The 144,179-nt window shown below is 39.6% G+C and overlaps 3 protein-coding genes across 5 annotated transcripts in view; 2 read left to right on the top strand and 1 right to left on the bottom strand.

Moving 5' to 3' along the window:
* Positions 1 to 8,204, bottom strand: part of SMPX (small muscle protein X-linked) — a 9,436-nt gene extending 1,232 nt beyond the window's left edge. The window contains exons 1-2 of the mRNA XM_009980700.2: positions 8,166 to 8,204; positions 3,068 to 3,157 (exon numbers count right to left, since the gene is read on the bottom strand). Coding sequence (XP_009979002.1) covers positions 3,068 to 3,157; positions 8,166 to 8,204 — 129 coding nt within the window. The remainder of the gene's footprint in view (positions 1 to 3,067; positions 3,158 to 8,165) is intronic.
* A 15,201-nt stretch (positions 8,205 to 23,405) lies between these two features.
* MBTPS2 (membrane bound transcription factor peptidase, site 2) lies at positions 23,406 to 54,069 on the top strand. Of its 3 annotated transcripts, none has more exons than XM_009980703.2 (11): positions 23,406 to 23,554; positions 28,943 to 29,091; positions 30,802 to 30,940; positions 32,854 to 32,957; positions 35,794 to 35,921; positions 39,047 to 39,165; positions 40,198 to 40,378; positions 42,836 to 42,930; positions 44,850 to 45,045; positions 50,883 to 50,958; positions 52,291 to 54,069. In XM_009980703.2, the coding sequence occupies exons 1-11, from the start codon at positions 23,480 to 23,482 to the stop codon at positions 52,511 to 52,513; spliced, it is 1,485 nt and encodes a 494-aa protein (XP_009979005.1). In that variant the 5' UTR covers positions 23,406 to 23,479; the 3' UTR covers positions 52,514 to 54,069. The 3 variants fall into 3 exon arrangements, with proteins under 3 accessions (XP_009979005.1, XP_086474974.1, XP_086474982.1); XM_086618848.1 differs by lacking the exon at positions 52,291 to 54,069 and adding an exon at positions 45,178 to 45,242 and having other exon boundaries at positions 50,883 to 50,921; XM_086618856.1 differs by lacking the exons at positions 50,883 to 50,958; positions 52,291 to 54,069 and adding exons at positions 45,178 to 45,242; positions 50,423 to 50,443.
* A 24,657-nt stretch (positions 54,070 to 78,726) lies between these two features.
* On the top strand, positions 78,727 to 133,376 carry SMS (spermine synthase). Its single transcript, XM_086608941.1, has 11 exons — positions 78,727 to 78,819; positions 98,747 to 98,867; positions 108,827 to 108,920; positions 109,649 to 109,713; positions 111,410 to 111,585; positions 113,979 to 114,133; positions 115,054 to 115,143; positions 116,191 to 116,305; positions 116,861 to 116,940; positions 128,753 to 128,868; positions 132,010 to 133,376. Exons 1-11 carry the CDS (start codon positions 78,771 to 78,773, stop codon positions 132,050 to 132,052), a joined length of 1,104 nt encoding a protein of 367 aa, XP_086465067.1. The 5' UTR covers positions 78,727 to 78,770; the 3' UTR covers positions 132,053 to 133,376.
* The last annotated feature ends 10,803 nt before the right edge of the window (positions 133,377 to 144,179 follow it).

Raw genomic sequence — 144,179 nt, 5'->3', positions numbered from 1 at the left:
AATGGACTACATGCTAATCTGGAAGCAGACTTTTTGCAATGTCAAGTAGCAAAAAAAAGGAGGAATTTTAGAAAACTGACATTTTCTTCTTATCTGATCTTTACAAACTTTCTAGAGATGACCGTATATAAGAAAACTGAAGCAACAATTATATTGCTTGGCTTAGTAAAGTTGTATTATCTTTTATTACTTTTTAGCTAATATGCTATTAGTTAATATAAGACAATACTAATAACATCATACTATTGTTTCTGCTTTGGTCGTTTAACACCCAATTCAATAGTCCAGCCCCAGCTACTATGTATACTGTCCAATATCTAGCTTACCAATCTAACAACCTGGAACAGTAGCAAAGCACAGCAGAAGAGTAAGTAAAATGATACAGAAGGTGTTTGAAGGGATGCACAAAATTGTGTCGGTAATCAAAGATGCCATGAGCTTGTATTGTTTCCTTTGACAGTTTTCTTGCACAGCTACCTAATCTAAATAATTAGGAAAAACTACAAACCCTCAAACCCCCATAGCAGATACCATGTTAAAATTACTGTTTCAAGTCATCTACAATACCATTCCTCCTTGTAGTAAAAAGGGTACAAACTTTGACCATGTTTTGGAGACTTTGTGCTCCATAAAATGATGTTAGCTTTCCTTTTAATCTCAGGTGTGTGTTATTTATGACTGCATCCCTCCCTATATCACCCACTCTGTGTGCAATGCACAGCTGAGATCAGACCTTGGCCTTCAGTTTTATTGAAGGAAGCCTGAAGAGTGACTTAGATATATGACAAGAGTTAACAAATACACGCATGGAAATGCTCTGACTGAAGAAGAGTTATTTTCTGAAATTCCCACCACCCATCTCTTTTGCATGTTAACATGTCCGCTCCATCAACCTTCAAAAATACGCGTTCCCTTCTAACTCCACCATCCCTTTGAGTAAGACCCATATTTCCCTTATCTCCTTTGCCAAGGTTTTAAAATACAGTGAAAAACGCTAAGCACTGTTAGCAAATGTTGTATTTGTCTAAAGCTGATGGCAAGCTGTTTTGCAAAACTTAACAAGATGAGAAAGCGGAAAAGATAAGTCCACTGGTAATGTTTTTATTCTATTCCTATTACAAGATCTGTTTCTGTAGTCTTTAATTCTATTGCTTTGATTGCATATTGGCTATAAAAACAGGGCCAAGAACTTCCATTCCATAATGTCTGTCTCATATATAGTATTCACATAACTGAGAAGCAAAGCAATATTCAATTACCCAACCAAACCTAATTATCAGCACTAGTCATTTATTTTATTTCTCAGATACAACCAGAATTCACACATGCTATATTAGTTTCTGCTTAATAGCATGCACTCCTTCACCAGTTTAATTACTGCAGAGAGAATATGCTTTGATTTCTTTCCAGGGGAGAAAGCCACAATATGCATTCAAGGTCACTTTGTATGTTTGGTTTTGTTTTTTTAAAATCTTTTTAAGAAGAGTGAAGTCAGCCTGCGTTTGATTTCTTCAGGAAAGTTCTCTGTAAACAGCCCACTGTTTCTATGAAATATGTAGAAATTCAGAAAAAAATCTGTCTGATTTGGACAGAAAAAAAGAGAATTAGATGTTGTGTAACTAAACTCGACCATTTTAAGTGTCTGTACCAGGTCAGAAGGAGCTGATGATCCGTCCAGAACTAATCTGACTGCTTCTTGTTTGGGGCTGAATCGCCATTAATGCCACTACATGCATGGAGAGAAGTGGTTATCCACTTCCCTCCTGGTCCTCAGGGCTCTGCTCTGCATGAGGGCAAGACTCCCTCCAACCACAACGGCTTTGCTTCACCCTGCATGGCAGCAAGTCCACCTGGCTGACTCCTGCTGGAGGCAGCCTGGCTGTATGGGGTCGATTTGAGCCTTTCCTGCCTTTGGCTCTCGGGAACATCTGCAGCTCTGGCCCAGCAGGACCAGTTCTCAGCTGGGGATTATAAATCCAGACTGGCCAGGAAGCCATAAGCATTCACCTTTACTTGTGCTTTTTTCTTGTTTGGAGTCTCCCACTACCTTGTTCTCCACTGTTAGTTTTAGTTATAGACTCACAGAATCATAGAATGGTTTGGGTTAGAAAGGACCTCAAAGATCATTTAGTTCCAGCCCCCCTGCCATGAGCAGGGACAGCTTCCACTACATCAGGTTGGTCAAAGCCCCATCCAACCTGGCCTTGAACACCTCCAGAGATGGGGCATCCACAACTTCTCTGGGCAACCTGTTCCAGTGCTTCACTGCCTTCATTGTAAAAAATTTCTTCCTGTATCTAATTGAACCCTCTTTCAGTTTAAAGCCATTGCCCCTTGTCCTATAAGTTCATGGTAAATAAGAGGTTTTAATATCTTCCAGAAATATGAAACCTATATGTTTAATCACAAACTTTGTGATCAGTGCTAGTTAAGGTGTAAACTAGACTTCATATTCAAAACTCAGTGTTAAATACTCCCTGTAACAGACAAGCATGAAAACACAGAATTCAATCTAAAATGGAGTATTTTCATCCCTATGCAGGGAAATGAGTTCACAATTTCTGGTTTTAATTTGCAAATGTATAGTCTTCACATTCAATTTCTCCTTGTTGGTAAATATTCAAAAAAATGCCAGGTTTGAATACCTGTTTCAGTATTCTTATGCTATAACAATGAATCACGTCACGGGCAGCAGGTGGTAGTACATTCTTCCAAAGTCTTGCTATAACTTTTCCTGCTGTATTCCATTAACTCCCATGTAGATAAATACTGCTGGTGAAATCCTGGCTGTCTTTCCTGACAGCAGATATCATCCTGCTGTTGAAGCAGACCTATACACCCTTGAAACAGTTTAAATTCCTATAGGTGCACCTTGTCATCCAAAACAGAGCAATATATATATGAAGTGTTTAGTAGGTGGTCAGTTATTTCCATGAATGATCAGTGTATGTTCAACTGATACCTAAGATTGGTATATGGTGCTATAAGATTCATTAAAAGGCTTTCTTCCACCAATGGCAGAGATTCTTCTGGAAAAAAAAAAAAAGAAGCCTCTTTTTTTCCTTACCTCCTCCACTTCTTCAGGTGTAAGTTCTTTTCTTTTGTGAGGGTGGCCTGCACCAGGTCGAAATGCTCCCATTGGGATGTTAATATTAGCCTGTGAGAAGGAAATTATGATGCATATGATAGTGACTGATAAATAGACATGCAGTTGGCACATGGCAAAATTCAGAAGGGATGGGAAAAGAATATAGACATTACTGAGGTTTCCGAGCACTTATGCCTTCAATGTATGCACCATCACACGACTCCCATGGGAAAGAGAAGTGCTTTCATCTCCATTTTAAAGATGGAAAGTGAAAAACCAAAGCTACCTGGAAAGCTTTTGAAGTTCTGCATTTTGGTCTAATGCTCCCTGATTTCATTGGACTTTAAACAAATGAGTAGTAAACACCAAAGTGTCTTTAGGCATCTGGGTCTGTTTCGATTTGGTCAAGGTCAAACAAAAAGTGAGAGCCAGAATCAGGATTTAAGTGGAAATCACCCAAACCACTGGACCACTCTCCCTCCCCAAGTGACACCACCTCATTCAGCCACAGGTAGTTAAGAAGGAAATCCCACCCTGAGCCAACTTAAGCCACGAGTGTCTAAAATGTGATTTTACCAACAAAATTTACCCATGGGTGCTACAAACTGTGGATGTAATTCCTTAGTCCTAGAAATAGGCCTCTTGCTTGCAAAGAAGATCTATGAGAAAAGGCTTTTTGATCCTCCAGCCCTGGCTGGGTTTTGCCCAGCCACCTCAGCCCTGGCTGCAGCCGGGGCTCATGGGTCGAAGCAGGCTGAGCCGGCTCCAACGCCAGACAGAACACTAGCCCCTGGCTTTAGCAAACTCCCTCCAGAATGAACACACAGAACTGCATCAGTCTGGCTTTTTATCTGTGGCAGAAAGTCAGTAGCCATAGCATAAATGGAGGTTATAACAGATACCTTAGAAGCGAAGGTTTTTGAGAAAAGAATGGCAGAAAATATTGTTTAGGAAACAGAAGCTAAAAAGTATCTATTTCTCAATGTGATCCAGTCTGGATTATGTTAAAAGTCAAATGGCATGATCAACTAAATGATTGCTATTCTTAATCTCGTGATCTCAGAAGAGAAGCTGCTCCTAGGAAATATCGTCAAAACATCATGACTCCCACTGGTAAAATCAGGGGATGAATGGGTAATGTTATGGAGTAGAAATGGAGGACCTTCCAATAGCAAGCTGTGATACTATAGTTTACCATCTGACTGATTTGCATTAAATGAAGATGAATAATCTCATTCTTCCACTCAAATTGTGGTCTTGCATATCGTGCCCCAGGTTGGGCAACCACAGGAAAACAGCCCACTGTTTTCAGTAATAACAACTGTTCTGACAGCTGCAATCAAACGTCGAGCAAATTAAGAAACCATTTGCCAAGAAATAAGCACCTTTGCCTGTATTATATGTATCTGTTTCCCTTTATTTCATTTATGCAAGGTGATGCTGCCGTTTCAGTGGGGCTGGCAAATGTCTTTATAGACAACTGGGTATTCATTTCATAGTGCTTTTTCACTAAGCATCAGTTTAGATATTGTGAAACCTTTCGTCTGCACTTCCTAAGTTCCCAGAAGACAGGACATTTTCAGCCTCACACTACTTAACCCATTATTTCATTTGGGAGTGGAAAAAAACAGCTTTGCTGTTTTTAATTTTAAGCATCTCCCTCACCAGTCTCCAGTACCTCCAGGCAGCTTCTTTTTTTGGAATGTGAAACTTCTTCGCACTCTACAGCTAGCGCGGTCATACAAGTTTGTAGAGTTGAAAAATAAGTTATCTCTTCTTTTGGTGCTCATTTTGAACTTGGGCATTCCTCCCCCTCAGAGTCAGTAAGAGCAGAAGCCAGCCTTCCACGGCCACCTAGGCCATACTACAGCACGGGAATTCTGATAGCCAGTCCTTGCACTTCCTGCTGTGATTGACAGGCCAACTGTAACTGAAAATGGTTCAGGAAACAAAAATTAACTACTAAGTGCTAGACTGCTAATTGAATTAAATAAACCTGTCTTTGGTCTGCTTCAGCATTTTCACGGTAATCTGTGTCACACGGAAGCGGTTTGAACCATTTCATCTGCAATAAGTGCATTTACCTCGGAGTTTGGACAAGATGTACACAGACATGAAATATTAGCTTGGTGAAATGAGCAGCCTTTAAGACATAGTTTAACACTGCCTGGATCTGATAACACATACTATAAATTAAAATATTTCTAGTATGAAATGAAAGCATGACTGATTTCCAAACAGCTCCTGACCAGAGGTACCAAGACCCCCAAGCTGTAAATCTCCCTCTTAACCCAATGCTGGTCCCTTCCCATGAATGAGCAGCCATGTAATGAGTGGACCCAATTCTGCACGTCAGGGTAGCTCTGCAAGGACTGTGCTGTGCTGCGATCAGCACAAGTTTGTAATTTTGTTTTTAGAACACATTTCAGGGCTCTTGTCACCTGTCGCTGGGACTCACATATGAGCCTCAGTGATCTCATCCTCGCCTGCTCCCCATCAAGTGAAATGCTAAACAGGATGTTTTTTGTTCCAAACTCCTGAAATCCTAAATTAAAATTGCTTCAGATGATAGACTTTCTAGTTGTGATTATTATTTTTAAGCATACTAATTATTAGTACTATTGGGTATGCACCTTACTTTGTTTTTGGAAAGTGCCTATCATATTTTGGATGTCATCGCAGTTTTCACAAGTAGGTACGTGTACTGATGTACTGGACTAAGGTTTCCTAAATAGACAGAAGGAGAAATATCTGTAAGCATGACATACAACATATGTTGCTGGTTCAACTCAGTCAAACTGGTGTTTAGAGATGTGTTTGCGTTCTTTTTTCTGTTTGCTAGAGACAGGGCATCCAGATCAGGAACTATTGGGTCTTGAATTATCAGCAGCCCTGCATGAGTCAAGGACTGTTAAAGGTAAGATCTCCACAGCATCACAGCCATTCCTAGCTGTCCAGAAGGATGACTGAATAAGCTGGAAAGCCACTTCTGTATAAACACATACATGTTAAAAAAAAAAAAAAAAAGAGGGACTACAGATAAAACTGAATGTAATTCAGAAAATAAATAGGAAACCCCTCAACCATACCTCTGGGGAAAGCCAAGAGTGGTGTTTGTAGGTAGAATAGGTGGTCAGACAGAGCTGTACACAACCTTTTACACACTGAAAGGGGGAGGTCAGCATCAAATGTTACCAGGAATTAACACTACTTTGGTCCTCTATCACCCCGAACTACCCTTGGGAACCACTTTGGTCCTCTATTGCTCCAAACTACTCTTGAGAACTAATTTCTACCTTTAACCGCCCCACATTTGTATTTAGTGGCTGTTGGCAAGTGAAGATTTTAGTGTACATCTCATATGGTCAGAAAGAAGCCACTTCTGACATGGAGTACCATGAAATACTTCAGTCAGTAAAGTGTCATTGTTTCCATTGCTGCAGCATGATGTATATTCTCCAAGCAATGTTAGTCCTACTATAATAGCACAGAATAGCAAAGAATCATAATATATGAATCACAACGTATAAAAGTAATGTGACATTTTAAGTCACGGGTCTTAGAGTGCTCAAAATGTAATAGGCATCAATTCAAGTGCAAGTGTCCCTGCTGGAGCACCATTTGACACAATGTTTAATAGATTTATTTAAAGTTTGTACGTAATTTTTCTCATGATCCAAATTGCCTTTGCAAAACTAAAGTTTTTTTAAATACTGAACGTAGTGCTTAAACTTAATGCACTTTTTAAATAGACAAACTAGAAGCATTTTTTTACATTTAGAAGTTGGAAAGTCATCATAAAAATAAAAAGTCTATAACTACTTCTTTACTTTAAGGAAAAAAGTAAACCAAATTAATTCCTTAAAAATGCTCATATGTGCCTACAGAGTTTAAATGTAAAATGTAAATACTTTTGAGCTATAAATTACCTATATTTTTTCATTAATCATACAAACGCATCCGTAGTCACTGTAAAAGAAAGACGAAAATTTGAACTGAGGGAAATCAATGGCAAACTTCTGCTAATATCAACCGAATTAGAGTATAGTACTTTACATGCCTGTTCCAGTAGAGTTGATGCTGATAAAAAGAGTTAACATTTTTACAATACCTTGCAACTTCAGTACGCTGTCTAGCCACCGGGTAATTAATTTTCTTGATACTCCAATCCATTGAGTTAGTATTATCTTGGGAATTCAGAGGACAGATCAGGCTTTAGAAATTCCATCTTGTGTTTCTTATGTAATTTCAAGAGAACCTGAACTCATGGTAAAATTTCATTGCAAGTGCATTTTACAAAATACATGAAAATTCTGTATGAAAAATCCATAAAAAACTTCTGCAGTTCGGGCAGTTTGGGAGGTATTTTGGCCTTTTGACAAGAATCAATGAGGGCATGAGCTAAACAGATTCTTTATGATGCTCTTTCATGATGATGTTGGGATAATTCTCCAGCTGTTTCTGTTACAAGGATGTAACAATCAACTTCATCTTTATGAGCATATGTCATTTGAGGAGGTATGTAACATACAAGAATTTTTTAAATGAAAACATCAATATTTTTCTCATTCTATTTTAGCTTTTATGTTTGTCTTCTTTAATACATATTGGAAGTTGTGAGGTTTTTTCCTAAAGGAATGCAGACAAGAAAAACTTTACAATACCTATGCCACCTTTTTAGTCTATAATTCTTCCAGCATTATATTAACTCTGTAGAAAATCTAATAGTTGCAAGAATTAGTTTCACTCATAGTGCTGATCAGTTATGCAGATATATCACTGTGTTTTGCCTAGCTGATCCACCAACAGGCATAACCTAACACTGAAAAGACCACGCAAGCGAGTGATTAACCAACCTATCTTATCTAGTTTTTTATCAGCTTAGATCATAAGATGCTCTTCAGGTCAAACTTTTTCAGGGCTTTCATATTTACCAAGCTTTTCGCCTTAAAAGAGTAATCCCCAGTTAGCACTCCTGTGGTGTTTTGTCTGAGGAAAAATGCAGTTTGCCAAGCAACAGAGGTTGAGATTTATTATTATATTATATTATATTAGAAATATAAATACTGTCTCTTACCTGAATGGCTTTGACATGTGACGCTGGCTGTTTTGACATTTTTAAGACAGAGGCTTATCCCTGCAAGCAAAATGGGAAAGTGTTACAGGCTCTAACATTCTGATAGCTAAGGGAGATAAGCTAGAACTTAACCCATGCTGCCTCTTGACAGGCATCTATTTCATCTGCCCAGCTCCTGTTTCCGTCTCAGTTTCAGAGTTGCTTAGTTATTCCTTCTGAGTATCAGAAGGAGACAGAACACCTGAGCTTCTCCAATTAATCTTTCATAGCCACAAATAGAGCTATCTCTTTCACATTAAAAACAATAATGAGTAGAGATAAGGAATCTCTCAAACCTTAACAGCATTGCAAAATGAGCAAGAATTAAGGGAAGCGTTTGAGGATAAACAATGTATGATTATCTCTGTCAAAGTATGTACATGGGAATTATTAGAACTCTCAGTTTAAACCTTCTTTCAAATAAAGCATAACTTGCTACAAAACATTGATAAATGCAGACATAACCATTTTCTGACTTACAAATCCTTGCAAATCTTTAATGCCTATAGACTGAAAATTATCAAGATGGTCAAACTGTAAAGTTCTCTTTGACAATTGCTAGGGCACAAAGTAACCTCTCTTCAAAGTTTTAGATCATAAATATTCATCAATTTTCTTTAACAATAAGACAAAAAAGAACAGAGTTTTCCATATAATTTAGGCAGGCAGAGAAATATGGACGGATATAGTATGAATATGCAATAATAAAGGGAAATTCACCGAAGTCAAAAGATAAAAACAAAAAACAAACAAACAAACAAAAACCCCACCCAAGCAAGAAGTTTTGTTATCAGATGAATTGAAATATCGTCTCAGCCTCTTATTCTTCCACTGAGAATTAAGATTTTTAACTGGGCTAGTCCTTCATCGAAGTCTGGTTATTTAATCATTACAATGCAAAATGAGATAATAATACTAAAAGGTGAAAAATGAGTTTACCAGAGAACTCATTGATTACATCCAAACTACAGCATATTTTGGCTACTATATTTAACCTGAGATGAGAAGAAAAGTGTTGAGAAAAGTAATAAATAACATAGGAGAGAATAGTAGAAATATACTGAGAAATCAAGAGTCAAAGGCATTGGTACTCCAAAGAGTACAACTGTCACGTGGAGACAGTACCAAAGAAAAGTATAGATCAGTTGTAGGTTGGCTTCAGCCTGGAATATCAGCCTGAAATAGTATCACTGGAGCTGCATGGAAGACTTGCTTTTGCATATTCTCACATTAGTTTTAAATCTGTGTATAATGCTGAGCAGAACTTAAAGGAAAAATGACCTGCCATTAGAGATCTCTCTCTGATCGCACTCTCAGCTGTAGAGTGCTGTCCAAACCAACACATAGCCTTAAGTCAGAGGACGTCATCTTCCCACATTGCTTCCGGTTTGAATTGTTTCCGCTAAATTAGTAAATCAGCAAAAAATTCCCACCACAAAAAATAAAACCAGCATGCTTCCAGTGAGTTTTATATTGTGGTTTCACATTTACATTTACAATCTTAAAACCAGAAATAGCTTAAAAATCTTTAGAGTTTACTTTGGGGGATGAAATCTCAGCCCCTGAAGTTCATGACAAAATTTGCACAGATTTTGAAAAGCCAAAAGGATTTACTGCACTGGCTCTCTTTCCTTTTTGAAAATCTTTACTATGCATAGAAATGACTGTGCTGTTAACCAGTGGTTGTATTCCAAAGATAAACAAATCAATCTCTCAGTTTATTGGAAAGATAGGACTCATAATACGGAAAAATTTAATTACTGTTTCTTATCATATCCTCTTTATGATCAGAATGAAAAATGGAAACAAAAGCACAGGAAATTAACATAAACCATTTTAAAACACCATGGATCTACTTTTTAAACACTGTCACAAAGAAATTCAAGCTAAGATGTACTTCGTTTTGTGTGCCTGTGCATTGCAAAAACATGGATACACACTTCTTGGGCCACCTTGAGCTAAAGGGGCAAGGAGTTACACTGAATCTGGACTTTAAAACAAGCACAGCAACAGTGCTCCTCAGTGAGGAGCTCTGGGTTCACAACAAGTCTGCATTTGAAATGACTGCAATCAGACACCGGTTCCTAAAGACGGGTGCATGATACAATTGTGTAGGACTGCTTTTGGAGGAGGTGATTTTCCTACCAGTTCATGCTGTCCTCATTACCGCCAGAGAAATCAGGACAACAGCATGCTACTGAGTAAAAATAGGCAATCTTCTCTGGCTCTCTCCCCTTCCCTCCCTTCCCTGAGCTTCCCTCCAGAGCAATACTGACCATCAACCACAGGAAAATAAACCTTAGATTACAGACACATCGATTACTGAAGTGGTTAGTTCATTTTTATGAATTCCTTTGTTCTTTTGCCATGCATCTCAGAGAGTCAAGAGTGCTGCACTGATTGTGTTAAGTTATTTCTGGCACTCCAATTGGCTCTGCGATCTTGAAAAAAATCACTCTTCACCCTCATTTCCATGGCAGGATTTCACATTTACGCAGCCAGAGAAAAACAGATGCAAGCAGCCTGTATTCCCTGGTGCCTTTTTGGCCTCCCCACCTCTTACCTTTTACCTTTTATGGGCTGCATGCTGAGCCAAACTTAAAAAGCAACGGCAATGTTAGTTCAGTCTGGAGCTGTTTCATGCCAGACTTCCCCTGCAAACTCCCTTGCTTCGCAGTGAAAGCACCCGTGAACAGGACTACTTGTGAAACACAGGGCTACCACAGTGAAATAATTCAGTGTTCTGAAAAGAAGCTTTGAAAAACAAAGGACTTATCTTCTGCCCCTCTGCTAAAAATAACTTCTGACAGTGCTGTGGCAAGATAATGAGCTGACTGATTCAATTTGCTTTAAATGCGATGAGATATCATAATACCATCTTTTGTGATCGGCACAAGAGATGTACAGTAGCACACGGACAAGAGAAAGAGCCCTTTCCTCGCCCCAGCTGGAAGCCGTCCTTTCCCCCCGCCACGCGCGCGGCATCAAGCACAACAGGCATTTTGGACCCAGAACTGCAGTGTATTATCTTATTAAAAGGTTTTGACAGGAACTACGCTACTGTGAGACCCAGCTAGTACAAAGAAAGAGGAGGAATCCTCCCCACGCTTTGCAGCTTCCAGTCTGTTACACAAAAACTTACTACGTGCTCTAGGCAAACGTTTTCTGTAAGGCAGTTGTCTCCGCTGCAGTTACCTGTTAAGCTCACAGTGAAAGAACACCTCTCTTACCACCAAAACCCCCATGTAATAATTCACCAGCTATAACAAACATACAGAAAACAATAAGCCTGTACCTATGTACTACAGTATTTGAGCTAATACACAGTTAGGCTTCGCTAGGTATTTAAGTGACTTTCTGTTCTAAATCTTTAAAGATCCCCACAGACTATGAAGCAATAACTATAACGATCTGCTCCGAATACGCTGATATGCTGCACGAGACATTAAAATAAGCAGAAACCCACAACTACCGTAGTCACCTCACAGCAGTTATTAAAGAGTTTTCATAAGCGTCTGTCAAGTTTTTAATTGACCCCTCCAAAATTAGCTTACTTATTTACTTATATAAGAGAAGCTCCAAACCGTCAGGTGAGTATGTGCACCTCCTTTCGATGCTGAAAGAGGTACCGTCTTCTACCAGCTGAGGTATTGACTGTGGTCCTTTTAATGTGTCTGAAATAGCTCTGATGCTTTCAGCCCGGACGGCACTGAGAGCTGCTGCAGGCTGGAGTGGGACTCGGCTGAGAAGCGAAGTGTAAAAGGGAATTCCTGTCATAGCTTCCAGTTGTTCTTCCTAAATATAGAGTTTGATTCACCCTGTAACTCGGTCTCCTGTGACACTTGACCATCGTAAAACCAGGGCTCAAGTGTCAAGCAGGAGGTGTTGAAGGAACACACCTTTGGGTCCTTTTCCTGCCCTCCCTCTCCCTGTCATTCTGGGCTTTTCACATGGACCAGGCATACGGTGGCAGAATGTAACGCACGACTCCTTCCGCGCTGTTTGGGGCAATGTGTGCCTCCCTACTGCCGCACCGGAGAAGGAAATAATCGTGGAGACGTAATTATGAAGAACTCACCTCGGGGGGACTACCTAGGGGAGGTGAATGCCACACCGATGTGACTGTATCACTGCCGGGTTGGGAGCAAACTCACAGAGCAGCTGCCTCGGGACCTCAACGTAGCGCTCCTGCGTGCAGGACAGCCGCGCTCATGAGGAGGAGGACTTCCAACAGCGCCAGGCCATAGCCTCCAGCTGCTGAACTTTAGGGCATGTGGATGAAGAGAAGCTAAAGGAAGAGCGTGGGGAGGAGTTGCAGTAGCTAGTGAGGAAAGTGAAACGTTATCATACAGCTGTGCTCACACTACCTGTGAATGCTTTCTTCGGTGAAGGCTACCGAAGAAGATCTGTCACAGCACACACTCATGTTTCCACTCCCAGAAGCACAGCCCCCTGGCCACTGCATCTTCACAAGAGTGAACTTTCCTCTTCATCGCTCCTCTGCCATACCTGTTTCCACCTGACCCACAACACTGACAACAGCAGTGTCATTATGGGCAATACTGTACTGGCCGCTTGCAGTTGCTACTTGCAACTTTTAGGAGAAGATCAACAATTATCAAAATTAGTGCCAAAGCTCTTTATAACAACTCGTGGTTGGGATAGTGATTTCAGAGATTTCCCTTGACTTTGACTTACTTGACCAATTGCTCTTTTCATTTCAAGTGTCTCAAAGAGGAAGATGACCTCCCAGACCACTTCATTAAGCCTATGACTCACTCTGCTGCTCTCTTTCCTGAAAGTGCTGTCATCTGGAAGCAGCTAATAAAGTTGATGACTTGCTCTAGCAGCTTGCAGATTACTCATAGCTACTGCCTTCCCATGGATCCATGACAAGATGGATACATGACTAGGCATGCAACAGGCACATGCATTTGTGTTAGGTCAAGACTAATGGAGGTACGTATAGCAATTGGCTCCTTCTAAGGAGAACTCTTGGCCTGTTTCCTCAGAAAGGCTGAGAGTGGCCGTTGTCAAATATTTTGAGGGAAGAGAAAACTATTGCACTTGAAACATGGCAGAGTTCACAACAGGGCTCAGAGACCTGTCTTTTGCCTAGAACTGAGGAGTTTCTTGTTGCAGTCTAAGGTCCTGCCTTCCAGGTGGTTGAGACCACATTAAAGCAAAGCTGGAGTCACATGAGTGACTCTATATTCCCCCTTGTGAAGGTTCATGTTTACAACATGAACATGTTCTTCTAATACAAAAGTATTAGAAGGCAACAAAAGAGGCAATACATTTTTGTAACATGGTCTTGTACATTAATTTATTTCAATTTATATTACAGTAGTTACATTACAAACTAGCTCTGGGGCACACAGTTCTTTTGGAACTGTGCTAAATTAATGTGTCATTAATTTAGTGAAGGTAGGCCATTGCTTAGATTTTATAATACCATCATCTTGCAAATATGCCTAAGTAATACCAGCTCAACACTGTTTCCTTCAACAATTTTTCATAGCAGTGACAAGCGATTTAACAGATAGTGATGTGTAAATAGGAAGAGAATCTGCCTCTGTCACATACCTAACACCCATAAACTATCACACCTAAACTGTATTAAATTGTTGGGATAAAAGGAGTAAACCCAAATTTTATCAATAATATCCAAAAATGTAGATTTGAGTAGACTTTGAAGGGAAAAAGAGACACTTTTACCATTATTTTGCAGAATACCATTGCCTGTTAGTAACCACTGGGACGCGCAGCCCCATGACTTGCAGATTCCTCTGTTAAATACGTGGAGCAGATGATTTAGTAAGTAAATAATGAGGCACGTGCATTTCAGATGATGGATTCAATGTCTGGTAAGTCAGGGCCAGGTACATTGACACACACTGCATAAAATTACTATGTCTCACGTAAGAGATCGAAAAGACATAGTAACAATGTATTTATTTGAAGTATGAAAATCCCAATATAGTTCAAAATATACTTGTTTCATTCCTAGAAGCTTGTCTCATTAACATGCTTCCTGAAACAGCGTATGAGTTTTGAAAGTGAAGTTGATGGTTAACAGAAACGTGTATGTATCTTACTTCTTGACAGAGATATTTCACTGTATAATGTCAGAATTGTTTCTTTAAACTGTCGCTACTTAATATGCTTACTTAAATGTTTTTCTTTTTGAGAAACCTCATGAGCACATATATAACTTCCCTGAGGCTCCCAAAAGAAAAATATTTTTTCTATCATGGTCCAGAATGTTTTAGTGTAATGCAAACAATGTAATAGAACTGAAAGTGCAAGTCAACAAAGGAGCAGTCACAACTTCAGCTCACTTGAAATAAGACTTCTTTAAAGTAAAAAGTTAAAAAATACATTCCTGGAGTTTTGCTTCAAATTACCAAGTAGCAACAACAATCTTTGGCAATGCAAAACTTTGCTTCCTATCTTAACTTTAGCTCTATAAATCACAGTTTATTGCAGGTAAGAATAGTGTGCCCAGGATATTAAGTATTTGGTTAATTAATTCCTATCACTACCTTCATTTGAATTGTTTGGTGAAGAATATGAAAGCTAACGTTGCAGTGCAAGATAAACTGCTCTCTTCATTCAACACACTGAAGTTATTGACTAAGATTTAGAAATGAGAAACCTGCTGTCAGGCAGATTTATCAGAGAACACAGAGGATCCTTGAAAAAAAACCACCACCATGCATTTTCTAACTCACACAGATTTTATTGGTACTTTTGGGCTCTTTTCCTTAGTAAAGATGTATCTACTCCATGTAACAATGATTTGTCACATACGCTTGATGAAAGATAGAGACTTAGCAATGGTATCCAGTCATATGAGCTTAGACAGAACTACAAAAATTTAAAATACAGTGGAGCTAGCAATTACCAGGCATCAGAGCCCATTCTTACTCTTGCTTTAAACTGAAAATAATTTTGAATCCTGCATTGCAGAGAAAATCAGACCTCAGCTGCTTTGTCAAAGGAAACATCATTTGAGGAAGTATCATCTACTGTTCAATTGTTTCTCCCAGTTCCCCCCAAACTATACGTTTCTTAATATCAAGCAAAAAACCAAGCACTTTCTCCTGAGTTTCTATTTGTACAGCTATGCCAACAACAGTAACATCAGGCTATTTAAATAATGAATGACATAAAATAGCATGCAAAAATGTTTGCTATTATCTAGTGGATAGGAAATAAACAAACTTATCTAAATTAGCTGATTTTCTTTCTGTGACATTTCTGAGCTGTTAAATATTAATTGAACTCCTGCATGCTCTCTTTCTTTTCCATATAAAAGCATGGTGATTATTATCACAGACTGTTCCATCAAGAAATAATTAGCCTTGTATTAAGAAGATGATCTCATTAGAGGCTGCCAGTGACCTTGTTCTAAATTTCAGAGTTCCAGCATCTTTTAATAGCATTGTTAGCATAATCTAAGAATTTGTATTAAGTTCCAAAAACTGCATTATGAATATAACCCACAGAAATGCTAGAACATCATAGCTTTGACCATCGAATTACCCAAAAGCTATATTCTCTGTTGCTTTATATTCTGTAAAATTCTTACCAAAATATTTTGAGTAACCAAAATGTGATAATAATGTATGAACAACAAATTTGTTTCCATTTCTCTCCTGGGAAATTTTAGCCACTATACCTGGCAAAGCTGATACCATAAGAAAGAGACAGAGTACTGGCAGATTTTGAAGGCAATAGGAATCTTAAATGACATGCCGACTTTGTAAACATCCTGTTTGCCATAATGATTCAGCATCATTTGGAAAAGAAACAAAAAACCTGACATTGCACCATCAGATATTGTTCTGGACAAACAAGTTTGACAAATAGGAACTGACTGAATCATTGATGAAATTTTGAACAGAAAGACTACTCATCATTTTCACAAATCAGGATAATTTGAATAGGCATCTATTATCATTTCCAATTCCATAGTAGACTTCTTTTGATGAAGGCCATCCCCGTCAGCTGGTTACATCTGCTGAACACGATTAGCTCTTGTCTTCAGCGATCAAATTAAGACCTCACCTGATGAAGAGTAAGGAATTTTACCATCATACCCATCTGACCCAAAGATGCACAAGAACTAGGTAGAGATATACCAGAGGGCATGGGGAATCAGCATCACACAAAGCTATGTGCTTATCTCTTGTAATAAAGCATGAAACAAAATCACAGTTGTGCAGGTAATCAGTTCGCACACAGCTATGGCCCTGCTGTGATAGCAAATGTAGCAGACTTGGGTAGAGCAATCATCTGAAGTCTGACAAAGAGAACAATGACTAATTTCTGATGATTCCTCATCTAAATGGCGTATTAACAGGAATAAAGACACTGTTGAGACATGAAAAATCTGCCTGGTAGAAAGAGGGACCCAGACAAGGGAGATCAGGCAATGGGCTGGAGGAAGAGGAATATCAAAGATATCGTAAAGAAATGAATGCCCTTAGATAAAAAATGACCAAATTCAAGGACAACTGCACCAACTTGCTGAATCATACATGATTGATCAGTTGCTATCTTTGGTTTGTATCTGCTGAACAGAAAGTAAAAGACGAAGATTTATAAACTGTGGGAGTGAAGATTTTTAAAGTTTGAATCAATATCAGAACACTTATCTTAGTTCCCACAAGTCATAAGGAAAAAAAACCCTAGCCTCTTCTACCTCCAACGTTCCGAAAAATCAGACAATTAAGAATGAATGCTTTCCACTGCGAAGATATGCATAAATCTACTAGTCATATCTATCTATCAAGTAGACAAACATGATCTATAGCAAATCTTACTTTTATTGAATCAGATCTGCCACAGGAACATTTTCAATCATCTGTGATCTCCCACCATACGAATATTGCACCTGTTCAGAGAGAAATTGCCAAAAGAAATCAGTATTAGCACAGGAGGATCAGTAAAGTCCTCCAGCCATTAACATGTAAATGATGTTTCCCAATATAATATCAAATCTCAAGTGTTAAAAATTGTATAAACAATTTCTCTTATGAAATCATACAAACTATATATATTTTTTTGAAATCTTCACATCTTGCTTTACACTCATATGAAGTAGGGTTGTGGACTGGCAATATCTTCTATCCAAGGATAACAACTAACAAGAAAAAAGAAACTATAAATATTAAGCTGCTTCATTCAGCCACATCAGGCTGTGCAGCACAAGGGGTAGCCCTTTGAAGTACAGTTCAGTTCTCAAGATCTGGAGCTAAAAGTGGTGCTTGAAAATCATCTGTCCTGGAAATTACTTTTGAGAACTGCAGGCTGCTCTGTGTCTCCTGTGCCCACCAACTATTGGTGAGGTGTTAGGTCATAGTCTTTATACTCTGACTAGAGTATCCATGAAGATGTTCACAGCTTTATTGCGGCCAACTCTCAAACTGATTATTTTTATTAGAAAAAAAAAAAAAAGGACATGTTCTTAGCTCAGGTTCCTAACATGAACTGACCTATGTAAGGCAAACCTGCTGTTTTGACACGGATACTTCACAGGTGCTCTGGCTGACGAGGGGCAGATAGGGTTTGTAATACTGGGACACTGGTCAAGATTTACAGTTTATCCACTGTGTGGAAGGCTGTGTGGTCATGAAGAGGATGCTTACAGCCTGCTCCTTGAGGCAGAACAAAATCAGTGCTGGTTTAACAGAGTGCTATGCTGTATGAGGAAGCAATTCAGGAGCTACTTCAACCATCTGTACAGTTCAGGTGGACCATTACAGTGACATCCTCATCAGTTCATCCTGTGAAAGATATCCCTATTATCCAGAACAGCTAAATGTTGTGTACACATAGGTGAATGGAAGTGCTACAGGCTTTAACAGTCTGCTAAACGATGAACTATGAACTACTTCATTTTCTTCGAAGTGTTACCTCACTTTGACTTACTTAAGCTAAGTGCACTTCTTTCTCTAGGGTTCGAGGCTGCCCCGCAGGTTTTAGGGTGGAAATTTGATAGGTCTAATGCTATCATGTGCATTTACTTCAGATTACAGTGAGTATGAAACAATACCTGTTAGACTGAAACTATTCTACATTAATTTTCCATTCTGCAGTAGGATAGGGGTTTGTGCACTTAGGGATTTCAGCGGTAATTTAAAGAAAAAGCAAAACAAAACAAAACAAAACAAAACAAAACAAAACACAACACAACAGCTGTTTGGCATTAGCTTCCCTTGTGTGCTCTTCTCCTTCACTGACTGAGCCCCTTTTTCTTGCAGTTCAGGCAAATCCATTTTCAAAGACAGACTTTTAAAGCTGTAAAAGGATCCCAACACAGGAGCTAATACTGAAGAGCTACTCTGCAGTAGATATTCCATGCTTTTTCTCATATACAACTTAACGATTGCAGAGGATGCAAAGCCCAACAGCTGAGCAAGCAAGATTATCAGCTAAAATGAGTACCTGAAGCCTCAAACTAATATTCTCACAGAACTGGATTCTAGAACAACATTTGAGCCACATCTCTCAAATTCCCCCTTTTCCTTTGTTTTTCTGTAGGATCTGACACCCATTTCTCCTTGGAGCACAACAGCTTTGGAGGACCTTCTTTTAGACGTAATTTCAGTCATGATGTGCCTAACAGAATTAGGGCAGACGGGTAAATGCTGAAAATCGATAGCAAATAAGAAAGATCTGTAATTTGCTTTGTTATAGACACTGGTAATTAACAACTGGTGAAAAAGCATGTGCAACTACTCTTTGTAGCACATCAATCTAATAAAGGCATGTTTCTATGAATGCTTGTACTTTTCCTTTACTTACAGTTTTCATATGAACAGTGACTTAAAAATTTCATTTGTTTTAAGAGTCAAAATCCCACCTTTCTGGCATGTATTTTTGGTAACCAGGTTAAATACTGCAAACAAATCCTGAACTTTAACAGAATACTTTGACCTCCTTTCTATTTGAACAAAGCAAGACTGTTTTGTAATGTAATTGGAACATAAAAAACTATCAAGAAGAATGTGTAACATGCCGCTCTTCTCTTTAGAGAGATCCGAGGCACAGCAAGGATCAAAGGTGTTGGTTTTTTTCTTGTTTGAGTTTCAGTTTCAAAGACCTCATATACTACATGTCTCTATTGCCCAGAGAGGTTGTGGATGCTCCCTCCCTGGAGGTGTTCAAGGCCAGGTTGGACGGAGCCTTGAGTAGCCTGATCTAGTTGAGAGGCGTCCCTGTCCATGACAGGGAGGTTGGATTAGATGATCTCTAAGGTCCCTTCCAGCCTATGCCATTCTATGACCTGAATTTCTGCCATACACTGAGATTTTCACATAAAAATATTAGTAAGGTAAATGAAAACATATTTGTCCTTCAGACGTGTGCAACCAATGCTATATACATCTCTGTAGTGTGCCAGTCTCCATATCTCTCTACTTGTGTCTCAGATTTCTTCTTTAATCTGATCTTTTTATTCTCTCCAGAAGCAATCTCCTAACCCGATGAGTGCTTAATGGAGCATCTATTTCATCTTTACCCATCTATTTCTTCTTTCACGCATCCTTGCCTGTACTTTAAATTCTCAGCTAGACTCGGACACTCATTCTGCAAACATTCATGGACTCCGTGAAAGCACCCCTTTCAAGTGCTTTCCCCCTTCAACGATTTCAAGTTACGCTGGCGCGTAAACATTTGCTGAATCATGCCACGTTTTGCTCCAGCCTTCTTTTCCCCTGTTTAGCTCATTTCAGCGCCCAGCAATCTACTAAAGAATACCACTCAGAACATACCTAAAAACCCATTTGCTCTCCTCAAGGCTCAAACACTTATCCTACCAAGTTATGTTCTGATTGTATCGTCTTCAAACTGGCAAAATTTACAACCTCTCTATGCCAAAACCCACATCTTAGCTAGTTTTAGGTGTGAACCTTCAATGAACTGCGAGCAGGTTCAACTCCCCTAAAGCTCTGCAAACCCTTCTAACATCAGAGCTTTTGAAAGCGTGGTTGAGACTGGTTTTACTCTTATTTCACAACGTGTCACGTATGGTAATATCTGAATAATCACTTATCTACTTCGGTAATAGATCAAAGTTGAAGAGATTAATTATTAGACATGTTGATAATTAATTTTAAGATAAATATATTTACTAGGTCTAGAAAAAGATGCCTACGATATTAAGCCGCTAACCAAATTTGATATTATCTTAATTAATGTATTATTAACACATTCTGTTTGGTATTTACTTGCCAAATTACATTTCATTGGCATTACTATGCTTATGAGATTATTCTTTCTTCTGTCTAAAGTTTTTGCATGACTTAGATACTCTTGCATGATGACTGACACATACACTTTTCTAACATTATTTGATACTTGTCCTTTTGAGGTCCACCCACACCTTCCCGTTAAGGCACACCTCAAACGTGACTACTCAAACTCTGATAGCAGTTACACTGCCTTGTAACAACGTATGGATACTGTGCACTAACCTGGTTACTGTATGGTATTTTGCTTTAGTCACTACTTTAGCTTAATGTGCTGCTGTAAGATAAAACGAGCAGTGGTAAAAAGTATATTGATATCTGCACTACCTCCTGGACCATTTTAAGTGGAAATCTTTAATTCTGAATACCTTCATTTTCAAAATGCAAAATGCAATATCTCCTCGTAACACTTCACTGTCTGCAATAGTTTCATTCCATGGGGGCAAAATACCTGCTCAAGTTAAGCGGGACTGGCAGTTCACTCAGAACATCTGTCTTCTGTGTTGTAGAAAATTCTCATTTTTGTTTCTTTTCTTGTGATAAACTTTCTAGCGATAAAACACAGACGGTGTATTTTAGTTGCATTCCTTTTTGTTTGCACTGCTAATTTCTATGCCAACTCAATAAAATTCAAGTCTGTGTTTTACACAGTATACCCAGCGAACATAGAAGAAAAACACAATAATGTTACAAAAGCTATTTATTGACTGGATCATTTCAAAACTTTCATTTTACTATGCTTGATTTCAGTGAGACTGTGCCACTAGTAAAACTGCTCATGTGCTTAACTATTTTAAAACGATTCCCCTCCATCACTTCCAAATACCACCACTAGAATAAACTTTGTATATTTATATTAAATGCATATTGGTCTATGGAACAACTTGAGTTTTCAACCAATAAGGTGTAGAATTAACCATATTTGCATAATTTCTCAATGAGTTGGAATTGAACTTGCTAGATTGGGAACTACTGCAGAAAAGCCATGATCAGATCTGATTATTCTGGGAGTCTGTTTATGATTTCTTTTAAACGCTGGAGACATCTCAAAGTTGTCTATGTCAGTGCAGAAACTCCAATTTGATTGCATGCAGGGCCGAATAAATTTCCTGCAATTATTCAGCTTTCATGTTGGAGTGAAATTCTTTCCAAAGCTCTTATAAGGCTTTGGTTAACATGAACAGCTCTCACCAAAGGGTAGGAGTTTAAGGACGATGGAAAATCTAAACCTCCTTCTAAAATCATCACTGACCTGAGATGAAGACAAAGAAATTCACCAGAGAACTAGTGAAAGCAAGCATGCATTACCTGTTCTCACTTTCCCCTCTGCCCTCACAATGGCCAAAGATCAGAGACTGGCCAGGGCTGTCTCCCTTTACTTGCTTGCTGATCTAACCATCTCCTGAGGTACAGCCCCTTATTCCTGCTTCCCCTCAGCAACGCCATGTTATCAGTGAAAAGAAAGGGAGCTGGAAAGAGCCAAGGAGTTCAGAGCTGAGATGTTCTTCCTTCTGGTGGGATGGACAGGATGAAGAAGCATATATGGAACAAAGAAAGAGCTGACAAATCTAAAAATGTGACTGAAAAACAGCATTAAAAACACTTAAATTCTAGCAAAGAGAGGGTTTGATGCATTCAAAGGACAGACACTAGTATATAAAACCACAACTTCTACAAAGCTTTCCACGTGGAAAAGGCAGACTGTGGTTGGTTTTATGAACTCTTCTCCTAACGGCAGTCTCAGCTCTTCTGCAGAATGGTCTGTGAACACACCAGACTACCACACCAGAGCTGAAGGAGGAGCATTTGCAGGAGAGAGGGCATTTGCAGTCCTTCTGAGTAATTTCTCACAAACCAAGGCCAAGGAAAGTTTATCTGGAGCACACAAGAAAAGGTGGACTGGAAGCCACAAACTGCAGAGGTCTGTCCCACTGCTGCTGTGTTGATTCCTGAAAAACCTTTAGAAATAATGAGAAAACTGAGGACATGATAGTGCATCTTTTTCACAGGGGCAGGGGGGGAGGCAGGAGAGCACAAGGCCGGGCAGTTCAATTTGCATAGTTTGTGTAGGCAAATAAATACTTTTCCTTAACTCGTGCCAAATCTGCACACTTACTTGCTTTCCGTGTTCAACCTCTGAGTGGAAGTTTCTAAAGTAGGAAAGGCCCAAAGAAATCAGTTCTTAAGATTAGTGACCTCATGGCACATTCCACTTCTACTAACAGCAAAAGAAATGACGAAGAGGAGTGAGAGAGATCGAGAGAAGCATAAAATCAGAGAACTGGTATGACGGCGGACTAGGAAGGAAACATAGTGGCCTGGAGAGCACTTGCGTGAAAGTCACTCTTACAACGAGCCTCATGAAATGACTTTGTCGTCGTGAAATCAAAGTTAAATTTCTGGAGGAATGTTAGTGGTTAAAGGGAATCCTATGACTCCCTCGTCACTGAAGTGCTTCCGCAATCCGCTTTAATCCCACCACCGCAAATGAGTTTTATTCTGCAGCACACTTTCCTGACCATCTGCAGCACAGCCTCTCCAGAGGCCTCCACAGCTCTTCCACCCGCTCCTGACATGGAGTGGCCTGTGAGCTCCTCTGAGGGGGGCTTCACCTGCGGCTGCCTGTCATTCAACAAGTAACATGAAAAGGCCGCGCGTGGACATCGCTACACCTCTGCACGACGCACGGACACACAAGCAGCTGAAGTAAATTTAGCGAAAGGAGCAGGAGGAGGAGGAGGAGCAGGAACGGCTCCGCGCAGGCGCAGCCAGCCCCGCGTTCCGCGGCGGCAGGAGACGCGGCTGCCTCATTGCGCACGCGCACCGCGGCCACGCCCTCCCCGTCGCCGTGCGCCCTGGGCCGTGACGTCACTCCGGCGCCTGCCCTCGCGCGGCGCCGTGCCCGGAAGGGTCCGGCCGGGCAGTACAGCTGATGGAGACAGGTTCCGGCGCAGGTTTAGTTCCGGGGGCTCCTCCGCATGAACCGCGGCCGCCGCCACCGCCTCGGCTGCAGCGATGATCCCGATCCCGGTGGTGGTGTGCGTGCTGGGGGGCTGGTGCGCCATCTACCTGGCGGATACGCTGCTCAAGGTGAGGGCTGCGGGCGCAGAGCCGAACGGGGAGCCCTGGGCCCCGCGCAGGCCGGGGCGGGAGTGCTGCTTCACCCCTCGCACCCCGCCGGGGCCGGGAGGAGGGCACCGGCAGCCCCGTCCCCTCCGGGCGGGGTTTGGAGTCGCCACCGGGGAGAGGCCACCCCGCCTCGCCCACCCTCCGAAGCACCGGGTCTGGCCACGACCCTTCTTCTTCCTCCTCACACGCAGGTGGAGGTGCCGCTCCCCTGCCCGAGCCCGCAGGCCTGAGCTGGCGGCATCCGGCCTCTCCGCAATTCAAATTTAACGGCCGGCGCGAGACTTGGGCCATCTCCTCCCGCAGCCGCTCTCCTCCTCCTCCCCCCTCCCCGTTACGGGGCCGCCGCGGCCAGTCAGGCTCGGAGCGGCGGAGGCGGCCGCGGGCCTCCCCGGCCCGCCCCGCTGAGCTCGGGGCTGCCGCCAGGCTGTTTCCCGCTCCGCAGCTCCGGGTTCGGTGCGGGTGACGGGTCGTGCCTTCCCCCCACGCCTTCCTGTCCTCCCTCAGGCTGCTGGGGCGATCCTTTCCTTTGCCTATTCGTCCTAACACCGCGGTGCCCGGGGAGGTGGTGTTTTGCTTCCGCTCATACACTGGCGTTGAAAACGCCTCCCAGCCGGCGGCAGAGACTTCGGGGCTGTGTTAAAAGACTAAAGCTGTGAAAGGTTAGGGAAGCCAGGTTTTAGTCTGCTGTTGAAATGGTTCTGGGGCACTTTAATGTACTTTCTGGAGTTTAAAGTGTTATCATCTCTTAAACCCTTAATTTATAAGTTTTCTGTGTAGAATGTGTTTTGGAATGCTGATTTTCCTAAAATCACTCTTTGTAAAAACATAACATGGACTTTTTGGGTTTTTTTTTTGAATGTCCTTAGTTTTAATGAAAAAAAAAATAAGTTGAGACAAAGCTCTGTACAACTGCTTTTTAAAGAAATAAACTTCAGAGAGTATTGTAAGACTCATCTTTTCCTCCTGATGTAGAGAGGAAGGTTTGAAAGGAAAATACGCCACCAAGGCATCATTCGTTATATCTAGGGACGCATTTGTCCATTGCACGAGTTTCATTGTTTTTTTTAAAGCTTGAGAGGTATGATTTGTAAGATAATTGAAATTGCAAAGTATGTATACAAAATAGGATGTATGCTGGTTAAATACGAGGAAAACGAGAGGTTTGACATGTAATTCTCTTGCTTTTTGACGTTAATGTTACAGTCCAGGAGTTGCATCTGTTTCTGCCAAGTGCAGACAGGGGCTGGCAATTTCGAAGTAAAAAACGTTCATTTTGTCACTCGTGTAAAATATAGGAAGAAATGTAAGATATTTTAGGTGATGAGAAAACTTGGAAAAATAAGTGGCTCCCCCTGCTGCTAATCATTGGAGAGCAAATGTAGCTCAATAGATGATGAGAGCTATTAATCGCCAAATATTAGTCTGTACATAATAACAATTAAAAATACAGTAATTTATCTGAAGGTTTTTCAAATTTTCTTACATCAAGTCTATATTAGGTATTTGGAAACAAATGTGATATTGTTTTGAAACAGAAGGTTGGCCGAATACCAGAAAAACGTGCTCCTAACTGTAGTGAGACACACCAAAAACCACCAGAAGGGTCAGCCAAAAGGCTGGTTTTCTTTTGGCAGTAACTTTGTGTCAGAGTCTGAAGCAAGAGCTGAATTCAGGTAGCGGACCTGTTGTGCTACGATGCTGAGACCCGTTTGCATCTCTCAGGTTCTGAAGATCTCTTTCAGCGTTAAACCTTAAAATCATTCACTTTTGTAAGTAAGAACAGCCACTACGTGTTACAACCTCTGGTAGAGCTTAGCAGCAGCAAAGGAATAAAAAAAAAAAGAAACCCCCACAGTGTTTGGAGCCAACTTAGTGCCTGATTTATGTTGAAAAAGAAGGGGGAATGCCTGGAATGCTGTAGCAAGCAAGAGAGTCCAGGAGTTAAATTTGAACTTTGATCTTTTAACTAAAAGTTGACAAAGGTTATTAATTGTTAGGAAATATGTTGGGTTCTAGTGAACTTACTGGTACATCTCATGTGTGTACATCTCAATAAGTTTCACTGTGAGCACCACAGCCGAAATAGAATTTGGATTAAATAACCAGATTTATATAATTAGGAAACTCCATGTTGCTTGTTTTATTGCTGGTACTGTAAATCTCCCACCATGTTCATAACCCAAGACTGCTAGCAACCATAGCAAAAGGCAGGCCCTGCTCAAATCACTTACAATTTAATTACACTGAAAGGAAATACGGAGTGTGAGTGAAAAATAATACAGGAATACTTTTCCATGAATGATCCCGTTGGTATTTTTGGTAAGAGAAGGATGCGTGCTCTAACTTGCAGTTGATATTTATTCTGTAAACTGGTTTGATGCGCAATGTCTCTTGCTCAGTTTGTTCCCTTAGTGGTTTTGTTCAGATGTCAAACATTTTGTTAAGCAGTCTGACTCTTAGAAAGTCTACAATGTAAAAGGTATAACTGTGTGTACAAATGCGTTTTTGCACAAATAAATTCACATATTTTAATATCGCTAGGCTCACCTTACAAGGTACATTTGTGCTAGCAAGCTAAAAATATGCAGAATCAAGGTGGGACTTGGAATTTTAGATCCCTCTTTTTGCTCTTCATTGAACCACTGGCACGGAAGTTTCCATTGAAGCTTGCATCCTACAAAAGAGAATCACTCAGGCAGACCCCTAAATTGCAGCTCCCCAGCATCCTAAATCATCCCATTTCATTCTGCCTGAGGGATTAGGAATGAGCAAAGGGTGGAAGGTTGTCCCTCCTTCTCCTGTCAGAAATAAAGGATGCATTAGACGTGTTCAGTCAAGGTTAGCCATCAGCTTTTAAGGTCAGGAAGCTGAAATGGTTCAGAGCTCTTGGACAGATTTTGTCAGCAAGGAAGAATGTTAAGGACTCCTGCTTGCTGGCAGATACTTAATGGCACTCTTGGAGTTTTTAGCAGACGTTTAGTATTTTGAAGGCTTGCATAAACAAAAACATGATAATACCTAGTCACAAAACATGATAATACCTTGTTAATTCACTGTCTTGTTGGATAAATGCAATCATGATATTGCTATTATAGTAAAATTAATATAACAAAGATTACTTAGAACTCAACTTAAAGAAGCAGAGCCAAGGCCTGTGTGAAGGAAGCTTAAAATGAAACGTGGGATACCAACATATCTCATACCAGGGCATGAGGGTACACGTGGTAATGTGGTGATCCTACTGGGCTCAAGACAGAAGAAGCAACGTTTGCATAGAGCTTTTTAATATATTTTGCAAAGGGATGGAGTCATTTAGTGATCATGAATAATTTGCACAACTTGTGAGAAAAATGCAGCAGGAAAATTATTTTTGGTACCTTTTTTTTCACCCCATTTGACAAATGTATGGTCAGTAAACCATGTTTCTCATGGAAAAGTTCATATTTATTTATGCCTAATACAGTGGGGCTGTGATGTGGTTGGAATGAATTTGAAGGGATGAATTTGTGACAGTTTTAGGGGGAAAGTGTTTTTTGCATGTGATAAAAATAAAACATTTTTAAAGTGTCAAGTCAGTATATCCCATTAGTTATATTATAATATGTGGTTGGTTGGTTGTTTTTCTTTTGTCTCTGCGTGAATGAATAGGATGCGTTTACTTAATTCCCAAAAGACAGTTTCTTATGTTAAATGTACTTAATGTAATATGTATTTTTGTTCTTAATTATCTGGTAGATTATGTGAGGAGGTATTTTTCTTTGTTTCTTTGGCTTATGTACTATTACTTGTAAAAGTTTAATCATCTTTGTGATCTCTTCTGTTAAAGTTAGCAAATGCTGGGTTAGCAAATGCTGATCTGGTTGTGGACACTAAATTTAGTGGTGTCATAGGGAGTGACTACTGCTGATTAGGGGATTCATTACGATGAAAATTTCTGTCGGTGCCCTCAGCTGACTGAACAAAATGTGACTAAAATCAGTAGGGTGAAGGAGGAGGAAATGAGACAGGAATATATAGGCAGAAAGGATAAATGGTGTAATAGGTGAAAAATGAATGATGACCTGAGTAAATGGGTCTCACATCTTTGGAAAATTGTTACTTGAAATAAATGTTTAGTGTTCAAATTTTAATTAATTCAGCAAAGTGAGAAAAGCGATGAATACAGTTGTACAAGATGAGATCCTTGCTCCTCACCACCACTGCGGCAGGACAGGAAGAATGCAAGGAACTTGGCAAGTTCTACGTTTGTTTAAAGAACCAGGGACAACAGCCAGAAACTTGTGAGTGGAGCCTGTAGTGAAATATGCATTCCCTCTGTCTTCAGTAGGTGCTGCTGCTCATAGGGAAACTTGGGAGCAAAGCTCTAGGTCAGACCGATCCGGAGTCTTTGTCTGGATTGTGTCAGAAACACTCCTGCCTCGGGAACTGCTTGAAGTCAGAAGGCCTAAAGCTCTGTTGTGCTTTTCCGGAGCTATAAGTCCTCTTTCACCTCCAGGGAAAATATTCCTTCAGTTGGGTTTCTGATACTCACTGCCATGAAGCAGGCCAAGTAAAGCCTACTGAGAAGACAAGCGCCATATAATGTAAAGTAGCTATTGCACAACTATGTCTATTGGTCTATAATAGCAGATAATACTGCAGTTAAGTATGAATTGTATAGTTTCTCATAAAGTGAAATCTTTGGAAATACAAGGAAGACATTCTAGCAGTATCTTGAAATGCTGGGAAATTATCCTAGTGAAATCGCTGTTGCAATACAGGTTGATAATCTTAAATTCCTTCTCAAATTTTCTTAATATGATCAAGTATTTCAGAGTCTCTGTAGACATAGTCTCTGTGTTTGAAAAGTAGAACTCATTTTTACCCTTACTAAAGAGTATCCACAGTATGGATCTATATTTCACCAATATTAGAAAGTTTTTTCAGCTGAAGCCAAAAGAAGCATTTTTTTCTTTATTGTAGTTTTAAAAATGTTTACTGGAATATAATTGCACATTGAAAAAATACCATAAACAGTTCAGTTTTTAACCTTCTAACCACACAGTTAAAAACTACTGAAAGTGATTTAACACAAGGAAAGATGACGTAAGATCTTGTTTGTCAAGTAACGCTGGATACCTGATCTTTCTCACAATCCTAGAACTGTTGCAATTTACATCAAAATAGTGGCATGACTTTTCCATGTTACATGTCACATCTACCTATATGTCAAAATATAAACAATGTGCGGGACATTTACCTGAAGTTATACATCTGGTTTTATATAAACAGACCACATTACTGCTTGGTCACATAATGCAAAATCTTCCTAGAAGTTTTTGGTCAAACTAGTTTTCCATTGTTTTGCAGTCATCCAACTCTCTGAAGGCATCTTATGAAGACTGGCTGCTGACATACGGCTTGAGCGTCTCTCCTTTTCACATGCGATGGCAAACAGCTCTCTTCAACCGCCAGTTCTACAATTGGGGGAGATGGAAACCCAGATTTCTGTATTTATGGTATAAATTAAGGATTTTTTTTCTTCTGTCAAATACAGTCAACATCTTAACTATATCAGTGCCTTTCAACCTTAAAAGTGTAATGGGTAGACATGGTTATTTCACAAGGCTAATGATAAAGCCAAACTAGTGTGGTTGCCATAATTGTACTGTGCCAGTATAAGCCTTTCTCCTCTGCTAGAAAATACATAGTTGTAATATAGGTTGCATACTGAGATGCTATAAAACTGTAAACTATTTATCCCTATAGTTTGAACTGTACATAGTTCTTAGGAGTACAGCTATTGCATGTAATACTGCGTACAGAAGCAGGTCTGAAAGCAGCTTCTCATGTCCTAGACCTGCCCATCACTGTACTGTGAGCTCTCCCCTGATCGACAGAGTTAACAAAGTATTCAAACAATTTTGTCCCTGCTGTTACTCATTGCCCAGACTTTCAGCAACTATACCTGCTCAGAAGCACATTGCTTAGCTTCTGTCTTTTCTGCCTGCACCTTTCCCTGCTAAGATTGCATAGGCTGCTGGGAATGGGTAAATAAGCAGGGTGGTTAGTATGAGTGCTCCTGGACTGGTTTGGAAAATTATTACTCATTTGCCTTCCGAGCATTACTTTATATCTGCTCCGAAAATATAAAATGAGTAAGGTTTGAATTTCTTTTCATTTCCTGTATTGCTGCTCTCAGTGAATTAGTAATAAAAGAGAGGTCTGCTTCATATTGGTTTCTTTCATACGTAATGGTTTTACTATTTCAGCCTGAAATAGTTCTATATCAATCACAATTTTTTAATGCATGTGATTTATAACAGTATAATGTTTCTACCAGTCTCTTTAACAAGTACATGCTCCTTAAAATAAATCCACTAATTCCCAGTGAGCTTCATTAAGGATGGTCAGACAACAATTATGCTATTGTGAGAGGAAGAAGGACTGGTAGTGAATTGAAGTGTTTTAGCTAGAAAATAAACTTTATCACATCTTTCAACTATTGGACAGCGTAAAATAATAATAATAATGCTGAATAAAAATTCACCACTAGGTGGACTGATGTAATTTGAAATTATTTTCAACACTGATTTTAATGCAGAATAAATTGGTGAGAAGAACAATGTGTTTTAAATAATGTATTGTAATCTGATCTTGCAGTTGTACCTTTTAGTTGTCCTTCTTTTAGAAAGGTTAAGACTCATTTATTTTTCTTTAGCACTTTTTATTGTTTGTGAGGAAGATGCAAAATTAATTGAAAAAGCTTATATAAACACATATGTATGCTACACCATCATTTGATTCAGGTCTCTAAATATGTGATGGTGTGGTGCAAAAATGGCAAGTTATACATCGTTAGTTATGTTTTTATATTCATAGCTAATGACAAGTTACATGTATTGGGTAACTGAATAAAATTTAGAATGTGTAAGAATAACATAAAAATATTTGAAAATTAGTCAAGATATGGTTCAGATGTAAAACATTTATTAAACAAGGAAAATATATGTTACTAGTCAATGTTACTAGTCAATGTTGTTATTGTTGTTACTTTCCTTTAGTTAATATTTTTGTACTGGATTGTCGATATGTGAAAGGTAGTAGCATCAGATAAGTTTTGCCTTTTGAGTTTGATATGTTAAGTTGTATTAAAGTAGTTACATGTCCATAGAATATACCCTGTCTTCTTGTGGCTGTGCATTATTCAACTGTGATTCTCTTTGTAGGTTCAGCATAGGAATGGTGTTTGGTATAGTTGCCATGTTTGGCTCTGTTATTCTTCTCGGAAAGACGCTGATGCAAACACTGACACAGATGCTCACTGAGGCACCAAAAGCCCAGAATGATCGTATGCTGCAAGTTGTAGTAAGTGTTCTCTTCTCAGGTCTTTATTTGAGAGTTGTGAACTGGTCTTCACCAGCTTCTTAATTGGGTATGTGATGGCTAAATCCTCCCCTGCAAGAATAACCCAACTCCTGATATTTGTCTACAGAAAAGTTTGCTGATTTGTTATCAGTCTTAAAAATGGGAAGTGGAGATAGTAAAGAGAGGAAGACAAACGCAGGCAAACATGTGGATGAGTTTATATTAAAAATTCCAAGGAGTGAAAATTGGCTAGTGATTTTGAAAAGCCCTAAATTATCAACTGCTATTGATTTCAGAACCTGTCATGAGAGTTAGCTTCTCTTTTAGGTGAATCTTAAACTACCTTCTTTGACGTGAAGTCTGAAAGCATCTGGTGCTGTGTTCTAACACGCTATAGTCATGATGGTATTAAGTTGGCAACTCTTGCTATCTGTCCTCCCATGTGCTTGGAGCAGAGGGCCAGTGGCAGCGCGTTATCTGATGCATTAGTGCCACCAGCTGATGCTGTAATACAAGCAATGGGTACTTAACAAATGGGGAGCAGCTGTCCTCATACAGTGAGGTACGATAGTCGTGCCTGTTCAGATAAATATCTTGGTCATGATCACGTTCTGGACAGAATTTGTGAAATTATTTGGTTTAACATGAATGAAAACAGTCTTTTGAAGAATTTCTTTTAGCTAGATTGTTTCACCAACCTGTTGTAGAGTTCTGCTGCATGGGTAGGTGAATGCATATAATTGAGGAATGTGCAGGGCAGAGTGAAGGTGGAATCAAATGAGATCTGTTCAGTTGGATCTGCAGCCTTTCGTGTCCCACAAGGGTAGTTTTTAGAGGGTTCTATAGACAGGCCAGGAATCACTGTCCGTAGCATCTCTTTTCTGCCACTGGATCACAATTCAAGTTGTGATCACATCAGCTGTTAATGACTGCACTGGAGTGCACCCTGCTTCGAGCAGGGAGAGCTGTGGAACAGACAGGAGAACTGTCCCAGAGCAAGCAGCAGAAGTGGCCTTGTCCCACTGCAGCATGGCCACTGAGCGAGGATGGGAACTGAGAGGGAGGAAAGTCCATCAGGGAGGAAAGTCCATCAGGGAGAAAGGGGATGGTTCCTCATGCTCTGACTTGTGACTCCTTTGAAGCTCGTTTGGAAGGAGTTGGTGTCTCCTGACTAGTGCAATGAAGGACTTCAGAGTGGTGGGAATCCACAGCAACAGGAGGAATGTGAGGGGCCTGCATATTATGTCTTACATAAATTAAAATAGTATACTCATTTCATGTGCTTTTTTTTTAAGGTTAATCACCGTATGTAGACTGCCAAACTTGAACAACAGACAAAAGCTACCCTTTTTTGACCTTGTAAATTTGGGATAGTCTCGTGTTTTGGATGGGGAGAGAGAAGAGAGACTGACAGTTCCAGTTGAAGGCTCATTTTTTCAACTTTTAGGGCTCATAGAGTTTTAAGTGCCATACAATTTTTTTTTTTTTGAAGGGTGGATCTTCTCTATAGGTACATGACTGGCTGCAGGAAATTGTAAACTAGTGCTCACAGTTGCCAAGCCTGTCTCATTTGAGTGGAAGTCTGTACATTTCTATAAACTTCTCGAGCTTAATATAGAGTAGGACACATTTGGTCAGAGCTGTGAGGAGTAAGTAGGGCAGGGAGAACAGTTTTGCACCTGGAGAGCTTTTCAGCCTTCAACAAAAGAATATATATTTAATGTATTTTAAAATACATTGACTAAATTGGGAGAAGAGGTACAAACTGATAGTGCTGCATGAGAACAGCCCCTGTTCTGTTGCAGGTCTGAAGAAGCTGAGTGAGAGCAGCAAGTTTAGGGGCAGAATGATTTATCTTTGTACCTCTTGGTTTTCTTGTGTGTTTTGTTTTGTTGTCATGCCCACTTCAACAGGTGCCTGGTGTAAATTTGCCTGTCAGCCAGCTGACCTATTTCTTCTCTGCAATCCTCATCAGTGGTGTGATACATGAAGTCGGCCATGGGGTGGCAGCTATTCGGTAATACAAATTACTTTTCTCTTACTATGTGCCAACAAAACCTAATATTCCAGAGCATTTACCTACAGGTGAATGTTGTTAGCACTTCTTTGATTTATCTAGAGAGTCTGTTTATTCTGTATTTCATAGCTTTCTTAGATTTTAAGTTTGGAAGGGTGTACAGTTAAGGATACAGTTTTAATACAGTGTCTTGTTCTGCAGATCATGAGAAAGAAGTTCTGCTTTGCAAATATACTACACTGCATCAGGTTTAAAATAACACTTCTTTTAAGTGCTCCTGTTTTTCACACAGCAGTTGCATTTCTGCAGCTGTGACACTTGAAGAGGACCCATGTGCTCTTGCACAATAGTACTTTAAAATAGATTTTAAATTGATTTGTTTAAACATTGCTTGTGAAGTAGCATATGAACAGGCTGAATTGTAGAGCCATAGAATGGTTTGGGTTGGAAAGGACCTTAAAGATCATGTAGTTCCAACCTCCCTGCCACAGGAAGGGACGCATCTTCCCCCAGATCAGGTGGCTCAAAGCCTCATCCAGCCTGACCTTGAACACCTCCAGGGATGGGGCATCCACAACTTCTCTGGGCAACCTGTTCCAGTGTTTCACCACCCTCACTGTAAATAATTTCTTCCTTTGATCTAGTCAAAATCTATCCTCTTTCAGTTTAAAGCCATTGCCCCTTTTCCTATCACTACAAACGCTTGTAGAAAGTCCCTCTCCAGCTTTCTTGTAGGCCCCCTTTAGATACTGGAAGACTGCTATAAGATCACCCCAGAGTCTTCTCTTCTCCAGGCTGAACAACCCCAACTCTTTCAGCCTGTCTTCATAGGAAAGCAGTAACTCAGGCAAATGCGATTTGCCCTTATCAACCTCAGTGATGTGTTAATTTTGATCAAAGATGATATTTTTAATGTCACTTAACTATGATAATTACTTCACAAAAAGTTATTTGGCATGTTTAGTCATTACTGTTAAATGACGCTCTAGCATAAGAGGGTTAAGTGGTGGTTACTGGGACTGATATTCAAGTGTCCTCTGCATTTCTCTTGGACATCATCAGTATCTGTCCCATGAGCATGAAGATTGAAATTTTTTCTCTGGTTTTCTTGAGTGTAGAAAGTCCTGACTGCATCTTAACTAATTTCTACCTTTTTTATAACCCCAAAAGTTTTCAGTTAAAGGGGAGGTTTGGGACCCTCTGTGTTTCATATACTCTGTTTATCTTTCAACTTTTTTCCCCTAATATTCACAGGCATTTTTCTGTGAAGGATGAAGCTCTTGCCCTTGCTCATCCCACCACAGGAAGAAGCAACAAAATTTCTTTTCTCTCAGTGCCTTCACATGGTGCTGGCTAACTGCAGAGAAGCCAGGAGTAACTATAGAGTTCTTTTTAAGCAGAACGAATAATTCTTATACCTTAGTGGTGCGATATCTTCATTCAAGATCTAGAGCAAAGGCCCTGAATATTCAAGCTTGGGTTATGTTTTTGTCAAAAAATTGATTCCCAGCTATTTCCAGGGGGAAAAGTAGTTTGTCCAATGTACATGGCTGTTGCTGCTGCTGTTTTCTACTTGATTTTTTTTTTTCCTCTTGCTAGCACAGGTTGGATCTGTAACCAACTCTCATGATTTAGGCTTTACTAAATAGCTGTGCTGTGAGCAAATTTTTTTATTTTGTAAAGTCGCTTAGACTCACTGAAATCTAATACACTTTTGCCAACTTCAGTTCAAGATAGTATTGGCTGTGAACTGCAAAAGCTTAAAATATTTGAGCCTTAGCTTAGTTAAAGCTTGTGTCAAAAAAGCCTTTTTCTTCTTCTTTCTGTACCTCCTACCCAAGTCATGAAATCATGTAGAGGCATTGGACTGCCTAATACTAGTTGGTAGCGTGGGTAGGTCTGATGAGTTAACTCCAGGGAAATAATGTATTACTTCATTCTGATTAATTTTGTATAATTGTGTCTTCTGTTGTTGTATATGTGCAATAAATAAATATGAATAACTAAAGTACTATGCCCAGTGTACTGTCTCAGTAAAGATATGGGATTAGCTGATAGTGCCTGGTTTCTCTGGGAACATGATTGTCTTGGAATAATAATTGAAATGTAATTGTCTTGGAAAATCATTGTCATGCCTCTGTAAGTCTCTTACGAAATTTCTAGCTTCATAAAACCTTTACATAGTTATTCCAAAAAGTGCCATTTAAAAGCAGTTGCAAAACATCTGGAACAAAAATATATATATGATCTGTATGATAGTGTCAGCTACTAATATATTTAAATAGCATTTGTCCTTTTAATCTCTTGACGTGTTTTCATTTTTTCAGATGACGTTTACCTCATTTTTGTTAGCTTACAATTCCCTTTAAATTTCATTTAGAAGAAACAGTCTGTAAGTCTTTCTTTAAAAGAAAAGCGATTTGGTCTTCCAGATAATTCTTCATAGATTAGTTTGAAACTGCATCCTACAGGCTGCCATTTTTTTTACTTAAAAGAAAAAATCCCCCACATGTTAAAATATACGTTAACTTGAAAGTAAGTTTTTTTAAAAAAAAGTGTTTTATGTGTTACTATTACCAGGAGACAGAAAAGAAGTTGAACGTATCCTTTATTTTTTAGCGACTCACAAATGCATGCTACTTAAAAGTGGCAACTACTGCAGAAAATATCCTTTAATTATCTTTCAATTATTCATATTATGAAAAATAATTTAGTTTTAGAATTATAATTTTAGTTATTCTCATAGTCAAAAATATGTGTGCTATGTAGAATCTCTCACTTTTTCATTTGTTTGTTTGCAGTAACACCACTTCATTTTTCTTTTCTTCTCTTTAAGAGAACAAGTACGATTTAACGGATTTGGGATTTTTATCTTCATTGTCTATCCTGGAGCATTTGTTGACCTCTTCACAACCCACTTGCAACTGATATCTCCAGTCCAGCAATTAAGGATATTTTGTGCAGGTGATAGTTTGTGCTTTTTTGTTAAATCTTTGTTTAGCACAGTTATTTATTCTACGGGCATCATTTGTGAATCCTTGATGGGGGATTGAAGGTTTAAAATGGAGAAGTACAAAAGCTTCTCTTTACCTAAAAGTGATCCTGTTCTGAACCTAAATTGTCATTTCAGGAAATCATGTCGTTACTGCCCATATTATGCTGTTTTCTGGAGGAGAGACATCAGTTCCTGGGAGCTTAAATGAGTACCAATTTCATGTCACAAAAAATGTTACTCTATCCTAGATTTGATTTAGAATAGTTGTGTATAAGAAAAATGGGGAAAAAAATGTGAAAAAAATGTGATTTCTGACCTTCTTCTCTCATTAGAAAAAGCTCTTACAGCAGCTCAGGAGCAGAAGTTCCTTTGTCCTTTTTTTTTTGTCTTTTTTTTTTTTTTTTTGCATATTGTATGGCCTAAGTAGCAAAGCCTTGGAGCACACAAGCTGTAAAATACTCAGCCAGAAGACAGGTGGCATGATAACATGAACGCCCTTGAGCAATTCACTGCCATTTTCTGCAACAGGAACGATCTATTATGTGATTTTCAATAGTATTGTGAGTGAGTTTCAGTGACGTGTGAGTTATATTATTATACAGGTCACTGTGATTTGATATTGCCATCAGGAGGAAATAAAGGCTAAACCACAAACATCCAAAGAGAATCACAGTTTATGGCTCCAAATAACCTCCAAATGTTTTTCATTTGATGTTTTTTGAAGTCTCTGGCTACAGGGATGTAGAGCCCTGTTGCTGGGGAAAGTTACACTGAGACTGTGTTATGCTACCTGAACTGCTTCTATTATTGATTTCTAGAGACAAAGGTGGTTCCCAAACTACTGAAATAAAGATAGAAAAGTTAGCATCTTGATTTAGTTCTTGATACTGATGATTTTCTGTTGCAGGGGACAGTAGGACAGCAGCCAAACTGTTGTACTGTTTAAACGCTAACATTGTTTCTCAAATATTGTAAACAAAACATTGTAAAGAGGGTATTAAGCTGGGCATACAGAAGCCTTTAGCAAAGCGTATTTTCAAGCTTTCATAGATCAGGTAAATGATAATAAACGACGCTAGGTAAGTAAATATATCTATATTCCAAATACGCTAATGAACCAAAATCATTCACTGCAATAGGCTAACTTTTATGAAGCCCCGTTTCTCAAATTAATCAATTTCCATTTCCAGCTGCTGTGAACAGAAGAGAAGACAATTTTCAAAATGCGTTACTTCCATATATTCCTGAGAAATCATCTAGAAAAATAAGATGATAAGGTGTAATAGAAAATAGTTGCTTGCATGTTTTTGATGACAAGCAAACACCTATAATAACTTTTCATGTTTCTTGGGAAACATGAAATAGGGGAATGCAAGGTAGGAACAAGGATATTGCAAGACTGGTTAGCAGCAATGGCTTGTTATCAGTTAGGTATAACAAATATATGCTTTTTTCTTTTTTTACAGCTAACGATTGGTATGTTTCAGAACTAAGATGTTGATAATGATAAAATGTGATATTCAGTAAATTTGACTCCCGTTTTTCTTAATTTTCAGAGCAGTTGAATGAACCTGTTCTCAGTGTTTTCAAGATCTGAGTTTTCAGACATGCTTTCATGTTTTGTACGGCAGCTAAGAGCCAGAGTAGAGACTGACACTGAATATGCCTTACGTAGTCTACCTATACTCTGGAGATTAAAGAGTATATTTGTTGCACAGCAGATGGCATCGTGAGTTCAAGAATAGCGAATGAGTGTTCTTGGAAGACTTGTGATATTTTTAGCATTAATTCCATGCCTAGTAGATGAAAAGTGCATTTGTGCAGCACTTTCTTGTAATGCTTTTCCATGAGATATGAGTAAAAAATATAGAAAGAGAAATCACCTTAAGAAGCATCTACTAGTGGAAATGGCAACAAACCCTTAGTTAAAGTACTCCAAAAATGTCTCTCATTTCTGCAGCATTAGAAATGTAAAAGAAGACCAGGTGACATTTAGAGATAGCCAGGGGAAATAAGAGTCTGCCATATGTTATGATTCCTGTGTTATATACATTGCGAGAAAGATAATTTTAAAATGTTTTTAAATGTATTTACTTCAGTTCCCGTTCTGTAACTGCACTGTAAATATAGCATTGAATCAAACCCTTCATAACAAGATGAAGCGCTGTAAGAAGGAAATAAGGAGTCTTCAACATTGAAAAGTTTTCCTGCGTTGGTCATACAAACTGTTTGTCCAAGAACACAAATTAAATGAGAAAATTTGTATAGTACTGGATGTTAAAGGAAGCCAAGTGTGTCTTATGATAGTGGTTCATTTATTCCCGTGGAGAGCAGCATACTATAAAGATTGCGGTTGCAAATACGTTGCCCAGAATAATGTGTCAGGAAATGCTGATTGCCCAACTTAGTTTCTTGATGTGGTTTTAGGTCCAGATTTTCTCATAAAAGAAGCCGTTTTTCAAATAATTTTCTAAACTTGTTTGGCACATAGGCGTGTAATTATTTTCATTGATACGATGGAGATAACTATGAAAAATACTGAATTGCAACTAAGTTTCAGACATCTTGCTGACTAGGATAAACAGTATTTATTCACATATAAGCCCATCTGTTAAGATTCTTAAATTCAACAGTTTATTGTGGTAGAAGGTGACAAGCAATACATTTCATTCCACTAGTTTTTTAATATTTATGATTGATGACAACTTTGTAGATAGAAACTGTAGTTTAATAATTTATTCAGAAGCCCAGTTTTTCTTCTACATACTTAGAAAAGTAGTGTTATGTGATGAAATACCAATATGGTAGAATGACACCTTAAAAATAGATTTATCACTTCCCTGTCTTTTCTGATAGTATTCTCAGAGGCCTCTCTAAAACTCTTCTACAAAGTGACATCACAGAAACTTAAGCTTGTGACGTAATATACGTATTCTTCTTCCATGCCTGTTTTCACAAATCAAGTTTTCATCCATTCTTACAGTAATTATTTCAGGAAAGTTAATTAGAAGGTAACTGTAGAATCTCATATTTCAAAACCACCTTTTTGTTATTAGTGGTTATTTAGAAACATGATGTTTTTTCTTCTTTTTAGGAGTGTGGCATAATTTTGTTCTTGGTGCTGCAAGTTTCATTGTTTTGTTTCTGCTGCCAGCCATTCTTTTCCCTTTCTATTACACGGGTGTTGGAGCACTCGTCACTGAGGTCGCAGAGGTAAGAAAAGACCTTTACTGTTTTCATATTACATACTTTGTAACCTGAAATATACTCGTGTCTCTTATTATCACAATCAAATTTGGTCAGTGCAGCACTCTGCAGAATCTAATCTCTTGCACTTTTTGTCTACTTAAAGTTTCCGTCTCAGTCTCATGTTTTTTTAGTATTAGTAAATGGCATGACTGTTTGCAGGCTTATTTCTGTTGTGTTTTTTTAACTTCTTTTCAATATTGGCACCAAGTAAATCTACTGGAACTGCATTATCATGCTAGTTATTGCTATCTGGTTTTAATGTTAAAGATTATTTTGAGCTGATTTCCTTGCTTGTTTGGTCAGCTGGAAGCAAATTACAGATAGACTGCTGAGTTTCTGGAAAGGACTGATTTTTTTCTGACTTAATCAAATACAGCACAGTTGTAGAGCTGAAAGGAGCTGAAAGGATTCAGTCTTTCTTGGATCTAAAAGTGCACTGATATAACTCCGGAGGAGAGTGACATTTATTATGCTTTATATCTTTGAAAGTATAGATACACTCTGCTTTGTTGAAAGATTCAAGGTATTAATTTAAACTTCTTGGTCTTAAAATGGTAGGAAAAACCACAACATTAACTTGTATGAAAATAATTACTTAAATTTGAAGAGGTCTCCCAATACACTTGGACATTTGCTCTTTTCTTTTCTTTTCTTTTCTTTTCTTTTCTTTTCTTTTCTTTTCTTTTCTTTTCTTTTCTTTTCTTTTCTTTTCTTTTCTTTTCTTTTCTTTTCTTTTCTTTTCTTTTCTTTTCTTTTCTTTTCTTTTCTTTTCTTTTCTTTTTCTTTGCTCTAAATAAGTTTTTATTTGTAGAGGATGTTTGTTTTGTAATGCTCTATCATAAGTTGAAATAATCAGTTCTAGTGGAGCTGGAGATTTTCTCTTTCTCTGGAAATAGTGTCTTAACCTAAAGATTTCATGGCTATTTGGCAGAACTATAAACAAATCCTTGAAGTTTTAACCGTAACAATATGACTGACTTCACTGTTTCTTCTCAGGATTCTCCTGCCAATGGACCAAGAGGTCTTTTTGTGGGAGACCTTGTCACTAACCTACAAGACTGCCCAGTCTATAGTGTGGAAGACTGGAATTCCTGTCTGGGAGACATTTCAGAGAAGTCACAGGTCGGCTACTGTATAAGTGCAGCCACCCTACAGCAATTAAGCTTTCCAGCTAGAGGTATGACTTTAGGTGCTCTCTCCATTATTTTATATTGTAATTCTATCATATCTTAAAGACTCTTTTGGATTTAGGATTTGTTGGTGAGAATGGGTTTCTCATAAGTCAAGTCTGCTATCCTGTCTTAAGCTGTGACCAATATGCCATTCATTTTTTTGAAATCTGAAAGTAAGGAAGAGGTAGATAGAAGAATTTCTCTGGTCTTCCAGTCATCCTATACAAATATCCTGTATGATCTGTATAATGACATTTGCCTCTTCAGGATATCGCATAGCTTGGTTATTAGCAGTAATACATTTATCTCCTCTATTTTTAGTTCAGTTATATGGATCAGCTCAGTGATCTTTTGCAGATGTAAATTCCACACATTACCTTACTGCTTTGATCAGCATGACATTACAAATTGTATGGCTTAACCCAATGACGTGCTTTATTATGGCTACTTCTTCTGATGTGTCTCACTATATGGGTTTTATATTGCAATTGCGTCTTCAACCTCACAGCACCATTGCTCATAAACTTAGTTTTGTGTGAGTCGCACATAGTGCTTCTAGAAGTCAGTATGTTTCTTTCTGTTTTCATTTGTACATAGACTGCTTGTTGCTGTAACAGCTTACCCTTGAAAAACAAAAAAAAATGTGAACTGAACTAAACTAGAAGAATAAACAAAAGTTAAGTAGAATAAAAAAGAACAGTCAAGTTAAATTGGCTTAATGTCTTGTGACATGCCCTAAAGCTCTCTAGAGTTTGTTTCATGCAGGCGCCCATGGAGACTGAATTCCAAAGGTAAGGGGCTGCTGCTGAGCAAAACCCATATGATGGTATTCAGAGCTTTAAAATTGTCACTGCATTTTTTCATCATAATGGAAGTAAACAGGAGATCAGACAGCTCGACTACCCATGTTTTTTGATGCATTATAGTGCTCTTGTGAGATTGTAATAATTTTTTTTTAGTATGTAAGGAATGTAATCTTACATCTGGAATTAAGAAAATTATTTAAACTCGAAATTAGCAGAGTATGGGTAAGATCCTACTTTTAGAGACCTAACAGTTTGGATTATCCCTCTGAAGAGGGGGGCAATTTTGGCACATGCTTTCAGCTGGGCAGAGATGGCAAGTAAGAACCAATTCTTAGATGCTGGTAGATACACATGCTTACATTCTGCTGTTCCGTGTTCTGCAGTTTCAGGACTCATGGATAATAAAAGTGCATATTCTGCAACTGAACCAGTCCTATTTAGATGGAAATACTAGAGACTTAGTACTAGAGACTCAATATTGCTTCCAAGTTTGGTTGCTGCATTGTGTTAACAGCCCATTGTCCCACTGCTGCATTCTAATCAGACCAGTCTGTCTGCGTTTTCAGAGCCATAAGCCTCCAGCAGTGAGAAATATTCCTCTGAAATTAAATGAACTCTGTTCAGTCTCTCGCAGCTGTCATTTGTCAAAATCTTGACAGTTCACAACTTGACATATATACAGAATATCAATAAAAATGTATCTAGCAAATGGACCCTATCTACTTGACCATAAAACAAATGGAGAGTAAACTATTTCAGTATGAGGCTAGACAGAAAACAATGCCCCCAAGGACCTCCCTGAAATTAAAAAAAAAAAAAGTGGTTTCAATGTAGTTTATAAGGAAACTAATTTCATGGTCATTCTCTATTCAAAATTATATGTGGTTGTTTAGCCTCAAGGTACTTGAAAAAAGGATCATACGGTACAGTGCTTGCACCTGTAAGCCCCAGGCATAAAGCTGCATGTTAGTGGACTGCAGATTAGGCAATGATAAATCACTAACCAATATCACAGGCTTGATCTGCCTAAGGAAGATACTGCAGTGTTGCTGTGACGTGGATTCTTGGAGTGACTCTTCTTCTGTGGGTTTTTTTAAAGCTGTTGTTGTAGAGTAAGTTAGGTTTAATTCATTTAAAAACATCTGTACAAAGATTCTGTACCAGACTAGTTCATCACAGTTTAAAACATCATGTATTCACTGCTGCAGCCTTCATGGCTTGGAAAGCTTTCGAAACCTAAATACTTGCAAAGGCTTTCACGTTTTAAAGAGGAAATTTTGAGTCTTGGTCGTTTCCATAGCCAGCCAGTGAAATCAGTACAGTAGCAGATAACAAATTTCTATGCAAGTTGGGGGCAATGGATAAAAGTATTTTGTAACTCAAAATGCTCTGAACACCGCAGTGGTACATCCCCAGTATCTCAGAAAGATTTATTAAGATGAAAAAATCAGTATGTGACGTGACTGATACCAGGTGACATTCGCACGCATAAGCGGCGAAGCTTATTTTCAGTTGTGACTGAACCACAGCTAGGCTCTGCAAATTACTATAATTCTTGAAGGCTACAGAATGATTGTTTTACTTTATTCAGAGAGTAAGGTATTTTCAAGAACTTACTGTAACATTGATCATTTGCTCTATGCCTATGTTCTTTAGTCTATAGAAGACTCGATGGCACAGTTGAATGTTGTAGTAACAACAGCCTCACAGACATTTGCTTTTCATATAGCAATAACTTGGACAGCCACCTGGTAAGTTACTTAAATTGCTAACTCTATTTGGTAAATCTGAAATTATTTAAATTAAATTAGTAATATTTACCAACATTTATGCAGCATACTCAATTGCTTAAGAATACACACAGTCTGTAATAAATGTGTATGTGTACGTTATTCTTCCCATTTACAGCTTAAAAACCCCAAAATACTAGTTATGATTTTCCCATGATCAGCTGGTCTCTGGAAAAAACAGAAAAGATCTTATACCTTTAATTCCTTTAGGCAGAAAGACACCTCTCCCATTTTCACCACAGGATGCAGAATATTGGCAAGAAGAAACAGCTTTTGAGAACAAGGTGAAATTGGTTATTTTGGTGCTTCAGTCTCTAAAGGTACTGAGCACTACAGACAAAGCAAAGCACTGAACTATCTGTTCAGTTATTTTGTCTGAAGCCAGCAGTGCTGCTCACTAGGTTAATCTAAAAACATGCAAGAGAAAGTCATAGCGATTGCCCAGTTTCTCAAAATCAGGGCCTCTATTTGATTCCTTTTTCACCATGTTGATTTTCTCGTAACATGTGGAAACATAAAGTTTCTCAGTAGGATTTTGACTTACTTTCTTCAAAATACAGAAATCTTTGTTAGAATACGTGATCCATATTGACAGTGATGGAATATTTCTAACATCTCTCTTTACAAGAAAGAGAGCACAAGTAACAACTGTGTAAACTTTTCTACACATACCAGTTTATTATTTTCTGACCTCTAGTGATAAATACCTAAAGAACTGGAAATAAGTCTGTTCCTACATCTGCTATGTTTACAGTTTCTGCAGCGGTAGACTTGCCACTCCAGGGTGTTTTTGTGGTATTTAACCACTAAGAATTGAGCACAGACCAGCAGCTTGTTTGAAGTATGACCAGCTGGTAACATCCTGGAGATCTGCAAGATTTGATAAATCACTGCCCCACTGAGCTTTGACATTCTTAAGCTCATAGCTGCGTCTTAGGAACGGAGAAGAAATAAAAGCATTCAGAAGCCTGTGACCTTCAAGTGTCCTTAGATTGGCTGTGAGTTTTGAACAATTATTTTCAGTTGTCTTTGCAGTGCTATGCAGCAGTATTTGAAAGCATGCCCTCTCCCCCTCATTAGAATAGAAAGAGATTGTATTGAGTTTAATGGAGAGCGTCTGACACACTTGCGTCTGTGGGAAATGTAACTATCAGGCTGAGAAACAAGAAAATCTTTTTATTTTTTCCCCCTGAGGCGAACAGTAGATGAAGAACTTTCCTTGCTTGTGTTTAAGAACAAAAGGAAAATTATCACTGAGCTTTTACGAGAGACATGAGTGGGAAAAACAATTTCCTGTTCCTTTCCGCTGTATTCTCTTTGGCCTGTGGAGTGCATGAAGATCTGGTCTTTCAGACTGGTGAGTGAAAGAGTGTTATAGGTAGGATTTGGGACATAGCACTGTGTTAAGTCCTGTGTTCATCTTAGTTGAGAATGGTTTCTTAGCTATCACACAGCTGGTAGGTTTTCTGGTCTGTTTGCTGAACATAAGATTTTGTTCAGCCAACAGGTTTTAGAGCAATGAAGACTAAAACTTCTTAAACAGGTAAGCCACTAGTATGTTGACGCAGGCTCTGTTCATTAGAAATCACTGACTTATGTTTAGATGCCTTGATTTTTGTTGTGCACGTGTGTACCTTTTTAAAATAGCTTTTATTTTGGTACATGTGCACACCCTCTCGTCCACATTCCACCAAAAATGGAATGGTGGGTTGAATATGTATCAGGCAGAGGTTCTGCAGGATTTGACAAAAACCCTCAGAAATTGGATTTCGACTCTTCATGGACTGTTAGTATATCAGTGAGGCACTTCCTTAGTACCTTTTTCCTGGCCTGTTGGAAATACCTTTGAGTTTGATAATCATTTTGAATGCCCTTTGCAGTATGCCTGTCTGCCAGCGCGAAAAGTTATTGAGGCCAGCAAAGTTTGTCGAACCAACACAGACTGCCAGAAGGACTTTGTTCCAAGCTTGTGTGTGACTCCTTCTTTAGAGAACCAAACAAGGCTAATCAGGGTAAAACATCCACCTCATATTGACATGCTGTATGTAGGACACCCCATGCATCTTCAGTACACAGGTTGGTATTACTTTTTAAAACAGCTTAACAAAAAAGATTTCTAATATGGTTTACTTTGCCTGGCTGCTTGAACAAGGTCTTGGAGCACTTGTCGGTTAACTTGTTTAATGCAGAATCCATTTCTTGTTACAGCCAGTGGAGAGACATGGACTACTCAGGCCTAAAATGAAATGTGCACAGTGCAATGAGTTACGAAGGTAATAGAAACCATATGTGATATGAGATAGTTGTTTTTTTCAGAAAAGTATGGAAGGGCTATTTCTATAACAGATCTCACTCGGGTTAGTCATGGGAACCAGGCACCTGGATTTTCCTAACACATAAACTTCTCGAAATGCTATTGTAAAATCTCTAGGGCATCTTGCTCTAACACCTTGCCTGGAATATTAGCATGACTGCTTAAATCACACCTAATATCCAAGTGTCTGTGACAGATTCCCATGACTACTGAGCCACAAGTACATTCACAGCATAGTTTTTCCTGATTATTTTTTTTATTTATTTGAGTGCTCTAAATTAAATAGCATATAACAGTTTAGTTCCTTACTTAGAAATAGACCATGGCTCTCCTTTAGTCAAGCTTATATCCTTGAGCCAGGTATGCAAGTAAAAAGTACTTCTGCTCTTGGAACAAGTATGGAAAGAATGAACAAACTCATCTACATTCCTACTCGGTAGCTTGAGTGGCATGGTGAAAATTAGCTTCAGATGGGCTTAAACAAGTATAAAGTGTTGAACCACTGTCCCTTCCTGTGAGGAATTTGTCTGTTCCTCACAGATAGCTATACCTTGCAGGAGGAGATTCTGCTTCTGACATCTTGAAGTACCTCCTAGCAAAGCATTGTATTTCTCTGAATAAGCACTGGAATTAGATACAAAAGAGCTATAGAAACAGTGGTGAAATCTGGTAGAGTAAATCCATTAGCGTTCTCACATAAACATATTTTTAGTTAATCTGTCAGTCTTTATCTTTCTGTGCTGGTCATATTTTGATACTCTGTGACAAATTATCTATTTCTACTTGTTTACTCCATACCCTCATTTAAGCCAAAAATATGATCTCTTCACTTGTTACTTCTGCCCTCTTGCCATTTGGGAGGAAAAACATCGTTCACCTGTATATCAATACACAGTTCTATATTTGATGACATCTATTCCAAATGCAGCAACAAATTTTAAGAATACAGTTTGATAATTATTTTAAGTTCTCTCTCTTAGTCTCTAACAATACAAACTGTAGGTACTCTAGAACAATTGATACTGTTCTCTTGTCCAATATGTTGAAGCAATGGAGTTTTAGTCAGTATTTCCTACTGAACAGTAATTCTGCAAAACAATCGAACCTGTCAGTCTTTCAGAAGTCAGAAAAGAATGTTACTGCATCTAAAGAGGTAGTTCTGCTTTAAGAAGTTACTGTGTGAAAATACATTTTACAATGTATTTACAGGTATATAATTCTAAAGTGATTTACTGTACCCTAGGCATTGAATATTGAACGTGCTAATTTGAAAGCTAAAAGCTTGACTTTATTACAAACTTTGCTGCAAATGCAACCTATGATCCCTTTGGAAAAACACCAGAGCTAAAATTGTAGGATCCTGGCTTGGGCAGCAGGTAGTCTACTGTACCATCATACAATTCCATGCATTCCAGTGAAACAACTTCTAAATATTTCAGACTTAACTTTGCGTTGTACAATACTGGAGCCAACAGGTTTGATTTTTTTTTCCAAATGTGACTGATCATAATGTGGTAACCATTTTTTCAGTTAAGAAAGGAAAAGAATTTCTTCCTCTACGGTGTGACTTTTGAAATAGGAATAAGTTTTAGTGAAATGCATTATTCTTTACTTTGATCTTTCTGCTTGCAGGAAACATTACTTTTTAGAGTAGTGCCACATTTAACACACAACCTAAAATGGAAGTTTTACTACTGCGTACTATGACTTTACTTTCTCTAGTAACGTCACTAAAGTAATGTTTGAAAAAAATTCTGGGATTATGCATGTATTATTTTCTACATAGGCCTGTATTGTTGTCATGATAGTCCTGATTTATGAAAAAGCAGTAATTATTTCATATTTTCATTTGAAGATAGCTTCCAGATATAATATTTTTAAAAATTCATATCCATATTAGCTATTTACAAGAAAAAGGCTATACAGCTTACTTCTGTGTTTGTTTCCTCAAAGTAAAATATCCTAGCAAAAATATTTTTTGTTGATATTGATACTATATATCACTCTTGTTTCCAGTATAAAAAAAAACTATAAAGAATCACACTCCTAAATGAACTTACAGTGCTGGAGGTTTTGCCAAAACTAAACCAGAAGAAATTATTAGGAATGTATGTTGTTTAGGATGGACACATTGAGTAACTTTTTGAATTAGCATTCTCTCTGTAAAAAGTATCTACTGTAATCCAATATAAATTCATACTGTGGGTTTAATTCGTGTGTTACTACTCAAGACTTTTAGCCTTTTCTTATTGCAGGGCAGTTATGCTCTAGAGTCTCTCCCTATGTGAATGATATGCTATGTGAAGTTGAAACAGAGGGCTCTGTCATTATTGCCATGCAACTTTGCAGTGTTTCTTCTTCATTTTGTATGGGTTCTTTTATTCCTTCATGTCAGTTCTACTGCAAAATCTTGGCTTCCTTCTCTGGCCCTGTTGGTTGGGAAGAATCTAATGAGTAACATTCATATTTGGAATTCACACTGCTTGAGGGAAGATCGTATCCCTGAATGTTACTGTATCTGCATCACCCATCCAGGATCAAAACCTGCGAGATTTCTTTCATGAGAAGAAGATGGAACTTACCTAAAAGACAATTTCCTCAAACGGGACCAGTCTCCTACTTCTGTTTTATCCAAGTCTTCTGAAAAAAAAAACACTTCCTAGCTTTGGGGAGATATTTGGGCAGCAACCCCCATAATCCCTGATGAAGATCTGTTAGAGTCTGGTTTCTCAGTATTTCCGTGCTTGTTTCCCCTTATTGCTGAGGATGATCCTTCTTTGCTTTCGACCCATATCTAAAGGGTTACATGTATAGTTATTCTGGAGACCACACAAATATCTCATGCTGTACTCTTTCCTTCATAGCATATATGCTGTTTCCCCTGTGAAGAGGTTTTGAAAAGCTCTTTGGTCAACCTAGTCTCCAAATCACTTCTAATTAAAGTTGTGTCCATTGTGCATTCTTCTCAATATTTGCCAACACCATCTAGCATTAGCCAACAAAAGAAATGTTAATTCCAGGTCAAAGAATTGTTTAGAGTGGGAAAACAATGACTGTTTTCTCTTATCCAGTCTCATTGCTGTTCACCTCTTCCCAGCAGTATCTTTTGAAGACAAGCGTGGAGAACATAATTTCTGTAGTTCTTTTCTTATTCCTCGAAGGAGGGATTTGCCTGCTGCCATTAGGTTTATCCATTACAGCCACTAAATTCATTGCCTTGTACTACAGTGTCTAGAGCTCAGTCCAGCAACTTCTTGAAGAGTTTTTTTTTGTGTTTTGGTGATTGCTTCACCTTCAGGAGCAAGGTTTGGGGTTTAGATCCGTGTCTAGTGGCTGTCAGGAGCAGCAGACAGTTCATTGTAACAAAGAGAGGAGGACATGAGTGATCCATTCTGAATGTAGGCACGATTTCAGGTTCAGGATGGTGACTGTTAGCGGCCATTAGGTGTTTGTCAAGAGGCAGTCAAGCTTTGAAATTACACTATATTGAAATGTGTGTCTTTTGAAACCTTTGAATACACTGGCTGCCTCAGCCATTTTGCTATTTTGGCTCGTGAACAAGAGACCTGATCAGATGTTCGGATGCCAGCCTTCAGCTTGATGAGTTGTTTACTTTGGATATCACTTGACTTGGATGCCTCTGACTTTCAGCTGAGTGACGTCCAGGATTTCTGTCTGTTATGTTCTTCACGCAGTAGTCCAACAGACTTATTTATTTTCTCTCAGTTCCCCTAAATAAAATGTCTTTCTTAAGCTGAGGTAAGAGAGAACATGATTTTCAAGCTGTCTTGGCACAGCTGCAGCAGTTTTGGTATTGGAAAGTTCCCTGCTTGTTGCCACACCAAAACCATTCTTTCTTTGGGCCTCCTTGCTCTCCAAATCTCTCCATCTCATGGTATGCTTGCTAGTTGTACTAATTATCCCTTCTGACTCATTCATTAATAGAGGGCCTCTATTAACAGAAGAAAATGTTTCTCTGTAACTGCGTGGACCAGTTCTCTGCCTCATATGCCTTTGGAACTACTTTCCCCTTTTTTTTGGTTCCAGTGTCCTTGAATTGTTTATTGAACCTGAAGAAATCTGATTTCACTCTTAACTAAGACATACTTAGTATTTTTGGTCTGTTATGTACTAGTGCTGAGGTTTCCAGTGTTCTTTTAACCTATGGTTTTAAAATTTGTCAGAGAGTGGGTTAAATTGTTCTTCTCCCAAGGGATGTTTGTATTAAGTGAGATTTGAGCTCTTGCTTTTACATATCTCTGTGGAGACAGTGTTTCTTCTGGCTATAACTTTTTCCCAGATTGGTAGGGAAAATTTAGGCTGTTGTGGCTGGCTTCAACTCATGTTCAGAGTTGTTCCTTAGGGGCAGAGTAACTATTGTTGATACTGTGCAAGCTAATTCTTAAGGTGATTTTCTAATTCTGCCTTAATTTACCTAAACCTCTTCCTTCTGGGGTTAAGACTCCACTGTGCTATGAGCAGAGCCTTCTAGTAGGAAAGGTGTCTCTCTTCCAGCTGTTGCAGAACTAAGGCTTTCAAACAGTCCCTGGGCTGGCAGACTGAGACTGCAGTTTACTTTGACAGACTACGTCAAGACTTTTTATGAGACAACGTGGATGGAGAATCCCAGAGTGCACTCTGAAAGGTCTCAAGCTACCTCAGTTTTCATTGAGGAGTCTCTCATAAACATTTGACATGCAGTCAGCTGAAGCTTCGTGTACACCTTCAAAGAAGTTACAGTACTAAAGAAATGTTTCAAGGTCATATGGTGCTTGACACTGCAATTTTTCAGTCACTATTTATATCATAGAATCATAGAATGGTTAGGGCTGGAAGGGACCTTCAAAGGTCATCTAGTCCAACCCCCCTGCAAGGAACAGGGATATATGAAGGATGCTGAGTCCTACCTCCCAGGTTTATAAGTTGCAGTAAGTTACATCTTGAGGCCACTTACAGTATCATCTGAAGACAGAAAAAGAAGCTACTTATGTGCTGGCTAACTCGTGTTAAGACGTGGAATGCACCTGTGCATCATCCCTTAGCCTTTGCTTTCTCAGAGTGACTCTAGAACTCTGCTCCCTATCTGCCCAGCTCCTATACACTATGAGCTCAGCCTCAGGATGGGGGGATCTTCTGCAGATACTGCAAGAGAAGAATTTTCTGGCCTTCAGAGAAAGTACACGTGTGCACCCACAGTATGAATGTATTCATGTGGACTGCATATGTTGAAAAAGTCTGGTAACTATAATCTCTTTTTATGTTTTTCTTTGAAAAGGACTTAAATTACACAATGTGGTCTTTATGACTACAGATATCCAGTTGCCTCTGAAAAAAATATATCTTAGATCTACTTTTACTGAAATAATGCTAATTGTATTTTGTGGAGTGACTTTACTGTGATAGGGGCCATGTTTAAGAAAGATTTAATGGCTACACTCTTAAAAACAAAGACGAAGCAAAACCATATTCAGATTGGCTATTCGTCCTTGAAGAAATGTCATTTCAGATCTGATTTTTCTGCAAAATTATAACCTAAAATTCATAATGTTATAATCCTGGAATGACTGTTTGTTTTGTGTATCTTATATTTTCATTTCAGTAAGTCTCAGCAGTTTTGTACCACGACAAAACTTTCTAAGCATCGATCTGCCTGTGGTGATAGAGACATTTTGCAAGTATCCTTTGAAGTATGTTTGTTTTTTTAAGGTAAGAAAAGAACTGTTTAGAATTTGGTGACCCAGCAAAATTTCAGTTGGATATCATTTTAGACAGGATGCTTTGAAACATTTCTGTAGCATTTTGACATCTTTATCCCATCTCTGCATTGATTGTTGTCCATGTGCCAAGCTCAAAATGAAATCTCTCACTTTCTTGTGCTTAGCAGGATATTTTTGGTCAGTGCTTTTTTTAACTCTCTTGAGGGTGAATCTTAACAGCTCTGATGAGTAAGTCAAAGTAATCTTGAATTTACAGCAGGACAAATGAGATATTGTTGCTAGCATTGGTATATCAGAGTTTTATCATTTTTAAGTCATTATACTGAACTAAACAACAGGTTATAGTTGTGGGGTTTTTTTTCTTCAACAGAAAAGACAGCCTATTCAAAGGCAGGATGATAATTCAGTTAAAACATACTTATTAATGAACTAGATGATATACATACGCATACATAAAGGTTAATAGGCTTAAATATGGCTAATCTGAGAACTTTTAGCCTAAGAAACTGAAACGCTTATGCGTGGCTATAGAACAGTTAAACAATGTAGTTCAGTGTAGTCCATAAAACTAGAGTAAAGATGCTACATAAGCTCCCCTTTTATGGGAACACACCAAGGTTCATGCTGACCCAGCTGCTTTCTGAGTCATATGTCTTCTTGTCCAGCCATTATAGGATGGAGGTAGGTATTAACGTTAGCAAGCCTTTACAAACAATAAAAATTATCTACCCTTGCCTCGCTCTCACATGCACATGCACGTACAGAAATCCACTCAGCTTTTCTGGCTAACAGGTAAGTAGGAGAGAGAGGCCAGATTTCCAATCATATTGTAGCCATTTACTTTTTCCAGCAAGGGAGTGTTTTGGAAAATATTCCTAATCATTATTTCATACTTAGGTCATAGGTCTAGAATACCTTCTTACTTCAGGCATGGTGTCAGAGCTATAACCTGGCTCCAAAACCACACAAAGCAAGGGAGGAAGATGGGCAGTATTAAGTGTGGTTTTGCTGTCTCCTGCTTTCATCTGAGTTGTGGAGAGTGCAAGTTGTTTTAAGTATCCAAACCTAGTGCTTGAAAACAAATGAATCTATAAAGGCAGTTCTCTGAACTGGTATGTTATGTTGTAAAATTCATTGTACTCATACAATTTCTGCGAAACAAAATGGCAGCTAAAAAAACCCCACCCCACTCATGTGTTTCTCTCTGCATACTAGAAATAAAAAATGTTTTATATTTTTTTTTTACGTTTTCTTGGATGTTATTCATGAACCTTAACTAATATTAACCAGGTACCTAATTTCACTGTCAGGAGCACTGGCAGTTATCAATGCTGTACCCTGCTTTGCTTTGGATGGTCAGTGGATATTAAATTCATTCCTGGAAGCCACTCTGAGCTCCCTGATTGTAGAAAAACAAAACAGAGAGCTTGTTGGCTTTTTAATTTTGCTTGCTGGTAGTGCACTTTTGGCTGCCAATGTTGCACTGGGACTTTGGATGGTGACAGCACGGTAGAACATTGGGTACGTTTCCATCACTTCTCAAAGTACACAGAAATAATTAACTCCATTGCCTTTTAAAACTTGTTCAGTACTGAGATTGAAATAATTCCCTTAGAATGACACTGAAAGAACAATCACTGGTGGCTGCTGTTTTAATTTAAATCTGTACAACATTGTGCCTGTGGTCATGGGAAATCTAATAGAAAGGAGTAGGAACCTTTTTATATACTTTTTAAGCATGTACTAATTTTGGAGAAATTGCATTGTAAAGTTTCACAGGAAAAAGCCTAAGACTTCATTAATTTAGATCTCAAAATAAGGGAATTATTTGGCCTCAAAAAACATTTGTGAAGTGGGAGAAAAACCCACAACTTTTATTTTATAATTTGAATAATTGTCAGAAAATCTGTGTGGACTCTGACCAATTCTCAGTCAGCATAGTCTTGAGTGTCTTGTTTTGTTTTTTTAATCTGGTGTTCTACTAAACTGGACTCTAACAGGCCCTAAAGTCTGATCTGAAGATGATGAAAAGCTAAGTAACTGATTACCATGTGTTAATGAGGAGAGAGAGGCCATATGAGTTAGTATCTTTCCTTTTCAGCTGGCCAAAATGACTGGAAGCATGTTGCCCTCGGGATGTAGATGAGAAGTGCCAATGTCTGTTAAGAATGAGACATGTGGGAGAATAACAAAGCCCACGTGTTTGTGTTTCTTACGCATTCATTTCTATATTATTATACGCAGCTGAAAATTTTTTGAAGGCAATATTTGTCAGCAATAGCTACAAGATAACTGAAATTTAGTTTCTGAGTGACGTATGCTGTGCACAATTATTCCTAAGTGATAAGTAAAGTTTGTGTTATTTTACTCAGAAAATAATACTGTGTTATACCTGTTCACAGTTAAAAGTGAAACCGGTTGTTTTAATGGTGTCTGTCTTCTGATGCAATGCATGTAATATGTACAGTAACTCACTGGAGGTTTTCTGTCTTTCAAAGGATTGTTTTCCTTTGCTAGGATTCATTCTTTTCAAAGATAGCCAACAAAGATGTTGAGCTGAAGCTGGTCTTGGATCAGAATTGTTTAGAGGGAGAGTATGATTGTGAATTGAACTATTTAAATATTTGGCTTTGCTTTCTGAAATGAATATGGACCATATCCTTGTTCTTCAATGAACAGTGGAAGAACAGTCAGTGTTGTGCTGACTGAAGTACATCTGACATACTTGGAAGTATTTTAAGTCTGTAATATTTTGTACCCAATAGAATTATGTATTGACTGTCACATCCTCCTGTGGTATGTTGCCTAATTTATATAAATTGGGTTCAGTCAGAGCCTTGCCTCGATATAGGCTGATACTTTAAAAAAAATGCTCTACTTTGGGAGCCTAAATATTTGAAATAGGAAAATATTATTTAAAATACCGAGTACTGAAGCATTCATTACCAGCTCACATACATTCTCTTGGCACTAGAGGTAAAAGCCTGGGTAATTTTAAAAGCAGGGTTGAGCACAATTCCTGGTGCTACTGCATAGGTTCGTAACTATGATGTTTGCATTTGCCCACTGATGTGTTACTGTATTTTTGCACAGTAGCCTTCACACTTACTTAAGATGTATTCTTTTCTTAAGATGATGCGAACAGTAATGAGAGAGCATGTTTGTTTATTTGTTGTTGTGTTAGTTTACTTACCTCTGCAGTGCTGTCACAGGCTGGGTGGGCCTCTTGAAGTTCACCTCTGTGGGGTGGCAGGCTCATGCATCTGATTTTCAAACCATTTCAACCCAAGCATGTTGGCAAAGATCCAGGTAAGAGAGAGTAAACCCTCCAGTCAATCCAGCATGAGTCGGTCCCTTTGGGGACTATAAAAAGTCACACAAAGTGCAAGAAAGGAAAAACAATCAGAAACTGCCAGTGGGCTTCTTTTTCTTCCGGAGACATTCTGAAAGTCTAACCCATCATCACTCCTGGAAACGTATAGAGGTTTCAGGGTAGCAGTTCTGATGGGCCACTCTACCATCTCTCCATGGACAGGAGGGATAGGAGCAGCCTGGTTCTTGCACAAAGCCTGGCTCTGAAGCTATGTTCCAGAAGTCTGCTTGTTCACCAAAGTGGCTGCTTACTAATCTGAGCTCTTCCTTCCAGTGGCTCTGTGCCAATTTCCTCTATCTCTGTGTCTTGTCCAATCTACGGTGCACAAAATTAACTTGCACTTAGTAGTTTTAATGCAGTTTAGTAAGACAGGATATTTACTTCTCAAAACTGCTACTACTTACATATCAGAGTTGCAGTGCTGTCTTAATATCTGAAGCAACAACAAATGCATCTATGATGATTTCAAAAATATTCTGTGAAAAACATTTCAAGTTTGATAGCTTATATATACATGTTGACTACAACTGCTTGGGACAATCTTATAGCATAGTATCCCTCCTGGAGATGTAGGCAAGAGATTTAAAAAAACAAAGGTTATGAATTAACATTCACCAGTTACAACTGCTATAATGAGGCTGGCAGGTTTTTCTTGGTTATTTAATGTGGTACCAAAACATGATATTTTATCAAAGGAAACTAAATCCAGTTTATTTTACTTTACACAATTACGGAAAGCCACAGTTACACTAAGTAGAACTTCAGTCTATGTTTGACCTCATAATCTAAAAGAGGGTGGAGAATACTTCGGTCATGGTTTTAGCAAAACAGGCACACTAGTACGCTGTAAAGACGCTGATTATCTTTTATGGGAGAGAGAGTACTAGAAGTGTTTAAAAATAATTAATGAGTCCATTTCTCCATATGCTGGAATTCTAATGAATAAGGGTCAGTTTAGGTATGTAGGGTGCTTTGATTCAAGACTTTAAGCAAACTGGGTATGAATGGTGACCCAGCCCATCTTAGATTACCTGTGGACAAAGGTAATAGTTAAGTTGGACCACTATCTGAAGAAAAAGTTGTTCAGTGAATCCATTTCTTTGTCCTGTAATCCTAACATAGATTGCATTCTGATAAGCAAGTGCCCTATATACAGTTATTGGGAGGGGTTTTGCTGAGAAAAACAAGACAGAACACAGAAGGACACCATGTTTTTTGTGTGTTGGATTTTTACTCTGGAGTATTTGCAATGTTTCTTCTATTTCTGTTTTTCATAAAATTTGAAAGGAAGCCTTTCCTTAAAATGAAATCTCTCCACTTCTAATTAGCTCCTCAGAGTGTAAAGTATTCTTTAATATAGAATCCATCAATATAATTATAGGGCGTGTTGACTGGAGTATAAAACAGAACATTGAATGGATACTACAATTTATGTGTATCCTATGCATTTTAAATCTATATCAGATGGAAAAAGTAAAGTCTAACATTGGGAAGTGTTATACGTAGCTTTTACTTGAAAATTGCCAGAAGAATTCCAAAATTATAATCAGTCATTGTTCTGATTTGTTTTTGTGAGTATTCTTTTTATATTGACAAAGACTTCCCATATCATGTTCTGATAATGCTTGATATGACATGAAAATGGGTAACTTCTTAGCCTGTGGGAAGGTACATGCTTTTTACTAATTAAGAAAGTTAAAACCAGCTTGCTTCCATACAAGTTAAATGAATGAGACTTCACTAGAAAAAGTACAAACCTGCAGATTAGTCAGCCAAAATTTATGAGCCACAGTGGAAAATCTGTTAACTCATCTCTTTTATTTAGAATGAAACAAGCAACTGTATTGACAGTTATATTTTCCAGTGATGATGATTCTGCATTTGTGTATATATGTGTGTATAAATGTATACATACATATAACAGATACATACATAGCCACAGTCTGTATTGCTGCTTTTTTAGGGATAACTTGCAGCAGTCCTCCATACTCTGCAACGTAGGTCGTTTTTTTTTCTTTTTCTCTCTTTTTTAATTCCATGGCTTTCTCTGGGTTTTAAAATTGCAGCTATGTTTTTCTCCTATAACTGATTTAACTTCTTTATTAACAGAAGATTTGTGATGGACATAATGTAACCACAGCTGCATGAGTTTTGTTCAACTAATGTTTAAAGTAAGTTTCTTGCTTTTGCTGTGAGGCCTCAGCTTACAAGCATGGTAAACACAGATTTTCAGGGAAACTGAAAGAGGTCAGCCTTAGAATCCATCACTCTCTAAATGCTGCTATTTGTGCTCTTCAGAATTATAACTGGCACAAGTGAGACTGTGTAGAGTATACTGAAGAAATAACATTATCAGGACAGACCTTCCCGTGGTAGTCACGATGTTTCAGCTTTCTTGAAATAAGGGTATATTTTTGTCCAGTTTAGAACTATTAGTTTTCTAATAGTTTCCTATACATTTTACCCAATAGCAAAGGATGACCTGTAGCAAGTTAAGTTTTTAAATAAATTCCGTATGTCTTCTATCTGAAAGACCTGAATTTATATCTGGATATCGTTTATGACAGATGAAGAAGGTTATGCAGATTTATGTAGTCTAGTCTGTATTTAATTATTTTAAAAAGAAAGCAGTTAAACTCTAGAAATACATAGTTATTTGTAAAATATGCATTCTGTACACTTGTATTGAGACCGATTCCCACAACCAGTCTTGCCTCAGCTTTGTTCTTGTGACCTTGTGAGTAAGGAAGCTGAATCTAACTCAGGTAAGATCCAATATTAGCAGTTATTTTTAAACTCTTTTTATCCTGAACTTCATGTAACACTATATATAGATTAGTTATTTAATGTGGTTGAGTTATGTGGGGTACATATCCTGTATTAATGCAGCATTTGGGAAGCACTGTACTAGGGATGGCCAGAAAATGGCAGCTCTGTGACTTCCTCTTGTTCCTTGGACTCATCCACTACAATCACGTGAAGAGCAGATGGCAGCGACTAAGGGCAGTGAAGAACCTCAGTTTATGGCAGCTTTATGAAATCTTCACACTGCTGACCCAGTGTGAAAGGACAGGAACAAAGAGCAGGATATGACACTGCAATTCCATTCATTCCATTTCCATTGGCATGAAACGTGAAAAGAACTTGTAATTAACATTTCAGAGCACACAGATATGTTTTCCAGCCCTTCGCTAAATCATTCAGTGACTGGTGGTCAAACTTTTTTTTTTCTCCCCACTTTGTCATTCCATGTGCTGAGTAAGTGGTATGGGTAGTTGTAGCTTATTTAGTAAAATGGACTTGGATATTTCTCACCTCTAGATGTTCATCTTGGGGGTTGGTTTTTGCAGCATCATACTGTAATTGACCTTCGCTTGATAACTACTTTGAAAGTTTAGAGGCTATTTCCAAGCCATTACTAGAGAAATCTAGTTTCTTCCTTCCCAAGTTGTTTGTTAATATTTTAAATTCCTCTTTTCCTTACATAACTTTGCTTTTAGACTTCATATGCTCAGATGATCTTATCTGAAGCCTGTCAATGGAATATGTATTGTTTTGAAATTCACTGTGCATTTTTTTTTCCTCTACATAGCCTTATTTTTCACACTGACTCACAGCTGTGGAATGTTAGATTTCTAGACCCTTTGTTCCCACTATGCATTGTTCATGATCATGTTTTTTTTTTTAAAAAAAGAAAAAAAAAAAAGAAAGCTTCATTTTGAAAATGTCAGCTAACAAATATATGGAACACTTTGAATAATGTATTGTGTTTTTGTTTTGCTTTTTTTCTCTATTTAATCAACCAAACAATAAGTATTGTTTTCTATGTATAATAAATGTATCCTGCAAATAAATTCATTGTTTGATTGTTAATGTGCTTAAATCTGTTTTTAAAAACAAGGTAAGAGTGACATAATTCCTTATTTGTGGCAATTACCATATTCTCTCATATATTCTCATGCTCTTCATATGTAATTTATATTCTTTCTCTGGGCACTGACAAGGTACCACAAGGTACTGCTATCCTTTGCAGTACCTCCTAAAATTAATAACTATCACTTTACTTTGCCTTATTTACCAGCTTATCACAGTAGGAGTTTGAGTTATAATAGCAGTACATCCGGATGGACGCCTACATGTTGCTCTGGAGCAAAGCTAGCTTCATGTAATGTGACTAAGGTACATAGTGACTGCCTTATAGGGGCAAATCCCTTTCTCTTGGCTTAGCTCCTGTGTAATTCTTCTCTTCTGGAGCTGTGGACTTGTTTTGTATTGAAATATTTGACACGGGATGCTATAGTCAAGGTAAGTGAAACCACCTCTCTGCGTGTTAAGGCCGGTCTTATGTGAAGAACTTAAAAGTCAGATCTTGAAATGACATTAAGGTGATGTTATGTATTGCAACCTTTGATTTGTATGTACAGGCCAGGCCAGAGCTGGGCACGTATCCTGCCTAGTCCTGAGCAAGTTTACTTAGGTATCCAGATGCTGTCTGGGGCTGCGTTAGCGTGGCGTAATCAGGTTATTCAGCCTTATTTGAGAATGAAGCGTTATTGCTCCATTTCTTAAGCAAGCTCATCTCGAGATAGCCAGGTTATTTGTACTGAGAACTAAATTGTCCTTTGTTTCTTACTGGACAAGCTGTTACTTTATACAAGCAGAGCTGTTTCAGCAAGCATGGCTTTGTTCCCAGATAAAAGATTACCATGAGAAATAGGCACAAAGCACAGATTGGATACACTGGTAGGATTTCCCAAATAGGTTGCTGTGCAGTTTTCTGAATACTTGCATGAGGAGATAGCTTTCCGCCCCCCCCTTTTTGTTACCCATGTTAAAGGTAGAGACAATAGTTTATTTTTTCTGAAGCATTTCAGCTTCTAGGAGGGTCCTGAGGTTTTTCATTGGTTTAAAAAATGTTATCCCTTATTCTGGTTATGTGTGTTCTGTAGTCTAGAATAAAATCAGTGATGTCTTACTGTCATCTTGAGGAATGTTGCCTTAATCATTAATATAATTTCAGGGTAAGATTTTAAAAGAAATACTGTATCTACAAGTCTTACTGCTGGTAACTTTAAAGAGAAGGCTTAATGCAATTCTTCCTCGCATCACACCAGTTTGAATCACAAAGCAGAAGCATTCCTAAACATCTTTGGTAGATTTGTATGTATTGAACTCACTAATTTAAATCTTTAAGGTTTTTATGAGCTTTTGATGTGAACTACCCAATGAAATACAATTTAAGGCTTGGTTCTAATCTTATGGTGGTAAAACAGGAGAATGCACAGCATTCATGTGGGCTAAGCAGCAGTTACCCAGACTTCTACTGACTTTTTTCCCCTTTTTTCACTTCAGACAGATTTGAGTCTGGTGTTTATTTCGATGCTTTTAAGGCTGCAGTGTTGCTGAAATAGAATTGTATGTTCTTACCAATTATATATCTTATTCTCTAAGTTTCTGATTAATTCTACCTCTTTTTAGTTCTTTGCAAATACAGTAGTGGCTGAATACTATGTAACCGCCACTTCTTGAAACCGACAGTCTTGAAAATACATGGTTGCACATCCTTTTTCATTTCCCCTGAAAGGAATCTTTCAAACCAAAAACAAATACTTTTTTTTTTTTTGTTAAGTGTCATTCTTTCTACTTGCTGTTGTATTATAAAAGCCTCTGTATCTTTTTCCCTTTCACAGCTCTGTGAGGATCTCTCTTAAAATATTACCAGATATTTTTTAAAGTGTAAATTCCTCTAAGCCTACTGAATTTGATTGTTGCCTACTGAATTTGATTGTTACCTATATAGGCATCCAGTGTGGTGTGAGATATCTTAAGGTGTTCGTAGGTTAATAACTTGACTTGGGACAACGTTTTGAAACTCATCCCCCACTTGTCTCCGTTTGTCTTCTGTTGGTTTAGGTCTTAGGGTTTCTAAGACCTGCGCATGGGGCTGGCAAGTGTGGGTGAGGCCCTATAGGAGATCAAAGACATTCTGGACCAGCAGCTGGATACCAGGAGGGGTACCTGAGGGCATTTTGTATCATGCCAGATGCTTATACGCAGGCCACAAATCAAGCCTGACTGACTCCTTTTCTTTCCTTGCATTTCTTTTCTTTTTGACTCATAAATTAAAGTGGAATATGAGGCTTTTTGAGTGAGTTTATTTCACATGAAAACACATCTAACCTTTTCATTTTGTGCATAATAGTGCTATACAGGGTGATTTATAAAAGTTAGGCTAGCAGAATACATGCATTTTCCTCCTGCTCTGGACCTTAGGTCTGGAAGCAGCAGAAATGTGTATTGCTGCCTTATCTACAGCAAGAAAAAGGCAGGCTTATTTTATAAATACCATCTGTCTCCAGATGCAGAGTGGTGGTAGCAGCAGTGTACAGACTGACAGGAAGCGATGAAGAGGCACCAGGTGGAGACAAGGCTGCATGAGGGGACTGTGATCATCTTGGCCAACTGCCACAATTGTGTACTTGACTCTTTTTTTCCTTGCAGGAGAAAAGAAGTTGTGAGACGTACAGTTAGGAATGGGATAAAATCAAGGAAGCGATGTGATAGAGGTGGTCTGTTCATTTACAGAATCTTTAAATCAGAAAGAGAGCATGTATACTTTAGGAGGGGAGATGCAAGTGCTGCTTAGTAACTTCATGATAAGCATTTTTACTACATTTTTTTTCCTTGAAGCATTTATAGAGCTGACCTGCAAATAAAACTAACAAACTTGGTAGAAACACCCCATATAGTAAGATCAGGAGACTGTAATAAAAGCCTGTCCTAGATAGCAGTTAAGGGCATTTAGACCTTGGGGTCTGTAGCCCTCTCCCTGGTGAAGGATTGGGCCCAATCTTACTTTCAGTTAGTCAGGATGCAACGTTTCTGCTGTTTCCATATTCCCTCTTCAGCACTAGTTGACCTCATAGATGCAATTATTAAGAAAAATTAATCAATCCATTTCGGTAATGTTTTGCCCCTTGGCTTTGTTTTCATTCCTGCAGCTATTTGAATACCTAGCAGAAACTAGGCCAAGCCACCTGTATCTCTATCATCGCTGCAAAATCAACAAAGCCAGATTATGAACGTGCATTATAAACCACAAATTCCTAGGTACTTACCACTGATTATACCAACAATTTTTTTTCACTGCGACTGTTTACTGCTCTTAATTGGATGACTGAATTTATTCCCTGGAAATGTTCTGCGAGGCTCTTGCAACGCTCAACATGCTGCAGTGCTGAAGGAAAAATTGGGCAAAGCAGAACTTGTGTGCTTTTTACAACTAGATAAAATTCACTGTTTCATTTGTTGGACAGGTGCCGATGAGTTATTAGTCACATACGAAGACCCTGGTTATTTTTCCATCATTTACCTTCAAAGTTACTCCTAGGGAGAGAGAGCCCTTCAGTAGTTAACCTAACTGGCCTCTGCCCTACCACTTTAACTGCAATTAAACAGAACTGAACCAGAAGTGAAAATGTTACTGAAATAGTTATGAAAACTTTAGTATATTATCAACCAGTGTTTTTCCATAAATATGCAGAAAACTACTGTTCACTTGAGACTTTACCTAACTGGAAACTGCAAAACGTTTTTAACCTTTATTTTTTATCTTGACATGAAAATACCAAAAGCAATTCTGAAGAAAACCTCTCAGCTTTCACTTACAGATTAACTGAGAGGAGCTCATGTTTAGCATGTGCAAATGATGGTATAAAGACAGAACTGTATCATTTCACAATGTGATATTAAATGTGATACTGAATGTGATAAATCACTCTGTTCTCCATATGCAATTATCCAGTTCATTTCCCATGCACTAAACTAAGTCAAATTCAAGTGCAATAGAGATTATTTGCATGAGCTTTTATAGCTGTACAATGTTCTTGAAGACATTAAGGTTGCAGCCAAACCAAGAGTCCAGGTTTGGTGAACTTAGTAACAAAAAAAGAATTTAGATGGTGAATGTAGCTGATTAAGGAGGCATGAAACCAAATTTCTCGTAATCTGATGTGAAATAGCAAAAAGAATCCATAAAATGAATGGTCATGTGGCTTTAAAAAACAATAATGTTTAATTAAAAATAAATAACTTAAAAAATGCCCCTTAAATGAAGGCCCTCTTCTAGACCAAAAGGGTGCTTTGAAATGCAAAATAAACCTCTTTTCTTCTGCCATGGGTTTGTATATACACACAGATGCTAATTTGATAAGCACTTGGCTAACTTCTGCTGACCTGAGCTATCATCAGTTTAAATAAAAATAACGATTGTGAGTGGCCTTAGAAAGCTGTGAAACATAGAGGCTGTAGCTGCAGTGAAGAAAACAAAAATGGCATTGTCAGATCCGTAAGTAAGAGCTGGCGGTGGAGGAAAATGGTTTGGCAGCTCCATATGGGCCTAGGAGGTGAGACCATGCTGCGGGACAGATGGGCGGCTCTGCTGCACCCTCCCTGCATGACCTGCAGCAGCCTCTTAGGGGAGGCTCAGAAGGGGACCCGCAGTCCAAAGGAGAGACTCAGGCCAGCGAAGCTCACGAAGCCCTATCATTAGGACCTTCTCGCCCTAAGGTCAACAGGGCTGCAAAACCAGCTTGGATTTTAACTTGAAATAGCCCTGAAGTCGTCTTCTGCATGTGCCCAGCCCTGCCACGGCAGAAGAGCTTGGGGATGACGTTTGAGCTGGGGTCTGGCAATGACATGTGCCGTTCCTCTCGCCCAAGAGGTTCAGTTGAATGTGTGGTCTTAGCGTGGAAGTTTTAAATCGAACATCCCACAGAATGCAGCAGGGCTTGCTTCTGTCTTTGAAAATGCTGCGTGCATGGATGTTTCCCATCCTGGATGCAAGCCAATGTCTGTTTGGTGAACCACTGTCCAGACTGTTTATATATTACTATAGGTGAATTCGAGGTCTTGGCCAAGACCTACGTACAATCTCCAGGACAGAGTCATGATGTTTCCAGGAATGTTTTAAATTGTGTCTTTTGGTTGTTGGGTTTGTTTAATCTTTGCTGTGTTTGTTTTGGAGAATAAGGATTTTGGTATCCAGGATCATTAATTCTAATATCATGCAGCAGTCTGTGTGAGAATGCTTCCTCTACAGATACATACAAATGATGTAAGAATGAGATGTTTTCCCACTGGAGAGGAATGTTAAAGAGATACTGTCAATTTTAAGCTTTGGGGAAAAAAATAGTATTATTTTAAACATATAAAAGTACTTGAATATTTGGATAGCTTTTCTACAGTATTTGCTGAGATACCTTTCATATGTTTAAAAAAACATAAATCTAACTTTCTTCACAGCCTAGGAAGCATACAGCTTTGGCATGGAAGCTTATGAACAAAGGAGCCTTGAAATGGGCTGTCTCCTCTTCAACCGCTCCAAATGTTTAACCTTGATGTATCATTGAGAATAAACCGTGGCAAGCTTGTTGCTGATAAAAGCTTGCTGTTCTCCAGCCATAAGGAAAGTCATCCGTCTTAAGAACATCTTAAATTATTAACCAGTCGGACATCTGAAATGAGAAATTCCTGGTGGTGCAGCCCTGGCTTTGGAATGCTGTCCTATGAAATCTAACACTGCGGCAAGACAGGCCTGATACCAGAAAATCGTAGGTCCAAATTAAACTGAGACCATAAAGTAATCCTTGAGTATGATGTTCGCATGAAAACAGAGCCAAATTATGCACGAGTAATAAGACTTATCAATATGAAAATATAAAGGACTCCTTTCCTCCATCCTTATTAACCACAGGCATGATCTGGCTACACTGACAGCAGTGGGAAAAGTCCCGTCCCTGTATGGAGTGAAATATCAAGTATTAAAGTAATAGTTGAATAAGATGACATAGCCTAAAGAACAGTGACTACCTGCTGAGGTAGGAAAAAAGCTTCCTTGCCCCAGTTTCTTCAATCTACGGAATGAAGCAAGGCGTTTCCCTGGTTATAGTTAACATGTTTTGCAAAGCCCCTTACTTGCACAGTGTAAGACATATGCCTGTTCTTCTAAGGAGATCTTGTAAAAGTTACATGTAGCAAAAGTTATTGTAAAAGGATGTGGCAATCAAATGGAATCCAAGTGTTATCTGCTTTGGACGGTAACAAGCTTTCAAGGCTGCTGGTCGTTTGAACAGGGTGCTGCTATGAGGGGAGGAATTCAGGGATTCATCCCCACCTAGCTTGAGTCACTTGCTTTAGGCATTTGGATAGTCATCTTTTCCTCTCTCTACAGACAATAAAGAAGGAGATACCACCACAGATAGCCATCTGAGGAGCAATCACGCTGTGGGGCTGCTTCTCACCCAACATACTATAGACTCAGCCTAGGTACACATCCTAGGTACAGCCTGCTCCACAGCCATGTTGAAGAAGGAATACATTAATAAATAGGATTGCTCAGCGCACCTAAGCAGGCAGTATATCGCGTATGGCGATAAAACGGTACCCCACAAAAACCAATTCAGTAACTTGAAACCGAAGAGTATTATACACTGCCTTATTTTTTCTTTCTTTCTTTGGTCCATAGCACCTTAATGAATAAAAAGGTTTGCATGAATAAACACTGGTTTGTGGCTGATTACCTTACTCAAAAGATCTTTATTCATGCACACCACATTCCTCCAAAGAATGTTTTAGAACAGGTTCTAAAAAATCTAAGTATTGGTCTGAATCATTCCTGATTTTAAAATATTTCAGTCTAGTAACAGAGTATCTCTTTTTATACATGTGTCATTAAGATCACTGAAATATGATGATGAACAACTTGTAATTGCTAGGTATCTGGCATTATCAATCTCTTCTTATTTTTAAAGGAAAAATTACAATAAAATGAGTCAGCAAAGTAGACAATAATGCTTAAAAATATTGCTGATTAAGATAGTGTTTTAGAAATCAATTTTGCTAGGATAGGCTTAGAAATAACCCTAATGTATGCCTAAAGGCAAGGATACCCAGCACCTCCCTCATCTCCCCATCTTGATTTCACTTTCTCACTAACAAATCCGGAGCCACTTTGCAGAGTTATTAGTATCTGCCTCCTGTGTTTTGTCAGTAAAAACATCTTTTTAAAATGAAAAAGTGAGAATTTCTCTGCAAGCCATTCCTATGCAGACAGGAGGAAGGAAAGGAGGGGGAAGGCATCTGTGTGTTTTACTCTTGATTTGACTGAAGACTTAATTAGCAAATATATTTGTCAGCCTTTCTGTTCTTTACATCTCTTTAAAAGAAATGACTGTTGTGATATGATTGAGAAGGACCATTTATAGAATTATGACTCCCTACCTAATTATGTTCAGTTTGCCAGCTGTGACATGTATTTGAAAGGCTGCACTTCTGGCTGGGGATTATTAGCAGCTTATATGTACCAGGTTATATACTTTCATACAATCCATTGCTTAATGCTTTATCTCCCTTGAAGGCATTAGAGATGTTAGGGTAAAACCCGGATTCATGTTGAAGGGTAATTTGCTTTAGGAGGAAAGAGGTTTTTACAGTGAATAAGCATTGCATGCATCATATAAAGATGTGGCCAAGATTCTTCTTTACTTGGAAAGTGATTATGGAATCTTGGTACATTTATAAGATTTCCATTCTAAAGGATTTACTTTCCCAATGCAACACGGCAGAAAATCAAGTCCTTTAAAAAGAGTCAGCTTGCACACCAGAAACTTTTCTTACTACTCATTAACATTTGTGTTTATATCTGTCAATGTTTGTGATTTACTTCTCACTGAAAGAAAAAAGAAAAAGGTTGGAAAAACTGAAAATGGTTGCCAAGAAGGGCACTGACCATATTGTTACATGCAATCACACTAGCTTCCTGGACAGCTGAAATAACAGCAGCCTGTTTTAGGGCCCTTGAGCCAGTTTCTACTGGTTGATTGCACTTCACAGTAAAGTCCGCAATACAACTGTCATCAAAATCAGCTGCACCTTAATTGTGACACCAAGTAACTATGGCAGATGTTGAGCAAATCCCCACATCTGCTCAGGCTTGGTTTGCCTTCTAGGAGAGCCAGGGAGATGACAATCCAAGTCGCAGAATATTTGCACCGTTAACAAATCAGAATAAGTTTTACAAGGTCTGAATTAAGCTCTCAGCTCAGCCATTGTAAAACAGGAGCAATGATGTTTTGCTGTTCGCTTTTATTGTCAGCATTTGGATTGTAAACTCTGTGTAGAAACCCCCTCTGCTGAGTGCAGCGATGGGAGGTTGTAAGTCAGCATGGAGGAAGCGGGGCCTCCAGGTATTGATGAAAGGATGGTTTGAGAGTAGTGTGCACTGGAAAGACTGGCTTCCAGAAAAGAGATACCAGCTCTGAAATACGATCTCTGTCACACAGTCCGAACCAAACAGCAGTATGCATTTTGAAAACAAATTCAGTCAAGAAGTCATCAACAGTGCAGGCAGAGCAAGAAAAAGAGATTGTAAACAGCAGAGAAGTCAGAAACTGACAGAATGAACATCATATGAAGGACTCGCAGCAGGAGAGGATGCAAATGACTAATATCAAACACAAAGAAGTATGGCTTAGGAAAAGAAGAAGAAAGGAAGAAAGATCTGGGAACAAACAGTGCTTCGTTCAGAACAGGTTGGGCAAGTGACCGTGCAGTTGAATGGGAAGTCAGAGAAAGATCCACTGATTTCTAAATAATAGATAAAGATGCCAAGGTGAGAGAAAGATAATAAGGTGAATTAGGTATCAAAGAACTATAGACAGAAGCAGGGCTGGAGTAGCACGTGGCAAATGAAAAACCAAGCTGATGGAGGGGAAGTAATTGGAAGAGCATTAAAGAAGGCCTCCAGTTAAGTGATGATCACAAAAAAGAAAGAAGAGAGAATGGAACTGAGAAGACAGGGTGTTCGGAGGGGAATGGGAGAGATGACTGAGTCTTGAAACTGCAGGAGGGATGTGAGGATTAAGGAGAGGTCATATAGATAGCCATTGCTTCTCCTTCATTCAGAGGTACCTTACCTTTTTTGTCTTTTTATCTCCCTGTCTTGTTAGTTAGCACTTTCATATTTACACCCCAGTTGAATTACTTGTTTTTAACATTTGCTATTTCAAGCAGCTTGCAACATGACCTTAGGGGAGGTTTAAGGTTTTATAGCAACCTTTTACCTACCCACCACCTCTTCTCAAGCAACTTCCAGTTCATTCCTGCCATGACTGACATGATAGCATCTTTGCAAAGCCTACAGAAGCAGCATAGGGCCAAAAGCATCTTATTGCTTCTCAGCTTGCATTTTCCTAAAGTCAGTTTAATCCCACATATGTAGTGCTGTAAGCAAGTAATTTCAGAAAATTAAAAAGGAATTTCCCTATGTGTTTATGACATAGCAGTGATGATAGATTTTTGTTTGTAGTTAAATATTTCCCTACAGTGTTTATTGATTAAATATTCAAGGCACACAGGAAAGGGATTGTGGGCATGACTGAAAGCCAGCTGAAGAGAGAAAATGTCATTGATTCATCTGGGTTTTCGAATTGATAAAACCAGACCAGAGACTGATTTGCAAATAAACATGTGCATTTCACTAATACATTGGAAGTGGGAACTCTTGCTTTTACGGACAGGAACGTTTACAGGACATTTAACTCCTAAACATAAATAGAGCTCTCAACTGTGGTTCTCTACAGAAGGATATACTGTAAATGTGTTACTTGGGGTTACCATTCAGACAGACTGCATATCATCTAGGCAATGAAATATGTCATGCATGATGTATATCATATGAATAGGACGAGTCTGCCAGTAACACATGCACTATCCCTTAAGGTTAGGCTCCATAAGTTATTATATAGGTAGAAGTGAGGCTCACTAACGGAAGTATGCCTAAAGCTAATGCTACCAACAACATGTAATTTGACTAGAAATATTACCTAGAAGCAGAAAACTATAGTCTCTTTCCCATCAAAAAGTACCATTTTTGTTTTGAGCAAAACATATGCAAAATTTTTTAAATGTACATTTAGCTTGACATTATCTATGAATGAGAAAGAAAACAATAGGAAAATAAAACTCATTGAAAATAAATCCAATTTGTTGCCAAGTGGTCAGTAGTCTAAACAGTCCCATATGCTTAGTAATAATAGACGTGCTCTCTCGTCAAGAAATTCAAGAAACTAAAAAAGTCCCTTAGGTTTACTCTGCAAAATCATAATCATTTGGTCTCATAACTGGAAGGAGGGATCAAACAGCAGGAATGCTGACAAGGACATATTTTCAGGGAAGCTGAATACTTAAAGAGTAAGGTGTTTACTAGTATTTCCTCCAACCATCTTGGCTTCCTCCTGCAACTCTATTGCAGCTCCTCCCAGCGTGATCCTACAGAGCTGGTGACAATACCATTAGAAAGTGCTGCAACAAATAACGTTTCTGCAGATCAGATAGGCGTGAGGCTCTCCAACATCGTTACTCATGTCTGGTTTATGACAGGATAAGCTTTTATCTCTTAGGGCCAGGTCTTTTAATCCAGCTGAATAGTTTCAAAGCAGGACAGTGTGTGGGAAAGCAGAGCTGTGCACTGCTTCTACACTCTTACAGTGCTGGAGCCAGTGAAGGCTCCACAGTAAGTCTGGCTGCACGTAACTGCCCATAACACAAAGGACAATTGGCCTCATCTTCCAGGAAAGCCCTGGGCTCCTTGTGTCAGCAGCTCTCGGTCGCATAGTGTAACTATGTCAGAGTGTAATAAAATCTGTGGAAAAGATTTCTGAAAGAATGGAGTCAGGCAACTGAATAATTTTGTTCCAAAAAGTCTGCATGACATATTGGCTAAAGTTAAGTTTTATGGCTTTGTTTGACATAGTCAAAAGCGGCTGCCATGCAGAAAATGTATCTTGTCTTTTCCCAAACCATTTTTATAGCAAAATCTGTTATTCATCATATGTTGGTCAAAAAAAGAATTCATAATCTTTCACGTTAGCTCTCACATGCTTCCTAAGCAAACAGTAAAAGTTAAAGGCTGGCAGTGCAGTATTGTTTATTGTTACATGGGGCTGTGTTAGTTTGAGTATGTGATGAAGGGAAATACAATGGTGTATACTTTAAAACAGGAATCAAGAAGAAAATGTAACTCAGAAGTTTCATTTCAGCATTCTCAAATGTCTTTTTGAGTCAACGTCTTTTGGCATTGGCAAAACATCAACATGAACTCTTTTGGCACCACGAGACACAGCATTGTAGACTATGATAGATGTAGCCCCTGAAAACAGGACAAAACAGAAAAAGAAGTAAGCACTCAGAACAGAGCGGCTTGTTGCTTGAATTCATCAGAGTACAAACTCAATGCCACATATCACTGCCTAGATCTGAAGAGAAACCTAACCGTGATTTCCGATACCCTGCAGGTATGACAATACATTCTTTTCTTCTTCCAACTGAACCCCTGCGTTGTAACAATTCCAACAAACCACTGAAAGCCTAGGAGCCACACCAAACTAAACTACCCACTGTTTGCTTTAGGTCATAAAAGCAAGCTTTCTATCAAGATTTAATTGAAAAATTAAAATGTTTCCACACCAGAAATTCTAAGGAGACAACCTATGCATGGACATTTGTAATTTTGCATGTCATGTTAGTAAAGTTGAGATTGGGGATTTACAGGAAATAAAATAGTTACTTGCTCTTTTCAGGATTCATAAACTTACAAAAGTAAGATTCTGAATTAATAAACTTTAGAGAAGAAAATATAATTGCATGTTATTGCATTAGATATTTGAAGTCCTTAAATTACTGTAAGAATAGCTTTCCTTATGTAGCCGAGCAATCTTACACCTTTGTTTATTGAAGCAACTGTCATCTTCATTGCCTACGCTTTGACATTACTCTCATCAACAGATCTTTTCTTCTAATTTTTTCCAGAAAAAGGAAATGAATGGTTTTGATTTTTATATAAGAAATTCTTTTGCTCTGTCTCTTTTGGAAGTCTGCGTTTCTCTCACCGTTTTCAGCCTAAAAGTTAAAATCAAAATGGTACTTAGAAGCCTTTGAAAATTATACTCAGGTGGTACCAGTATAATGTAGCTGCAGTTTCTATCGGAAATCCTTTTAAGTATTTAAAAATGTTGCCTCTCAAGATTTCACCTCTCACCTCTTTGAAGAAAACCTTCCAGAATTCGGATGCTGGGAAGAAAAAAAGTTGCATTTGAAACTCTGCATATGGTAAGTATTCCCATCTGATTAGTCTTCTGATTTTCTTGTCTTCTAGGTTAATGTCACTGGCAATAGTAGTCGTTCTGTAAGTGTTGCAGCCACTAACCTCTAAGCAAACTACTTGTTATCTTTTGAAAAACTGCTCGATCATTAACAATAGCTACACATATTGTGTTCATGAGAAATTCTTTCAGTTCAAAATTAACTATCAGAGTAATGAAGAAAAACTAAAAAAAAAAAAATAAAAATTCTTAACCTAATAGTTAAATAATTGGAGAATATAATAAGACCGTCTAAGGAATTATTCAGATAATGTAAGGCAAGTAATAAAGAAGCATTATAGAAAATTTATGTAGAATATAAAATACCTTGTTCACAAGAGAAATTTACAGTTAGCTGTTGAATTGTATTTTTAAAAATGTCACAGTTGAAAGAGCTTCTGTCCTCATGGGCTCGCAAACTAACAGAGAAAGCAAGTACTGTTACGACTGCTTTTCAGATATGTTCTAACTTATCCAAGGTGTAATAATCAGCACCGGTTTAAGAATTAAAACACTCATCTCCTGACTCTCGACCTACTGCTCTAATTAGGAGACATTTCTTTCTCTCGAAGTACCAACTGAGATATTTTACTAAAGACTGAGCTAGCACCAGTGAGTACCAAACTCCACAATCAAGTATATGTTATTTGAGAAACTTTTGCAAAGACACATAAGTTTTCTGATGCTTAAGACAACAGGCTGGTTTAGGCTCAAAATTTTTATGTCAATTCCAAAAGTCACTTTGCTGTAATTAGTGCAGACTATTATGTTATTGTGTTCTGGTGAAGTTTTGGTATGAGACTACAGAAGACATTTTACATTCACCTTTTACATTATCTATAGGTTTAGTATTTTTTATGTAAGTTTGGAGGATTAACTAAATTTTTGTTTGTTTCTCCAAATTTGGTCTATTCATTCTAGCTTTAATTTTGAAAGTATTTAGGTGGGCTACAGATCAATCACTTTGAGTTATATTGTTGACTCTATCTTCGATTTAATTACTTTGCATTTAAAAATACAGATTTATTATTAGATGTGACCTGACAACATGTTAGAGTACTGCTTGTGAATAATCACAGTCCTTCACAAAGATCTTCCAACTTTTGTCTGTGATGCCTTTAATAAACTCGAAAATGGTCTGGCGGCCAATAAAATGAGATCCCGGTCTCCTGAGTTAGAATCATAGAATCATAGAATGGTTAGGGCTGGAAGGGACCTTCAAAGGTCATCTAGTCCAACCCCCCTGCAAGGAACAGGGATATCTCCAACTAGATCAGGTTGCTCAGGGCCTCATCCAACCTGGCCTTGAACGTCTCCAGGGATGGAGCATCCACCACCTCTCTGGGCAACCTGTTCCAGTGTTCTACAACTCTCATGGTAAAAAATTTTTTCCTAATATCCAATCTGAATCTACCTCCCTCTATTTTAAAACCATTACCCCTTGTCCTATCACAACAGGCCCTCCTGAACAGCCTCTCCCCATCTTTCCTGTAGGCCCCCTTGAGGTACTGGAAGACCGCTATAAGGTCACCCCGGAGCCTCCTCTTCTCCAGGCTGAACAGCCCCAACTCTTTCAGCCTGTCCTCATAGGAAAGGTGCTCCAGCCCTCTTATCATCTTCGTGGCCCTCCTCTGGACCCTCTCCAACTGGTCCATGTCCTTCTTATGTTGGGGGCTCCAGAACTGGACGCAGTACTCCAGGTGAGGTCTCACGAGGGCAGAGTAGAGGGGGAGAATCTCCTCCCTCGACCTGCTGGCCACGCTCCTCTTGATGCAGCCCAGGATGCGGTTGGCCTTCTGGGCCGCAAGAGCACATTGCTGGCTCAGTTGATCGGTATTATCTTACTGTATTGTTTTTTCCCTTGGAAAACTCATGTCTCTTTCCTAAGCATGTTATTTCTTATTTACAACAGCAAATGAATGGACAAGTTTGTGCAGAAGTTTCTGTTAAGGAGCAAACTTTTAAAGAGTAATCATTGCTCCACCTCCCCACATGGCAACTCTTACTCCATGTCGAGAGTATCTCTGAATAGAAGGAAATTAATTTAATCTGTGCGAAGCACTCCAATGATGCGGAATGCCAGAGTGGAATTCACCTGAACTGTTCATAGTCAACAGAGAGAAGCAGAGCACAATTTCTCTGATCTACTGCAGGGTGAGATGAATTACATCTTAAAAATGGCTCTCTGCTGGTTGTGAAGGCAGCCAAGACAACCAGATCAAATACAGATTTCTGGATTGTAGACATCTGAAGTTAGATGAGATGAGCTTCATGCCCAGGGCTCATGGGAGAGCCTGATGTGGAACAGCTGTTCTGCACTGACACTTTGGCCCTTTAGACAGGCACTTTTATTTAATCTGGAAATCTCTTTGAGGAAGAGACCATCTTTTTACCTGGAATTTGTACTGTCACTCATGACAGGCAAGATGTTAATACCTCTGCTTATAATAAAGAAGCTGACGTAATGAACATAAACTAATATCCCTTACAGAGTTATGACAGTATGTGTGTGACTAAATTGTAGTTAGTATGATTTATCGGCAGGTATTTAAGCATTTTGTTCATTCTCCTTGGTTTTATATTTTGAATGCAGTTATGTACAATTCTACCTGGAAAGTCAAATGAGCATGTAACAAACAGAGTATTAATCTAATCTTGTCTGCAGTGCATCAAAGACTTAGGTCATAAAGGAAGACTAGTACTAACAAGCCCTATCAATGTCTGAAGAGGTATATCCAGGCTATGTGACAGGCACGATAAAGAAGGTGGACAAGCCAGGCAGGCCCTTTGGTTGCAATCCAAGATAATGGCCATGTGATGTGAGATTGGGATCACCTGATGAGCTGGCCATGGGATCAGATGATGACCGGGTACGAAGAGGAAGTAGGGGAGATCTTCTGATAAAAGTTATAAAAAAGGTTTCTCAGGGGCTTTTTTCAAACACCAAAAGGGACTGCTTAGAGGATGTTGCTGTTCTGAGAGATGACATAGATGTTAATGAAAAGCTTGATGCTGTTTTGCTGCATCATATCATGGGTTCATGGGCAAGACTGTGGTTGGGGTGGAAAAGCAGTGTTCATCTAGCCCTTTCTTGTATTTGGTTTGGAGGTGAGGAAATACTAGTTGGGATTCTGGGGAATTCTGTTGTATGGTCAAACATCTATAGAGAAACATAAAAAGAAAATCTGTCAGTATCTGTGGTATTTTGGCAGTTGGGAAAAAAAAAAAAAGAACCGCCCAAACCCCCACTATGTGCAGGTTAGAGGTACGACCCTGGGCTAAGCTTAGAGGATGCTGGTGGGAAAGCAAAGGTAGGGAATGGTCTCTCAGTGGTTTCCATGGCTACTTCTGAATGTTATCAAAATAATTTGTTAAGTTTCTGTCAAGCTTGAAACCTGATTAGGGAGTGTGCTAACACAAGTAGAGTGTCACTGAAGGCGGTGCGCAGGGTGACCAGGATCCTGGGGCTGCAGGGCCTGAGGTCTCACCTCTGTGGTGAATAACCTCTGCCCAAAAGAGACAGACTGGAGTCTATTTGGACCAAAGAAAATCCCATCGTAAGAGTTTAAAATGCAGCACTCTGGCCGAAATCCAGCAGAGGGCCCTGAAAAGGCAGAGAGTATAACAGCTGCTATAATTTATGATATCTCTTATTTAAGCAATTAACTCTTATCTGAGCTTGCTAAAACTTCCTGAAATTGTTCTCTTGTTCTGTGAGAAGCCTTACATCTTATGATGATAATTTGACTCTCCAGGGTCCTTGTTTGCAGAACTTAAAAAAAACCCCAAAACCCCACCTTACTTATCTTGTAATCTACTTGAATGTGTTTCCTTGTTCAACTCAATGCACTTGTTTTTAAAGTTTGAGATTTTTTTCATGGTTTCCAGAAAGATGTAGGCTCCACACAGCCTAAATTTAACTTGAAAGAGACAGTTTGCTATCTTTTTTTTTTTTTAAGTCTCCAGAGCAATGCCTCAGCAAGTCTACATATTTGATTGTGAACATCCAAGAAGGGGGAGATAAATTGTATTTGTTTTAGTAAACAGTAACATGCTCAGACAAAAAAGCAGAAATAAGAACGAAAGAAGTAAATTCATTACAATACTGAGTTCTAGTCTTCTTAGCTCTATCAAACAGATGTTCACCTCTAGAAAACATTTATTTGTCTTATATTGTAAGATACACTGTTTTGCAAAGAGGTGAACTTCATCTTTGGTTATAATTGTGGTACCACGTTCTTAGCTTGAACCATTTTGTGATAACAACCACTAACTTACAATACCCATTTTTCCCCCATAATACTTTTCTAACATGAAGTATTGTCTTCCCTCTCCTCCTCCTCCAAATTTACCATGACCTCTACCAATGATAAGCAAACACTAAACAACTAGACCTGTGTTTAAAAAAAATAAAATGCCTGGGAAAAAAAACTGACACAATATGATGCATAAACAGGGAAGGTGATGAAACTACTTCCAAGTGTCTGCATCAAACTCTAACCCTCTTTTGTTTGCAGCCCCTGCTTTTCCAATTTTGGTACTATCTTCTAGCAGTCGCTTCAGCATAGGGCTACATGCTTGCACATGTTATGCTGCTTGTTTAATTGTACTGTATAAATGCCTCTGCCTAGCATAAATTGATTATGTTTAACAATACTTTGAAGATTAACTACATTAACAATACTTTGCATATACAGAATCAGGTATGGGGAGAGAACCTGTGTGTGTGCGTCCATTTTATATAGGGTACGTTTGATTTTAAGGTTTTAATTAGCATTGCGAGATGACCACATTATTCACAAGTGACAAAGCCATGAGATATCCAGGTATTCCTAAACAAGTGCTAACACAACCTTTGTGAACTCCTGTCTCAAATGTGTCATCACTTCCGAAACATGTTTAGCCATTCAGGAAAAAAAGGGTTACTAAGATCAAGCGATCCTAGCACACCCTACGTAGGCCTCAGAAAGAAGAGGAGTTTGCTGAAAGGGTCATAGACTAGAGAAAAAAAAACCTTCTTGTTAAAGGATACTTCTTAGCTGTCTATGAGAAAAAGTTGGGTTTAATTCCTGAGGCGAACTTTGGATTGTGGCACTTGTAGCTGAAATATTTTCAGACGAAGGCACACAGGTGGATGTAGCCAGAGAAGATGAACTGGGAGCCTGTGGTTAAAAACGCTCTTACACTCTGCTTGAAACACCTGAAGACTTAAAACGCTTGGTATTTCGGCCCACCATGGACCTGTACAGAGAACAGAGGTGATGCAGGCTAAAAATGTACCTCTAGTGCAGGTTACTGCATACCATGCAAGGCCTTTGTCCCAACTTTTTTCCAGTACAAGATTGTTCCCATCACCCTGTGTCTTTTATCTAATCTGTCCAATCTACTAGTAGAGGGTAGGGCCTCTGCCCTTGCTTTTCAGCACAAAGCTTTCCATAGCTCGGCAAACACTGGTGTCTCAATCTTTATTTCACTGTTGCACCCACTTTTGCAGTCTCTCCTAGATTCAAAATATGCACGTAATCTTACACTGAATAAACTCTTTCCATCTAGCCTGTGCTAATCTTAACAATATGATGTCATTCAAACTCCACAGGATTGTGAAACATGTTTTAATATTCTAGCTCTTTTGATCTTGTCTCATAATCAATCCCTCCATCTCTTTAATTATTTTAATTGCTCTTCTTTAAATTCCCTTCAATGTAATTTTCTAACAGTAAGATTCCCAAAAATATCCCAGGCATGACCTAGTTAAGTAGTATGCACAGGGTAGTCATGCCAAAGCAGCGGAAGAGAAAGTCAATCAGCTCCTTCCTCAGCGATGGGATCCTTCACACGGAGGCTTAAATTCTGTGGGCTTTGTTATAGGCTGTTCTGTAAGACGGTATGTCTTACAGGAAATGTCTTACAGAACATTTTCTGTCCGCTTTCACTCCTACATGTTGATATTGCACATTTCTTCCTCTTGTTGAATGTCTTCCTACAGCTCTAGCAACATTTCCAAGACGAACCTCTTCTTTTCCACCCATACTCCTTTTTTGAATTTGTCCATGCAGTTTTGCCAGCTTTCCCAGCTCCACCTAACCAACCCAATGAACAGCTGTGAAAGCCATTTATGGCTAATAACTGCCTTTAAATCAAAGTTTAAGAAAGAAAGACTTCACACTGTTCTCTCAAATAACTCATTAGCCTTTTCAGTTCTTCAGTTGAAGTCCACTATTAACCCATAAAATTCCCATCCATATATAGAAGGACATGGTAAGATGACAAGTTTGTTCTGTTTCTTATTTCTTATTAAAAAGATGATGCTCCACCTCGATCTTCAAGTGCCAGTCTGGAACGGTCGGCCTTAAACAGCAAAATTAATGCCAGGAAAAGGTTTGCATGACAAACCAGTGTTCTTTTTTTTTAACGTGCAAACCCAGCGAAGCTGCTCATGTGTATATAAGGGCATAACTCAGCTAGGCACCTGGCACACACCAACAAATACAATCGAAGGTACTTAGGTGACAACATCACTATTACCTTCTTCTGACTATTCCACAATGGAAAGATACTGTAATAGGCTGAACTGAACAAAAGGCATTGGTTAGCTCCTTGCTGCCATTGACGCTTAGGACAGAAAAAAAAAAAATCCAGTAAGCTCCTTTATGTAATGAGGTAACTGAAACAACTGCAGCCGCCATAAGCAAAGGTGAGAGACGTAAGAGATCATAAAGCACAGGGATTTTCCTGGCTGTCTTCTGGCAGCTGCATGTCTGAAAAAAACAGCAGAGATCAGAGATGGCTGGAAGGAAGCAGTGATTTTTGTTTAAAAAAAAAAAAAAAGGCAAGGCGCTAAGAAAAAGCAGAATTCCGGGTGAAATGGCAACAAGGATACTCAGTCTACCCGAACAGGACTATGTAATCCCCAACAGCCAGGATGGGATCAAGGATGTTTAATAGGAACCTGCAAAGCCCTACGCTTTGTCTAATTAATCATTAAAAAAAAAGTCAAATGAACACCAGCTGACAAAACTGTAGTTATTACAGACCTGCAGACGCCTATGCCTGTTTTGATGCCTATCTCCAACGAATGTTTCTGCTTTGGTCAGGTTGCGCGTGTGGAACTGTACTGTTCAAAACAAGGACTCTGTAAGCTTACACTGAAAAAACAGTATTGCAACTTACAGAAATAATCACGGTGGCACCGTAGATTACACAATAACGATTACGTCTTTCAATTGTGGAATCACATGAAATCATTGATGCCATAGTATTGTGCAAGTTCGATCTCAATCCTGCAAAGAAATTAAGAGGAACCGAGAGCTGGCAAGACTTGTAGTTAACTGGCAAAGTTAAACATCAGTCCTATCATTAACTACTTCTAGATGGTATTTTTCTGGGTTTGTAACTAGACGTGGTTTATGCCATTTGTGACTTCGGCATGCTCTTTTACAGTTATCCTTTATGTAAGGAAAAATGACTTTAAAGGAAAGGCTTTAAAGGAAAGGCTTTAAAGATTCTCTGGTGACGGCCTCGCTGAAGCCGCGGGAAAGGAGAGCGCCCTCCCCGCCCGGCACGGGCAGCGGCTGACAAACAGCTCCGCGGCACCTCGGCGGCCCCAACGCCGAGGCCACCATTGCTGCTGGAATTGATCCGTGCCCTCAGCGCTGGACACCATCCCGGGATTTCACAGAGGGGTGGGGGTGCGAATTACATCTTAAAAGAAAATTTGACTTCAGCAGCGTATTTTGTATCGGACGAACACACCAGCCCCAGCCCCGGGGCCCTGAGGCGGGAGCTGGCGGCTCGGGCGCCGCAGCCATCGGGGAGGGGCGGCTGCGCCGCAGCGGCCGCCATTCCCCCCCCCCCCCCGCCGAGGTCCCGCCGAGCCGGGCCGACCCCAGCCCCCGCACCGCAACGCCCCACGCGTGGCGCCCGCTTTTCTAGCGACTGCCGGCTCCGCTCCCGCGCGGCCCGCCGCCGCCGCCGCCGCCAGCCCTCCCTCTTCCCTCCCGCGGCCCGCCAGGCCGCCAACGGCCGCTGCCCTCCCGCCCCGCCGCCATTGCCCCGCCCCGCCGGCCGGGCCCCGCCCCGCGCGGCGCGCGCCCACCCCCGCGGCGCCGCTGCAGCCCCCGCGCGCATATAGGCTCCTCCGCCGCACTCCCCGCGCCGCCGCCGCCTCCTCCAGGCATGGCACAGGGCTCAACCTCACTATGGCAGCAGCGCGGCACAGCACCCTGGACTTCCTGCTCGGCGCCACAGGTAACGGCCGCGGCCGGAGAAGCGAGCGGGAGGGGGACGCGTTCCTTCTCCCCGTGGCGGTGTGTCGCGCCCCGCCTCCCCTCGCCGCTGCCGCCGCCGAGGAAGCGGCGCGGTCGCTCGCCCGCCAGGCCTCGCGCAGGCGCCCCGTCCCCCGGGGCTCCCTCTGGCGCGCCCTGCCCGCCCGTTTTCCCGCCCCCGGCATCCGCCTCTGCCGGCGGGCAGGTGTTCCCGCGCTCCCTGGGGCCGCCGTGCCGCCACCTCCGCCCCGGGCAGGCGGGCGGCCCGCTGCGGCCTCCTGCCCTGAGCCCGCAGTGACACGCTGGGGGCAGCCCGGCTCGGGGAGAGGCGGCGCTGCCGGGTGGTGGGGACATGGAGGGGAGGGGGGCCGTGCAGGTGACCCTGCCGCGGCCGGTCACCGCAGCGGGCTCCAGCCGGCCGCCAGGGCGGGCTTTGCCTGCGGGCAGCAGGGGGAAGCGGGCGGGCGGGAGGTTCCGCGCCGCGGGCCCGGGGGAAGGGAGGGAGGCAGGGAGGGAGGACCTGGCTGCTTCCGAGCGGCTGGGCCGGCGCTCCCCCCCGAAGCCCGCTTCGGCTCGGCGCCACGGTTAGCGCAGCCCTTACACGGCGCTTCAGGCGGGGGCGATGAAGCGGGCGCGGAGCGAGGTGCGGGTACAATGTGTGAGCGGCTTGTCACTCCGCTGTTTCCCCAACCTCGTCGCAAAAGCGCGAAGGAAGCGATCAGCGATCGAACTCGGCTGTGGGTGAGCCGCCGGCCGTCTCAGCCTTACTCCGCGCTTATCTGTAGGGGGCACGTGCGAGCCAGAAACCGGGGAAACCACCACGTTTCTCAACGGCCACGATGGGTGAAAAGGTTTAGTCGGGGGTGAGGGGGAGCTGCGGTGGGCGCCAAAGCCGGGTGGCGCAGTCGGTGAACGCCGACTGCTCGGGCTGGCCCTCCCGCCCCGCCGCACCCCCCCTCCCCCCGGGGCCGGCCCTTCCCGGGGCGGCGTGCCTCCGGGCGTCTGGCCTCCTTCGTCCTCCCTCTTTCACTTCCCTGTTTTGGAGGGAGGGAGCTGTGAAGGCAGTTCCCCGCAGCTGCAAATAAAATCTATCGATAGTTTGATTTGAGAGAGAGGTTCCTGACCCCAGGGGCTTTGCAGGGTGCTGTGCCCTTCGTAGCATTGCTGCGTTTGCACTTTGGAGAGCCAGGAGCAGAGGGAGGGGGGGGAAGGTATCAATGGAGTTTTTTCCCCAGACAGTGTGCTTTAGGATATTCTGCTGTGAAAGTCTTCCAGCTTCCATTTTGAAGTTAGATTCTTATAATGTAGCTTAGCTATTCTGGTGGTGACCTAATGGTGAATGAGATAGTCCTGCCATTTTCCTTGCAGCTTGTGCTTGACCAATCTAGTGTGAGCAGAATCGGGAAGATAAACTAGTCTAAAAGTAATTTTCATGGATACTGTCAGCTCCTGCAGTGACCTCTTGCCTGTTTAGTTCCTTGAACTATCATGGGTTCAAGGGTTACATCACTGACTGATTTCTGCAGAAGAGTCAATTGCCAGGGAAAAGACTAGAACTAGGTGTAGTGAAAATAAGCCAATATTGGCAGCTCTGTGATATAAAAACTATACTATTAATTAAATAGAGTGTGATAACCATCTTAAGTATTGTATTGCTTTCAGGTAGATTTTTCTATTTCGTTTACCTTTCCTTTTGAAGATAACGTTTAGATCTTTCTTCAGTCAAGATGGATGTGCCTAAATGAGGATGAGGGAAAGGACCAGCTGTAGAAGTGTTGCTGTGTAGATCAAAGGAGGGGAGAAGCCTTTTTATTTTCTTATGTTCATATCTCACTAAAGATGTCTACCACACTGAAATGAAGAACTCTATTCCACCCATGACAGCTCTGAAGTTGACTTCTACCTTTCATGTGGAGTTTTTTGTCTCATCTAGTGCTTATGGCCCAAAGCATAAAGAGTTGTCTGTAGAGGAAAAATTGGTGACTATATGTTTGTAGTTTGTGTTAAAGGAGTTAAAAGTTTAATGCTGAATCATGGATCATCAACTAGTTGAGGTTTTTAATGTAAGTTACATGGACAATAAAACTTCTGAATGGTCTGGAATGCCATGAAATAGCGCTTAGTAAAGTGAAACTTGTGTTTTTGGACCTTCTGATCTGATCTTGTGAGAGTAACGTGTTATCTCTACATTTCAGCTGAAGCATCTTTGTTCGTGTTCTGGAGAGTGCAGAATCTGTTAGCTTCTTAGTAAATGCACACTCCATATTCCTCAAAACACTAGCTGTGTCCTCAGATTTTTGAGTAATATGTGTTTTTGGTAGGTACTAATATAGCTGTTAAATTTGCCAGCTTGTAGGAAGGCAAGACTTTGAGAGCAAGTTTGTTCAATAGTATGTGTTTCATTGCAATGTGTCTTGCAATGACTTTACATGGTTATGATGTCTAAGTCTTTAAGAATCTGCTTATATATGAGAGTTGTTACGTATGGTTGATGAAATCATTTGAATATGGTTCTCAGTGTTGACGTTTAACACATTGGCTATCCAGTGTTCTCCTATTCCTGAAGAGAAGGGCTTCACTGTTGTTTTCCAGTGTTCAGATTGAACATGACTGTAAAGGATGGGATAGTGTTTCTGAGATGTTAATGGTTTTTTCCCGTGATCTGTTTGTTTCTTTATGTGCTCTGTTGTGTGTGGCTTGTTTTCATCCTCAGTCCTTTGAGGCGTTCTCAGAGGGTAAAGGAGGGAGACTGTCTTTGGATGTCAGTGAAAGGATCTGGAGGACACAGCTCTGCATTACAAAGGTGGAATTTTGTCACATGTTAAGCTTGTGCAGCAATCAGCTAACAACTGGTTGTGCTGCAGAATGGCGTAGATTCTGGTGGGTCGTTCCCACTGGCTGGTTGACTTGGTGTGTGCCAAACCCCTTCAATAGGAGCCCTGTTTTCTTCAGGATTCAAACATGTACTCAGCAGGGATGTTGAGAATGATAACTGGAATAGTAGGCATTTCTTAGTGTCTACCATCATTGCTTTGCTAAGGTTGATGGTTGTTGGAGGTATTGAGAAATGCCAACAATGTCAGTGAAAACATGGGTGCAGGGAGTTAAAGAGGAGAAAACAAATCCTGTTGTGTTGATTTGAGATGGAGGGGGAAACACAACACTATCTTGAGGATGGGGCTGCGTTAGGTGAATGAAGCCATGTACCTCTACTAAATGCTGTCAGTTTGAAGAAAACTTTTCGATATGCTTTTTAAATGTACTACAAAAATCCATAAATTAGTCAAAAGACGAAAGGCCCTTTAGTCTGTCTTCATAACTATACCTCCTGTAATTATGCATCTTCCATCAGTTTTTAAAAATAACAATAGACAGATATAAGCAGGTCTGAATCTTTGGTATCTGGATAACACAGCCTAACTTTCTGTGATGATCTCTTCAAGAGCTGATTAAAGTAGCAACTGTAGAGCTCAGTCCTTTGAGCAGAAGTATCCGTGGCCCCCAAGATGAGCAGACTTCAGCAGGCAGACAGTATAGTGTTCCCTCTGCTAAAATACAAGAAAAGTGCTTTAACAAAACCCTTATTAGGAAAATGGACAGAGATTGCTCACCTTCTTTAATTGGGGTGTACAAGGCTTTAGTCATGCCTTTCATTTCTGGGCTAATGACATTTTTGTTAGTCAGTCGGAAATGAGTTTGAGACTCCTCAAGTAATTTAGTGTAAGGACTTTGTTATGAAAGTATGTAGATGCTTGAGGCCTTATACCTTTACAGAATTGAGTTTAGATTATTGTGTTGTAAATCTGCTCATGGGAGTGTTTTCATCCATGTTTGAATGTGTCATGTAAGCTTAGTTTTCTTGGTTGTTGAGTATTGAAATGGTTAACGTTCCTCAAGTTTCTTTAATGAGAGGAGGAAGATAATATGGAGACTCTTGAGACTTGTTTTTCTGTTTGCTTCAAAAAGTTGCTTTGAAAAAATAAGAACTTGTTGGAAAACTAGTTTTAACTAATTCTTAGTTTACTGTTCCATATTATTGCTGAGGGGATTATACAGTTCATAGTGCAGCTGTGCTGACAACATTTAGGGTCAGGGCATAGATGAGTGAGCTGGTGGAGGAAAGCAGCAATTACCTGAGCTGACACACTTACTGAAATAAGTTTTCAGGAAACTAATGTGTGAATTCACACACAATGGGAATGTCAGAGCTGTAGGTAAGGCAACGCTTGAGTTTTTCTTAAGAAAAAGTATAAGTGTACACGTGTGTGCACACGGTCTGTTTTTCTTCAAATGAGTGTTTTCATGGAGATGGAAAGAAGAGGGAATGACCTTGTGTGGGCTGAGCCCTCTCTTTAAGCTGTCAGTGGCTTTGTCCTTGTCTGCAGGGTCCACTGCTCACTTCTGACACTGTGTATGTGGGAAAAACTTGGTGAGAAAATCGAGCCTGTCATCAGTAGGAATACATGTAAATAAAAAATGGCTAATGGTGTCAGTACTTATGTCTAAATACTGCTGGATGTAGACAATACATTAAGAGATATTCTTTACTAATAAGTTGTGTGAAATAAAAATCTAACTGGAGTCATGTATATTGGACTTGACTTGCAAAAACTATATTCTATTTTGGTTAGTGTTTTGGTGCTTAACTGCACTTGTTGAAGATAAACTTGTGTTAAAAAACTTTTTGAGTTTTTTTCAAGAGGAGGCACTAACTGCTGTATAAGTTGATGAAAAATACATGAAATGCCTCAGCTGAAGCATCCATTATGGTGTAAGAAAATGTCATTAACTCTACTGGCAATCCTACATCTTAAACTTTTGGCACACTTTTAAGCAGACAGGGATGCTGTTGGGTGAAGCTTCAGTATACAGTCAGTGGTGTAAAGATTTAAATAACCCTCACATCCGTTTTTTGTTACTTACAGCTGTTGAAGTGTATACTGCATGATACACTCCAGTGTTTTTGACATCCTTAGGTGCAATAACTAGCTGATGATACATGTTGTGTTCTGAAAGAGTCTGGATTAGAAAGATGTTCTAAGTTACTCTACTAAATGTTCTTTCAGTATTGAAGTTTTTACTTAGGCTGTTAAATATTTGAATTGCATGCAGTTAAGCTAATATTTTCATTCTTGTTCTTGTTTTGATTGGAAGTCTTAATGCTCTTTACAGAGCAGGACTACAGTTTCATGCGCTTGTTCTTGGCTGTGCTGATCTAAACTTTCAGAGGGAAGAAGGAGTTGCCAACGTTTTGTGCAGTTCCGTGTCCCTTTGAAGTCTTGTAGTTGAGTTTTCTTACTTTAATGAGTAAACAAAACCAAGAAAACAGTCTTTCTGAGGTGATGATTGCCCAGAAACAGGAGTGTTTAAGAGAACTAAATTATGAGGAGGGATGCTGTATTGGCTCTTCCTCTCTACCATCTCTGAAACCTCTGCTTGAATTTCTGTGTGTGAAAACTCTGCAATTCAGCTCGTGTTGTATGTTGATTCATAGATTCCTAGATTTCTAGGTTGGAAAAGACCTTAGAGATCATCGAGTCCAACCGTCCCTGATCCCCATTAAACCATATCGCTAAGTAGATCATCCACCCTATTCTCAAACACATCCAGGGATGGGGACTCAACCACCTCCCTGGGCAGCCTATTCCAGTGGCTGACAACCCTTTCAGAGAAGAAATGCTTCCTAACATCCAACCTGAATCTCCCCTGACTAAGCTTATACCCATTTCCTCTTGTTCTATCCCCCAACACTAATGTAAAGAGCCCTTCCCCTACCTCCCCACCATCTTTTCTCAAGTATTTGTAGGCTGTAATCAGGTCTCCCCTCAGCCTCCTCTTCTCCAGGCTAAACAGCCCCAACTCCCTCAGCTTCTCCTCATAAGTTTTATTTTCCAGCTCCTTGACCAGTTTAGTCGCCCTTCTTTGGACCCGCTCCAGGAGCTCAATATCTCTCTTAAAGCCAGGGGCCCAAAACTGGACACAATATTCCAGGTGCGGCCTCACCAGTGCCGAGTACAGGGGCAGGATCACTTCCCTGTTCCTGCTGGTCACACTATTCTTGATACACGCCAGTATCCCATTGGCCTTTTTGGCCACCTGGGCACACTGCTGGCTCATATCAAGCCGGTAGTCAACCAAGACCCCCAGGTCCTTCTCCGCCAGGCAGCTCTCCAGCCTCTCTTCCCCGAGCCTATAGCAATGCTTGGGGTTTTTATACCAAGCCTGCATCCTGCAGATTGAGCCTACATCCTGCTGTAGTAGAGGCAATTCGAAATTGGTGCTGGTTTGTTTTAATCATAGAATGGTTAGGGCTGGAAGGGACCTCAAAGATCACCTAGTTCCAACCCTCCTGCCATGGGCACGGACACCCTCCACTACACGATGTTGCTCAAAGCCTCATCCAACCTGGCCTTGAACACTTCCAGAGATGGCACAGCCACAACATCTCTGGGCAACCTGGTCCATTGTCTCACCACCCTCAATGTAAAAAATTCTTCCTTATTTCTAATCTAAATCTACCCTCTTTCAGTTTAAAGCCATTGCCCCTTGTCGTATCACTATATACCCTTGTAAAAAGTCCCTCTCCAGCTTTCCTGTAGGCCCCTTTAAGTACTGGAAGGCTGCTGTAAGATCACCCCAGAGCCTTTTCTTCTCCAGACTGAACAACCCCAACTCTCTCAGCCTGTCTTCATAGGAGAGGTGCTCCTGTCCTCGGATCATCTTTGTGGCCCTCCTCTGGACTCACTCCAGCAGCTCCATGTTCTTCTTGTGTTGCGGACTCCAGAGCTGAATGCAGTATTCCAGATGGGGTCTCATGAGAGCAGAGTGGAGGGGCAGAATCGCCTTCATTGACCTGCTGGCCACACTTCTTTTGATGCAGCCCAGGATACGGTTGGCTTTCTGGGCTGCAAGTGCATGTTGCTGGCTTATGTTGAGCTTCTCATCAACCAGCATCCCCGAGTCATTTTCCTCAGGGCTGCTCTCAATCCATTCTCTGCCCAGCCTGTACTTGTGCTTGTGCTTGCCCCTACCCATGTGCAGGACCTTGCACTCGGCCTTGTTGAACTTCATTAGGTTCTCACAGGCCCACCTCTGAAGCCTGTCAAGGTCCCTCTGGATGGCATCCCTTCCTTCCAGCATGTCCGCAACACCACCCAGCTTGGTGTTGTCAGCAGACTTGCTGAGGGTGCACTCGATCCTACTGTCCATGTCACCAACAAAAGATGTTAAATAGCACTGGCCCCAGTACTGACCCCTGAGGAACACCACTCGTCACTGGCCTCCATGTGGACGTTGAACTGTTGACCACAACTCTGAGTGCAACCTTCCAGCCAATTCTTTATCTATCAAGTGGTCGATCTGTCAAATCCTTGTGTCTCCAGTTTAGAGACAAGGATGTTGTGTGGGACAGTATCAAATGCTTTGGACAAGTCCAGGTAGACGATGTCAGTTGCTCTTCCCCTATCCATCAATGCTGTAACCTCTTCATAGAAGGCCACCAAATTAGGCAGGATTTGCCCTTAGTGAAGCCATGTTGACTGTCACCAGTCACTCCCTTATTTTCCATGTGCGTTAGCATAGTTGCCAGGAGGATCTGCTCCATGATCTTGCTGGGCACAGAGGTGAGACTGACTGGCCTATAGTTCCCTGGGTGGTCTTGTTTTTCCCTTTTTAAAGACGTGGGCTATGTTTCCTCTTTTCCAGTCAGTGGGAACTTCAGAATAAGCAGATAATCAGCAGTTCTAGCTGTTTATTGATAGTTCATCTTGCAAGAAGTGTGGAAATACCAGAGAAAGCAGGAAGAGGTGACTGGCATTGAAAATTTGATATCTCTTGCTGTGTTTTTCCACAAGTAAGTCAGAATTTGGTGCGTGAAGGAGAAAGAAACTGTCAAACGTTTAGTATTAGTTTAAGCTGAAGACTTACAAATGAAAAACTCATCAATAAAACTTTTGAGTGCTTGGCTGTATATAGACTAATTTTAAAATTAGTATTCCCTGTAATAGGTATTTTTGCTGCCTAATGTACTAGAGATGCTGGGGCTTTGCTTTTCTTATGAGGCAGATTCTACTATGACTGGAACTGGCTACAGTTAGCAGTAAAAACACATTAAGTATATTTGAACATATTGTGGGGGGAAAGACATCTCTGAGCCTTGTAACTCACTTTGACTGGTTCTGTCAAGTATTGGGTTGTCTGAAGTGCTGAAACATCTGATTACAGTGATAACATGTGGATGATATGCTTATCTCTGTTCTTTACCATATTGATTTATGGTATGTTATCAAAATTTGCTGACTCCTTGACTATTATCTGTATGTGAAGACCATGTAAATAAAGATTAAACAAGACTCTGGTAAATGCCTCTAGAGCTTGCAACTCTGTTATCTGCCTTGGCTAAAGGTGTATTTACAGCTATCCTGCAGCTCCAGTTCGGGAATAGGTCTGTATTAGTTGTGCTCCCTTAGCAGCCTTTGAGCGGTGTGGGCTCAGCCTGTGCTCTTGGCTGGGCTGTTTTGAGCTGAGCCCTGCAGGTCTCTGTCTAGTTCTGACAGGCCTGGACCAAGAACTGACCTGCTGCGTGTCAGAGCACAAATGGGGCTTGTCAGCAGGCGTTAATACCTTTCTATTTTTAGCAGTAAGGACTGCTATGAACTCATTCCCTGCTTTTGTTGGTTTCCAGTTCTGAAGATTAAAATGCTTTATGAATGGAACTTTGCAAATATAATTACCTGATTCTCCAGCATGGTGTCAAGTACTCGATGGTTGCTTGCTCAAACATGAAGGAACTGTTGCCTGCAAAGCTGAAGGTTAACAGCATGGGGGATGCTTTCTGTGAGGGTTTGGTTTGAGGCTGTGGAGCAAATTCTTGCACAAAATAAAGACTGCTTTTATCACATCAGTGTTTTCCATTTTGGGTACACTTCTCTGACCATGCCTTTTCAATAGCAAAATCCTTGAAAGGAGAGCAAAGTACACATGACAAGTACTAATCACTTTGCTTAATATGTTTCTAGAAGATGAGCAGGTACCAGGTGATGAAAGTGTCTTGAGAGCTGTAAGTGGACAGGAGAGGGTATTGTTTGGGCATGCTGAAGTTCTGTTACCAAGCATGTTTTCTTTTACTGCTTTTACTGAGAGTGCGCTTGATCCCACTGTCCATGTCAGCAACAGGGATGTTAAACGGCATGGGCTCCAATACTGATCCCTGAGGCACACCACTTGTCACACTGGTCTCCACTTGCACATCGAGCTGTTGAGTGTGACTATCCAGCCAATTCCTTATTCACCAAGTGGTCCATCTGTCAAATCCATGTTTCTCCAATTTAGAGGCAAGGATGTCGTGCAGGACCATGTCAAATGCTTTGCACAAGTCCGGATAGATGACGTCAGTTTCTCTTCCCTTATCCACCGATGCTGTAACCCTGTCATAAACAGCCACCAAATGCATCAGGCACAATTTGCCCTTAGTGAAGCCATGTTGGCTTCACCAATCATCTCCCTTTTTTTTTTCTGTAGTTTCCAGGAGGATCTGCTCCATGATCTTGATATTTCAACAGGTGATAATGCTTAAAATGTGAACAGTCTTTATATGCCAGTTGAGGAACTTCAGTTTGTGTTACTAGGAGAAACAAATGAGGTTAGCGGAGCTGAGGCATTGAAACTGCATTTGTTGATATTAAGGCTCAAGCTATGCATTGTATGACGTGTGTTTTCTGAGCACGTAAATACTCTGTGTGAAGGTGGTATGCCAAGCTCGTGTATGCCCAAATTAAGTATGAGAATGTTGGTTTGCAAATGCCTTTGGTTTACCTCTTTGCCTACTGCTCAGCTCTGATAATTTGTTGGGATGAAGTGTTGCAAGAAATTCAACAAAACGCTGTCTTTCCATAGCAGAATTTAACTTGACTAAGCAGCAAGTGTAGAAGAGTCTGTAGTGAGACTTAAATGTTTAAAAGGTAAAAGATACTGTTTGTGAAAGATATCGTTTGTGGGTTGTCCAGAGCAGTGTGACAAATATTTCACGTCTGTCTCTAGATAAGCAGAGGTTGCTTCTGTATTAAAGAACAGTGAATTTGTATGAAGTGGAAAAACTAATAATAATCTTACAGGGTAAAGTAGCAATTAGGGAAAGGAAAAAAGTTAAAAGCTTTTTTCTTCACTAAATCCTTGTGTCATTGTTAAACAGCAAAGTGACTTACAGAATGCAGCCACTGTTACTTGTGGAAGCCTGTAAATTATTTTTCTTCCAGTTACCAGAGAGTGGCAGGACTTCTGTTGAGTTGTTGTGCACCATTTCAGAAGATACACATTTATGAAGTTGCTAACCATATTAAGATGTTACATCATAACTAGCTGTAATGAGATACTAGATACAGGAAAACCAGTTTTAAAGCATATATTTTATAAAACATACAGAAAGAAATAACTTATAAATGTCAAAGTGAATGAGAGAGACTTGTAAAAAATTCTTTAACTCTGTGTGTGATTACTGTGAAAGGTATAGTAATCTGGCAGTTTTTTGCTGCTTTTATCCTCTTTCTGCCTTTGTTTTTGACGGGACAGTGCTTAAATAGCTTCTCCTTTAGAGTTGTCCTGACTGTCAGAATTTGACATGTTTAGTGTCTTAATTTTTTTTTGTCCTGTGGAATATTCTTGTAGGACTTGCCCCACATAACTGAAAAACATTCCTCTAATCGCCAGCTGAAAATGGTCCCGCAAGTGCTTCCAGCAGCAATAAGGGACTTCTAAAAGTTTTGCCAAAAGCTTACAAGGAAAAAACTCTCTATAGATCCCTGTGGCGGGCTCTTGCAGGAGTCACTAGGAGCAGGCCTTTGGATGTTGATGAAACCACAGGCAGGAACACTGTGTTTGTGCAGTAAATAAGCCAGGAAAAGTTTGTTTGCAGTGCTTGATTTTTTTTTTTTTTTTTTCCCCCCAAGTAACTCCTCAGTCATATCAGAGATGATAATCAAATACGCAAATAAAATCAAGGTAGATTCTGGAAGGTGATCCTTTGTCTTCATTCTTTAATGCTTTCAAGTAGTTTCAGATTCAGATGTACTGCAAGTTTTTTTAACCTTGACTTTTGCTTTACTACTCTGCTGTAGTCAGCCACTGTTACAGCGAAAGGTTTGTTTTCCTGTCTCTGGGTATTTTATTAATGATGCTCCTAATAATTGAGCTCTCCTGTAGGCCAGTGTTTGTCTATGATGATTTACCTCTTTGTACTGGTACAGATTTTCAGGGACACTTCTGTGGACGGTGCATCCTGGCTCCTACAAATACCTCTGCAAGGCCATGGCATAATGCAGAGACCATGTATACCTGTTGTCCTCCTGAACTGGCTGGTGTTCCTTGTCTAACAAGTGGATAGAGATTCTGGGTGGTGGAGTTTTAGAGACTAGTAAATACGTTTACTATTACATGTAGTAAAAGTTTAATAGTGAAGTTGAATTGCTTCACTTAAGTAAAGCCTTCTTTGAGTCAGTCTGCATGACTTGATAAAACAATCTGTACACAAGTCTGTGGCTGTATGTGTAGCAGTCCCCCAGATAGACTTTGTCCTCAGCTGGTCAGTAGGATCCTTCCTGAGTGCTCTTAAAATGCAAAATGCCTTCAGTAAGGTTCTGATCTTCTCCCAGAAGTCAAGAATATATTAATTGGGAAGTCAGTCTGTGGGCTGACAAGAAAAAAGTGTCCCCTGGTTATGAAATTTATTAACGAGCATGTTCATGTTCACACCTCTTCTTAAGTTAGTCTTCAAGTGTGAATGAGCTCTAAATTGCTGGCAAATGCTTTCTTCTGGTTCTTACAATATGTATGTAGCAGTGAGTCTTCCTTTGTACTTGAAAAGACTTGCTAGTCTACTTAATTTCCTATGTGCAATGTGCTTACCTTAATCAAGCAAGAAAATAATTTGTTTAGGTAACGCTAATATTGGCTTAGTGACTAGCTTTACATTCAAGCATGAGAACATGGTTTTATTTTGATGTGTCACGCTGCAGCTTGGCTCACCTGAAGAGTTTCTATCCTGGTAAGGAGAGGAGGGTGAAACAGTGTCTTGGTTTAACCCCAACTGGCAACTAAGCACCACACAGCTACTTGCTTGCTCCTCTGTGGTGGGATGGGAGAGGGAACTGGAGGAGTGAGAAAACTCATGGGTTGAGATAAACACCGTTTAATAGGCAAAGCAAAATCCGCACACAAGCAAAGCAAAACAAGGAATTCATTCACTGCTTCCTATTGGCAAGGCAGGTGCTCTGCTGCCTCTAGGAAGGCAGGATTTCATCATGCATAATAGTTACTTGGGAAGATAAATGCCATTGCTCCTAATGTCCCTTCCTTCTTCCCCAGCTTTATATGCTGAGCATGACATCATACGGTATAGAATATCTCTTTGGTCAGTTGGGGTCAGCTGTCCCAGCTGTGTCCCCTTCCAGTTTCCTGTGTGCCCTGAGCTTACTTGCTGGTGGGGTAGGGTGAGAAGCAGAAAATTGCCCTAACAGTGACCGTTGCTCAGCAATAATGAAAACATCCCTGTATTATCAACAGTATTTCCAGCACAAATCTAAAACATAGCCCCATACTAGCTACTGTGAAGAAAATTAACTCTACCCTGTCTGAAACAAGCACAAACAGAAGTGTTTTGGGCAACCAATACAATCTGTTTCTTGTTCTCTTCATTCTGCCCCTTTGCTCTGATCTTCTCTCAGTTGTACCCTGTACCTAGATTGCAGGCCTCTGCTGTATTCCAGAAGCACTAAACAGCGTGGTTATTAGCACCAAATCATATAATAGATGTAGAATGACCAATGCTGCCAGGAATGTGACATTCACTTAAAGAAAATGACAAAAAAGTAGTTGTATACTTGAATCCCTTTTACAGTAATGGTGCTCAGCTTCTGCTGCACATTGAATCTGCAGCAGAGGTCATCTTAAGGGTAAGAAAAGCTCCTTGACACAAGGATTCTTGTCTAAGAAAGCATTTGTACTAGAGATCCTATGTGATGAGAAATAAAACTGCCCAACCCTGTTAGCATTCTTTACTTCTGCATTTAAGTGATGTTTGACTGAAAATTCATGGGAGACTGAGATAAAGAGTGGGAATGCTGTGATATGGTCTAGTAAACCATATGTTCTGCTCTCACTGATTTAATTAAACTCCTTTTTGTGGTTGAATGTACCGAAATAATCAATTACTGTTTAACTGCATTATCTGCCCTTGTAGCAGAAGTTGACTATTTCACCTTTTCAAAATCAAGTTTTTGTCTTAAAAACTAGATGGAAATTGAATATTGGCTTTTAAATCATGCCAATGAAAGCATTCTACCACATTGCTTCTGCTTGAACGTGGAGCCAAACTTGCTATTTTCATGTGTCGAATTTCAAATGATATCTTACAAAATCGACTTTATAGTTAAGATTGTGGCTGTTGTAGCACTGTTTCAGATTAGTCTTTATGTATGTGCTTACTGATGATACTTTGAGATGTGATAGTGCCACTATTCTGCAGTTTGATAATAGATGTTTTTAATATTGTAATCCAGTAACTAGAATCTTATGCCCCCTTGAAGCAGAAGCAGTAAGGCTGAAACATCACTGATGCTGGAATGTGTTTTTATTCAGGCTGAGGTTACAGAAAACTTCAGGAACTTCAGATTCACAAAACATGAATTATTCAATACACAAGATCACTTCTGGTTTTATGTAGGTTTTATGCGTACAGTAGATTTTTTGATTATCCTAATACAAGAAATTGTATAGAAGAAAGAGTAACTTCAATTTACTCCATTATGGAAGTGGATGGAGCTGATAGATCTATAGTTGCTGGAAACTTAAGGTTTTATGTAGCGTTTTCCCTTAAAGGCATTCTTACCCTTTGCAAGAACTCAAAAAGGAAAATTCTCTATCAGACCCTAAAGAAAGAAGTGGGAAAAGGTGATTTTTATGCTACTGACCTTTAAATAACGAGGTAAGCAGATTGCATCTCTGGGAACATTGTTTTTGTTTTTATATACACATGAACTTTGCATGGCTTACGGAAGCTGGAGCACAGCCATTCCCATTCACTGTCCATACAGTTGCTTTTGGCTGGATTCTCGCTTAACGTTTTAAGTAGTGACTTGCTGGTTGTTTACCCTGAACTTGAAATTTTTTTGTTGTTGTTTAGGAAAGGCTAGGGAAAAGTGGCTGTTTAGCTCTGTTCTCTTTACATTAACATTGGAGGTTTGGACAAAGATTTAGGTATTTGTTATTCCAGAAAGGTGATACATGGCTGTATGAGCTATCTTAGAAAATGTGTTTGTGTGCTAGTGCCATCTGAAAGCCCCTATATATTTTGTGTTTCTTTGGTCACTGTTATTAGTGAAGTTATAGTAGTGTTTTTGAAACTACAAGAGAAAGCTCAGCTTTTTAAAGTGATCTTAGGAAAGCTGAAATAGCTTTTCTCTTTTCCCCTTGCAATCCTTTGTGTGAAGCTGTGCTTCCACAGACCTTGTTCTGGTGAGTGGCAGAGGGAAGACAAGTCAACTTTGAGAGGTTGCTGTGTGTGAGGAAAATGAAGGTAGGTGTAGATTGTGTATGGTACTCTTTACCCAGGACCAGGGTCTTTGATCCTTGTAGATGTGTGACCTCTCAATGATTCTCTGAGCACATCTGAGTGAAGAATCTGGGACCGAAAAAAAAATCGGTATCACTCCTATCTTCAAAAGAGCAAGAAGGAAAATCTGAGGAACTACAGACCAGTCAACTTTATCTTCATACCTTGGAAAGTGATGGAGTAAACAATCTTTGAAATGATTTCCAAACCTGTTGAGGACTAGAAAGTGTTTGTGTGTAGCTGACATGTTGTGATGTTTATAGTTGGTGCTGAGACATCAAGGACCTTTCAGCTTCCCATGTTTTGCCAGTGTGCAGGAGCACAACAGGCTGGGGGAAGCATGGCTGGGACAAAGGACCTACAGCTCTCCTTAGGATTTGAACTTCGACTTAGATTGAGGGCAAAATTGGCCATCGGAGTATTGCCTGTCATGCAATGTCATGCCTATATAGATGAGGGTTGAATGGGAAGTTGGGATTCTCTTCTGGGGGCACTCTCTTGATCTCTTCTCAGACTCTTGGTCTCTGAGTTCTCTCTCTTTTTGGGCTTCTCAAGGATTGCAATGTTAGGACTTACCTGTTTTGGGGTTGCTTGCTGGGACAGGACAGGCGTTGTTCACTGTGTCAAGCAATTACACTGTGCATCACTTGTTTGTATATATTATTATTATATGTATTATCATATGCTACTATTAAATTGTTTTTATCTCAACCCATGAATTTCTTTTCCCCTTTAATTCTTGTCCACACTCCTTGGGGATGGTGGAGGGTGAGAGCACCTGCATGGCTGGTCAGGTTAAACCATGACAACCTATAAGCCTGGTTACTGCTTTTTCAGTAAGTGGTAGTGGAGGGAGGCACCATGAGTGGCCTGACTTGGCCCTGGTGGGCTGGATGCTGGAGCAGTCAGATATGCTGCTGCAACAGGTTGGATGCCCAGCTTCCTGCTGCCCTCTTGGACTGCCTCTGGGACCTCACCTGGCTAGAAATTAGGCTCTTTTTCTCAGGCATGTTCCCTTCATTACTTGTATGTGACACTCTCCCACCTTGTCTCTGCAGATTTTCTTTTCCTGTGAGGTTATTTGAATAATTGGAGTTGACTGGTAGAGTGCCTATGTGTGAGAATTTCAGACTTGCACAAAACAATGACTTAGTATGTTGGAGTAACTAATTTACACAGCTGTGAACTGAAACAATATGCCAGTCATTCAGGTTGCTGTTTACTATTAGCATATTCTGCATTTTGGCTCCTAATGTGTGCTCTTTAATGTATTTTTAATGAGGCAGTTCACTTAATTTGATTTTTTTTTTTCCCTTCATCATTCTCTATTGAAAGTGTAACTACCAAGGGAAAAGTATGTTGGAGACGTGGAAGCATATGTAAGTGCTTTGATGTGTCCCACTTTTTTGGTTGTGTTATGCTCTTGCTTGCTAGAGGAAATGGTTCAAAATCAGGGTAAGAAAAATTTGAAGTCAGAAATGGGGTGAATATTTTTGAATGAGAGCTAATCTGTTCCCATTGCTTACTAAGATTTTTGTCAATCCTCTGGTATGAGGAGGTCTTAAACCAGAATATTTTTAGAGATAGTCTGGCTCAATAGCAGATTACTGAGCTCAGTGTTGGGACTATCTGGGTAAAACTAGCCAGTGTTATGCACAAGGCCAAACTGGATGCTTACAGTAACTCTGAACTTTGAGCTGTGTTCATGTTCACAGATCACTGTCAAATAATGGCTTCTTGGCTGCTAAAAATTTCAGAGGAATATCTGCAAATGCTGCTAATCATCTCTTCAAGTGTGCTGGGATTCCAAAACTGGTTTGCTTAACTGGACATTCTCTCTCCTGATAACTACATATCTCTCAAGTGTTATACGTGGTGATTTTATTTCTGTTCTGTAGAGTTGAAACTCCAGGCCTTTTCATTCCTTCTGATAGATAATTACCAAATACTTAAAACAGTTTCATGCTTGATAACCAGAATGCTTGGCAACTAGAGTTTTTTTCCTTTGTTCCTGAATAGCAAAAAAAAAAATAAATTAATGACTACTTGAATTAACAGTTTGATGTAGATTGAAAGATGTTCCTACTGCTCTAATCAGTTGTCCTTTTTGCTTATCATTGCTTGGTATAGCACATCTGAGCTTGGAGTGTGGTGGTGGTGCTAAGTGAATTTGAGTGAGAAGTCCTCAGATTCCCAAAACTTCCTGATGCTGTCAAGCAACCACTGATGCCTCAAACATTTTTGAAAAGGAGTCTCTAGCTTTCAAGAATTAGTTAGCCCTCCAAGGCAAATCTAATGTGGTGTAACCAAAAGGAGTCCTGGTGAAAGAGCGTGTTGTTGGTTTGATTTTTCTAAAGCTAATCGCATAATAGGAAGAACTCAATCAAGCTTGTGCCTGGCTGCTTAGCAAAGAAATCTGCTGCCGAATGATGAGCAGCTTGTAGGGGATTAGTATGTCCATGAAACAGAAAAATATCTGTGGTGATCTGTCCTGCAGTCTCTGCCAAGATGCACCTAGCAGGAATCCTTGAAGCTGTTGAAAGCGTATAGATTAAATGTGGTATGAGCACTTCAGTTCTTCCAGAGTTTGTTCGCTGTCTTACTACTCCAGTATCTTGCAGGCACTGCAGAAGCAAAGTGATCTGGGGAGTTAGTTGCGTACTAGTTCAGTTTGGGTTTCATGCTGATTTGCTGGCCTGGAAGGGTATGGCATGTGTTATTAAACTGATTTTTGTTTAATGTTGAGGTGGTGACATAAGAAAGAAGTAAGGGAAGGAAATGAGCATGGGTGTTGTAAAAGATGAGGGAGGAGGTGAAGGAGTGGAGAAGTGAAGGAAATGCCAAGCAAGAAGAGGGGATGACATGTCTGAACTGACAAAGATCACTTGTGAATGGTGGTACCTGACGCTGGATAGGAAGTATAAAAACTTACTGGTAGAAATGGAGCTACTGGAGTGAGTCTAGAGGAGGGACACAAAGATGATCCGAGGGCTGGAGCACCTCTGCTATGAAGACAGGCTGAGAGAGTTGGGGCTGTTCAGCCTGGAGAAGAGAAGGCTCCGGGGTGATCTTATAGCAGCTTTCCAGTACCTAAAGGGGGCCTATAGGAAAGCTGGAGAGGGACTTTTTACAAGGATGTGTAGTGATAGGACAAGGGGCAATGGATTTAAACTGAAAGAGGGCAGATTTAGATTAGATATAAGGAAGAAATTTTTTTACATTGAGGGTGGTGAGGCACTGGAACAGGTTGCCCAGAGAAATTGTGGCTGCCCCATCCCTGGAAGTGTTCAAGGCCAGGTTGGATGAGGCTTTGGGCAACCTGGTGTAGTGGAGGATTTCTCTGCCCATGGCAGGGGGATTGGAACTAGATGATCTTTAAGGTCCTTTCCAACCTTAACCATTCTATGCTTCGATGATGTGGCATTTCGATGATGCTATGATGATTTTATTCTTTCTGATTTTGACAGGAGAGTAGGGAAGGGAAAAAAGCTTTGTAGTGATAGTGGGCTGTGTGTAGGGGTGCTTCATCAGTGAGGGTAAAAATTGTCAGTGGTGCTACTGACTGAGAAAGGGCCAGCAATTAAATCATTCATTGTTGTTCAAGATAACTTATTTTTCATTGGTTATATTTCCCTTTAATTTGTAACATGAGGAGTTAGAGTGAGACAGAGGGTGAAGAAAAAAAAAAATACTTAGAACATGCATTCAAGATCAGATAGTATGAGCAGTAAGAAGCAGCCTTTCCACTCATATTAAATATCCCTGGCAAGATATTGGAGAATTGGCTTGTGCTTGGCTTCATGTAGAGTAAAATTAAAATAAATATCTGTTATTTCAGTCTATCTGGTTAAAACATACAGGGATAATTGAGTCCAGGCTTTAAAAATGGGCAAACATAGGTTTCAAGTAATCAGGTTTTCAGATTAATCTGCTGTGGAGTTGTGTGGAGATGATAGATGAGCTGAACTTTGTGATTTGCTTGGTATAGATTTTTTTTGGTGTTGATTTGTTTGAAGCTTGCACAAATCGGTAACATCCTGGAAACTATTGCTGATTATGTCTGCAGGCTACACTTAACTGGTTTCCAAGGTATATGCATTTGGGGGCAGGGAGTAAGACAAAATAAATACCTTGGGAATAACTCTTCAATAGGGCAGGGCAGAGGGAATAACATGTCAGTGCTGAAGCATTTGTTTATGAACTGTGCTTCCATAATGTTGTTTCTGTGCTAGGTGGTTTCTCTGATAGAGACTCTAAATCCTGATTACATTATTGGCATGTTAACATGCTTGGTTTTGCATTCATAAAGCAAAAATGATGATACTTGCTGCACTAGGACAGCCTATGGATTAATATTGTGTCAGTCTCATCACTGATGCTTACTGGTATGACAGTCTCATGAACTAGTTTTTTTCCTGTTCTGGTAGGTCCAGCTTTACCAGCATCCTCCTAACTTGTCAATTCTAAAATCAACCGACAAAACTTGCAACTTGTTTTTGGGACGCTTGTGTGAATGGAGTGTCTAAAATAGTTGTAATGAAGATTATTTAAAAAAAAAAATTTTTTTAAAATTACTACAAAACTAGTGTGTACAGCAAATGTGAGGTTTCTGAAATCAGCACGTTCTGACTGAAGAAACACCTTTATAGACAAATCATCAGCTTGCTTTTGAAGATAATTACCAGAGTAACTTCTTTAGTTATTTCCAAGTGAATTTTTGTGTGTTTTTCTGAGTGAGGGGTCTTTTCCATAGCATCACGAAAATTTCAGTTGGCAACTTGCTCTGTCCTGAATGTTAAGAAAAGGGTATTTCTACAGGGCAGAGTAGATGAGGTAGTTTGCCCTGTCTAGTTTCTGATGCCTTTGAAAAAATGCTGAGCTGTAAAACAGGGAAACTATTAAGTTTCTTGTCAGTGCTGTGGTTTCTTTCTGGGGTGGTTGGTGGTGTGTTTGTGATTTAAAAAATAATTTTGTAAGTAAGTACTTGTCTGGATTATGATACAGTAGATGACCGATAGTAGCTGTAATAAAAGTACTCCTACCTACAATGAATGTAATAAACACTTTTCCTCAGAGATAAAGACTTATTTAAAAGAAATTAACTTGGATCCCTGTGCACTGAGGAATATCTCTGGGGATGGAGAGGACAAGGTACATGAAAGCTATTGTTCAGATAGAAGTCAAAGAAAAAGTACTCCATGCTACCAGCAAAAACTGGTCAGCCTTTAAAAAAAGAAAAAAAAGCAGAACTGATTTGAGTGGAAAATCCTTACTGATTGATTTTTTTTTTTTTCTCTCAATCTCACAGCTGATTGCAATGCTGTTCTTAAAGCTCTACAGCCCATTTTTCAGGAGCAGGGAATGACAGAAACAGTTCATAACTGGGAAGACCATGGTTATTTAGCAACCTACATCCAAAAAAATGGCAGGTGAGTGGGTTTTATTTTCCTTCCTATAGTTTATGTTCCCTCTGTCCTCCCTGACAAATACTACTTTCTCCCTGTATTGGATGTCTTTCTAGGGTGCAGGCAGGACAAACTGTTCTACCAGCCTTATCTATCATGTGACTAAAATAAAGCAAAATACTCATTTATAGTCTTGTCTATGTTATCTTGCAGTTTCCATGCCACAACAGTTGAATTGGTCAGTCTGGGCTGTATTGATGCAGTAACATTGTAAGGTGTCTTGGTTTCAGGGCCAGTCCTTCCGGATGCAGGACATCTTGAGTCAGTTAAATGTATTTGCAGGTCTTCTGACAATTGAATGTGTCTAAATGTGTTCAAGTCTAACTGTATCATGTGAATAATGAAAACTTTCTATGTCTGTCTTGATGTATGTGCTTTTAAACACTTTTATATGCTTCAAATTCTCAAGCAGCTACTGAAGTAACTAACAGCATGACAAAAAGTGGTTGGTGTCATTAATAACACATAAGCAGAATCTGTTGGGATAAACTGGTAAGCAAAACCACACTCACTTTGTTTTCTGAAGCTGCTTTACAATGCCAGGTTTAATTACTGTATGTGTTTGTCTGGCCTATTTATTTGTAACTACTGTAATTTCATTGTACTTCATTTGTTTCCAGTTATTCAGTTGTTCGTTCTTGATGTCTGTTGTGGCAGTTGTTGCTTTTGTTCTCTTTGAAATCTCTACTTTGCTCTTCTTCAGGATTGAGTTAAGCTAAATAGGCTTTGATTTGTTGGCTTTCCTCTCTTCCTGAGTGTCCTGTTAAGCAGCTCAGTTGGCCACACTCCTAACATATATGAAAATTGCCTAAGGATTTTGAAGTTATATTGGTTTTCTCTCTGCAGAGAGAAAGAGAACCAATATATCTAGTAGCAAACTTAGACTCTAGGCAAGCGTGTTGCCTACTGGAATTTGTGTCTTTGGTTACTGTGCATGAACATATCTGTGTGTACAGCTCTGTATCTATGTATTTTATATATAAAAGTAGTGTAGACCAGCTACACTGGTAAACTTGGGGCCTAACTTAAGGTAACAAACTAGCATGAATGTAGTTCTGTGTTTATATCTTTCACAATCATACTCCATGAAATTCTTAGCATATTTCAGTCAGCTTTTCGAATGTGATGCTGACTTTTTTTTGATCAAAATTACTTGTGCTTTTTTTATAATTGATGTGCCTAAAAACCCCTGTTACTTATCTCTTTGTTTTGCACAGCTTTTCTTATTCTGTCTTTAGTTACTTATGCTTTTATATTCTTCCTGAATAATATGATCAAGATTCCAGTTCTGGTTAACCTTTTGTTTCTGAGGTCAGTGAAAAGATAGCTGAGTTAGTAATCTACTACTCTGGTCTTATCCGTCCTCTGTATTGGGTTAAGCTTGCATTTAGTTCCCCTAAAAAGGTAGCACCAAGGATACACAAACTCTAAACAATTAGACAGTGAAATATTTAAAAGTAAAAAGGACTTAAAGATATAAAAGTTGACTTTCTTTGATTACAATGACCTCATTTGGCTTTCCTGCATTTCTTTGAGTCTGAAAGTGACATGAGATATGAATTCTCAAACTGGCTTTCCCCTTTGCAATCTCCTCTGATCATTCCCCTTAAGAAGATAGCCTCTGCTAAATAAGCAGTTTCCAGAGTTAAATCACCTGTCTTTTGACGTGTTCCAGGAACTTTCCGGAAAACAGTCTTCTGTTGTATAAACTTTCCAGGAGAAAAGTTATTCTGAACTGGCATCTAGAAGGATCTCTGAGTAAGGTCCTTATAAAACTCTGAATTTCAAAGTATCTAACCTGATTTCTCTTACTATGCTGTCAACTGAAAATACTTATTGCTGCTAATTCCACTGTCTTCCTCGAGTGCCAGAGTGTAATACTAGTGAGTGTTTGAAGCAGGCAGAAGAGGATGTAAAAGTTAACATATCTGTGTAGGAGAGGTGGGGAGGAAGTAATGGGAAAGACAAACCTGTGCACTGGTGTACAGTGCACTCATGGTAACAGAAGAAAGTTGGTCAAGTTGCCAGTTCCCATGGTAAAGCAGAGCCTCTGCAGGGATATCCTGATTGCTCTGAGTATAGGCTTGGGAATTCAATGTACTGGAGAACTATAAGTAAAATCTACCTCCAGTCAGTTTTTGGATGATTTTCAGACCTGTCCTCAAGTGGCGGTGTGAGGGGAGGTTGGGAGAACAGGATGCTGTTTCTTGAAAGCCAGGTGTAATAGATGAGCTTTAGCAATTGCTGAGCATTCATACTGATTTCTAAATGGGTTCTTTCCATTGTATTTTACTGTTGTTGATCTTGTGCTTTCCAGCAGTGTGACACTTTGAATCATCCAGCTTTTCACTATGCTACTAAATACAGTTCAGCTTTTGCACAGTATTCTTGCTGTTATGGGAAGGTGAAGATGGGGAGGTGGTCCTCGTGGCCTTCCTGAAGGGAAAGAAGGAAAGAAGGGAGGGTCTGTTACATTGGGTCTTCATTCTAGATACCTCTTACCACTGATCGCTGTGCTAAGTAAAAGAGCTGAGGAGCAAGGGCAATCACTGGGACATCCATGCTGCTGCAAATAGCTGACTTGCTTCCTGGATTTCTTCTTTAGGGCTACACCAACAGTTTGTCAGCTGGTAGGGTCTTGAGTTGGTTTGTTCCAGAGTCCTCTCGCAAAAAGTGGTGTTGATGAGGCTGTCATGCAGTTGTATGAAGTAGCCTTACTTTTCTCACATAACACCCTGATGCCACACTGGAGGGGATGCAATGCATACAGTCAGCTTGATGAGGTAAAATACTTCCCTGGTGACTGCAGCAGAGCCCTTGTATCACTTCAGATGCTTTGATATGGTAGTTGATGGGATGAGGGAGAACCCTCACTGTCTTGAGGCCACAGGAATACCATGTGGGCCACAGGGAGAGCTTAGGACTAAGTGGTGTAAGCATGGACGTGGCCTGCCTGTTTTCAGGGAGCTAGCTCCTGGAACCCTCCTGGCTGAGTAAAGCCAGTTCAGTCAAGCATTGATTCTCATCTGTTTAATAGTATCCTATGCTAGACATCTTAGACTAGTGCTGTTCATCTTTTCAACTCACAATGAGAAATATGATAGAGAATACTGAGTTTCAGGAAAAAATGTGGACTTAAAGATGCTGTAAATACTGAGGCATCCATATAAGACATGAATGGTTTTTCTACTACTGTGGCACCATTTTTGTGTTTCCTGATTTGCATAGGCTGTTTGACTTCCTCTGTCACCCTCCATTTGACATGCTTTTGAGCAGTCAAATGTAGAAGTCTCCCTTTCTCCTTGTAAATATGAAGGTGCCACAACTGTGCCTTTCATTGTTCTTTCATGTGTACCAAGCTTCACAGCCACCACAAGTAATCCAACCATGAATGGGCTCTGCAACAGAAATGTAGTTAACTGTCAAAAAGTTCTAGTTGAGCTTGGTTTTAATATCAAATTAATCTTGTCAGTGTGATGTTAAATTGTGTACAAGTGTTCACTAATGAAGACTCTTAACTTTTATGAAATAAATTCTCAAAGTTCTGGTATAATACAGTTCTGGAACTAGTTGAGCTTCTAAGAAAAGCTATCCAGGAGAGTGTCCTAAACATAGTAAAAAATTGCAGTGTTTGATGCAGCCTCAAAATTGAAGAATGAACAAGAGTGCATGGAAGAGCTGAATATTAAGAGGAGATTGCTCACTTTGCGAGTGACTTTTTTTTTCTCTGGGGCAGTGTTAAATGTAAATTACTAAAGAATGGTTATTGATTTCTCTTGGTATATTCATTGCTGTCTCTGAAGTTCAGTGCATACTGGATTTATTTCCCCTCAAAATTACTTTACCTGGTCAACTTACTGTCTTAGTGGTGTGAGTTAAAATACTCTTCTGTGCTTTGTGAGCCCTAGTGGGGGGGGAAAAAAACACTGAATTGGGGAACAGTAGTAATGTGCAGGAGAACTTGCTGTGACTTTTGGGACCTCAGCCGTTTTGTTTTCTTGAGTTTTCAGATCAATTACAGAAATTACATATAGTGTTTTTTTTCTAAGGCAGCCATAAACAGCATATTTGTTAATGTCAGTTGAAGTTTCAGTTAACCAAAACAAATTAGACTGTGAACACTTAAAACTCAATCAACTGGATAGTTAAAAACCCCACAAAACAGAAACAAACATTGCATGAGTAGTAAGAATGAACTGATGAACATACAGAGGACTTAGTACTAACTAAATAGACTTTATTTTATACTTGCAATTTTATGTCTGCATTCGGAGACCCCTAAAAATCTAAGATTTTTATGCTAAAAAAAGTATCTGACAAAATGAGGAAGAAATCAACCAGGGCATGCAGACTTTTCCTCTTCTTTCCCTGCAAAACAGTATACTTCTGGAAATGAAGTAGCTTGTAGTAAAAAGCAGAAAAAAAAAACCCAAAATAATTGTGATGAGGGTAGGCATGTCAGGAGTAGTTTCCTGTGAGGACAGCTGGGTGTTGCTGGGCACAGATGTTCCCTGGGACGAAAGATGAATGAGTCGGTGCTGTATGTGAGTAGGGGATTTGTGGTGTGCACAAACACACACGTTTTTACCCATCCAGAGAAGGCTGAGCCATGGCAAGACAGAGGTGTGCAGCTGCTGTAACAAGCTAGGTATTAATCCCTGGGGAAAAAAAGTTTGAGATGAGATTGTACACACTGTTTAGCAAAATACTGTGATCTGAGCCTTTGGAGATCAGCCCTGCAGGTGGTGGTTGAACCATGGGCGCTGCTGTTGACAAAACTGTGTCTCTGACGAAGATGTGGCAGATCCAATGTGAACAGCCCCGTGCAGGGCTGCACTTGTGAAACGAATTGGAGCTGATGTGGGGATTGAGCCGTGCCTTCCTGTTGCCATTAGCAAAGCAACAGATCCCCCTTCTCCTTTGTCTGAAGTTAAGCAAGAAAAAGTCACGTGTGGCAACTCTGCCTGGTCGGTTTACTTTGTGATTTGTTCTGACAAAGGACCTAATTGAGGGAAGTTCAGCTGGAAATGTTTCCTAATGGGGTTGTCAACACAAGGCTCTAGAGCTGGGTTGGACATGGCTCACTTGGGCCACTCGAGTCCCTGTCTGTAACGGTGGGGATGGATGAACTTCTCTGTGCTTTGCCAACCCCCTGCCTAAACGCTGGTTGGGGAACGGGAGCCCATGCAGGAGAGGAGCTCTGTCTCTTGAGTTTTGGGGCCCCAGCAGTCTTGTTTTTCTGAGCTTTATGTTTTCACATGGCTTCCAGAATGTTTTGAGGGTCACCTTAAGCAGCATGCTTTACTGAAGTGTCACTTTCTCTAGCTTAGACTGGATGGTTAAAGACTTTACATTCCTGACTTTTCTGAATCTCATTTAATGTATATGGTTCTTTGTACAGAGTCATAAGGCCTGTAACAGATTTGTAAAAAGTTATTAAATAACTCTAGGGTAAGGAGAAAATAATTAAAGCTAATATTTGGAAATTGTTGAGTATCTTGCGACTAATAGTGTATTTTATTAGCATCACTGCTTGTGAGCATGTACTCTTGTTACGTGCTAAGTACAGTTACCAGGGTTTTTCTTGTCCTTCATGCATCCATGTTTCCTCTTGTCATGTTCCTCCTGAAAGTTCTTTAAAAACCCATAAACCCTGAAACTTAGAGCCACTGTTTCTAAAGTAGAAGACTTGTCTTTTAGAAAAGGTTTGACCTACCTTACGCACACATCTATTTTTAGGTTCTGTTCTGTGTCTGACTTCTTGTTTAGAGAAGTGTAATCCTACTGGCATTTGACTTCACTGTTTGCAATACTGCAAGATTTACCTAGTTCAATTTGGTTTGTATGTCACTGAGATGATATGTTAACACTATGAAGGGAGGGATGAGTGTTTTTATTTTTTTCTTTCCTGCGTTACTCTTTTGCTAACTGCTCTATATGCTAGTCAGCATGTTTTAAAGCATGAACGTTCTTCAGCTCTTTGTTTCAGGCTAAAATATTGTAGTTTATTCATGGAGTTACATAGAGTGCAAAAATGGGCTGAAGAATTGGAAGCAGTTGCTAGGAATTGGCAACATTGTCTAACTGTGGTAGCTTTCATTGGTTTAACTTCCTTATTTTGTAAAGAGAACAGGAATAATGATATAGGGAAAAACTGTGGTTGCTTAATTCCCTTAGTCCCCTTAGTACTTTGTAATTAAGATGAAGAGCATTTTTTAAAAAAGAGAGTATGCTTTACTGAAGCAATGTTGTGACAATTTTTTTTGAGATCTCCTAGTATAAGCAGGCTTTAATTTTCTCCCTCATTATGAGTAATTTGACAGGTGATGCTTTTATTGGTAAACTATTTTTCAATTATTTGAACTAGTCTGTGGTGACTCAAAGTTAGTCTGTCAGCAGATAAAAGCTTTGACAGTGAAGAGGGATTTGTAGGTACCTGTCTGTCTGTCCATTTTTATTCCCTGGGCGTGGTGATGGGGAAATCCTTTCTTAGATATGTAGGATTGCAGTATTTCTCACTCCTCAGTACAGGTAACTAAGGTAGGATTCATATTTTGGCTTCTCCGCTTCTGAGCTCTTTAAAGAGGATGCTCATCCAAAACCTTTCTCAGTTTCAAACAGTTACTTTTTGATTTGTGCAATTGAGATTTATTTCTTAACATCTGATGTTCCCTGTTGTTCAGGTGGCAAGAAGCAGCACTCAATAGGGTTGTTTCTGTAGTTGTGACTTGTTTGCATGCAAGCACAAAAAGATGGAGTACTGCCCTGGAAGATGTGGCAGGTATGCAGGTGCAGCAACAAGTGGGGCCTTGTTATAGTGGGGGCTGCATTTCATGCAGCAGACTGTTGCCTAATGGAAAGCAGAGGATCCCTCCTCACTGAGCTTTTTTCTCACTGCTGTTATGAAAGTACATGCGAGCACACACCAAAGGTATGGCAGGTGTTTTGTTATGAAAACAGGAATTAAATTTTTCAGTAAGACAAGATCCAGGAGAGGAGACTTTTTCAGAAAACTTCATTTTTTCCATGGTGTTTATTTTCCCCTCGTTCAGATTGTAAAGTAATCTCTGCTGTATTTTCATGGGTAGGAAACAAACTGTTATCATGGTTCTTAAAAACCCTCTCCCAAATATTTAAGAGCTGCTGCTGCTGAAAACCTGCATTCACGTGCCTTCTGCCAAGCAGACAAGTGTGAAGTAGCAAAAGCCAGCATAGCCTTTGCTGTCTGCTGATTGAAGCTGGTAAGTCTTTTGTGGATTCAGCCTTGGCCTGCTGCTGTTGCCTTAATGCTACTAATCTGGTCACTTTTCTGAAGGTACACTTGAACTGTTTGCTGTGCCTTTAAATCTTTACAGCCATTTTAGCTTGTTTTGAGTGTTAATTTCCAACCAAGTGACTTTTAACCAATATGGATCTGTATCAGCTTCTTAGAGAAATTTGAAGGTTCAAGGTTGTTTACCATAAATTAACTGTCTGAGGTTATCAGCCAGACACTCAGAACTTGAATTTTGCCCCGTGATGCTGCTTCAGCCTGGTGCCTGCCTTTTGTCTCTCTCCCCCTTGCAGGTGTCAGGACCCTGCTATTCTGGTAGGGGTAACAATTTGACAAAATGAGTGATGGTTCTGGAGTGTTACTGTCTCTGAATTGTAATGCTGTCATATCGTTTATGGTAAGTCCAAAGTTGTGTTGTGTTTTTCAGAGCAACCCTCCCTCTCTGCCTCTACTTGCCTCTCACCCAAAAAAAGACCTCAAAAGCAAAGGCAGTAATATCACGTACTGAGGAATTATTTCATGCAGTCACAGGGGAAGTGAAGACAATGTCAGCTGTCAAAACTTAGGGCAGCTATGTGATTCTTGTAGGAAAGGAATTTAAAAGACAGTTCAAGTCATGGGACAATCAATCCGTTGCTCGTTTGTGTAAATAGCAACCCCTGGGAACAAACTGATAAAAAGTTTTTCTAACAGTGCAAATATTTCTGGCACTGTGCCAGATTTCATAGAACTTAGTAACAGTGCTGTCTAATGAATTGTAAATACTTATTTCTGTTTGAGTGCTGCAGCTCTGAAGGCCTAGAGCAGCTCTCTTAACTTCACCAGAAATGTCCTTTTTCACTGCGAATGGTTGTGTCCAAGACCTACTGGAGTGACCAGTGCTTCTATCCAGCAAGCTCTGCTCTTTTGCCTTTCTCTCCTTTAAAAAGAAAGATTATCCTGGAGTCTTGAAATAAAGCTGTCTGTTCCTACACTTACGTCTTCCTCTCATGTTAGGCATGTTACAACATAAACCCTTGCTGACATGAAAATCATAGAATCCTGGCGGGGTTTTCTCTAGAGCTTTCCCTTGCAGTAGCCATTCCCCCTATGCTGAATACCAAGAGACTAGGAGAAGCATGCAACTAATTTGAGTCCTTTTTGTTCAAGGGTTTTTCAGGTCACAGAGAGAAGTGTTAAAAACTCTGAAGCCCCATAGAGACTGGTGTGGGAGGGAGTGTGTGTGTACTGCGCTCTTCGTTTTTTAATTGTTTAATGGTCCTACTTGTGTCATAGTGGTACTGATGGGAACATCAGCTTCAGCTGTAAGATGATGTGGGGTCACTATGCAAAGTATGAAGTGGCTCACTTATCAAAAGCATGGAACTGTGTCTGTCACCAGTGAGTGGGGTGCAGCATCCCAAAATGTGCAGGTAAAGTGTTCCCCTGCCAAAGCTCAGAATAGCTTCCTTTGCTTTGCTTCGGTTTTGGCAGGAGTGCAGCAGAACGGGTTTGCTGCATCTCCCTAAACACTCTCTTATGTAGATTGTGTGAGAGAAACAGAAAGCTGCCTTAGAAATGTCTCGAATAGTGAAAAAATTTATTCTTCTAATTTGTTCATAAACCTGGTCTCTTAAGTAGTAGCGCTCTAGCTGGTAGTTAAAAACAACAAGAAAAAAGCATCTTTGCTTACTCCTTGACTATTTTCTGCTCATCCTTTCATCAGGGTAAATAATGTGTTTTGTTTTATGCAGAAGTAATTCTCTGGGGCGGGGGGGAATAAGTCTAAGGCTCTTCGGTGGTTTGGTTGAACGACTGTCGGGAGCGCGGGTGTTTTGTGGTCCCCGATCAAAAGTCCTTGTCGGGGGGACACCTGGTGGGCGATGGCGGAGGTGCAGAGAGGGTCACTAAAAGATGGTGTGGTGCTTGGGAGGGGGTAAACATGGTGGGCGTGTGCGTGTTGCATCGAAACGTCTTTCCTCCTGAAGGCAAGATCTGTGCGTAAAGTCTTGAGGAAAGCCCCAGGCTTTGCAGGCTTATCTTCTGAAGAGAAGTGAGTGACGCTCTGGTTTTGCTGTCAACTATGAACACGTCACTGCTACAGATGGCTGCTGTCCAAAGCCAGCAAGAGCGCTTTTATTCTTGAATCATTTCCGCCAGTTTCATCATTTGATCATTTTACAGTTACCAAAACTGACAGTCTTCAGATAACACAGAACGTTCAGGATTTTCTCTCTGACTGCAGCTAAGGGTGTTTGCTGGCCAGAGTTACCACCACCACTGGAGGGGTGGTATCCATACTGAAGCTGCCAGTTTAGGAAAGGAGCTCTGGAAGGAACAAAAAAGGTGGGAGTGGTGGGGAAATGGAAGGTCTGCTGAACTTTTTGTTTCAACAAGAGTTGGTTTGTATTTTGCCTTTCATGCTGAGTTGGGTGATAAGAGCAGACAAGCAGAGAGGGGCATTCAGAGAACTGCATACAGCTTTACCTGAGATTTCTGTGTTGTACTAATGAACTTTCATCCCTGAATACTCCAGGACAGAGCTGGCACTGCCAACAGTTACAGACGTCTGGAATTCTGAATTTAATATAACTCATTTCAGACTCTTTCCTCACTTGCTCTGATTTTTTTAATAATAAAATTGTCATTACTGTCTCTCTTTATTTTATAGTTTTGCCAATTTGAGAATTCACCCTCATGGATTAGTGTTGGTGGATCTGCAAAGCTACAATGATCATTCAAAAGGAAGAGAGGAAGTTGATCAGGTATGAGTGATGCTTATCTTATTAGGCTTATCAAACTGCATGGGGAAGTTTTTTTTTTCAATTCTATCAAAGTATATCTGGGAAAATATTTTTAAATATCAGACTTAGTTCAAACCTCATTGCTTACGGCTGAGGAGAGGTAACACCTGTTGTAGTTGTGTACAAATGAGTGTGTGCGCACACACACACTCGTCTTGCATGTCCTGGGCCTTGTGTTCTTTGCTGTAGAAGTTGTAAAGACACAGCAGCTTGATCAGGGCTCAGGTCTCTTCAGGCATGCAGGGCAGTGAGGTAGATGCTCAACCCACAACTCTATGTATTAGTTGTATGACTTTTCCTTCTTTAATGTGTTAGGTGGGGAGCCTCTATACTCAAACTTCTTTCCTATGGAGGAAATTAAGTTCATCTTCCCCAATATGAAGGCTCCAGAAATTGGATATTGCAGGGGAATAGGCCAGTGCTTTGTCAGAGTTCTCATGTTCCCTCTTTGGCTGTGCGTGAAAGGTCTGGCTATGATATCCTGGAGGACAGCTAAACACAGTGATGACAGCTGCTACAATATGCACATTCTTGCTAGTAATGAGGCTAAGGTGACCAGCTAGTTGTTCATAAGCCTTTCAGTGCAGGTGCTCCTTTTTATTGCCTTCCAAGTAGCCTAATTTAATAGGTACTTTACATTAAGTGATCACCTATGAATTCCACCTCTCTTGTTTGCTGTTTTTTTTCAGCTTCTAAACAAAATAGAAGAAAGAATGAAAGAACTGTTTCATGGTAATATAAAAAGGGTGAAACGGTAAGTTCATGCTTCTATTTCTGTGTGTGGCTTGTCTGTATAGTTGCTAAAAATAATAAGAAAATTATGCTTTGCTGTACTGCAATGAATAAACTGAAATATGAATTTATGTTTTTTTCTCCAGTATTTTAAAATTGTTTAAGTGCAGAATTGAAGATACTGTGAGATTGGTCATTTTGCTGAGCTTCATCTTCACTATTGTTATTTTGGGCAATGACTATTTCTTTAATTTGCTTCCTGGTTGCATTTTCTCCCACCATTTCATGAAACCATTGCAGAAAGAGCAGACTGCTCTTGAAGTGCTGGGCAGCCAAGGGTGGCAGGGGGATAGGCCAGGGTGTGAACAGTATCCTTGGGGCCACATCCCACAGCTCGTGAACAAGATAACCAGGGCTGGTGATGGTGACTAGGGTCAGTTCCAGCCCTGTGACAGCCAGGCTGGGCTGTAGTACTGAGGCAGCTCCAAGACCGAGTTGGGTGTTGAGAATCATTAAAAGACTTGGATGGGCTTGGGCAGGGATCGGGATGAGTGCTGGAGCTAAAATGAAGCTCAAGCCCGTGGAGGAGGCCCTGCTCCAGCAAGGTTTCCTGCAGCTCTCTTGCAGCTTCTGCTCTCTTGCAGATCTTGTCACATACCTCAACTATTTTTTTTTTTCTTTTTTATATTTGTTTTGCATCCTTCTGGTGTTAGCACGTGCAGCTCCGCTAGAATAAATGCTGCTGGAAGAGTTGTTCCTGCCTTTGTTGCCTGGACATAGTGAACAGATGCTCTTGCTCTCATCGTGTGCTGCCATCTCGTGGCTCACTGCAGGCAGAAAATACTTCTGAAATGTTTATTGGGATCACTAGTGAATTTATAAGAAGCTTGTTTATGTCTGGTCTTCTGCTCTCCTCGGGGAAGAAAAACAACCTTAAGCCCCTGAAGTGCGTGTGGGAAATCTGAACTCTGTGCCTGCACATTTTGCTTAAAATAGAATGCAATAATTTTGATCATTCACTGCCATTTGAAATATAGTTTGTCTTTACGGATGAAATACTGATTTGAACCAAGATACTTCTATATGAAATTAAAAAAAAACCCTAAACAGCAAACCCAAAACAATCTATGCAGATGCATGAACCACTTTTAAAAAAGTAATGCGCACTGTCAACTGATATCAAGGATTGCGCTTTTACACTGCGGGGTGACCTGGCTCTGTTGGAAACACTATTATAGTTCACTTGTGTTTATTTATGTAATGTCTTTCAGTACAACTTTGGAAGGGTGAGATCCACTAATCTCAAAAAAAAAATGCCATTGTTAGCTGAGCTGAGGGTGGGAAGAGGTTTTGTCATGGCTTTTTTCTAAATTCTGCTTTTGTATTGTATCCATTTCTAGTCATGAGCCAGCTCTTCTGCAGAGGCTGGTATGTTCTGTAAATCCCCTCTCGGGTAGAGAGAGATTCATGTGCACGTTGTAGAAATTGTACATAAAGAAGAACTGTTTATATTTAATCTGTGCCTTAGCAAATTATATATATTTAACTTATGGCTGATAGGTTTCTTAAATCCATTGAGTGTTAAATCTTGAAAGTTTTCTTACATCCCTCTTGTAAATATTATTTATAATGGTGAATCCACAGGATGTTTACAAGGATTTTTTTTAAATAAACGTTCTCAAATGTTTTATAATCACTTTTTTCTTATTTCTTTCTAGATTGCCAGCCATTTTAAGAGGAGGTGTCATTGACAGATACTGGCCCACAGCTGATGGACGCCTGGTGGAGTATGACATAGATGAAGTTGTTTATGATGAAGATTCACCTTTTCAGAATATTAAAATTCTGCATTCAAAACAGTTTGGGAATATTCTTATCCTCAGTGGGGATGTTAGTAAGTATCCTCTCATTTAAGGATCTTTTGTGTGAAATTTTAGAAAGTGTTGTTTTCTATCTTCCTATGCCATAGTTTTAAGAGATTACTAAGTGCCATGGTTCTGATGCAGGAACCTACATATGTCTGCCTACACATATCTGTTCTTGTATATATTTGAATCAGGCTGACGAATGTAAAATCTGGAGTACAAAAAAAGATTTTTTTCTATTTCTAAAGTCATACAATGGTTAGGGTTGGAAGGAACCTCAAAGATCATCTAGTTCCAACCCCCCTGCCATGGGCAGGGACACCCCTCCACTACACCAGGTTGCTTAATGCCTCATCCAACTTGGCCTTGAACACTTCCAGGAATGAGGTATCTACAGCTTCTCTGGGCAACCTGTTCCAGTGCCTCACTACCCTCAGAGTGAAAAATCTTTCTTATATCTAATCTAAATTTACCCTCTTTCAGTTTAAATCCATTGCCCCTTGCCCTATCACTACATACTCTTGTAAAACGTCCCTCTCCAGCTTACCTGTAGGCCCCCTTTAAGTACTGGAAAGCTGCAGTAAGATCACCCCGGAGCCTTCTCTTCTCCAGGCTGAATATCCCCAACTCTCTCAGCCTGTCTTCATAGCAGAGGTGCTCCTGTCCTCGGATCATCTTCGTGGCCCTCCTCTGGACTCGCTCCAGCATGTCCTTGTGTTGGGGACTCCAGAGCTGAATGCAGTACTCCAGGTGGGGTCTCACAAGAGCAGAGTAGAGGGGCAGAATCACCTCCCTTGACATTGTGTCTTACGTGGAAAGTGACACAGGACAACAGAACTCAGTGTTCTCTAGCAGAGCTTACTCTCTACTCCTTTCTTTCATGTGAGCTTTTTCTGATTTGTTGCAAGTCCAACCTTTTGAGGACTTCTCTTTGACAGTAAAACAAGCTACTTTGTCAGTTGTCAAAACGCAGTGGAATTCTAAAGAAATATGAAGAAGTAAGAGCTGGTGTGTGTATATATAGGGATAATCCTGCTGCTTCCTTGATTCTCTAAGGGAATTGCTTGCTTGGTGCGATAGAGGACATATGTATCTTAACTCATTTAGCTGCTTTGTTGGTGAATGTTGTTTGACTGTCTTCTTCAGAATGCTTAGTTGAACTCTAATCAGAAGAGTGACCCAACCTTTATGGAGGGTCTTCACATGTGGTACTCTATGCCTGCTGATACTTGTATTTTTGAAAGTGAACTTGGGAGAAGGTGGACTTCTGTTCCTTTAAGCTGGATAAGAATGCTGTTTGCTAGAAAATCTAGGCATCAAGGAAATTGCTTTGTAAAAATCTCCCAGTGCTTATGTTGAAAACTACTGACTGAGGTAAGTGACAAACATTGCTGTCTAGTGCTAGAATACCTGATTTCAGTCTAATGACAGAATAACTAAGAAATTTGACTATTGCTTTTTGAAATCACTAGAAGTCCTTCTAACCACTTAAGTAGCTTTCTCCAACTGTCAGGGAGACTTCTGTGCAGATGGCAGCTGAGAAGCGTTGTTACTGAGTTCACTAGTAAGGTATCTTCTAATTCAGTTAGAATTGTATTTGAAATCACCAAATAGGCATTCTATACTTCAGGCCAAAAATTTTCGTCAGTTTCATATGAAGATGATGTTTTATTTGAACGTTATCACAATGTGCCTCATGAAGGGAAGCATGCCATTACTTATTTACCTTCCATGGGACTTTAAAGTACTGCTTTGTGTCATTTTGTTATTGTGCACTTCCAAGCTAAGTGCCAATTGCCAGGCAGGATGATAGGATATGCCATGATGTGATGTGCTGCTGCGCAAGGCTTTGCCCTTGTAACTTAGATCTGTTGTTAGAGCTTGGGAATGTTATTGCCCGCTTTGAAGCGAATGCTGACAAGTCAGCAGAAGGCACGCTTCAGGGCCCTTCAGTAGTTAAGTATTAATGGATATACTTAAACTTCTGTGCAGGGATCCACTGGAGTGCATCTAGGTTGCCCTTTTTAGTTGAGGTTCAGACATATCTCTTGATTTGTCTCTTGCAGCGTTAGTCTGAGGTGAAAACCCCCTGAAGTGTGGACATCAAGTCTGAAGTACTGACTGTCTTGCTCTACAGCTTTGCCAAGAGAGGCAAACTCTTGGCACACAAAACTTCATAATGCTGAGGTAGCCATTTCTGGGTTTGCATTGAGAGTTAGGGAAATTATCTGTGGGATTCTGAGGAAGATCTTATTAGCTTTAGTAAATCACCAGCCTCCTGTTACCTATACTATATCTGAGAGCTAGGTTGTTTCTGGAGGTGTTCTTACTTTGGTCTGTATTTTATCACCTTTGGATTAATACCAGTTAATGAGAAGAATTAAAGATAAAATATTTCTGTTCCACTCTTCCTTCCATTCAGATCTGGCAGAGAGTGACCTGGCATATACTCAAGCCATAATGGGCAGCGGAAAGGAAGACTACACTGGGAAGGAAGTGCTAATCCTAGGAGGTGGTGATGGAGGTATACTATACGAGATAGTCAAACTGAAGCCAAAGATGGTTACTATGGTAGAGATATCCTTTGACAAATGGCTGATGGTTCGTTTCAGTGTTTTTCAGCTTATGTTTTCTGCGGATGTCTTAGCATTGAGCACAATTAACTGTCAGGTTCTGATTTGCGTGAGGAGATAGGGTCTAAAATCAAATTTCTTTTTGTCAGCTTAGAGAGACCCAGTGGCTACATACTTGTGCATTGTTATGTAGCACGTACTTTCAAGATTTCAATCCATACTATAACTTTTGAGTAGCAATTTACACAGAACTGGAAAGGAATGCTTCTGACACCAGACTGGTATCTTCTCTAGTAACAGAAGACAAGCCTGTCAAGTCTGTGGTTTGGACTAAGTTCTGCCTTCTTGGATTCTTCTGTTTTTCTAAAGAAAGCTATAAAAAAAAAATCCATAGAAGCAAAAAAGCGTAATCAATAGGAATGTCAGGACTTGGTAAATTGTGGTGGTGGGAGAATGACCAACTCTTGCTTTGCCTTAAAAATACTGATTGCAAATCAAGTTTTCAACATTCTGTAGTTCAAATAGTTTGTAATGTAAACCACTGTTAGCTGTATAAAATGTTGATCGTCTTAGGCTTTGGGATCCCCTTGCTAAAAATGAAAAATAATTGTTTTAAAAATGTAAGTTAAAGTCTTAACCTAGTTTAGCTTTATGATTTTTTTGAATACACCGTCTATTGTTCACATTTCAAACTTTCACAGTAACGGTAACCTATGGTACCAGAAATACCAGTTAAAACCAAAATTAAGCACTTCCTAAACCTGGAGGCAAATACATAAGGTTGGCTATTGCAATATGTATACCAAGATGCCCATCTTACTGTTCCTTTGTGAATGTCACCTTCTTGAGAATTTCTTTCTAAAGAAATAGAAACTGTTACTTGTATTATTTCTGGAATGTAGAATGCCTTAACCAGCTTCAAACATTGACCAAATGGTGATCGACGGGTGTAAAAAATACATGCGTAAAACATGTGGAGATGTCTTAGACAATCTGAAAGGAGAGTGCTATCAGGTAATTTGTTGTTTTTCTTTCATTAGAATTAATATTTCAAATATAGTTTTACCTAACCTGGAGGACTGCTGTGGTGATGTTTTCGGGGAAAAGTCTTCTGATATTTTTTTTTAATTTTGGGAAGGATTTTTCCTTTTTTATGACACTTCTAAATTTTAATTCTAAATTTTAATAGCTGAAAGTGAGATTTGTGTTGGAAGGGATGCGGGATATATTAGTATCAAAATATTTTAACTCTCCATCTTTAAACTCTTAAAAATAATTATGTGTAACTTTTATGGAATGCGAAATACGTGAATGTTTTATTACTGTAGCTTACAAATAAGGAGGAAATGGCAGTAAGGATGCAATGTTAAACATCATGCCTTAAATTCATGAAAAGATAGAAGAAATGTGTATTGAAGTTACGTGTCCTGTACTGTTGAGAATATTAGAATTTGTAATACACATCTTAAAATGATTTTTAATTTGAGGCAAAATATCTTACCATCATATTACTAGTATATTAAAAATTAAGAACAAAAAATAAAAATTCTTACATCCCTACAGTTAAGGTCTTTGTGCTGCATCTGACAGTTTACAGACTAGCCCAGGTGCAACGTGACATCTTCACTGGAAATCTTCTCTTTCTGTTTTCATTACAACTCCTTAAGGCGCTCATAGATACTAGTTTACATGTGTGAGCTAAGAAGGCACACAAAAAACTAACTGAGAATTCACATGGTACTTTCCGTGAGTCAGTGGCCCTTCATACAAATAACAACTCATGTTGGGGGACTGATAACTGTTACCATTTGGTAGGTAGAACAGTGATCACCCAGGAACCAGTGTCAGCTAGGAAATTCACTCCTGTAGTGCCTGTGTTGTCATTGCCATAATTCTTACAACTGTTCCTACGTTTTATGTGATGTAAAAAATTAAAAACTTAAATGTGTGTTTAATTTTGTACTTTGCTCCTCTTAATTGCTGTGAATCTGCATTTGTTCCTCTTACCCAGTCAGTTTTAAGGTATTTTGAAGGACTAGCTACAGTATTTAATTCTTGTAGGTTCTAATTGAAGACTGTATTCCCGTACTGAAGAGGTATGCCAAAGAAGGAAGGATGTTTGATTATGTAATTAATGATCTGACGGCTGTTCCAATCTCCACATCTCCAGAAGAAGGTTAATCTTCTAATTCATTTTTCTAAGCTTCTGAGAATTTTTTCATATTTCTGCCCCTTGACTGCATAGTAGTTGGCAGTGTGCAACAAGAATACTTTGATTCTTGCCTTTTCAGTAGCAAATCTGAGAGGCAAAGAATGATAGTAACACATCTATTCTCTTTGAACTTTTCTTGAATGTTAGAAAAAATTAATAAGTGCCTAGGACTCTTTTAAACTGTGCTCTTACTCCAGAATAGTATGAACTCATGTAATTCTTGAGAAAGTATTTGAGGAGTTCACATCCAGTAAACTTTTCCCTGCTCTATAATTTCTTGGAAAGATCTAGAAAATTACTGTGAAGAAAAGTAAGATACTTTCACCATCGTTGCCATTGTGTATGGGTTGTGTGGGGTCTTTTACTTTTTTCCTTGTTAGTTTGGAGTTTTTTCTTTTTTTTTTTTAAAGTACAGGATAACTACTTTTTAAACAGTAGATATGTTACAAGTCTTGAATATGTAATAGCGAGCAAGCTAATAACGTGCTGTTCTCTTTTTCAATCATACTCTATATGCAGATTCCACATGGGAATTTCTGCGGTTGATTCTTGACCTCTCGATGAAAGTCCTGAAACAAGATGGAAAATACTTCACGCAGGTATGATATCTGTATGTAAAAAAGTATTGCTGTATATGTAATGCAATCTGCATGTTTCAGGTTTGAAAAAAAGGGGACAAAACCGAACCAACTAATTAAAAATCTACTAGAAAGCCGATTTTCTCCTTTTAATGAATCATTAGGGATTTTTGCGTGAAATTTGGGCTTTGCTAACTGACTTGTCTTTTTTCATTATTTCAACTGAATTTGTAGTGCTTTTGTCTTTGAATTTAAAAACATAATTTCAAGAATCAGCTAGGCATACTACAGAATATCTTAGCTGTAAGCAATTATTGGAAAAGCAGAACAGATGTACTTTATGAACAGATAGATGGTTTTTAAGCTAATATGTCCAGTTGTAGAGTGTAAGACATGAAAATTTGTCATCCATAAAGGTGTAAGAATTTGACATAGCTGCGATAGGATGAGAAAATTGGTCATCTGGGGATAAATACACTCTTTATGCTTTCTGTCCACTCCTAATGCAAGTGACTGGTTTGGCTTCTGCAAAACAGATTTTGAACGTTTGAATGTGTTTGTTAGAATGCTTGGCATTTTGAAATATCTTACATAGTCACAAATAAGATTTTGTCCTTGTTGAAACTTTTAATGCAACTCTATAAAAATAAATAAATTAAGATTTGTATACTTGCTACAGTGTAGCCACCTCATGGATACTATGACTGTGCTATACCTTTCATCAAAAGATACTTTATATATGTAATCCTGATTTTGGAATGCTGCAAAGCTGTCTGCAGTTGTACAAAAATGTGACAACACCCAGCAGAGGTGAAATACAAGTCTCTGAAGCTGTGTTTCTTTTGTCATGCCTGAACCTTAACTAGTTTTCTAATGTATGCAGCATTTTGAAATAATCTTGTTAAGCTCTGAAATAACCTAGCTAAAATGATGCGTTTGAACTCTGTTCCTATCAGTGTAGAGTTTGAGGTGTGTAAAGGAACTGGTTTACTGTAAAACTGGACAGGTTTATGAAGAAATACAAAACTCATTTTCTGAGATTTTTGGCAAGTTTAATGTGCTGTTTTATTTTGAAATGCTGTGGTTGTATGGGAAAGGTAAATTATCTTGTGGTTGAAATGTAAGATATGACTAATGTGGTTGTATCACACTGTAAATCTTAATGGCTTTTCTGTTCTGTTAATAGTGGAAATATTTGACAGAATTTGACATCAAAAGGACACTACATCTTTTGAACAGACCAAGTGTTTTTGTTATGGTTGCCATATTTGTAACATACACAGTGAGACATGCTGACTTGATTAGAACATACCTGTTTACAGACATACATTTATGTATCTGTCAGGCTTTGCAGAAGGACTTTGGGAAGAAGCTTGTGCTGAAAGCTGGAGCGATGGCTGTGCTGCAGCCAGGCTGCAGGGGGGGGTGGTTTTGTGCCAGCTGAATCCAATAGAGGTTGAGACTGATGCAGCCCTGCTGTCTGTCCTGTCCTGATGGGAGGAGGTAACTCAGCTCTCCAGCATCTCTGCTTGCACAGGAAGAAAGGACAGCAGTACTGAACCAGCCCTGACAGATTTAAGCTGTTGTGAAACTGTGCAATATCAATTTCACAGTCCCAAAGCAACAAGGTGGGATGTGGCAGGATGGGAAAGAAACAATACTAGAATTCAAGTGTCTTGAATATGGACTTGTAGCTAACTGGTAGCTGGTGAAAGGACTGGAGTATAGAAGCAGTGTACTCTGGCAACTAACATTGGGACCAACAACTATCAGGGCTTTTTGTATATCTACTGATACGCTACCCAGCCTATTTGATAGTCCTTGTAGCCTCTTCTCAGTTGGCCATAACTGAAAAACAAACAGAACCTTCCCTGCAGAAAATTCAGTAATCTGATCATAGGAAGAACAGACTTTGAGATGCTTTAAATAAAATCAGCTGTTTATAACCTTCTTTAACTTAGATTTTGAATTAAAGTTATTGAAGCTGGATATTCAAAGGATTGGCTTAGACTGTGAACAGCAGTTCAAACATGACCACTACCAACTTTGGTAGCTGAGCTTAGTCTTACACTAGGAACTCATAAATAGTTTTGAATGCTTTGTGTTAGCTGTTAAATGCCAGGTTTTCTAGCTTTGTGTATTAACATTGGAGACTTAAAGTTACATTTGTTCCAACTGTGTACTTCCAGGATGCTCATGGATTCATAGAATAGTTTGGGTTAGGTAGCAGGCTGTACTTGCTGAAGGAGTCACATGCCTTTTAAGGAAGTTGAGTTTTTAAAATCCAGGACTTTGTGTGCCCCCTAACCTCCAGGCTTTCTCCAATGGTGTTTTGGTTCTCTAAAATGTAACATATGCTAAATATCATCAAGGAAATCAGCTGGAGGAATGTCCACCTGTTTGTTAAGAGTCTGACCTTTGCTATGGTGAGATATCTCTTAGGAAATAAGCTGCAAAAGGCTCATTGTCCTGTTGGCTACTGGCCAGTAGCTATAGTTGCTGCTTCTGCCTTGGCATTGTTGTGCTAATGTTTAAAACTTCTGTCCTCTGTATTTTTTAGCCTGCCCTCTGATAGTTCTGCTTGCAGGACTTACCTTGTGAGTCTTGTTAGAATGTCACTTATTTCGATGCTCAAATTCTTTACCCAGAAGTGGAATTCTGTTCACAGAATGCCAGCCTTGCACATACTGTTTTGCTGCCTGACTCTTTAAATGCCACTGCTGGGAAAAATAAATGGAGATGCTCATCACCTTTTCATTGAGCTCTGCACAGTTTTGTGAAATACTTTCTTCAGCACATGAGTTAATTCTGAAGTGTTTAACAGTGGACAGCATACTACACCTTTCTGTTATTACTAGGAGCAAACCGCTACAAATATTGTTCAGGGCTGCTGTCAGCAGGCTGAGCCTAGAGCTGCCTAACTGCAACACTCCAGAGTCCAGAAGCATCAGCTGGAAAATGATCTTTAAAATATGTAGGGGTGTTCTGCAAATAAAAGCAATTGCTAGCAGGTTGATAACATGGAAGCAATACAAATAATAATGGCAGGCTGGGCAGTGCTAAAAGAAAATAGCCACGCGTCTTAGACTGCAGCACAACCTCTTCTGCTCCTGTTCAGGATACTTTCCTCTAGAGTTGCGTTTACTGTTAGCAGCCTAATTGAGAATTAAGTGAAACTTTTGTTGTGGCACTCTGATACGGCTCTGAACTTTCAGATTGTTTTCCCTACCTCTTAGATGTTATTGTTTAATAATTTCATGTGCATTAACTGGAAAAAAGCTCCTAATATCCTACTTGTTACATAATGGTATTTTTGATTAATTGACTTAAAATCTGAGTTCATCAAAGCTTCAGTGCACAGAAATATCTGTTTTTTACATAATTGCATTGTGCAGATGGCATGATGCCTCCGTTGTTTGCAGAAGATGACAAAATGAATGGTGCCATTGCTGTAACTGACAGTCTTGTCTGGTGCTGCACAGTTGATGGGTTTCCTAAAGGATGTTGGGAGGCTGATTTGATTTTGATTAGATCTTGCACGCCTTAATACAAATAGTGTAATTTTAGGATGGTATGTGCATTACCAAAAAAGGAAAAATTCTAGAAAAAATCTGCTGATGTTTATAACTTCATTTGATTCATGTCCTTATTTCAGTAAAGACCAAAGTGGATTAAGAACGGGGCACACCGTGAACCAAGAGCTGAGAAGTGCTCCTGGACCAACAAGTTGCAGTTATTTGTTCAGTGTTTATATGCATTTTGTCTTTTTTTCAAAAGCAAAACTCCTCCTGGGAATGCTTAATAAAAGCAATTAATCCTGGTGTAGGTAAAGCTACACTAATGTCAAATTGTGAGCAAGAAGTTTAGTTTCGCTGACTGATCTGTTAACACATTATTTTGAAATCAGTTTCTTGTAAGATGACTGCTTTTGCAGCTCACCTCATGAACATAAATCTGACATGGTTTTATACAGCTAAAATAGTATTTGTTCTTTTTAAGAGTCTTTTTCCCCTCCCCAGACATGCACGCTTGTGATATGTACTACAGCATTTACAGGTCACAAATTAATTTAAGTTCTGGTGATGATGATAATTCTTAGTCAAATGTGACATGCTGTGCATGGCTTTCTTTCCCAGACCTGTGTGCCTGACTTTACTTATGATCTCTTGCCAGAAGCAGCCAGGGAATGAGAAGTTCTGGTGCAAAGCCAGATAAAAATCCTGAGGCCCATTCTAGTAATTTCAGGAGCATGTCAGATTTGAGCTCTGAAAGCAGTTATGTAACATAACAAGAAGGTATGCAGTGTGGAGAAGATTAAGAGGAGGCTTTTTTAAACTTTGGCAAAAGTCAGACTTGATAAAGTTATTACTGTATGAAGGAGAATTGAGTTTTAAAAATGGAGACGCAGTGGATTTTGATGGAGGTTTTTGGCTAAGTGTTTCTGAGCAAGTCATGATTAGTGCTTTCATAGGTTTGTTAATCAGCTATGAAATACAGGATATTATACACAATGATAAAGATTAGATAAAAGCTACCTTTTTCTAGATAAATATAATTTATCTAGGTATGCTTATCTTTTGAGATTGTTAAAACCTATTTTTTTGGCAGGCTACTCTTAACACACCAGGTTGTTCCCTTGAGATGCCATAGTGATCCTCAAAGCACTCTCCAAGTGCTAATGCAGCCTATCCTTTCAACACTAGGTGGAGACGGATAACTAGTATTGCCCATGAGTTTATTAACATTTATAGAGAGATTCTGCTTGTGAAAGGCTTTCAGACTATTTATTCATATTCCTAGGGGATGCAAGAACATACATGGCCAATTTTAGGATGAAGGAGAGACTTTTTGCTTGTTTCAGTTCTGGAAAGATAGAAAGGGTGGTTTATGGATCTCATTCTCTGCTGCTGTAAATCTGTGCTTAAGTATATCGGGGGGGAAAAAACACCTCCATATTTGCTCTGTGCATACATAGATAGTAATCACAATGGGGGAAAAAAAATTCTTTATGAGTGGAAGCCTTGCTTTTCATGTCCTTCCTTTTTTTTTAGCTGCATCATCCATATTGAGAGTCTTGCAGCCTACACAGGACCTAGACAGAGAGAGGTGAACTTTAGGGCCCTTAGCATGAGGAACTTGCAGCCCTGTATGTTTAAGATGTGAGGAATGTTTGCAAAAACTTACTGTTGAATGTAATCCCACTACTCTGAGCTTAAGGAGGGTCATAAAGCTTGCTATATTTCTGTTCTTCCATCTCCTTCTGAAGCTGGTGTTTTGAAGTGTGTAGTGCTGCAATATGAGTCCGAGTCTGAGAGGTGTGCTCAGTGTTGCCTTCTCCAAGGGGAGCTGGCTACATGTGCAGGTTTCCAGCCATCACAGGGGAGAGAAGTGGGAGTTTGTGAGGATATAAGAACTTGGTGTATGCCAAGGTCCGGTTTCATCTGTAACAGACCTTCTCAGTTACTTGTTTCTGAACACACAGTGTTTTTATGCTATTGGACCTTCTAAAAGCCAGTATGATTTTCAGATTGCCCAAGTGATTTTTTTTTTTTCAACTTCAGTGGAGTTCATGTACTTGTAGATACTAGCGTGATGTGTTTGTGGCTCTTTTTCTGAACCATCACCATCCTGCACTTTCCACGTAGCATGTGAGTATTGTCCCAACAGCTGTGAAACTGTGCTCTGTAAGATGCAAAGTCTGATTGTAAAGTTGTTTCTGTGTGTCAGTGGATTACGTGTAGCTAGGAAAATGCCTTTTTCTGTGCTAAGCTTTTGCTCTGCTGATCTAATCTTTTGAGGCTGAGCAGGCTATCCATTTTCAGCCTGTTTATGAAGTGGAACCTTTTAAAAATACCTCAGAACAGGAATTTGTGCCTTCCGGGTCTGGGTCATCCAACCCAGGCAGGATAGGAACTGTCTCAGACCACTCACGGGTTTGTGTTCCAGTAAACAGCACTAACCACTGGTGCAAGGGATCAGACGTCTCCCACGCGCACGTGGCCCTTCACCAAGCTGTTGCTTCCTGGCCGCTCTCTAATAGAGTGTGGCCCTGCCCTCTAAATGTCCAGACCACTGTGCTGTTGCTCCATAGTTACACTCCTTTTTTTGGCTGCTGTGTGGGTTTTCTAATTAGTGCTTCCAAAAAGGGAGCAGGGTTCTCCTTGACTGCAATGTGAATGGAGGCTGGAAGAAGGGATTCATGTGTGAGACTGTGATTTCTTGGCAGTTTGGGAGTCTTTAAGGGACAAGACAGTGTTCAATTTTAAATTAACTGATTGTTTGGCCAGTGGAGATAACTTCAGTCAGGTTTGCCTCCATTAATTTAAACAATTTTTTTTTTACTGCTTATTTTAAGGAAGGTGGTTTTTTTGTCTACCCAAAACTGTATGTATTATTTAAATTTGTCATGCATTGTGCTGTAGAAACCTGCAAAACTAAACCCATGTTACTACAGAATGCATGCCTTTTGAAAGCCCAGAAGTTGGTGTTGGGAGACAGGCACAAGCTGTTGAAGTGTGTGCAAGCACTGAGCAGACTCAGAGTGCAAAGGCTGTGAAACAGTTCAGGAACCGTCAGTCTTAAAGAAGATCTTAAAAATACAGATCAGTTAATCTCAAAGTTTAAAACTACTTCAGATAATTTTGTGTCAGAGACGCTTGTTAAGGAGAAGAAAAAAATTCATCAGTACCCTGTTTCTTATCTGTCAAATTGTTTGACGTGGAACAATGATTAAGTAAGGGGAGGGTGGGCAGAGGAGTTTTGTAGGGTTTTTGCGTATGTTGAAAATTGACCGATCGGTGTGGGAGAAACAAAGCCTGATTTTACTTATTTCCCTTTGAAAAAGTGTAATTAGTGAGTCATCAGCTTTAAACTTAATTAAACGCTCTGTTCAATATTAGTTACTGTTTGAGTGTATGGTGACTCTTCAGAACAAAAACCAAAAATGGATTATTCTAACACATAATGTGTTTATTGTAACTCCTCCCACCAAACGAGAATAGTTATTGGGTGATCACTGTATTGCATTCTGGGCTTAGTTCCCTTTGTTATATTAGTGATACAAGAACATCTAAATGTGATTGACATTGTTGTCAACACTGTAGTCGTGTTTGATAAATCCGGTCACTTCTCACAGAAAGGTGTTAATAGTGATTTTTTTCAATAACTTTTCTCTTTATTGAAATAAGTTTAAGTTTTGTGGATTTGATTTTTGGAATTCTTAGCTTTTGTTGAGTAAAGCCAAATAATTACAAAAAATTGTAACTGTGCAGAACTATAAAATCCTGTAGTGTGTCTCCAGAAGGAGAGGTTCATAAAACAGCCAGGTGGGATGTCTGAACTGTTAGATAGGATCTTGATTTGGGGATTGGGGAATTGTGGGTTTGAAAAGTAAAAATTACTTATTGGTGTGTTTCATTGTTCCTGTAATTTGTTATCCACACTGGCTGCAGTGATTTACATGTTGCTGGAGAAGGGAAAAAGAATGAAATACTACTGAAGTGACAGGCTAGGAAACTGTGGATACTTTTATCTCATTGTGTATTCTATTAAACTTCCTGTGTAATAGTGGTATGCTCCATAAATTACCTAGCAGCATTTTCTATTTATGACTCAAATTACACACACAGGTTGGTTTTTAGTTTTCTTTTGCATTCAGTCTGATGTTGAAACAAAATTACATGTTCGGTAAAGGGCGACTGAGCCAAATAACTGCTACAGTCCCCTGGATAATAACAGGTTACTAAACAAGTACTACAGTAGTCTGTTCATTGTTGTTCTTCATGCAGTTGTGCTCAGTCCACTAGTGATCATCTCTTAACTGTTACAAACCTCTTCTGTTTTCTGATACCCAAGCCCAGGTATGATATATTCAATATAAAGCATGTTGTCTTCCTTTAACAAATAAATAAGTACACTTTTGTTCATGGAATATGATCAAAGTGGTAATCAAGCACGTTTTATGCAAGTTCTTTTGAAAGATAGCTTTCAAGAATACAATTTTTAAAAAGATACTGTGTATAAGATTTTTTTTAAGTTTAAGTTTCCTTTTCCACTTGTGAAAACTTGAGCACAATACAAAAAATTCAGAGGAAGGACAGTAGGATGAAGTCTCTTTTCACTTCCTCTGGAAATATAAATGTTATATCTACATTGTGAAAAAAATCCTACCAACAAAAAGTAGTAGTAAAAATAATTTAAATCCCAAAGTCAGAATGTGCATTATACACTTTGTTTCTAGTTACCATCTAATGTTGTTGCATGGAAAAAACAATGTAGATGCAGCTGTTTAGACATAGTGATTTCAAGTAAGATCTCTGCTTGTTTCCGCCTCTGCCTTTTGTACGCTCTTTTTAAAAGCATAGATAGTATTTGTTGGTCAAACTCATCTTTGAAAATTAACTTTCGGTGGCATTTGTATGCACTTACTTATTTTAAGGCCATTTTAAAAGATCTGTGAGCACAGAGAAGTAGATGTTAAAACAGCACATCTTTTTTTAAAGACTATTCTCTTGGAGTTAAAAGCTTCACAAAGTGCTAGCAGAGCAACACGCAGGTGTGAAACATACATAGGTATGCAGACGTTTTGGAAGTGTTGAATAAATCAGTTGTTCCTGGGGTCCCATAGAACTTTACTTTTGTTTCAAGTTAGAGGTCCTAAAATATTTAATAAGCTGTGACTGTGAGAGCTATAGTTTTTAATTAGATCTAGCTTTTTTGTTAGTTGAACCATCTGCATTCTTTCAGTCAGATACAAGTTACACATGTTAGCTAAGGGCAGGAAGGGGCAAGATACCTCATTCAATAATTGAAAAGAAAAAATCACCAAATTATGTGTGTTTGTGCAATCATTTCCAGAAATCATTCAGAGCAGGGATAAGATACTGCCATTTTATAGATGGAGTCTGTTGCTTTAGGCTTTCTTGTTCTTGTCTCTCTTGGAAAGTTCAGGGCTTTTAAAGATCAAAAGTGGAGCTCTGCTTGGAAATACTTATGCTGGAAGGCTTTTGGCTTGTCCAGTCATGAACAGGAGGTCATCTAGAAACCAAGAAGCTGGCTGTGTTGGTAAATGGCTGTTCCTTATTTTTTTGATTTAACTAGACCTTGTTGTCCAATGCATCCTCGTATCATTGAGACCTGAGATAAATGGCAAACTTTTGTGCCTTGGGTCTCTTGCCATCATTTTATGGGACTTTGGCTCATATGCTAGGTTACTAGGAGCTGTGCATTCATTAACATGAAAGTTCCCTGTTTTGTTGTCTCTTTTTTGTCTTATGTGGTAAACATTGTTGTTTGTTCCTCCACTAGAAGTGGTAAAATGTGTAGGAAAGCTGAGGATTTTTATATTGAAAGTAGTTCTGAAGAAATGCTAGTTAATGCTTCTGTTTCCACTTTTTAGAAATCAAAAGAAGAATGTAGGCTTTCTGTCTACATTACCGTTGTGCCAAGGTAAAAGACATTTATACTATAAGCTAGTAAACCCAGCTGTTAGGAAAGGATGGGGACACATGACTCCTGAAGATCTCGTTTAGCCCCACATATGACCAGATGTGCACATGCTGTGTGGTCAAGGTGGACTTGTTATCATATAACTTGCTGTTCATGTGCAGTGTGCAGCATGGTTGAGCATCGTATTTGGGGCATATAGGTTGAGCTGAAGGTTCCTCATGAGTGGTGGAGGTAGAAGACCACATATCAATTCATCTGGCTGTCAGTGTTCCAGGGACCATTCACATCTTCTCCCCCTCGACGAAAATCACACAATGTCTTGTGTCTGTGCTGTGCTGCAGCAGCAGTACATTTGTGTTTGGTGGGTCTGTATCTGGCATCTTGTACCTGGAAAACAAAAGCTGAGTACTTTGTAGACCGTGCAGTGGTGACTATATTCAGCTTTACTCCATTTTTAAACTAGTGTCCAAATAACTTGTATTTGCCACACTCTTTTTAAAGTTATTGTATTTAAGGTCATAAAGTACCAGCTAGCCTACTCAGTTATGTAAGCAAGAAAGGCAAGAAACTTGTGCAAGTTCAATGAAAAAGCTTCTTGTGAACTGACTTCCTTTGCATTGGTTAGTTTGTGTGTGTTCAGTCTGGTGTTCTGTGGGCTCACTGTTATTGCTAAATCTTCAAACCTATTAAGGATATGGAATAGTCACTTTTCTAAGTAGAGCTTTCTCTATATGGGCATCACAGGTATATGTTGTAGTAACTTCTGCTTGTTAATACTTAGCTTTGAACAAGGTTGTGCTTGTAATTAGGAGTTTCTCTTTGTTGTGGAGGTCTTTTTTTCCTAAATTCCTCACCATTTCTGATCCTTGAGATGTGTTTGTATTCCAAGAATGATTCGTTTGGGTTGGGGCAATCCCAAGCACAAGTACAGGCTGGGCGGAGAATGGATTGAGAGCAGCCCTGAGGAAAAGGACTTGGGAGTGCTGGTGGATGAGAAGCTCAACATGAGCCGGCAATGTGTGCTGGCAGCCCAGAAAGCCAACCGTATCCTGGGCTGTATCAAGGAAGTGTGGCCAGCAGGTCGAGGGAAGTGATTCTGCCCCTCTACTCAACTCTCGTGAGACCCCACCTGGTGGAATACTGCGTTGAGCTCTGGAGTCCCCAACATAAGGACATGGAGCTACTGGAGTGGGTCCAGAGGAAGGCCGCAAAGATGATCCGAGGGCTTGGAGCACCTCTGCTATGAAGACAGGCTGAGAGAGTTGGGGCTGTTCAGCCTGGAGAAGAGAAGGCTCGGGGTGATCTTATAGCAGCTTTCCAGTACCTAAAGGGGGCCTATAGGAAAGCTGGAGAGGGACTTTACAAGGGTGTGTAGTGATAGGACAAGGGGCAATGGATTTAAACTGAAAGAGGGGAGATTTAGATTAGATATAAGGAAGAAATTTTTTACATTGAGGGTGGTGAGGCACCGGAACAGATTGCCCAGAGAAGTTGTGGATGCCCCATCCCTGGAAGTGTTCAAGGCCAGGTTGGATGAGGCTTTGGGCAAACTGGTGTAGTGGAGGATTTCTCTGCCCATGGCAGGAGGGTTGGAACTAGATGATCTTTGAGGTCCTTTCCAACCCTAACCATTCTATGATTCTATATTTGTTTGTCTGGGAAGGAATGCTGTGAATTCGATGTGTCTGATATTTCATAGTTACACTGTTAGAGAAAAGTTATCTAAGCACTGATTTTTTTTGTTGTTGTTGTTCAGAAAAGGGGTATACTGCTAGTCTTAGATAAGACATGGGTCCAAGAGAAAGAGTATCAAAAGAATCACTTCCTTTACAGAAGCATGATACACAGAAACTGAAGACAATGTAGCCTGCAGCCACAAACTTCTGTGTAATCTGATTTATTTCGTCATATTCCTCTGTGGAAGAGTCTGTTTAAAATGATTCGGTTATGGGATGTTTTTATAGTGCATTTTAATGTTGTAAGACCTAGGCAATGTTAAATAATTGAGAAAATCTGGATGTTGTAATACTCTTTACAAATGTATTTAAGCAATCATAAAGAAAATGGTTATTGAGTAGATGTTATAGGTAAACAACACATGGTGGTCTGTTTTAACTGGAACCCCTAATGTAATGGTTGCTTCTGCTAATGAAAAGATAGATAATCCTACCATACTTACCCTTTCATGAAAAGATACAAGTTGTTTGCTGTAGGCAGAACGAAGACAATCTGTTCAGTATTTGCCTTGTAAATATTAAATATTAAGAACAGCATGCATTTGGTTATGAAGTATGTGGGAGCCTTTCATTCATGTCAAAATGTATATATTCATCTGCAACTTTGTTTATTTGATTGTAACTGGGACTTTACTGTTTTTTTTCTTCAGGGAAACTGTATCAATCTGACTGATGCCTTGACTCTGTATGAAGAACAGCTTAGCAGGCTTTATTGTCCTGTGGAGTTTTCAAAAGAAACTGTGTGTGTTCCCTCCTACATGGAATTGTATCCTTAAAGACTGAAAAAGAGCAGAGAGTGTATATTAATAAATCAAGTAAGCATAGATTGCTTGGAGGTAATGAACTCAAGTGCAAGAAGGCAGTTCTAGTTTAAATGCTGTTGGTGTTTTTTCATAGTAAATGAACTATTACAGTTTTATTTTGAGGATAATTGCAGGAATTATTTCTTAAAGATGCCATAAATTCGCAGCTGGTGAAGCGATGAGCACCTTTCAAGATCAGGCTATGGTTTTGTTAATGTTTTAGAGTGTTTCCAAGTGTATTGTTTATGCAGTGTATGATAAACTGTATGATGAGGGTAATGCTGCCTGGGAGTTCTGGCAGACTGCATATTCTTATTTTTTTCTTTCACAAAAAAACTCAAACTAACTTCATACAGATTAGCATGATCTAGATCTTTAAATATTCTCTGATAGATTTATTCTTGAACATGCAGCTCAAACTGGATTTTTAATGGAAAGAAAAAGTGATTCCTAATAACCATTACTAATTAGTGTTACTGGAAAAAAAACAAACCAAAACATTTTAAGTGGAGGAATATACATGTTTCTTGGCAACATCCCATTCCTAAAAGTAAGCCTTCAGAATTTCTTAATTTCGTGGGTGGCAGGCAAGTTACACAAGGAGCTAGAAGTTTCAGCTTCAAGCCATTAGCTCTAGAGGAGCATTTTGATCTGCTGTAGGGTGGTTCTGCTGGCTGCGTTTGCCTTCAGCATTTACCACTTCTGTGTGATCCCCTGGGAAATGTTTCTGCAGGCTATTGCCTGCTTCAGCTGTCCCTATCTTAACAGGAGAGATCTTCAGGATCTGCTTACTGGTAACGAGTTAAGTGTGTGAAACTCTGCCACAGCCTGCCTTTTGTTCTGTGTGTTCATTTTACCTCCCTTCTCTGTCTCTAATCTTGATACTGTTCAATGCTGTAGCGTGCTGTTGTGGACTCCATACTGGCTGTAAGAAGCTCCTCCTGTTTCTCATCATTGTCTGCTCTCCAGTGAAACTCTAATCTTAACATTTTCAAGACAAAAAAGAGTGAAAGAGGATATGGAGATATTTGCCCTTGTAGCTTACAATTTCAGAGAAACTGATCAAGGTGTTCTTGCCTTTACAACTGCCAGGCCTTAGTGCAACATGTATGTGGTTTGAAGTATGCATCCTCAGAAAGTCTTTTAAAGACTTATTGCATTGTTTATTTGGAAGTGTGCAAAATGTTTCTAAATGAATTGAGTAGGAAATGCTACTTCATTCCTTTGAAAAACACCTTTAAACGTTTCTAGTAAGATAACATATGAAATAATTTTGGCAATAAATTTATTAAAACTGACCATTAAATAGATATAACGGAGCTTAAAAGTGGACAGTTCTTGGAGAAATGAGGCAGGCTTTATTAATTTGCTTTTTCTGAATTAATTAACAATGATGCAATGGTATAGGTGCAGGAATGTTACAGGAGAAGTCATCTTGATGATTTCAGATTAGCCCAAAGTAAGTACTCTAATTTGACCTTGGACTTTGATAGCCTGTTACTTGTATTTCAGGTACAGGCTATCACCTTTCTTGAAACTTCCAAGTAGGAGTATGTATCTGAATGGAAGATTATACCTAAATGCTTTTTCACAGATGATGTGAGAGCTGTGATAGTTTATAGTAGAATTGTGACAAGTAATCAAAAAATCAGGGTTTATTTCTTTCTGAAGAATGTGACACATTTGTGGTGGTCATTTAAGTGCCTGAAATCTCTTAAGCCACTGAACAAATCTTTTCACTTACACAAATGTTTGTTTTCATAATCTGACCAAAAGTTACCTTCGTGGGTATCTGAAAGCAGCCAAAGTACTAAACAGGCTTATGACCTTTTGTTACTTGTTTTGCATACTTCGAGGATTGTTACTGTGTGTAATTGTTACTTGAAATTGTGGTGTTTACCAGTGTTGCTGTGGGGGTCATCTGAAATTCAAGTAGCTGTTGACATAAAAGCTAGTTCTCTATTGTAAAGAAAGCATCTCTATTGTAAAGAAAGCATATGTGTGTCTGAGGTCTTCACCACGACCCTATGGTGAACATGGAGGCTCCCATCTGGAGCATGTGTGGCCTTGCTTCGTAAACAGAAGAGCATATATCTTTATGTGATTTTACTAAGTTATAAATCCAGAAATCTATGCCTTACTCTGCAGCTGTTGCTGTAGCTCTGAAAAAAGTGATGTTCATGCCTCATCCTCCTGTGTGCTTCTTGGGAGGCAGGTGGAATTGTGTAGCTCTGACCTCATGTGCCTAACATGGTAAGAGAGCTTGAGGATCAGTTGTTTGTCCTGCCAGGAGTACCTTGGAGAACTGTGATATGAGCATAGCTTCTGTTTGACTGTGCTGGGTCCATCTGCCCTAGAAGAGCAGTGAAAAGATCACTGATACAGCTGCCAGTCGCTCTGTATTTGCTTATTCCTCAGTCTGGGTGACATAAAGGTCTGCTTTCTCAAAAGTGCTTGGGTACCTAAGGCAAATACTGCAGAAGCTTTTAGAGAAAAACACAGGCAAAATTTAGGTGCATCTGTTAAGTGAGCATTCAGCAGAACCCCTGCTGAGGCATATAAGAGGCAGTAGACATTTAAATGTTTGCCTAGTAAGATACACGGACACCTAGTGTTCAGCTACTGAACATCTCAGTATTAATTTTGTTTCTGATTGTGTCTGCTTTAGGGATTCACAAATTAGGTAGCTGAATGTTTCCTTCCTATTCAAGCTTGCTACTTCACAATTGAGAAGGTGAGCAAGAGGGATCTCAACTTGGTGAACTCCTGATGGAACTTCTGATTGCTTTTCCCAAACTACTTGTGTAGTTTGTTCAGTGGTTGCAATACAAAAAAAAAGCACCACCTGAAAGTCTGCAGCAGGAATTGGAAAGTATGAGTTTGCAAAGGATTTAAGTTTCAGTGGAAGTGAGATGCTGTTTTGAACTGCTGAGCCAAAAAGAGGATCTAGGGAGATTTAACTTTTGAGATTTTTACCTACCCCATCTTTATGAGCTACTACCAGAAATTTTCAGAATTGAAATGTAAGTGAAAAGAACTACTTCAGTTTTAACTGTGTACTGCAAACTCTGCTGCTTTTTTCCTTAACTGCTTATTTTCTCCAGATGGGTATTCTACACTATTTGGAAGAAACAAACTGACATCTGAACATCAAGATTGTCTGAGATTGTCCTAAATGTACATGCTGCATGGAGCATATAGGCCTACCACATGCTGCATATTGGCATCTTGAACCTTTAAATTATATGCTGTAGATGATCCTGCAACTTAGTCATGCTATTGATTGTGGATTCTTTAAATGTTTTTATTATTATTTTAATTTAAAAGCAAATGGAAAATGTATATTTTGATGAGCTAGGGTGTTATTTTTTGAAAGTCAACTTAATGATGAATAAGCAGCAAAACTATATAGCTGCTAATGCACTGAACCTTTAGAATGTGATCCTTTTTATTTTTTTGTAGATCTTCACAAACTGATTCATTAAAAAAACATCTTTAGCATTTCATCCCTGAAGGGTGGTCCATGGAGTGAGTTTGGTTTTTTTCTTGTTTTTCCACCAGATTTTATCTGTGGTGCTTTTTAAGGATGGAGGGATTTTTGTTTGATTTCTTTTTCTTAGATGAACACTGCAGTACTTCCATATAGAGAAGGGCATAACTAAAAAGAAAAAAAGGAATAAATCTTCTAAGGATACCCCAAATCCTTCATTGCAAAGGGAATAAAGCTAGTCTTAAGATTTTCTTTATTTACTCTAGTTTTATTCATCATTGCTGTAATCTTTTCTGCAGGAGAAGAATCTGTGACCTTTCACCTCATGGAATTCTTTAGCTGCTGCCGCATTGATTATTTGGATTTAGATACGGATTTAACAGTAGGTTATAGAGGAACTTTGAAATTCTATCAGCATGAAAATGAAAGCTGGCTTTGCATCCCACCACAGTGCAAGAGACTGAGTGTAATGAGGTTCTTGGGGGCATACACTCCTCAACCTTACGGGAAGCGCTAGGTTCTTGAAGAAGGAAAGGTTGCTGTAGAGGGTGAAGAAGCGTGTGTGTGATCTAGATTCATGTGCACCAATATTGAATGTTTTGAGACAAACATGTATACTTCGGTAGGGTAAGTCCTGGTCACATTGCTGCAGATGGACTGTTGTGTGGGGCTCTTGCTGAAGTAGGTTCACTTGCAGTGTAAAAATCAGTGGAAGGTAGGTTGCATTGTAGCTTTGTTCTGAAATATAAAGCATTTTTTCTTTAACTGTTCCTCATGTTGCCTGAGAAGTTATATTTTTGTAAGAATGTGCTGTGTACTGACTACAACTTTGCTTTCAGTGTTTAAAGATTCCACTTGAAAGGAGGTAGGAAGGATATAACCATTTTGTGCATTTCTATACATTTCCAAGATAGAATAAAAAGTGCACTATTTCCCTAAACACTCTAATCCTGAACCATAATGATGTTTTCTCTTCAACAGCTAGTATCAATATTGTTTTTGGTTTTATTGGAGGGACTTGCTTCCCCCCCAATACTGTTAATGAAAATAAAACAAACAAAATGCACTCCTAAGATCTGTGTCCTTAAATTGTACATAAAGAAGAATTTTTCTGTCCCACATACATAAACTGTTCATGAAATCTGAGTAGCCTATGTAGAATTCCAGAGTGATAATGGAAAACTTGCAAAAATTTGCTCTTCATTTAGCGTGTAATTATTTTTGTGTTGTGCAGTTGTGTGTTAAAAGGCTTTCAAATTGGAGAGCAAATACAAGTATTCTTCAATCTTACCGTTTTAAATTATTGCAGTTAATGTTAATTCTTTAATATATATGGGCTACAGTTCTTCCATGGCCTAGAGCTTGTGCATTCCTAAATACTTCCAAAGAGCAGAGCCTCCCTCTAAGCAGGAGAAGCGTCTTGCATTTCCCCAAATGTTTTAGCATCCCAGAAAATACTGCAGTATTATTGCCTATAACCTAGTAATGACCCTTCATTCATGATACAGGACTGCAGTCGAGATATTGCGTAGCTGCAAATGAATGCAGATGTCCTGTAAGCAGTTACGTGTATCCTTAACTTTGCAAGCGTGAGTATCGTAGGTGAAATTGAGCACACAGGCGTTCATTGGGACGTGGCTTACAGCGTATATCTTCCTGAGTGAGCTTGATAGGTGTAGGAATCAGTCACGCCAAGTAGGGGTGGCTGTTTTTACTGAAGTAAAAGTTCCAGTTTTGAACTGGAAGATGACTTAATATGCTTGCTGGCTTACTGTACCAAGGCTAGTGTTGTACTTGGCATTACAGCACAAGGCTGCCTGAGCACGGGGGTGCTGGGTGTGCAGGCATGTTCTGAAATCGGTTTCTGGAATGACCAGAGGACCGGCATTACATATTGATAGGTGAGAGGCAGCAGTGCTTGCAAATCTTTCCTTTTCAACTGATACAGTATAAAGAGAATTGGAGGAGTTATTTTTTTTCTTTAAACTTTTTTAAATGTAGGTTTTTTTAAAGTGATAGATGCAGTATAAATCAATTCAACAGACAGCAAACATTATATTTTTTTAAGTTGCTAAATTGATTCCAAGCACATATATACACACTGTCAGTCTTTATTTATTTGTTGCTGTAGTGTAGATTTCTTTAAAAAGGAAAACAAGTCTCTCTGTGTTAGAACTTTCAAATGCAAACTGCTATAGCTGATCAGTTTTCCAGGTTTAGTTAAGGCCAGTTGGGAAACAGCTATGATTGCTGCACTATGTATGCAGACAGTTCCCAAGATATGGTTAACATTAGGGTTTTCTTAATTATTCTTGGCACTAAATGCCGCTTCCACCTAGAAATGTGATTTGAGTATTTAAAAACTTGATTGATAATAGTTTGTGCAAAGAGGAAGACTGCTGGCGTTGTATCTACTGCATCAGTGCAGTGCATGTGTTAAAATAAAGGTACGCTGTTATTATTTGTGTGTTTGAATTGCTAAATACATTGTGGATTCAGTGCTAAAATGACAGAATTGATGGGTATGATGCTTATCATTGTAGCTCTGTTTTTCTTCTTGTCACCTAACAAATGTGAAGATACTTAATGGTCCTTTTATTTGGTATCTTTTCTATCTCTCTGATTAATACATTCAGTTATTTTCCATACAATATATGCTCAGATGAGATACTCTGTAATATGAAACAGCACGCTGATGTTTGTGATGGGGAAGATCTCTTGAGGCTTCAGTGATCTTTGCCTAGAAAGAGTTAATTTTCTGTAGAGTACTGTAGATGTCAATTCTTTGGAGGTCTGTAAATGTAGGTTTTAATTTTTCTGCTGAAGTAGCAAGTTGGCTTGAGGGGAGAAGTGTGACTCGTGTGGCACAGAAGAAATAGGCTTAGGAGAAATAAGTGAGACATTAAGAAAGGTGAAAGCTTTGGCACAGAAGTTTAAGGAAGAGAGAGAAAGGCATGAATAGGGCAGGCACATTGAAGTTACTCTGGGGTGTAAGATTAAATAAGATTAATTATGAAAGATTAATAATGTCAGACAACAAAAGAAGAATGTGACTTCTGAAAGATATTTTAGAGAGACTTATGCAAATTCCAGCTAACTGGAAAGGAAAAGTATTTACATCTGCCGTAAGTACAATGATAGCAAAGGGCTTGGTTTGGTAGTTGGGGAAAAAGGGAGAAGACTTAACTTTTTGAGGGGGGGAAAAAGTCTCACATACAGACTTTAGGGGTAGGATAAAGAATAATTTTAGAGTGCCTACATGCTTGACAGGAAGGATAGGTATCTCTTGCTTATTTTTATTTTCACCACTTAGTTTGAGGTGTTGACAGCTTGCTGGAAGGAACAAGGCAAGGGGACAAGTGAGAAGAATAATACTTAATTTCTTAGTTTAGTTTAGGAATAGGAAACTGCAGATGATGTTGCCTGAGGATAATAGGAGGAAGATGACAAATGTTGCTCACAGAGGGGGGAAAAAAAGGAGTAGCTGGAATCATTAAAAGAGATGCTTAAGGAGTAAGTAAGTGAGGGAACTACCAAAGCAAGTAAGTGATTAATAACAGTATTGAGCAATGTGAAAGTACCTTTTTGAAACATGGGATGTTTTAGGAAGCAGGGAGTTAGAAATGTGGAATGGGAATGGTGGAATGATGTGAAGAAGTTCATACAGTAGTCATACACTTTAGTGAACTTGAGCTTAAGAGGTAGAAATGGAGAAAGTAGAAAGGAAGTAAAGAAAAATGCACTTAATGATTAGGAGCATGATGAGAATTACTTCTGTGCAGTGTCAAAGAAAGAAAGGATGCAGGAGCAAGAGCAGTTAAGATGGGAAGGAACTAGGGGAATGAGCCAGGAGGAAGGACCAGAGACAGTACAGCACAACACATACGGTGAGGATGTGGGGAGCATGTCTGCACATACAAAAAAAAGTGCTGATTGCACTGCCTAGTTTATCTGTAGGTATTGGAGGGAAAAGGAAGAGAGATTGGAAGTGTTTGGGTGTGGTTTTCTTACTGAATAATGATGGCTTCTAAGTATATTACAAGGAAAAGAACATAACTGCTAGAAATAAAACTATGATCAAAAGGAAACTGTTCAGATTAAGGAGTGTTTAGGTTAGATTACCCAAGCAAATAAACACAAACTTCGTAAAGCACAAAGGAAAGGGAACTGTGGGATTTAACTGTCATGGGTTGTCATTGTGAGCATGGAAGAATGGAAGGCAGAAGTATACCAGTGGCATCTCTGTGGTCTTCAGCTTGTGGAATTGGGAAAGCTGATCAGAACTGGCAAATGTATGAAAACAAAACAGAACACAAAAAGCATTGCTACAGCCACTGTAGGGTTTTTCACCTGACTTCAAAGTGCCATACAACTTCATTGTATGTTACTCAAGAGGATAGTAAGTTTCATGGTCTCGGTGATGAATGCACAACACATTGTGTGCCATACTGCCTGTGCAGCACTATTGGTATGATTTACTTTGAGAGACCCAAAGGCAAAAGTATTTTATTGATGTATAATGGAAACATCTTAGTGTGAGTAGTCTTTATATATAAAAAGACAAGCAGCAATGAAATTTTAAAACAACAGTTGTAGATGATAATATTGAAGGTGAATATATCCAGCTATGTGAAGCTTTTTTTGTTCTGGTAGCTGTTAAGTTAAGTAGGGAAGCATTAGATAACATTTTCCTTAGTTAATTATTAAAACTGATGTTTTTGCTTTTTAAAATTATTTTGTTCCATGCTTTGTCCAAATTCTGCTCTTAAGCTTCACACTGAGGCATCCTGGGAAATCACTTCCTAAAGATTGGCATCTCTTGTAACACTTAAGTGTTTTTGATGATTTATAATTACTAGTTAGTTATTTGGGGTGGAAGGATGACTGAGGGTTTTTTCAGGCAACAAGTTTTTGCGAGTTCAGTGTTTAAAACCGCGGTGAAAACCAACAGAATAAAGAAATATACATTGACTCCTAATCTTAAAAAGGATAGTATCCTTTTTCTATGAGACATAGGTAAACATTTCAAAAAAGTTTCTACTACTATTATGAAATTCTTACTGTATACATAAGTTAAATACTAGGGAAAAGGAAGATACCTACTCACAATTTTTGGAGTTGGTTTGGAGGCAGCCATGTGCCTTAAGAAGTTATAGTTGAGATGCACATCAAGTCTGTCTTTGAGATCTTGACCACCTACTTAGTGAAGCCTTGTGCACCTGTACTACTTGGGTGACTGGAATCAGATGTTATACCTCTGGCTATATGAAATGAAGGGATGGTTGAGCCTAAGACCGCAGCAGGTATTAGGCAGTGCTGAGGAAAGCAAAGGCAATCTCTCTGATCTCTTCATGCTGACACATGAACAGAGTAAATTACAGCAAAAACATGGGGTATGGTTATATCATAGTCATTTAACTAACATGCCTGTGCTCTGCTGTTCAGGAACTGCATCCAGCAGATACTGTTGCCTCCAGCAACAGCAATGGCTGTGGATTTGCAGCCTGGAGCTTTGCAGCCACACTTTTCATACTTAGTCTGTCTCATGTTGGTTGTTTTATTTTTGCAGGTACAACATGAGCTCAGGGAAGACACTCGCATCTTCTGGAGACCTGATGATCTTAATTACATAAATGGCATGCTGTGTTTTCATTATGCACATTTTGTGTTGTCCCAGATGCTGCGTGGGGGGTGAACTAGGAACTGCTGAAGGTACCTCGGAAGCTAGAAGGCTGACTCAAGCTAGCCCAAAACCTTAGCATGCATGAGAGGTGGGGCTAGCAGATGGTGGACTGCAGTACGCTTAAAGATACCAAAACCGCTTGCTCATCCTATTGCAAACACTTTTGCATCAAAACTGTCCAGGCTGTCACTTGCATATCTAATAGTGCAAAACATCAGATGGTAGTGTCGCTTTCTAGCACCCTCCTTGATCTACACCAGTTCTGACAAAAATTAGCTTGCCTTAACATAGAGATGCCTTATAGCTGATATAGAGCCTGGACTGTATGTGAAATGTGGAGAGCTTGCCTCTGAGTAGAATCCAAAGCAGTCATCAGTGTGTAGAATGGGAAGTCACTGTGCTTGTCTGTCCCCAGCTGAGTGTATGCAGTTGGGCCCTTTTTCTTCCAAAAACCTTTTGTTGCAATGTGTGGCAGGCTTGCTGTGGGCGCTGTTTGCACCTGCGCAGTAAGACCAGAGCAGTCTAGGAGCACTGGATGCCTTGGGCCAGCTCAGATGCAAGTTGCAGTGTTCACCCAGAAGCCTCCTTTCTAGCAGTCCCAGGTGAATTGCACAGGCACAGGAGATGTAGGAGACAGAGCTGCAGGACAGGGAGAGGGACAAAAATGACTGGTGACTGGGAAGTTCTTACCACAAGGGGAAGTCTGCAGCTTACAGCCTGTTCATGGGTTCCCTGATAGGGACTGGGTGAGACTGAACACTGGTCACCTGGATTCTTCTGGAGGGCTGCGTGCAAGCTGCAGGAACATCTTCCTGGAAAACCTCCAACTTAAACAAAAACAAAAACGGGGGGGGGTGGAAACCCAAAACAAACCACAACCACCCACCCCAACTTTAAATGTGAGTGACTGGGAAGACAGTAAAGGGGGCAAGAGAGGAATTTAGTGCTCTTTGTCTCTTCAAGGTAAGTAAAGGAAGAGACAGCCTCATTAAAACTGAAGTGTCGCAACCATTTTTAAGTTGCTGACTGCTTAGCCTTGACACAAGAATATTGATGACTTTTGGAAGTTTTGTCCATGATCATGAAATTAGATGTAGCTCAAGAGAGCAACCAAAGAGCTGAACTGCTGCCAAAGCCATTAAGTACTGTGTATCTTTAGTCCACGGGTCATGCTAGAACTAATCTAAGAACTTGCTCACAAGACAGACCCAGCTACTAAGTTTGCTGAGACGAGGGAGTGTAGATCCTTTGTCCCATCTCTCTGAACTTCTGTTTCTAGATGTGCTGCAAATGCACATGAATATGCAGAAATGTGTGAAAATTTAATTAGCCATGACTTCTCAAAGGTCAAAAATATATTTCAGTTTCTTTACTGAGTGGAGTGTTTTCTAGATTCTGCTCAACTCTGTTTCCTCAACGCTACAGCTTGCATGAAGGGGTTGCTATGAAGGCATTTCTTCTGGTATCTGTGCCATGTAATGGTCCCAGCTATCTTCCCTACACTCCCACCTCTTCGTTCTCACCCTGCATTAGCTCCTCTGCTGTGGGAGCTGCAGCTCTGCTGTGGCCATGTGGCAAACTGATTAGGTTAAAAACAAGCCAGCAGAAACATTAAAGGGAGATGGGGAGCTGATCTCACTCCAACTACACTGCTGAAATGAGTGGATGGAAAAGCAATCTGTCTTTAGGATGGACCTGTCTGGTTCATTGTGTTGCCAGACAAGCAGTTGTGCTGACAGACCTGGGTATTGTGCAGACATGGGAACTGGTGATGGGGGCAAGCAGGTCAGAGGAAGGTGTAGGATCAGGGAAGAACATTTAAAGTAAAGGCTGTAGCATCACAGTTCACACCTACTTTAGAAATATGGGGAAGGAATTGTTATGGGAGTTACCCCTTGTTTTTTTTCTTGTTATTTTCTAATCACATCTACTGAACTGTTTATGGGTCCCTTCCAACTTGAGATACTCTATGATTCTGTGATTTCAATCATCCAGAGGTTTCAAATCCTTTGAATTTTTGGGAGCAGCTAAAAGGTGATCCAGCAGAAACCACATGCCACTTTGGTCTGATGGAAATGAAAAGCTTTTATCTGTGTCAATATGCTGCATGTAGCTTTTGTAGGAGTGTGTGTTTTCTCAATTACTTCTTGCCAGTCATACCTTCAAAACTTTTAAATAAAATTTTGTTAGTGTGAGTAATTTAACTCTCCTATTTAACTTCAGGTAAATACACTGATTTTGTTCTGTTTTCTGAGGTTAGATTAAAAAGTATGATAACGCCACTCAAGTTTTAAATGCTCTTTCTCATGAGGGGTTTGTTAAAGAACATGTGGGCAGAACCCATTTCGTACAATGTGACCTTCCTGGCTCTTGATCTACTTTGCTGTGTTCTTTAAAAAGAAAGAAATGCAAGACCTTTTATTTAATTTAATTTTATTTTTGCTACAAGCAAAAGGAAGCAACGTGGTTTGAGATGTACATGCAGAAGATGTGCTATTATGTTATTACAAAGGTAAGCACCTGCTCAGTGAGCTACAACTGGAAGGAAGCTGTTGTGGGCCACGGTGAAGTGATCCGAGGTGATTTCCTTCATCTAGCAGAAGTGTTTCTCTATACTGAGCGCATGTTATTCAGGAGAGCAGAACAACATGGGCTGGGTCTGAATCGGTTTTTTGTAAACTGACTTCTCAGGCCCTGCCTGGTGGCAGTGGGTGAATCATTTTTTTTTTTTAGGTCAAATTTCTGCCACTCACTTTCTCAAGTGTTCTGTTGTGAAGAAGTGATACTCAAATACGTCTGAACTTCAGGCACACTAAAATACATTTTATGTCATGCCAATCAAAACGCATTTTAGTAGCTTTAAATGTTTTATAGTGCATCCGGATTCATGCAGCTGTGGATGCATTTCAGTATTTTGTGTAACTTTAGAATAGCGCTTTATAGTTGCCTTTATGCCCAGATATAGTGAGAAAAATAAATGGTTAAAATCAAAACAGCAAGCCATAAATGATTTTATGAAATGAAGTTGAAAACACGTGATTCCTCTTAAGAGTATGTGTTCCAAAGACGAAGGCTGCAATGCCGTAAGAAAATGCATCACAGTATGAAAGCTTAGCTGGGACTGTGAGATTACCTGATTGACCCAGAATGAAATGAGCTGTTTGCATCATTCCTGATTAACCTGCTCTGGTGCTCTGAAAGGTGCGAGTATTGACTGAAGGGAAAGAATTGACTCTGAAGGCCAACAGCTTGATGGAAGCTGAAACGTGATACTGTTTTCTCAGAGTGCTTTTCTAGGGTGAGGTTTGGTACCAGATAAAGCGCTTGTGTAAGGGGAGCAGGTCTTAGAGTCTAGGAGGTGTAAGAAAAACCTGTGAGGAAATGGAGGTGTTTTACTTAAAAATTAATTGATAGCCTGAGTTATGTGACCGCATCCTGACTGAATACAGCACAGCCTGGGATCCTGATCTGTTGCCCCTGACACACTGCAATTCTTATCAAATTCTTCTATCAATCTTCTGTCCTTGACCACCCTGATATTGGGTGCAGGTTGTGCCCAGATGCAGAGTCACGTCATGTTTGGGAAGCCAGTAGGAAATTCTCTTGTGTGTCTTAATCCAGATGTAGTCTGAGTGCGAGTGGTTTCTCTCTGAATTGGGAAGGTGGAAAATGCCCCTACAGACTCTTACTTTCTTTCATTGATTGCTGCTTCCAAGGCCATGGTACTCCTAGTTAATTTTTGGAAACTTACTGCCTGACTGTAGAGTTTTGCCTAGGGAAAGCAGTTGCTATTAGTATGTTCTGGCCAATTTTATTTCTGTTCATAGTCCAAATTACAAGATACTTATCATGACAATCGCTTTTTATTAAAAGCACAATCTTCATGAAGGTTTGACTTGGGTATTGAAGCTTCTTCAGAAGAGTATGATCCTTTCTGCAAGCTTTAGAAAATAATTTAGATTTAGTGAACGTGATATTTTCCTTCCCTATAAGTATGGTTGATCATGGCTATTTTTTGTCATCGTTATTAATTTCACTAGCAGTATTGCTAACTTTATTGCACAGTTATTTAAGTATTTAGGAGTAGCTAGTTGGAGCCATACTGAGGCACTTCCATCAGAGGGTGCTTAGTCCAGTTACTTGATCTCGGGTTCTAGCAAAAGTTTGAGAGCAATACCATACAGTTATCTGGCTTTTGGTATCTAACAAGTAGCTTTTCTGTCAAATGCATTTAAACTCAGTATTGAAATCTTCATTCTAATGAGACCATCTTCCCTTGCACTGTTTCCTCAGGGGCAACAATGTATTGCCACTGACTTTTGAGCCCACAGCCTCCCAGTAGCTGCAGATTCACACCTTTCTTTGTAAGAGCTTCCCTTCAGATTTTCACTACTGCATTTATGCTTGTTTTGGCCTGTGATGGCTAAGAAGGTGAAATTGTGGGTGTCTTCAGCACTGTAACATCCCTGAGTCTTTGAATCCCCTTACAAGCTTCAGCCACCTTTTTGAAGGCTATTTTAGCAGTAAAGATAAGTTTCTGTACCATTTTGCCTTTTACAAACAGAAGTATGAATGTTTTTCTTAATTATTCTGCTCAGAGCAGAACCAATGTTTGATACTTTTGCTTAAGCCCCTTCCAGATTTGTGCCCTCACGCAAATTTTTTGTGACACTAGAAGTTGAAAATAATCCAGAGCACGTACTTTCGTGCTCCAGTGTATGCAGATAAGCCACAAAAGAAGAAAATCACTACGTTTTCCTTTGGTCCTAGATAAATCCTCTACCCAAGCACTGCAATAAGCTTGAAGCTAACACACTCTTTATTTCAAATCTAGTGAAAATCTGAAGTGCTGACTTTGAGAAATATAAGAGCACAGCAAATAGTCCATGCGAGTGTCCACAAGTTTTACTTAAAGCTTTTTTATTTTTAATCAGATTGGGATATAAATCCAGAAAAATGTAAGGCAGTGACAAATCTGTGTATGTTTTATAACCTTGTGTCAATAGGAAAAAAAAAATGAACACATAAAACTTAAATAGAGATGTTGGAAACCTCAGGGAAGGGCTGTCAGACATAGCAATTTGGTTTGTAAAGGTAATTATATTTAGTGCCTGCTTGGTTCTTGAGGATTTCTGTGACTTCAGGAAAGCAAATGTTTGGTCTTGCTGATTCTGTCCCATGGGGCCTCATGCTGTGGTTTCAACCTGCTCTATCTCTGACTTCCTATTTCCTGAGAATTTAATGATCAAATGTATTTAAAACCTCCTGAGGTGCTGCTGTACATCATTGTTAGAGGTCAGCATAATCACCTGAGTGGCACCAAGACAAGAGCAGAGAGTACCTGGAAATATCTCTGCTGAAGGAGAGATGCAAAGTGTCATGTTGTCATGGGGCATTATAGGTAGGACATCATATTTAATGTGGGATTTTTCTAGCATTTAATTGTGTGCAAAGTTAATTGTGATCTCATTTTGAGAGGAGGGAGAAGAAAAAGAATCCGCTTGAGTAAAATGCATTCAAATAAAACTAACTTCAGAAAGATCTTGAGCTGGCTGTAGCTATATCCTGGAAAAATAGGGATTTTTTTTTTTTTAGCCAGCCTATTCTCCTCTGAAAGCAGAGGTTGTGCAGTTGTGCTTTCCCTAGCTCTGTCCCTGCTCCCTCCTGCCCAGCCTTGCTCTGTAACCCTTGACCTTAGTCAAGGAAGTTATTCAGCTAACTTTCACCAAATTTAACAAAGGTCAGCACAAGCAAGTGAGCAGATACCCTCTCACAGTGACAAGGAGCCCCCAGTTCCCTGTTCAGTGGCACCTTTGTGTAGCAGTACCTGTGCTCCTGGCTTCAGCTGTCTCTGAGCTCTTCTGCTTCTGAAGATGGATTTGCGCTGCTCTGCTAATACCTTTGGAGATCCAAGTGGGAGAGTAGACAGGAGCCTTTGCTTTCGCACAGGCAGGTTTGCTTCTTGGAGACAGGAGGGCTCAGTAGGAGGCGTCTCCTTGGTAAAGACTGAAAGCAGTCACATGTGGCCCTCCTCTTTTGATTTCAAATGTTGGTGGATATATGCCTCATTATACACCTCAAAATTCATACATGAGAGACAA

Source organism: Tauraco erythrolophus, chromosome 1 (assembly GCF_009769465.1).
Source record: "Tauraco erythrolophus isolate bTauEry1 chromosome 1, bTauEry1.pri, whole genome shotgun sequence".
NCBI lineage: Eukaryota > Metazoa > Chordata > Aves > Musophagiformes > Musophagidae > Tauraco > Tauraco erythrolophus.
This window is presented reverse-complemented; position numbering and strand designations above follow the sequence as displayed.

What these genes read in the sequence shown, in the direction of transcription:
- MBTPS2 (XM_009980703.2), top strand. Translation starts at nt 23,480, where the DNA reads ATGATCCCGATCCCGGTGGTGGTGTGCGTGCTGGGGGGCTGGTGCGCC. An exon ending in TGGCGGATACGCTGCTCAAG is followed by an intron (nt 23,555 to 28,942) that starts GTGAGGGCTGCG and finishes ATTGTTTTGCAG; the next exon opens with TCATCCAACTCTCTGAAGGC. An exon ending in TCGTCACTGAGGTCGCAGAG is followed by an intron (nt 39,166 to 40,197) that starts GTAAGAAAAGAC and finishes GTTTCTTCTCAG; the next exon opens with GATTCTCCTGCCAATGGACC.
- SMS (XM_086608941.1), top strand. Translation starts at nt 78,771, where the DNA reads ATGGCAGCAGCGCGGCACAGCACCCTGGACTTCCTGCTCGGCGCCACA. An exon ending in CTTCCTGCTCGGCGCCACAG is followed by an intron (nt 78,820 to 98,746) that starts GTAACGGCCGCG and finishes TCAATCTCACAG; the next exon opens with CTGATTGCAATGCTGTTCTT. An exon ending in ATGGAAAATACTTCACGCAG is followed by an intron (nt 116,941 to 128,752) that starts GTATGATATCTG and finishes TTTTTTCTTCAG; the next exon opens with GGAAACTGTATCAATCTGAC.